The sequence below is a fragment of the Brienomyrus brachyistius genome, chromosome 18 (genome assembly GCF_023856365.1).
Source record: "Brienomyrus brachyistius isolate T26 chromosome 18, BBRACH_0.4, whole genome shotgun sequence".
NCBI classification, from domain to species: Eukaryota; Metazoa; Chordata; class Actinopteri; order Osteoglossiformes; family Mormyridae; genus Brienomyrus; species Brienomyrus brachyistius.
In genome coordinates, this window is record NC_064550.1 from 3,674,742 (window position 1) to 3,776,252 (window position 101,511).

At 39.9% G+C, this 101,511-nt stretch overlaps 1 protein-coding gene across 4 annotated transcripts; it reads left to right on the plus strand.

The window, feature by feature from the left end:
- The first annotated feature begins 13,149 nt into the window (after positions 1-13,149).
- Positions 13,150-90,038, plus strand: LOC125712546 (sodium channel protein type 8 subunit alpha-like). 4 transcript variants are annotated; one of them, XM_048982713.1, is made up of 27 exons: positions 13,150-13,289; positions 20,768-21,099; positions 32,199-32,316; positions 33,094-33,184; positions 33,810-33,938; positions 35,233-35,324; positions 42,822-43,043; positions 43,843-43,906; positions 44,300-44,441; positions 47,713-47,919; positions 48,843-49,133; positions 50,535-50,837; positions 53,052-53,187; positions 53,446-53,684; positions 57,345-57,518; positions 57,681-58,037; positions 58,210-58,668; positions 61,353-61,470; positions 61,636-61,790; positions 62,899-63,072; positions 71,913-72,035; positions 77,717-78,001; positions 80,043-80,096; positions 80,471-80,608; positions 81,070-81,174; positions 81,622-81,892; positions 84,059-90,038. In XM_048982713.1, the coding sequence occupies exons 2-27, from the start codon at positions 20,824-20,826 to the stop codon at positions 85,210-85,212; spliced, it is 5,877 nt and encodes a 1,958-aa protein (XP_048838670.1). In that variant the 5' UTR covers positions 13,150-13,289; positions 20,768-20,823; the 3' UTR covers positions 85,213-90,038. The 4 variants fall into 4 exon arrangements, with proteins under 4 accessions (XP_048838670.1, XP_048838672.1, XP_048838668.1 ...); XM_048982715.1 differs by having other exon boundaries at positions 50,535-50,804; XM_048982711.1 differs by lacking the exon at positions 35,233-35,324 and adding an exon at positions 35,517-35,608.
- The last annotated feature ends 11,473 nt before the right edge of the window (positions 90,039-101,511 follow it).

The following is a 101,511-nucleotide window of genomic DNA, read 5'->3' on the forward strand; positions in this document are numbered from 1 at the left end:
AGTTTGGGGTTTACCCTAAATCTAAAGAAAGCATGAAAAGTAAGTTTGGAGATCAAGGACAGGATATGGTTCCCATCTACAATGTGGCAAATTATACAAATGTATTCGGTCTTGTCATGCACTAGGATGAATTTTTACCCAGCTTTCACTCGGACTGGAAAGATCATCCCAAGTCCATCTGAGTTTAGCAAATGTCTGCAACCTGTATGTAACCCCCCCCCTCCACATTTTCCTTTTAGCCTCAGTGTTTTTCATACAATGTGCACACACCCACATAAACTCACATCCTCATCATGTCTGCCATCATCTGGATATATAGCATAGTGCAAGTTATCCAGTAAAAAGAGGCACACTGCGGAATGCAAATTTTGCAAAACATGGATAACTCAAGTGGCCGACACGACATTGCCATTTGCAAAAGTGACATAGGGGTGCCGATGTTAGCAAATTCCACTAGCAAGTTTGTCAAGAGGCAATGACCAGTCAAAATTTGTTTAATGTCGTAATCTAGAGGTAGAAAGCAGCAATCGTCTCTCATGTTCTCCCCTTCTTGAATGGTGCAGTGACATCTAGTGTGGCACAACTTTCAATACAATCTCTTAAGTGCTGTAGTTCATTATGTTAGATGGCATGCTATGTGAGGAGTCGGGGGGGGGGGGGGGGGGTCACTAAAGCTTGCTATGGTTTCAGGTGTGATTGCATGTTTAGTGCTGTAGCAACGAGCCCATGAAATGTCATGGCTCAGATGGATGGATAAGATGGATAAATAAGAGTGTGATCGGAAATAATGTTACTCGGAGGGAGCCAAACTTTGTTACTAGCACTGATACTAAAATTTAATTTTAGGTCCCTCATATGATAGTGACAGTCAGCTAGGCCTATCAAACTCTGAATCACTCCTATTCAGTCTAGAATTGACACAAAGGCTTCTCTTAATGAGTCATTTTTCTTTTCCTTGTGAATTATGTACTGAAATCATTAGACTAGGCATAAAGTCTGCAAATTCCTGCAAAAAAATGGCCCCGTGGCCCTTGTGGCTGATAAATAATAATTAATAAGAAAGGCTATAATGTTTTTATTCATCAGCAGGTCTGCCACATTAAGGATGAGTACTTCAAATGACTTCAAATGTATTGGTTTCTGTGTAGTGGCTAATGCATTGCTATATGCATTGCAATCTCCCAACCTCTGCCAATTTTGTTTGAGATTATGCATATTCTTATACCCTTTGGGCCATTTAAAGGAAAATATTTTCAGTCATACAGAGAACATGCAGGCTATGATCTAAATTAATCTAATTAACAATAGCATAAGGAGAGAGATCTAATATCTTTGCAGGTGTATTTATCCAGATCAATTCTAGTTAAATTGTGTAATGAAAATTTTGAGTATTTATGTATTTTTTTCTAGTATTTGGAACAGACACAGTCAGGATATGATGACCCCTACATGACATCTCAAGACAGCTGAAGGTCGAGTTAGCCTATGTGTCTGTTACAGTCTTGTCTTGGCTCTAGATTGTTAATGAGAACCAGTGGAGAGACTATATGCTAAATCTGTAGAAATAAGAGCAGCACCCTCCCATCTCCAAAACTAGCTAAAAGATTTACGAAGTCAAATTGTTTTGAGCATCACTTAGACAGCCGATAATTTAGCAATGATAATCTGCTGTACATTTCATCACCGCACCAAATCAGCATGGAACCAGAGCATATTACTGCTTCAGGCATCGCTTTGGCATACACACCTCTATAATATTAGCTTTCAATGATCTCTGACTGCCTTAGCTGAACATCATTAGTGCTGATATGAATAACAATCTTAGAGTATTTATGTTTAGCCAACCACTTCGAATTGGCTATGATATCGGAAACTCTGGCGCCCGATATACACTCCGTGGCAAAAAAAGTTAAGCACCCAGACGGACTGCTGGAAATGAAATGAATCTGTACGTGGGGAAAGGGTCACTGTATCGCAATGATTACAATATCCAGGCTGCCCCCTGGGCCTGGAAACATGCGGCGTTATGGTATGGAAGGGAGACATACAGCAGTTGCATCCTTTCCTGCAGCAAGTCAGCCCATAGCTGCTGTAACTGGCCCTCGAGATCCTGTGGATTGGCACTGGGTCTGAGTCTGAACTGATCCCACACATGTTCGATTGGTGAAAGATCGGGGGACCTGGTTGGCCACGGGAGGATCTCAACATAACACAGGCAGTTCACGTGTCACGTGTGGACGGGTGTTGTCTTGTTGAAAGACTGCACCAGGGTGCTCTCTAAGGAAGGGTAAGACATGCGGACGCAGGATGTAACTGATGTAGCGTTGTGCCTTCAGGGTCCCCCAAATCACTAACGGAAATGACCTGAAGTCATACCCTATGGCTCCCCACACCATGATGTCATACCAGGAAGCCAGGAAGGCAGGCTCAGGGCTGGAGGTCGGTGGAGGGTCAGGCTAGGGGCTAGACACCAATGGGTGAGCAGGCTGGAGCAGGCGAGGCAGAGGTGGCTGGAGGCTTCGAGCAGGCAGGCGAGCAGGCTGGATTCAGACACTGAGTGGAGCTCTGACAGGACCTCAGGAGATGGGCATAGGAGGAGCTTGGAACCTCTGTGAGTCTGAGAAGCTCAGCTAGGATATTACTGGGAAAAGGCAAAGGAGTAGTAGCAGCAGGGGGAACAAACTCTGGGTCCAGAAGGATGGACTCTGGAGTGGCAGCAAGCATTCTCCGCTGTCTTGCCGCCGACAAAGGGGATGGGGGAAAGCTTTGAAGAGTTCTCTGGCACTGGAACTGAAACCAGGCTAGGGACAGGCTCCTATTCCTTGACAGGTACTGCCTGTGTTTCCCGCATCCGCTTCTTACAGTGGGAACAGATGGTCCACCACGGGGAGCTAGCAGACAGGTCCACAGCTACCTCATTCCTGCGGGAGCTTGGCGTGACTGGGGGAAGCGACACTAGTAGATACTCTTTGTTGCTGTAGGAAGACCACCACGGCATCCACAACGGTAGGGCAATCCACAAACCTATATCCTTCTCGGTGCCCTCCTCTTCCACTTGCTGTCACTGAGGGGGTGAATGAGACGTTCTCCATGAACCACCAAAAATTAATAAAAAAAATTAATCTTTGGAATTAAAAAAATTGTTAACAAATAAATCTTTGGAATAAAAAAACCAAAAAATAAATCTTTAGAATAATTAAAAAAAAAACAGTCAAAAAATAAATCTTTGGAATAGAAAAAAACAATAAAAAAATAAATCTTTGGAATAAAAAAATATTTTTTCAATAAATCTTTGGAATAAAAGATAAATACATTTTTCTATTGATTTATTTATTTAGGGGCGGCATGGTGGTACAGTGGTTAGCACTGTTGCCTCACACCTCTGGGACCCAGGTTCAAGTCTCCACCTGGGTCACATGTGTGTGGAGTTTGCATGTTCTCCCCATGTCGTCGTGGGGTTTCCTCCGGGTACTCCGGTTTCCCCCCACAGTCCAAAACCATGCTGAGGCTAATTGGAGTTGCTAAATTGCCCATAGGCGTGAGAGTGAATGGTGTGTGAGTGTGCCCTGCGATGGGCTGGCCCCCCATCCTGGGTTGTTCCCTGCCTGGTGCCCATTGCTTCCGGGATAGACTCCGGACCCCCCACGACCCAGTAGGATAAGCGGTTTGGAAAATGGATGGATGGATTAATTTATTTATGTCACGTTTTGTCCTCCATACACATGTACAATGCCTGTAGTTTGTGTTATTGGTTCACATACCAAAGTGTTTGTGGTGGTAGCAGAGATGCAGGTAGTGGCTGAGGTGATGGACTGGTACTAAAGCTACATGTAATCCTTGAAGTGCTGCGTTAAAAACCAAGGGACCTTAAAATTTCATTAAAACAATCAGTTTAGTTATGTGACACTAGTGTTCTGAGCTGTCTGCATTTGACTGTCTTGTACTTTAGGTGACCTCATCTGATACAAAGCCCATAATAATAAGATAACCAGTAGATGGGGCAATACCCATTTTTGTTGTGTTTTTGGTAGAAATATCATTGCGGTGCAAGCTGCTACTATCACCTATATTTTAAACTCTTTTCAACCCAGAATGTAAGTAAATGATTTCTGGGGCATGCTGTGTGATCTTTTCCTGTCTTCCTAAATTTGCACCCCTGCATTTACAGAATGTGTTTCTCTTTTATCTTGTCTCCTTTCTGTGACTAGGATAATTCTGGAGAAAATGGGCCTGCTGGGGAAGGTGAGTCCCCAGCAGGCAAAAAGAGATGGGAGAATAAAAAAAATTCTAAGTATGTACATGTGATTTTAAATTGAAATTATAGCAGTTTTAATTGTGACAGTTAATAAATACTTTTGCCGAAAATTGTTTTACTGTTGTTGTTGTTAAAAGCCATGATTGATTTTCCTTTGGATTGCAAATGTCCAGGGTCAGGAGAGGGAATGAGTGGGAAACCCACTGCGGCATCGTGGATGAGGTGTTGGGACACAGACATCATCAAGGTCCTAATTGCTTCTCTCCCTGAGGATACGCCAGGGTCAAGTTCAGCAGTGCGTGACTAGGAGGAGGAGAACAGTCAGCCGGCACCAGCTAAGAGGAAGAGAGACTGGATGAGTTGATGGAGTTCATAAGAGAAGAGCTGAGGTTGCACAGAAGGGCAGAGGAGATCAAGGTCAAGGTCAAGGTCAAATTTAATTATATAACACATATAAAATTAAAGGGCGGCATGGTGGTGCAGTGGTTAGCACTGTTGCCTCACACCTCTGGGACCTGGGTTCAAGTCTCCGCCTGGGTTACATGTGTGTGGAGTTTGCATGTTCTCCCCATGTCGTCGTGGGGTTTTCTCCGGGTACTCCGGTTTCCCCCCACAGTCCAAAAACATGCTGAGGCTAATTGGAGTTGCTAAATTGGCCGTAGGTGTGCATGTGTGCATGTGTGTGTGAATGGTGTGTGAGTGTGCCCTGCGATGGGCTGGCCCCCCATCCTGGGTTGTTCCCTGCCTTGTGCCCATTGCTTCCGGGATAGGCTCCGGACCCCCCGTGACCCAGTAGGATAAGCGGTTTGGAAAATGGATGGATATAAAATTAAATCACTTATTAAATCACCAAATCACTGTACAGAGTAAAAAAGTAAAATAAATAGCCAGTGGGCGGCGCCGCAGCCTTGTTGGGGTTGAGCGCCTTGCTGGTGACAGGCTTCTCCTCCTCGGCAGGGAGATGCACAGTAGAGTAGAGACCCACTGAGCACACCCCACGGGGACACTGGGGTACTGTGCCCTTACAGTTTTCCCCCAGTGTGCCCAGTGTGTCCACAGTGCCAGCTTCACAGTATGCCCTACTGTGCCCACAGTTTCAGCTTTAGGGCCCGTGCAGGACCCTGGGGCAGCTCATTGGGGGAGGGGTGGAGAGCAAACCCCAAAATGCATGCGTGGGCCCCACAATATGGACCCAGGTGGGGCAGCCCACACCCAGCCCAAAGTTTGGGCATACTGTGCTGTGGCATGGCTGGCAGTGGGCTTTGTGGGGACTGCTCTTAACTTTTGGTGCCCTCCTTTGTTTTCTCCTCTATTCTTTGTATATCAAATCTCTAGGGCTAATCACCTAGTCACATTGCTGTGACTTTGCCAGTGACACTGAGCTGTCCCTGACCTTCCCTTCTGATGACACCGGGTCTTGGCATGTCTTGCTGGGGTTGCAAGTATGTAGGTACAGTAAATGCAGCGTGTGGCTCGTTGGGCAAAGCCTCTGTGCCTGTGATCAGAAGATTGCCACTTGAAGTCCAGCCTTGGCACATCTGCAGGTCTTTGAGCAAAGCCCAGAGCCTCCAGCTCCCTGGGCACCACTATGGGTGGCTGCCCTTCGCAGCCAGCTTGCTCTCTCCCAGAACAAGCTGGAGGAAGCATAAAGACAATTTCCCCATGGGAATCAATCAAGTACCTATTATTATTACTAAATTTCAAGGTTAAATACTTTAATACTTTAAGGAATGCTAACATTTCAGGGAGTTGCTGTAAAAATTTACAGCATGATGCAGTATTTTCAGCTTTCTCAGGCAGAACATGTCTGAATAGTAGAACTGAAAAGTGAAGTCAGAATTCATCCAGCATTCTGGTATAAAGATAAGAAAAATTATATAATATAAATAAAATCACATTAGACGATCTGCTTACCTGATTTTTGAGATTTTCTTTTTGTTTGGCCTATATATTTACTTATGTTATACACCTATCAGCATGTGAAAGTTTCTGTGTAGTGATTTTCTCTTATGCAAATTAATGTTAGGCTTTTCGGAATAGCTAGTCAACTCTGCATTTTAGTGACGTTACTTTCTCAAAGTGGCTCTTTCATAGGTTAAAACAAGTGTCACGGCTAACAGTAAAATTCTGTGCTTTGCCTCAAGCTTTTGGCAGTGAAGCAGCAAACAGTAAATTTTGATGTACTGTTGTTTTTTACAGTTGATGTACTGTTTTTTGATGTACTGTTGATGTACTTGACTTAGCAAGAGCCTATTAAATATGAAAGTTGTTTGTGCACCTTAAATCATATTGATGTAGTAATGATTTCCTCCTACATCTAAGGCCAATGCTATGATTTCTGCTAAGTTGAGCAAAAGCTAACATGACTAAGGGATCCTCCATCTATCCATTACCAAACTGCTTATTCCATTTGGGGTCACAGTCCTGCGACCTAATAATAATGAGTCTGTGCTATATTTCACCATTCTATCACTTGGGATAAGCAACAAGAGATATTTTGGATATTATGTATGGCTAGCGGGGTGGCATGGTGGTGCAGTGGTTAGCACTGCTGCCTCACACCTCTGGGACCCAGGTTCGAGTCTCCACCTGGATCACAGGTGTGTGGAGTTTGCATGTTCTCCCCATGTTGTCGTGGGGTTTCCTCCGGGTACTCCGATTTCCCCCCACAGTCCAATAACATGCTGAGGCTAATTGGACTTGCTAAATTGCCCATAGGTGTGCATGTGTGAGTGAATGGTGTGTGAGTGTGCCCTGCGATGGGCTGGCCCCCCATCCTGGGTTGTTCCCTGCCTCGTGCCCATTGCTTCCGGGATAGGCTCCGGACCGGACCCCCCGCGACCCAGTAGGATAAGCGGTTTGGAAAATGGATGGATGGATGTATGGCTAGCTGGCTTTTTCCATTTTTAGTGGCATTTAAAATTCTAATACCCCTGCACAAAACTAAGGCATAGTGGGGTTTTTTTGGGGAATTTTGCATTGTTCTGGCTAAATGCAATGAGAATGTTAGTGGCAACTGGTGTTCTTTGTAACAGGTGGGGCAAAGATATACTATTTTCAGTTACTTTAAACTTTTAACACCACGTAGCATCAACGTAACTGTCGGCGTCAGGTGGCAATGACCAAGTCAATTATACAAGTTGGATGCTGGGCCTTGAAGGCATCCAACCAACCATCATCACAGTCCTTACTATAGTGTTTGCCACATTTTCAGCTTACAGAATCAAGGTGAAACTGCTCGAATGCTGGAATGTCTTCTGCTGATTCAAAACAGAGGCATAGAAAAACACCCGGACACTTTTTTTGAGTGGATATACACTTAGGGCAATGTAACCGATACAACTTTTATTAATCTCACTCACTTTAGCAGGAATTTTCTTTCATATTTCTTATCGCAATTCCATTCAATGTGAAATAACATTTCCCTTCATAAGGCTAATTCCATTTCAACACTAGATTTATATACACCATCCAATCAAAACATTATAACCAACCCCAGTGGAACCGGTATAATAATTAGTGTTATGACCCGCTCGTCCGATCCTCCTGTGTGCCACGCCCCCCTCGTTAACCCCGTGTGGATTCCCCATGTTGACCAGCTGTTTTGAATTGTCCTCTTTAGTTCGGTCTATTTAAGTCCACGTCAGAGTTTGTCTCCCCAGTTCTGTCATTGTAGTGATATGACGTTTGCATCATGCTGGCCGTATTGTCCATGCTTTCTTATTAAAACTCTGTATATTTGGAATACCGGCTGCCTGATCCGGCTTCTCCGCTACATGCTTGTTCGCCCGAACACCAGTTCATGACAATTAGTGCCTCCTGACAAGTGAATCACACACATGTAAAGGCACAAATGATAACAGGGGATATAAAAGGAGAGGTGCATGCTGATCAGAAGCAATTGTAGGTGGGGAAAGGATGGGACCTAACAGAATTTGGAAAAGTATGATTGCTTGCTACCAACTGATGGATGGGAGGGTAACAGAAACTGCAGATACTGTGGGCTGTTCATGTAGTGCCACACTTAAGGTGTTTCAAGAATGGAAGGACGTGGCAAAGACCAGGAATCATTGTTGTAGACCTACATTGAACCCTTTCCATGACAGCAATGTCCTTCTTAAGGTATGGTGACCAAACGTGCACATAATATTCTACATGGAGTCTTACCAATAAGATTGTATAAGCTAAACACACCTAAAGATGTAACTCAACATCCTATTGGCCTTTTTAATTGCTTCCCCACACTGGTGAGAGTGGGACATGGAAACATGGAAGCACATACACACCGCGGTATCTCATACACAGCTACTGTTATTTCAGTGGAACAGATAAAATATCTTTAATTTATATTCCTGCTTCCTGTATGGTTTGGGGGGGATGGTAACAGGATTGTGGTACTGGAGGCATGTGATGTGGGAAAAACCAAACACGGTGTACATGACAAATTGACTCACCCAGTGTGTACCAGCAAATGACAGTAGTTGGTGTGTATGAATACATTTCGGGAGAGACCCCAGCCAACGCAACAAGCGAAATGAACTGACGCCTATGAACAAGCCGTCTAACTTAACGATAAAAAAGGGAAACAAGACAAATGGCTACATAACTCGTAAAAGTTACAATACAGTGAGAACAGAAATGGCAGTCACTCCGTACATTCACACACAACGCATAACGCATAGACAAGGGCAAGGATTAATGACAGTCAATTGCAGAAGGGAAGCTCAGTACAGTACATGGGTACATCAAATACAGAGACCAGCAACCAAAACCCAGGGATCCATAAGCCAGGAACAGATCAAAGTCATGCAACGGTAAGGCGAGTCAAAAGCAAAGCACAAACTACCAGCAAAAGCGTAACCACCGAGCGCTGGTGTTCATAGCGTCCGGGGGTTCTTTTCAGGCTCTGGGCTAACAGCTTCTGCTGGGGTGGAGCCTTAGACAAAGCATTGTCCCGGAGCTGACAAAGTGACAATCCGAATACAAAGCCCAAACTCACATGTGCTTATGACCTATGACAACTGAAAGACGAGTGAGGCCAGGCCCAGCAGCGGCTAGTCCTGGGCAGGGAGCGTGGAGCGTAGGGTAAACAGCCCTCTCTGGTCCAAGCCCAGCATTGGTCTTTTCCGGACCAGACTTTAGGGGCTTGGGCGGAGTGGCGAAGACCTCACCTGGGCTGGGCACTAGCTGCACTGGGCCCAGTGACACAGGCTCAAGGCGCGGGTTCAATCCTCTTCCTCTGCTTTCGTTTCCCTCGGCTGGAAACGATGAGCAGACCAGCAGCTACCTACTGGGAGCCAGCGGGCGGATTGTCGGATAGCTGCAGGGAGCCAGTGGGCGGGTCAGTGTGCTCGGTAGTTCCCCTCTTCTCTGCCAGACCTTCTCTACCTCTTGGGGATCCAGGGCAAGCCTCACCCATATCTCTCCCGTGGACCGAAGGAGACTTACAACCTCAGGGATCCTCCAGATAAAGGAATTGGTCCTACACTCCAGATGGACCTGCAGGAGAGAGTAGTAGTCCTCTGCCTGGGCTGGTCTCTGAGGTGCAGGCAATCCCTTTGGTCCCAGGATCTGAAGCACTTGGGGTATCCAGTCTGCAGGGTACAGCAGAGTGCAGCAGAGTACAGAGCCAAAGTGTACATTGCCAGAGTCCTGTCATTCTGTTGTATCTTGAGCGATGAAAAATTAGGAGGCAGGGGTCGAAGCAACAAAGGGGTTTATTTAAACTCAAAAGAACCTGGCAGGGAATAGGACAGGACCATGAGGGATCTAGTATAAGTAAATTGGGGATTAAGTAGGGCACAACATCAATGATAGGACACAGGTTTGGGAAGCACTTTTGTAGAAGACTAACGAGGATGCAAATGAGAGGCAGCTGGAGTGAATAACACAAAGGCAGGAACTAGAGGTAAGAAAAATGGCTTAACAGGAGAGGCTCGTTGTTTCAGGGATAACGGGAGGGACAGATAAGAAGGGATTTTATTTCTTTTAAGCACTACTTCGTGATTTTTTTTCCTTTAAAATAAAAAATCACATTGTTCATTTTGTAAATTGGATATTTATTTCCAATGCTTTCATCAGTAATACAGTTAAGATGTGTTGCAGTGCATGTTGATTTAATGGTGCGCCTAAATTTTGTGCTGGTGCTCCTAGTGGAAAAAGTTAGTCTGCCTGATGACTGTAGACTGCAGAATGTATGGCACAGGTTTGTTCCAGCAGGATGATGCCACTTGCCATGTTGCTAGGCATGTGTGCTAATGGTTTGAGGAGCATGACAATGACTTTAGCGTACTATCATGCTCGCCAGATGTCAGTCATGTTGAGCATCTGTGGCAGTACATTGACTGACAAGTTTGCCTTATGAATCCCCCACCGAGGACGCTTGATGCTCCATGAGAAGCTCCGGTGTCGACCTGGCACAAAATCCCTGTTGAAACCTTCAGACGCCAATTTGAATCAATGCCTCGCCGCATAGCTGTAGTATTGGCAGCATGAAGGGATACCACTAAGGGGGTGGTTTTATTGTTTTGACTGGAAAATGTATTTTATTTTACACTTTGCTACAATGCAGCTTCTGAATAAGATATTAGCACCCCATGTTGGAACTCTTTTGAAGAATTTTGTGGCCTTTGAGTTGCCCATCATTAAGGGGAATTACATACTTTCTACAATGTTCTGCCTACTCTGCATTCTTCATTCATGGCCTCTCTGTGTCTCTGCCACTCTCTTGCCCAGTGGGTTGTAAGCCTGGGCACCTGGATGGCTTGAAAGCTTCAAAGACTTATTGTGTTTCTGAAATTGTTCTTTTAGTTTGAGAAGATTTTATATTATTGTTTGGTCAGTTCCACCTTCAAATAAATGCTCAAAAATACAGCTGTCACTTTTCCCTCTATTGTGCTTGCAGTTATCAGGGCTTAGAATATCTAGACTGGTAATTATTAGATTTAGGATGCAGATCTGAATTTAAAATATGTGGATGTAATTAATATTAATATGAAGTGAGCTATTAAAGTAGTTTACTGTAACGTACAGATAGGTACCATTAAAATACAGAATATTACTGGCAAATCTAGCTGCAGTACTATACTGGAAAGAACACATTTACAGTATGCTACTATACTCCAGTTTTATTGTAATACAGTGTTAATGTAAAACACTGTATTAAGACAATAAAAATACGGTAGGATGCTGGTTTCAACAACTTCCTATATATTATTGTTAAATCCAAGGATTTTTTTACAGTGCAGCTAAGTCTCTCGAACACTGAGCTTTTCTTCCCTGCCAGCCTTAACATCCACCATGACATCACTGTAAATAACATACTTGTAAATGATGTATTTCCATTGATTATTTAAAAAAAAAACAGTTTACAGAGTATAAAATAAGAAGCTGGAAAAAAATCACATTGCGTGGCCACTGAAAAATCATTTTACAATCCAGTAAATCTTTCAGAATTTACATTTAATAATTACATCAATTGTTATTGTTTGAATATCAAGATAAAAAAAAAATCTGAATTAGTTATTTTGTCCCGCGACCCAATGGGATAAGCGGTTTGGAAAATGGATAGATGGATAGTTATTTTGTCAGATTTGGTCCTACTTTTTGCCATACACTTGTGTGTGAGCTAATTTATGATTGTCTACATTTTCATAGGAGAAAAGCTTCATGAAGCAGATCATCATTACATACACATATAGCGTATGTAATGCAAAAATGATATGTGCAGAGATGAGCCAAAACATTATGACCCCCCATGTGAAGCGAATAGCGTTAAGTAACATGAGCACCCCACTAGCCTTCCCAATTCACTTTACATGGGGGTGGCCGTAATGTTTCGGCTCATCTCTGCATGTCATCAGTGCATTACCTACATGAAACTTATATCATTGTAATTTTCCAAGCTGCTTTTCCTGTATCCTGCATAGTGTAATTTATGAGCAATGGAGAGCTTGACTATGCAATTTGGTAGTTTTTCTTTAACACTAAGGGTGATGTTTAATTTTTAGTATTGTTATTGTCAGTTTAAAACATCTATGCCCTTCTGAATATGTAAAGATTTGAAATTGCGATTGATCTAAATGACAAAACATTATGTGGGGGCAGTGCGTGACTGTGGGTTAGGCCTCTGTGCCTGTGATCAGAAAGCAAAATCCTATGGTCAGCAGAGTAGTCACACCACTATTAGGTTCTCAGCCCCCAAAATGCTCTAGGGGTGCCAGAGAAATAGTTGACCCTGTATTCTGACCCCAAACTCAATTGTGTACATTTCAAAGAAGGGCACAATGTCATATGAGAAAACTAATGAATTCCTATGTATCTGTACAAATGGCAAATAGTGATAGATGATAAATTCATTTTGCTCGTCTGTCAGACTTTGAACATCATCAAACTTGTTAAATTTATAGTAGTTTCCCGTTTGTGTCTCACCTGTGGTTTATTTCAGTACCTTTCACAGTGTGTATTCTCCAAAGCTTCCAAAGTAGTTGCTAATCTCCATAAAATACAATCTGCGTGTTGAAGCAGCTGTCCATAAAAAAGACAGCAAACAGTAAATAATCCTGTGACCCTGTGCTAGATAGATCGTTGGAAAGTGGATGGATGAAAAGAGTAAATAACTAAAAATAAATAGGCCTATATGTACTCATCAGCCCTTGTATTTCACTCTACTTTCTTTTTCAGTTTATATGTGGAAACATTTCTGAGATTTTGATTGACTGGCCATTTTTGCAACAGATAAAATTACCGATATTAAAGAATTGGTATAGTGCTTTTTTAATGGTGATATGATTAGTTTACATGTATAGTGTTTAAAACCGTTATGATGCACATTTCCATAAAATTTCCTTTTCTGTTCAGTGCATTTTCAGACGCTCCCTAATATTTTGCTGAGAGTCTTCAGTTATGCAGGGTAGCCGCACGCACTGAGAAGGAGGAAAGCAGCAACAATATGGCGACAACTGCAGTTTCTCTTCAATTTTTTCGATATCTGCACTCCATTTGTGGTTTCCTGGAAATCTGATAATGCTGAAAGGTAAGTAGCTGTTGTCTTTAATAAAGAGGTTATACTTCTATGGCGAAGTGATACATTTATTATGCCTGCAACAGCGTAAATAAAAATGTCGCAGAGCACTTCGTTTTTTCTTCTGACAGCTTTAATGTGAATGCATGTCGAATTCATAGAAAATTACGTGTCGCCTCGAAATTCGTACGAAAAGGTGTATGTATTTGTATGTATGTATGTTATGTATGTGTGTATGTATGTGTGGGTGTGTGTGCAGTGTGTGTGTGTGTGTGTGTGTGTGTGTGTGTGTGTGTGTGTGTGTGAATATATATATATATATATATATATATATATATATATATATATATATATATATATATATATATATATATATATATATATATATATATATATATATGAAGCAGACAGTGACAGGGTGTTGGCCCTTTTGCGTAGGGCGTCGTTGAAATTCGATGTGGTTGCTTGTGATTTGTGGGTATAAACACCAGACAAATGAGCCAAGATTTTGACTAGTGTTACGTTTTAAAAATAGTGTATACATATTTTTATTCGAGGCGAAGTCTTAATTAGTATCAGGCTTATGCGCAATATACTTTATGCATAGTGTTTTTGTTATATGTTTATTTGTTCCTAACTGCGTTTTCTGGATTTTACCCCAAAGACAAATCTTAACACTGAGAGAAACCACCCACTGCAGTATCTGCTGTAATTCTTAGTCTGTGGCCCGTATGTGAGTGAGTGTGCCAGTCGCGCACACACACGTAAGACATATATAATTACACACGCATATATATGTATGTGTGTCGTATATATACATATATATAGATGTAAATATACATATGTGCACGCACACATAGTGATGTGTTTACGTTTTGTACGAACATGTTTTATCTTATATAGATTCAAACTGATCGCTTAAAATATTGTAATACGGGTTGCCAAACATGGTTAAAAGATTATGTGAAAATGTAGCCTACATCGAATTCCAAGGGAAAATCCTCCCAGCTACGACTCGAATTGTTTGATTTTGTGCTACAAGTAAAATAATGCAGTGAATTTTAAATAAGAATAGGAAAAATAATAGGCATGTACATGTTACATGAAACGCCGCGGGGACTAAGCTGTAATTGAAATATCAACTGACTGTAGAACGGCCGAGTGATGCGATTGTGTCATTGCGTGCAGATAAACGGGCGCTGTCTGCGTGCTCTTGGAAGTGGTTGTTATATAAGATATTCTTAATGTGCTGAAGGAAAGAGTAAAACAATATGCCCAACGCATGACTGGTTTTTAAAGGGAATATGGTAGGTTGGTCGACCAGGCGAATTATTCAGGCGTTGGGGCGTACAACCAAAATAATGTGCATCGTTTTTCTGTGTGGCCGAAATAAAAGGAAATTTAATTAAACACCATGTAAGCGTTTATTGGTCATGCTTCTGTAATAACGTGAGTCCGATTGTATGGCATACACTAATACACATTTATTTAGATGTTGGATGTGGAAAATATATCACTATGACCTATTCTGAGGTTTTGTGTGTATGTGTATGTGTCTGGTGGGGGTGGGGGGGCGATCACTCGTTTCTGCTTATGAACTGATAAATGCTCTTTCGAATCGCGGAAATGCCTGTACGGTGTCTGTTGCTTAAAACATATTTTGTCATTTAAAATGCATATTTCGTTATTTAAGAACGACTCAGTAATTGATAAAAACCAAAATATTGTTTAAATATTAATCGTGTGGTATTGTAGTGCATGTATTTTCTTTTGGCGAATTTCAGTCATTGGCTCTGCGCCTGGTGCTGAAAAGGACAGCGCCACTCAGTCGAAGGTTTCTACAGCGCACTAGTTTTATTCTATAGGTTGATCCCGACCAGTGCTACTGAGAATAAGTCTGTATGAAATTTGTCTGTCGTTTCATGACAAAATACGTACCTTTCAGATAATGACAGGCCTAATTCTCCTCATGGATTGTTGCAGTAATAGCTACTGTATATATTTGTTTTAATTGGAAAATATACATGAAAGAAATTAGTTTAACTGACAGCCTTTGAGTTTGGTACTTGAAAATGTTTTTAATATGGACCTTCCATTCGTCATCTTGAAGGTTTTATGGATGCAGTTACATTTGTCAGGCCAGGTTCAACACATTTTAATGTAAGCTATAATTTTTCCTTGCATTTTGGCTGCTAGCACTAGTGTGTCTACAGTTCGGGTTCCTGACATAAAAATCAAGAAGTTGTTTATAAACGCTATTTCCTGTTTGACTTTCTGTCATTTACAACACTTTGGGTAATGTTGGGTTTTATTGTAATTGATTTGTCTAGAACCAGTGGCCTGCACTACGAAGCGGGGTTACTGGCTTATCATGGTAACTTGTCGGATTTAAGGTACCAAAGTTTAAATGAACTTCATATTTGTTTACTTACATTTTGCCCAGACTACCTTAAATCCGACAAGTTACCCCGATGAGCCAGTAACCCTGCACGGGCCACTGCTCTTGAAATTTGCTGGCACTCACCAGTACACAGTACCAGCACCTCTTTGTTTTCCTCTTCAGAGTACTGGCACCTCTTGATGTCTGCTGGTACTGGCAGAGTACTGGCACCAGGTACTAAATATCAAGGGGAGTACCAGCATATATTTTTAAATAACAAGGGAAGTACCAGCACCTAGAACTGAATAACAAGGGGAGTGCCGGCACCTGGCACTGAATAATAAGGGAAGTACTGGCATCTGGTACTGAATAACAAGGGGAGTACGGCGCCTGGTACTGGATAACAAGGGGAGTACTGGTATTTGGTATTGAATAATAGCAGGAGTACTGACACTTGGTACTGAATAACAAGGGGAGTACGGCACCTGGTACTGGATATGAAGCCTGAATCACCTTGAATGGCAGTGCATCTGGATGACTTTGTTTGCGTGCACTGACAGAGTACCTGATTAACTGTATTAACTTTATTTTGAAAAACAATTAGATTAAATCTAAATTATATGTATGAACATGTTACCTGTAGATTTGCACTAAGATATTTCAGGGGAGGAAGATAAGTGCTTCTAATTCAGTAAGCCATCAAATGGAAAACTATGGTAGTATATAAATCAATATTCATAATAAGGGTCAAATATGCAGCAATTTACTTTATTTTCCCATTATGGGTGTTTTGTGCCACGGAGGACAGAAATTGTGGTAGTTTCTGAAGCAGATCTGAGAGATTTGACAGTTCAGGTTTGGCATAGATTTATCTGATCAAGTCTGGTTGTGTGACTATTGGTTAGTATGTCCTTAGTACAGTTGTACACAATTGTTGATGTTTTTATTTTGATTGATCAGCATCTGTTCATTTTAGGACAATAAATTAATCTCACAATTAATTACCAAAAAGTAAACACTTTTTGTATTACAAGTGTAATAAGGTCTGCAAGCTAAACAATTTCCAAAAACATAATCAGTTCAAATTCAGAAAAAAAGGCTAATAGCCAAATGTAGTGCAATTTAACAAAAGTAGTGCAGTGTGCAGTAATGCAGCTCAAACAGCATTGTAAGTTGTGCAGCTTCAAGTTCAGGTAATACTGGAGATGTAACAAAGTACTGTAGTTTGAATCTGATTTAAAAAAACACACATAAGATCGCTATAGCAGTCCAGCATTAGTGTTTGGGTCAGTTTAAGTAACACTTGAACACAGCTTACAATATATTGGTATTGGTCGTTTTTTTGTTATAAATCAAGATACTGGCATCAGTCCGATGTGAGAGTCTTCACTGATATTACCAGCCGATATTTAAACTTTATCAATATTCAAAGTTAGCAGCACCGGAACTAAAAATACAACTACTATATTGTGGAGATGATTGCATTGGGCTGTCAGCCATTTTCCAAAGTGGAGGGCAATGGATTTCGTTGGGTCATTCACCACGTAGAGATGAGGTCTCAAAGTACCGGCCTACAACATGTTACATGTATATAGTTATAGCCATATTTAATTGGTGTGTCATTCCCCCCTCCAAGTGTCTCAGAGGTTAGCCAGGTATTGGTATCAGTGATAACAGACCAAAATATATTGATTATCATTATCAGTCTGTGCACCGCTCCTGTATAGTTTCTTTTTCCTTTAAAATATTCCCAGACTTTTGATGTCCATGGTCATTTAGACGTAGGGTCTCCATTACTATGCGCTGCCATTTTGTCCTCTTCAAAGTTTTCATTAATGCGATGCATTGACCAGAGATGTGGTACTTGAGTCAGGTCTCAAGACCACATATGAATGGACTTGTCACACACTTGAAGTCCATCTTAGTCCATGCCATGTGTCTGCAGCCTGTATGTAGCTTTAGTGCCCCCCTCCATCCTATTTCTCATTTGGCTTCAACATTTTTCAAATCATGCCCCTCATGGTACTTGCCAAGTTAGCAATAATCCAGTTTGAGTACATATATCATAATGAATTTCTGTGTAATGCATCTAGTAAAAAGGAAGCGCACTGTGGAATGCAGAAATTGCAAAACATTGATAACTGAGGTGAATGACCACACGACTTACAATTTCTATCGGCATTTTGGAAAGGAAATACAAAATGTCAAGCCAAAATGTTTTACGTAGGGCACTTTTCCACTGCACCAGGTACTGTGCTTTTGGTACTTAAAAAAGTAGTAAAAGTAGGGTACATCTTTGGGTGGTTTTCTACTGGTGTAAAAACTGGTATGCACTGCTGCTGAATGACATCACAGCATGAGGTGGGGTATTATATACTGAATTGGAAAAATGGCTAAAGTATATTTTATGGCTTGATGGTGTGAGATATTAATACCGACATCGCATCTTATGCATATGCAGTTCTTACAGTGCAAGGACCGCAATAGTCAGCTAGGTTGCGATCAAGCTTTTTCATACCTTCTGTCCATACATTATAGCATGGAGGATTTACGTTTTGCTAAATCATTTTTACTCTGTCACAGGGAAAAAACTTAGCATGCTTTACAACTTTAAGGATTATTCCTTTTCAAGATTATCTAGTATACGTTTAAAAATCTGTTTAAAGTTTACCTCCGCTGCTTTTGCTTGTGTGCTGCATGTGGTCTCTATTCCTGTATTTTGATGGCTTGGCGATAAAATTTGCCGTCCGTAGGTCCCCCGTAGTAAATTGCACTGATAAATTCCAAAAAAAATAAATCCATTCCCAAAAATCTATTACTATAATACCACCTAAGCGTAGGTCAGTTGTTGAAGGGACTTTTAAGATAATAGTACCTTTAAACGTGACAGACAGTTATTGCGCATGTGCAAAATTCATGTTTTTCATATGATTTTTTTAACATGTGTTAAAGGTCTGTTCAACAATTGACCTTGATCAATAATTGTCCCCAGTCTCCCCATCAAGGACATAATGGTGATGTGTTAGTTCTACTGGGAACAGAATCAAACGAGAATTTTTTTTCTCATCCGGGAGCCTTAACCTGCTGAATCACATGCCACCTTCTGACTTTATACATAAAAAGTTAGGTGGTAGCAGTTTGCTATCTTTTGGCATCTTTTAAAATCAATGATGGTGGGTTTCCTGATGATAGCTACAAGCTAGGCAGTTGTAAAAATGTTGTGAACCCATCATAATGTTAAGGAATAAAATGCACTTGTATTGTTGAAAAGCAATATGTTGTTGTTGAAGTGTGGTGAATCCCAATCATAATACAATTTTCAAACATAGTGTTACATAGTTATGCATGCACTTTGTCTTTAGCTACATTGTGCGTACGTTTAATAAAAAGTTGGATGAATAAAAAAGCCTTCTAAAGGAAGTTGGTAATGCTTTATGCATATTCCTTGACTCCAGAACCAATTGTAAATGTGTTCAGCAGGATACAGTCATGTTATAGTGAAGTTACTACAGGATGTGTTTCTGTTACCTTTGTGTTTAACAAATCATATATTTTTAATAGATATTCATAAAATATTTTAAATGAAATCTGAAGTATTTTAATGTTCAGTCTATGGTTTTTGAATTCAGATTCGTAGCCCCCTCTGACTTGGAAAGTCAGAATTCAAGATGGCTGCACCCTTTATCAACAGAAGTGAAAGCTGTAGTTAAATACTATTTATTTGCACTTATGTCTTGTTTGTGTATCATTAAATTAGTCCATTATCATGCAATAGAAACAGAAGAAACAAACATTTAACAAAGTATCAAATTATTGAGTCCTGGTTATATTTGTGCTGCTCCTAAGTTCTCATAGACAAATTTGGAAAAATGTTGAACTTGTTGTCTATTTTCCCTTCTAAGTCTAGTTTCAATACTCCTTTTTACTTTTTTTCTACTCATATAAGGTACAAATAAACTTAATGGAGGTATGTAAAATTGGTGATGTCATCATGAGTGTTTGTGGACCTGTGGCTACGATGCTATTGTTATTTCATGCGAGATATAAAAAGCACTTCAATTTCAATCAGTGACATAAGTACCCCTGCGGTGTACACTTTCTTTGCTCCCATAAAAAATGAATGCTACAAAGCAGACCAATCATACTTCTTGTGGTCTGCATCGCCACGAGGCGTAGTTACATTTCTGGAAAGGTGCAGCATAGGGAATGCGGCTACTCCGTAATTATGGCATCAATTCGATGCAGAAGTCCCGTGTTCGACTTGGTCTTGATTTGGATTTGATTTGGTACATACATGGTCTTGACTCAGGCTTCACTAAGGTGGACTCCAACACAAAACTGCTGTTGACGTACACCACACTGACTGACGTATTTGTGTAACTGACAAATGTCAAATACATCAATGGATTGTCCCAGCACTACAGATAGGTACTGTATGATAACTCATATGGCTGACTCACTAAAATGACTATATCTAAGTACACATAAGACGTATAGTGAATATTATATCTACACCAGCATAAAAATAGCAGGTAGAGATTATTTTATTCAAATTCAAATTGGTTACCTAGCTTGATGAAGTCTAGCCATAGTGTCTTGTATTAGCCACATTCATAAATGGCAAACTTAATTTTCTTAATGACCTGAAAGGTTTATGTTTTCTCTGTGTATATTTGTATATACAGACGCTCCTCTACTTGCTGGCGAGATACGTTACAAATGGCCGTTCCCAACTTGAAATGTTCGTAAGTCGTTAATCAATATCATTTTAAGGGTATACGCACGTACAAAGAGCTAGGATGCTGTGAGTACGCATGCTACGCTGCTGCACGGCGGGAGTAGCGGTCAGAAGTCATACTAGGCGGAATTGGCGTGCAGAAAAAAAAACTTGATGTTGCGGACTGGAAACAAGAGCCCTATGAACACATTTTGGACCTACGGTCCTCTTCGTTCGTGTGTCTGAAAGTTCGTAAGTTGAAAGTTTGTAAGTAGAGGAGCGTCTGTATTTATGCCCTTTAAATCATGTAATGATTGAATATTGGGAAATGTGATATTGCTTGTCTAGCTGTTTCTTTTTCTCAATTGAATTCTTTTTGCCTCCCTCTCTCAGAACTAGCTACCCTGGATGCTGCATAACTGAAGAAGAAGTTGCTGCAGGATGAAAACATGGCTGCACCCCTTATTGCACCACCAGGACCTGATAGCTTCAGGAAGTTCACCCCAGAATCTCTGGCCAACATTGAGAAATGCATCGCTGAGGAGAAAAATAAGAAGCCTCCTAAACCTGACAGTAGTTACCGTGATGATGATGACGAAAATAAGCCTAAGCCCAACAGCGACCTTGAGGCAGGCCGAAGCCTGCCTTTTATTTATGGGGACATTCCCTCCAGTATGGTGGCCGTGCCACTGGAGGACTTGGACCCATTCTACATAAATCAGAAAGTGAGTGTGCTTTCTCAATTCTGGTTGGTTGTTTTATTCTGCATCTATCCACAACACTCCCAAACGCCAAATGTTCCATGAATCAACTGTAAAAGATACCTACCCACAATGGGGATGGACAAGAAGGGTGGGCGTGGTCAATGTTAACTGGGAAATTATTCTTATTTATTTGTTTGTATATTTCTGAAGCACCTGCCATAGTTTTCTGAAATGTGCTTTATGTTTCAAAATGTCCCATGTCACAAATCTGATTTCTGCATTAAGGCGTCATGGGTACTTAAAGACCTCTTGTTCTAAAGACTCAAGCTCCAATTCTGCGGACACTCAGCTGATTTTTATAGGTCTAACAGAATATGTATGTTATCTTTAGAAATATCAGTTGTAGATAAGAACTAGGTCAGCTGCATCACACAGTAATTGGTTAGTACAGAGAAAGTAGGAATGAATCTAGTAGATTTTAAACCTGAACTTAATTTTCACAGGAAGCTTAGCAAATAAATAAATATTTTTGCATATTTCAATCTCTGGGTACAATTATGTTCTACTTTTTAAGAATACATCAATTCAATTAACAGCACCTCCAAGTGTGTCATGACGCAAGGGAGGAAGGACTTGGGAGCAGGCGCAGTAACCAAACAAAAGGGGCTTTATTAAACAAAAGGAACAAAGATTTGAAATAAACAGCATCTCAGGGGATCAGAACAGAGGAACTAGAACCAGGAAGGACACAGGCAACATGCAGTCGCAACATCAATGCCAAGACTGGGGAGCACATAACTGGGAAATACTTAAATACAAGACTAACAAAGGGGTAAACAAGAGGCAGCTGGGAGTGATTAACAGGCTGGAACAAGAGGTAGCACAGACGATGAACAGGCATGGCTCGTTCAGCCAATAGGAGGTAACAGAAGGGGTAGGGGTCAGGGTGTGACAATGTGAAAGAGTTCTCCGCTGCTGTAATTTATAAAGATAAACTTAAAAACTAGAACGATGACATTTTTAATACGTTATCAGATGAAAACATATCATGGACATGACCTTTGTGTCCTCAGTGGTAGATATGGACATGATTATGAGCCATCTTGAATTTTTCCATTCTTAACCAATATTTGTTGCATGTGTGACAGTATCCTGTATTATACCAGTGCCAGCATTTCAGGGTGTGTTCGTTAACAGTTGGTAATCAACTGAGCCGTGAGATTACTGCATAGTAGGTAGCCCATGTCTCTTGGTTGCACAAAGCAGTTGACAGCTGAGATCTGTATTTTCAGAAGTCTTTCTAATAATATGCCTTGATATTTCAAGGAATTCCAAGCAAGAGTGTTTAACAGGGCCAGTCTTATTGGATCCCTTTGAAGTATTTAGATAGTTGCATTTTAAAATGGATTATGGGCATGCAATAAGCCTAGAGATATAGGTACTGGGGGGTGGCATGGTAGTGCAGTGGTTAGCATTGTTGCCTCACACCTCTGGGACCTGGGTTTGAGTCTCCGCCTGGGTTACATGTGTGGAGTTTGCATGTTCTCCCCATGTCGTCGTGGGGTTTTCTCCGGGTTTTCCGGTTTCCCCCCCACTATCAAAAAGCATGCTTAGCCTAATTGGAGTTGCTAAATTGCCCATATGTGTGCGTGAATGGTGTGTGAGTGTGCCCTGTGATGGGCTGGCCCCCCCATCCTGGGTTGTTCCCTGCCTCGTGCTCATTTCTTCCAGGATAGGCTCCGGACCCCCCATGACCCAGTAGGATAAGCAGTTTGGAAAATGGATGTAGGTCCTGGTCTATTTATTTAATATTAATTTATTACTGAATTTCATTAATTATTTTAGAAGAACTACTTTGTTACAGGTAAAAGTAATACGCTGCTCTTTGTCTACTATATTAATGATGTTTTTGAGTTTTTTATTACAAAGTTATATGAGTTTGGTTAAAGCAGGTAGGTCAGCTTATGGAATGTATGGGTGCTTGCTGTGGGACATCAGGTCATAAATCAGACAGATGGCTAGCAGCGTCAAGATAAGACAAACATAATGATTTGGAGGGACAAGGTTGCAGTGGGGCTGACAGTATGGTTAGCCTGTGTCGCAACGCATGCAGTAACTGGTAAGGGTCCTTGGACGTTTAGTAGATGCCAAAGTCAACAGTTCAATCCAACAGTGTTGGACAAAGCAAATTAGGTAATTGTATTATTTTGGGTGTGAAGCATCAAGAGATACTTAAACAGGTAAAGACTGGCATTAATATCTGACAACACAAGGACTAGATGTAGGAAAACGTGAATGTTGTAGTATGGGGTAAACTGAATTTGAGAGACCTCTCCCTCGGTGGGCCTGTTTTTTGTCTTAATATGAAGTTTGATTTCCTTTTCTCTTTCCCAGTAAATACACACGAACACCTGTGCCTGTCACATTCCTTAGTTACTAGCCTTTTTTTACCTGACATTTTTTATAACCTGACAGTAGCCTTTTTGTTATCTCACATTGCATTTAACCTGACCTGTCCCCCTCCATGATTTATGTCAAATGACTCTCTTTTGTTTAAAGTCTACGCAAACAGTCTAGCTGAACCCACCTTATCTCCCACTCCCAAATAAGGTCCCTAATTCCTAAACCTTAATATCTGCGTCCCAGAGGCACATTAATGTGGTCAAAGGCCACTAGACTGTTTGAATTGTCTGAGGGCCCCCCTGTTGTTTTCTATGTTGGTGTAATTATCGCACAGATGGGGAGGGGTTAGAGTGGGGGGGAGGGGTTAGAGTGGGGGTGGGGGAGTGGGGGGCAATAAAAGTTGCCGTAATTTGTTGTAATGTGATTCAACTTGCCAACAGATAACATTATTATTCTTTGGACATCTTTACGGACATTTCTGGAGTCTTGTTAATGAGTCACTTTTCCAGTGTTTCAGATTTTTGAGTGTTAATCTGAAGTGCGATGTTAGAATTTATGATCTACAGAATTTATATTATTATCTCAGTTGATTACATTCCTTTCTTTGGCACAGGAAAGTGTTGGTAGAAGTCTTTTGAGCCTGTTGAAGTCTGTCGTTGGCTGTTTATCATGCCAGGACTTAAAAAAAATCACTGAGGTTCTGAAGCATCCTGGTCCTTTATATTTTCTAAACCAGTGTTTCCCAACTCAGTCCACAGGGAACCCTGGACAGTCCAGTTTTTGCTCCCTCCCAACTCCTAGCCAATCAGACACACTGAATACCTGGTACAGGTGCACTGGGAGCTGAGAGGAAGCAACATCATCCAGATTGCTGAGGTTTTGGGATAGATTTTGCCCTGATCCAGCTGGATTCTGGTTCCTGGACATGTGATATTTTCTTATCTGCTTTATAATTTTATCTCTATGTAGTACTGTTTAAAGTGACCAAAATTCTATGGGGGTGGGGGTAGCAAATATCCAATATCATTGGGGTAAAGCTGTGTGCTCCATTTTAAATCAGTCAATAAATAGTCTCTGTTTTTTAATAAAATTACCCTAAAATAATTGTCAGGTTATACCTAGATACAAAACATTTTCAACGCTATAAATCCTCTTCTGTCACTGTTTCTTGTGCCAATAGGGGATATTGTATTTCCTGGAAAGGGAATATATATGCTTTTGGGACCAGGTGAAGAACAAGAGCTGACAGACCTTTGATACAGACTGCCCAGCGTAGTGATAGAAGACAAGGGTCATTTCAGACATTTCATACTGTCCATAACTTGAGTCGATAACTCAAAAAGTATATAACATCTTTTTCAAACTTTGCTGAGTATGTCTGTGGGTGAAGAACTGGAATTGATTCGATTGTGACACAGATCATACCAAAGTTGAAGAAGCGCTGCATAGTGATAGCAAAGAAAAGGGCAGTTTTGACACTTGATGCTGTTGAGCCGATAACTCGAAAAATATTTGAAGGATCTCTGTCAAACTTTGTAGACGTTCGATAAGTAATCACCTGGATCTGGTCAAATATTGAGGCAGATTCCCCCAAAACTGAAGCCACACCGCTTAGTGGCAGCAAAGGGGAGGGTGAAAGCAGAGGACATTTGACCTTGTGAATGTGATAAGTGAAAAACTTAAATTTGATGGACCTTATTATTGGTTCATAAAAACTTGATTTATATGAAGATCTAGACCTGATTTCATTTTGAGACAAATTGCTGAAAAAATGAAGCAGCAAAGGGGCAGCTGCAGAGGACACTTGATCTTGTGAACTCAAAGTATTTAATGGATATTTTTCAAACTTTGCAGGCACATTGTAGGGATGACCAACAATGATCAAATTTTGAGCCCGATTGCCCGCAAATTGAAGTAGCACTGCATAAGGATAGCAAAAAACGGCTGGTCTTTAACAGACCTTTTTCAACCTTTGCAGACATGTTATAAGGGTGAAGATCCGTACTTCGTTAAAATTTTGAGACAAATTTCAATAACAGGCTTAACCTTCTGAACAGGAGAAGTGTGTTTGTTATTCTCACCGTATTTGATCTTTGTGGATATTATTACCATTTCACAAAAACATTATATGGGTTATTATATGGAAATATTCCCCATCATAGACCCCAAATCGACCCCAAATTGGAACTGCTGGGCAGAGGGCTGGAGGCTGCAGCTGCTATCATGTGAACTCAGACATCTGGCATCTAAACTTATTCATGGATCTCTTTCCAAACTTCCCTGGAACACTGCACAGCTCAGTGATTGTACTAGGGGATGTGCAATGATTTTCGGCATATTCTATAATAAAGTTAATATTGATTTTTGTCGCTAGCTTCCCTGTTTGGCAGATTTTATCCCTAGCGGTCCGATAGCTGGTCGGTAAAATGTATCATGGGTAACTGAAATTTATTGTGGGAGCCTTTAATCATGTTATGTGTATTTTTGGAGAGGTACAGAGAGCGTGCAAGGTAGGCTTGTTATAATATTGTCTTTAGACAGCGGTATTTTCATTTGGCTAAAGCTGATCACACAAAGTGCTCCAGGGTTGCTGAATAAATGGCTCTACTGTGTACTGGGACACCAAGCTAAACTCTTGTATCTCTGAAAAAGGAGTGCAGTTAAGGATGTTTAACCATTCAAAACATGAGTTCAACCATCAGGCAAGATAAAGTTACTTGTTTGGCAATATTCTTCGTTATTTTTAGGGCAAGGAATTAGTATGCTCTAAGTGAAAGACCTAAGAGTTAAAAATACTTGTAAATACTGTTCTTATTCATTGTGGCTAATCCCATGCATATACTGTAAGTAAGAATGTTTTTGTTCGGTTTTTTATTGTGAAAACGAACATGTCAGTGAAGTCATGCATTTAAGTCTCCTGATAACCTCGAGGATAAGTGTTTGCACCTGTCCCGCATACTGTGCGATTGCCCCGTATTGAAAATAAAGTACTGTCTGTCCTATTTTGAATCAATGTGGGACATGATTGGCCTCCTGTTTTCCGACCATGCCATAAGGAGCTCGTATTTTGTGAGTGTGTTAAACTAAAGCATGATTTAGTAATGCATCAGTAGGTCTTCTTTAGCTTGACAGAGTTTGGGAATTTGACAGTCCCAATCCCAGGAAGCATACATAAGTTGGATCTTCTCCCTCTACTATAAACCTTTTTCATAAAAGCATGAGTTAAATATAAATGAGTCACATGAGTACATGTTTAATTGCTGGTTGGCCCATAGATTCATTGGCGGCTTTTAATATGGCCCTTTCAGTGACTCACTTTGGCTTCCCTGTTCTAAGAGATGAAATCTCAGTATTCAAATCACATATTCATATCTGTTTTTTGCTGCTTTATTACAAGAATTTGATGAATGTGTGAGATTAATTTTGAAACAGTTGCTGCTGTGTTTAACTGACTCATAATTTGTGAAAAGCCATTTTGTTCCCTTTTTAAGCCTTTGTCATATTCACTTCTACAGTAATTTCTCATTAAAGTAAACCAGTACATTTCCCTCCTCTCAGTGATCTAATGTGATTGACCTTTTACAATGTGTCTGATTCTGCTTGTGTTGCCAGTCCGCTGCTACATCGGTGTTTATGGGCTGTTCTTTTCCTGCACGTGTAGCTGGATGGAATCATCCTGACTTAATCACCTTAATTCAGTGATCCCAAAACTTATTGTCTGAAGCCCTTCCACAAACATTGAAAAATTAAATTTATTAAGCAGGGGTGAGGTGGGCAATGAAACGATTTAGTAATCGTTTGCCAAATATAACCTTTGTGGAACAGGAGTGGGATAAAAACAAAAATAGATAACAAACTATGTTTAGCAGATTCAGAAAATCATCTTGAAACCCCCCGATTGTTTGGTGACCTCTGGGGGGGTCGCGACCCGTAGTTTGAGAACCTCTGCCTTAAATGGACAGTGAGTACAGCCTAAATGCAAGTTAATGCAACCATTAATGAATATGAGAAGTAAATGTGAAACACAATTAAATCTGCGGATAAAGTTAGTTAAGTGGAACAGACCGTACTTAATTAGCTGGTGATAAGAATGTGCTGTACTTCAAGTAATAAAGGCGTCATTAATGCTTAGTCTAACTGGGTAAGTAGTATCTTTTTGGCAAATAAATCTTGCCATTTTATATATCAGTATATATATATATATATATATATATGCAGTGATAGGTGATGACTGAATTGAAGGTAAATTTTAGGTGGTTTAGACACAAGAGGACTATTCCAGGATTATTTCCGCACTACGTTATGTAAACTGCTGTTAACATTGTAATGTAAACCATTTAAAGGCTGGGCCGCTGCAAAGGGTAGGAACGGTAGGATAATTCCTCAGACGCTCTAAAAATTTTGAACATAATTGAATTGGTCTGGGTTGGGAGGTTTCTTGGGGCCCAGAATCTCGAGTGGCACCCCTGCTTAAAAGCACAGAAATTACGAGCTATTGCGGAATATCTTTATGTAGGCATGTGCGTGTCTTTGTTTTTTTTTATATGGTGTGGCACTACAGCCAGGGGCCACCTAGGGTTGAGATTTCATATGTTTGTTCTAATGTGGGGAGCACCGCAAGCAAGCTGATGCACTTAAAGCGGGAGGTGGGAACACAGACGAGTGGCCCATCCTCCATTTCAGCCCTCCTGGCCATGCGGGGGGAATAAATCAAGGCCTTGCCAGATTAATGTGCTCTTTCTGGGGATTGTGCTCACACAGCGATCGAGGTGAGTCTCTGGGCCAGAATAACCTTTGGTTTAATAAGCTATCAGGCCTAATGGTGAATTCCAAACACTGGCATGCAGAGCGGCCTTTTCCCAGAGGAAGTGTGTGGCTTATTGCGGGAATGAGGAGGCCGTGTCTGACATGGAGGTGCTGGTGCAGCTCTCGCGCCGCCAGCCCCCCCCCCCCCTCCCCCGCGCACCTGCCTCTTCTCTCTCTCATCTAATGTTGCTGCAGTGCCTCCGCCTGCTTGTTCACCTCCCTTTTTACTGCTGCGCTGTGAATTGTGAAATCTTCAATAGCTTAGCAGAAATGAAGTGCCGTTTAAGCCATGAATTACTAGTATTTTGCAGCACGCGTGTGCATGCATTTGTGCATTTCCTTCGTGTTTTATGCTAGTGAGGGAGTGTGCTCTGCTCGTAAATGGAAGCTGTTTCAAAATGGTAACACATTCTCTACCTTGTCCACGCCGAGTGCTGCTTCCTGTCTTACTGCTGGCAGCGTACCCTTTTTGTGCAAGCTACTGAGTGCTTTACATTGCCATTGTGACAACTGTTAATGGGCGGAGTAGATCCAGACAGTTCAATTGTATCCATTCATGTTTTTAATCATTTTTAAGCCATACTGGGGCAAGGGAAGTGATTGAATATTACCACAAAATTATAAATTCTGTAGATAAAACAATGAACTATGGGACTAGGGTTTGAGTCTCCACTGTGGCTCCATGTGTGTGGAGTTTGCATGTTCTCCCTATGTCATCGTGGGGTTTCCTCCGGGTACCTCAGTCCCCCCCACAGTATAAAAACATGCTGAGGTGTGCATGTGTGAGTATTACCTGTGATGGGTTGGCGCCCCATCCTGCGTTGTTCCCTGCTTTGTGCCCGTAGCCTCCAGGATAGGCTCCAGACCCCCCGTGACCCTGAATAGGACAAGCAGTTACAGGAAATGGATGGATGGGTTATTGTGCTAGCAGTCTGACAGGTTAGTGGCAGTTTTAATGTACTGCTCCAAATCTCCCTCCAGTGCTTCTCATCTGGGCATCCTGTACTTAATATTTTTAAGCCTTAATGCATGGGACATTTTATAAATGCACAAGGAAACTAAGGTGTTGCATGCAGCCTCTTATTAAACCTTTATGGTAATTTCCCTGTATTATTTAACGTCAACAGATGTGTATACACTATGGATTTCAAGGACCTGAAGTAGGGCTAAACGATATTGTGAAAAATCACATTGCCATATTTAAAATTTTAGCAATAAATAATGTGATATTTATACAAGAAAAAGCAACTGAAAATTGAAAAAGCTATAGCCAAATAGAACTTGTTATGATCTATGAATAGAATCTGTCAAATAAGTTGATGTCATGAGTTGTGCTAACAGATACAAAGCAGTGTCGATAAATCACTTGCTTTTGCTCAATATCGTCTTTGGAATCCAACATATTTCCATACATCAGAAGATGAATGTCACTTGGTGACCAGTTCTTGTTCGCTTTTCTGCTCCTCACTCATTTTTGTTTAGTCACGCACAAATGCACCACATGGTCTATGAGCGAGTCCAACAGCAAGGAGGAGAATGTTTATGACTGTCTTGGAGAGCACATACAGAACTCCAGCAAAGCAATAGGAGTAAACTTTTTGAACCTGTAATCAGAATCCTTTTGTTTGCTATGTACAAACTAAAAGAACTTTGTTTCGGTGGTGGTACAAGCATACAATTTAAACATACTGTTTATGACAAAAAAAGACAGATACACAAAACAATAAATTCAACAAAAATACGCAGAGAGATAGAGAATAAGAAGATGTTCTACAGCAGTCATTAAAATTGCAAAACTTGCTAAGTTTTGTTTCTTATGACAAAGTAAAAATGTTTTAGCATAACTTATTAACGGTGTCAATCCAGTTGACTATCTCAGTCTTTAAGATTTGACAATTGTGTGTGCGTAATATGTAAAGATGCACCGATTTTATCGGTCAACTATCCGTATTGGCTGATACAGCAGCAGTCAGCCATTGGCCAATGGTTAAAAATGAGCCAATATTTACTGCCGAAAATTCCATTTAACATGGTGACCCATATCGCTTTGCACACTCGCGTATTAAAGTGTGAAAAATGTCTGCTGTATGGAATTTAACATTGGTAAAAACTACGTTAGAAATGCATTTTGCAAACCTTGCTCTGTAAAAATTTAACGGGGAGGATCTACTAAAAAACATTTCAACCCAACAAATTTGACTGCTTACCTAAAGGTGAGTTAGTGAAGAGTATGAAAAGTTCTTGAAAAAAAATCTGTTCCAGTGAAGAAGGCCACAGTGCTGCTAAGTAACGCTAGTCTGTCAGTAAACAAGCGTTTGAAAGCAAAATAAAATTCAGCACAAACAGGTCAAAATCAAAATATGTGACTTGGAAAATTATGGAGTTTACCACAAGTTATGAGCCCTTCTGTTTTAGATAAGTCATAAATATGTAAGATGTATGCAGTTATAAAATACAGTTATAAAATATAGTGCTCTGGGACTGTTGTCGTATGGCAGCGTTGGTGTTTTCTTAACAAAAATAAATGCTTTTTCATATTTTTGGAATGTACTTTATTTATTTTAAAATTTATTTTGGTGGAGTGTCCCTTCAAACCTATTTAAGCAGAACCTCCGAAACAAATGGTGTCAGTTTTTGAAATAATAACTAGCTATTAGTTAATTTAGTTTTATTCCTTAATTAGCTAATTTCCTTATTGGTGCAAAACTAATAATATGTAATCCTTATATTAACTTCGCACATTGTTGAGATATGTAAATACATTAAGGTGCTATGGTACTGTTGAAGGACACAAATATGCTTACTTTTAATAAGAAAATGCCAATGCATATTTTGAATGTCGTGATAGCAAAGAAAAAGGCAGTTTTGACACTTGTTTCTGTGGGGGCCGAGTTGACTTTCTGAATATGCAAAAATAGTCGTAAAGTAGTTTTAATTTTGTGTTTGTTGCTACCCCTCACTTTTGGGAATTCTTTTCAGTGGCAGTCTGGCTAATTAGTGTGGTTTATTGTGGATGGAACCCCCCCAAGCCACCAAACACACACACGCACAAACACACACACACACACACACACACACACACACACACACACACCTACCTAACTAAATAGCAATCCATAACCCAGTTGATTAAAAAATATTTTTAATATTTTAAAATTTTATCCTCCTCAAGAATGCAGATCTGGTGAACCTGATAACATTGAGACAAGTCGCACACAGTTGGGCTTTTAATGAAGATTTTTTTAGAGAGGTTTAGAGATGTGTAGGGGGGCTAGAAATTTTAGAAGTTGGGGGGTAGGAATTACAGTAGATGGGGGTAGAGGTGACAGGGGAATACATTGTTTAAAAGGACTGTTATTTCAGTTTTTTTTGTTTTTTTTTTCCAAGAAAAAAAGATTCAAGAAAAACATTGAAACAATATTGAACAGGCTTTTGACATTATGATCTGATCATTTCTCATATAGCAGAGGATTAGTGGTGTCAATAAACATGAAGACATGCCATGAAAAGAAGAAACACTTTGGCTGCGTTCTTCTGTAAGATTTGCTGAGAAACGCTTGAGCGATTCCCCTTTTCTTTAAAATTTCATTCATGATTGTTAATAAGATTTAATGGCAAAATTACTGATGTCATATGCATCTTCTCGGATCTTGTTTAAGACGTTTTGCACATGTAGTCTCTATTCTTTATTTTTGCATTCCTTTTATTTATTCCTGAAATCTTTGAGATCTGCATACTATTTTATTTATTCATTTTTAATATATGATTTAGGACATCTGAAATAATACAGCCGAGGAAACTAATGTATGTTTTGCATAAGACAGCATGTGGTTTTAAAATGGATATTTTGACATGTTTAATGTTTATTTCACTCTCTCTCTCTCTCCCTCTCTCTCTCTTTCTCTCCACAGACATTTATAGTGATCAATAAAGGGAAAACAATCTTCCGCTTTAGTGCCACACCTGCCTTGTACTTCATAAGTCCTTTTAATCTTGTTAGGCGAATAGCTATTAAAATTTTGATACATTCATATCCTTTCAAATGGTTAATGTTTCTAAAATGTTAAATGTTGTGTTAGTTACACCAAGCCCAAATTAATGAAAGGGGGAATTTGGATATGAAGAGGAAAGCTTAAGTCTGAGGTCATATTAAGGAATTATATGTTGTATTAGGAAGATCCCTCACTTCTACGTTTAATGAGTGATTTGAATTACAGTACATCATATGCTGTGTCGTGATTTTAATTATGTTAAAGGGGCAGTTCACCCCAAAACTGAAAAATGAGACTGTAGTGCTATCTATCCTTCTAGGTGTTAGAGCTAGGGTTATGTGACTCTAATGTTCTTAGTGTCTGATCTATGTAAGACTGACCAGAGATTCTACAGCTCAGATATCAACGTTAAATTTTTAGTAAGGAATCCTTTAGAATTTTCAGAGATATTTTTGGTAGTTTTACAGAAGAATTTTTTTTTCATTGTGTCCTGCCTTTTTCCTTTTGCTTATGACATGACCAAGCCAGAAAGATTTTATTTGGTGGGGTAATGTGTGAAGTGCATTTTCCTTCGAATTCAGTCAGTTTTACAGTAAATGATTTATAATTCTATACCAACAAAACATTTGCTTCTGAAAGCATTGTATCCAGTATTTAAGTGGAAAACGTATTCATGCAAAATTACAATTGATCATCATATTTAGGTAACAGGGTATGTTATAGGTTCAGTGGCTGAAATGAAGTTAAACTCTTAATCAGGTGTGTTTTGTTTTTCTTACCAATTCAGATGATGTGGTTTCCTTAACCTGTCTCACATTATTCAGCATGATCATTATGTGTACAATTTTGACCAACTGTGTGTTCATGACTTTTAGCAATCCTCCAGAATGGTCCAAACAAGTGGAGTAAGTACCTATTAATGCATGGTTTCCTGGATTTGACTTTTGAAAGAATTGTACAGCAGTCGTGACATTAGTCTGCATCACCTGAAATCTTGAACATGGATTAACTCAATGAAGTAACATAGGTTTGCATATATTCAGTGTATTTATGTGCATTTCGTTTGTTTGACGATTAACAAATTGGAGTATTCACAATACTTTGCTCAATTTTAACTATGTGAAAATTATGTAGCAAAATTATGGAGGGAGGGGGTTGTTGGACACCCCATGAAATATACTTCTGGCAAACATGTTTGACACTGACTATTTGTATTTAACATTTCAGACAAGGCAGTGGTGGTTTAATGGTTAGGGAAGTGCACTTGTACCAGCAAGGCACCACTGAGGTACCCTGAGCAAGGCACTGCTCCACAGTCATTGAATTAGTTGCCCCCTGCTATGTCACATGTGGGTTAATTGCAGAGGACACATTTCATTGTTGTGTGCTGTGGTGTGTCCACAATGACCACTGATGACCACATTTTTATTAAATTGTCAAGCTGCAAATGTAGGAAGTACTTCAGTGTGTCACACAACATAAAGATAGGAAATTCACTATGTAAAGCTCGGTTATGCTCTTTTCTTCCAGGTACACCTTCACTGGAATTTATACGTTTGAATCAGCTGTGAAAATCATTGCACGTGGATTCTGTGTAGATGGTTTTACCTTCCTTAGGGACCCATGGAACTGGCTGGACTTCATGGTGATCTCCATGGCGTGAGTACCAGCTCACATGCTCATTCATTTACAGTCTTTTCATTACTGGAGAAAGAAGTACACTCGTCTCTTACTTCTGTGACCAGTAATAAAAAAAAAAAAAAAAAAATCAATTTAAAGGCATATCTCTGAATTAGAATTTTGGGCATGGTCATTTTTCTCAGCCAGTTGCATGCAGCAAAGTACTACCACTAGCCTGTGGTAGACAATTCTTCTGCAAGCTGCCCGGAGGAATAACTTGCAAGATATCTAGATGATATCCGATGCAGGGCTTTACATAAACAAATGTTCTTCTGAAAAAAGAGGAATTAAAATTAATTCTTCCTTTTAGTTTGTTTTTGAAGTAATATGAGCTTGGTTTTTGTCTACGCAATGCAGGGCAGTCTGCATATTATAGTCCTTCCTCTACTGCTTCTTAATTTGTCCTTATGGGTCTTTTTAGTACTTAAAGGCTTTGTTCCCTAACATCGTTTCCTGTTCCTGCCGACCTTTTCCTGTTTTCTCATTTATTTTCCCCAGTTGTATTTCTCTCTTGTTCTGGATAATGTGATGAAGATAAGCCATTGCCTTCTGCTTTACAAAAAAAAAAAAAAACAACAATCTGCAAAATAGCACTGTACTCGTTAATTGACCGCACTCTGCAGGACTTAAATGCATTATGGTAACATTAGCGGTTCAGATTTTTCCTCAGCTTTGTATTGAAGACATATGAGCTATCAAGATTAAGATGAAGTTCTGCATCTTATATTTGATTGTATTGTTCTGAGTTACTTACACAAATTGTTTTTATTGAGAGAGAAAGAGAGAGAGAGAGAGAGAGAGAGAGAAACGAATCAGGTTTATGAGCCTGCTTTATATCAGAAGACTATCAACGACACACAGAAATCATAATGCAGAGTAAATTGAGTAGCGACTGGTTTCTGATTTTTTTTTCTTTATTAAGTGCAAAATTTGTGACTGTATACAGTAAGTACAGTTAACTAATGATATTCCTGAATGCTCTCTTGTGCTATTGTCATTGGATCTATCAGCCTCCGTTCAGAGACAAGTCCCAGAATGCGCTTGCGTAGAAGTCTTTAGAATTCAGCGTTCCATTTGTATCCATAACGTGGGTTGCAGTCTAAGAGAATTAAGGCTGATGATCACCTTCAGATGGAGTTGAAACAAATTACACAAAAATGACTGTCAGTAGTGGCTAATGTGGTCATTGATATACCGGATTCACTTATTGGTCTATCTTCCATAAATGTTACCTTTTGCAACCGATACATGTAACTTTGGTTTGATTCTGCAGGTATATAACAGAGTTTGTAAACCTAGGCAATGTCTCAGCTCTGCGCACATTCAGGGTGCTGAGGGCTTTGAAAACTATTTCTGTAATCCCAGGTAAGAGAGCTAGGGGTTGGCATGGGATACGGGGTCGGTGTTAGATGTGTTTCTTGTTTTCTTTTTTTTTTTCTTTCCTCGATGGACAAGGCTCTGTGAGTGATGTTCCTCCTGGTGGCTGTCGTACAGTGCTCTTGCGTGAGTGTGTGTATTTGTCATTTGTCGTTTGTGTGTGATCCTCCCTTGTTCCAGATATGTGACAGAGTTTGTGGACCTGGGGAATGTGTCTGCGCTGAGAACGTTCAGAGTTCTCCGAGCTTTGAAAACTATCTCTGTCATTCCAGGTGAGATCCAATTTAAACACTAAGGCTGACTGAGGCTGTCCTTTCTTTTTGGTTTTTACGAAAAATATTATTTTGAAAAGGAGCATTTAAAATCAAAAACATTCAAAAATGGTACAACACATTTTTGATAGGCTTTGCAGTCTGCTGTCAATCTAATATGCACTCTCTTCATTTAAACAAAAAATGAATTTCCAGTTCAGAATTACTGTGCTATTTCCTCAAATCATCGATTTCCGGCATACCTACATATATAATTTAGTGGAAAGTACTTTTCTCAAAAGTACAGCTTCAGGGCACATTTTGGGACCAGAGTAGTTAAGATTGCAAGTCTTAAAAGTGCAGAAATGGATCTTTTGTAAGGCAGACAGATTTTGCACCCTGATGTCACTAGCCAAAAATGGTATTTGCACCCGATTATATATAGCAGGCAAATGCTGTTTGCACCCTGATGTCAATAGCCAACAATGATGTTTCGCTAAAAAATCTATGACTAATGCTATTGAATCTGCACTGTTTGTTTTTGCACCCTCCGAAAATGTAAAATTCCTCCCCATGTGCTACATATCACAAGGCAATTCTCCCCTATTGCGGGAAATGAATTGTTATGCCCTGTAGTTCTTGCTAATGCTAGTTAGCAAGATTACTGCATGCCTTTGGCTAGCTACCTACAGGTATTGCTAGAACGAGGGTACATTTAGTGTTTAATGTACCCTACCTTTTACATTCGTATCCCACTTTGGCACCTTTAGCCATTGACGTGATGTGAAACTATGCATGCAACATGAGTGTTTGCATGTTTTTGGGAGGGGGAGGGCCTGGTGCAAATAGCCGAATAGATGCCTTGTGACTATTTTCACCCGGGTGCAAATAGATACTTCGTAGTTTTTAATGATGTAATACATTTTAACTCGCATTTATACAGCCTCATTTATGACTGGTCATTTTCTTTGGAGAGCAGGTTCACACAATCAGAAATATCCATCCGTCCATGCATCCATCCATCATCTATGTGCTTATCTTGGTTAGGATCATGAGGTGATCAGAAGTATAAGACTTTTGAAGACTCAAGCTCTTTTAATGGAATTATACCTGCTGAAACCTTTCCTGCCAAGTCAACATTTTCTGTGCATATAAGATTCAATAATGCAGGGAAAAAAATTACACTGATTCTGCCCAGAACTATAGCACTAGTTCTCAGCCAAACTAGTAGTTTGTGACTTACAGAAAAGGCTTAAGTGTATTTGAAAACGCATGATTTAGTACGGCTTGTGTGTTAAAAATACATGCAGTGGTGGCACATCTGCAGTTTTTTCAGATAATATACCAGTTCCTTTTCCCAGCTACTTTTTTCAGATCTTTTTACAAGTATTCTATGGAATTTAGATCAGGATTCATTGTTGGGCACTTCAAAATAGCCCGGCTCTTCTTTTGAAATAATTTCTGGGTGCTACATGAAGTGTGCTTTGGGCCATTATCCTGCTGAAAGACCCATTCCCAGGGGTCTAAAACTGCAGTCCTGGGGGGCCAGAACCCTTTGTAACTTAGTTCTTTCCCTGGCCCACCAAAAATGATTCAGCTAAAGAGCTGTGCGGTAACTAGCACAAGGAGTTGAATCAGGTGTGTTAAATGAGGGTCAACCAAAAACTGTGCAGGGGTCCGGCCCCCCAGGACCGGACTTTGAGACCCCTGCCCATGACTCACAATTGAGACCAAGCTTTCTGACACTTGCTCCTACATTGCATTCAATAATGCCATGGTAATTTTTGGATTTCATGATGACATGCACTGTTCCTAGGCATCCAGGGCCAGGCAGCTAGGTACCCCCAAAAAATCTGTGAACCTTGTCCATATCCCACTATAAGGATGCTGTTCTTTTCTTTGAATGGCTCCTTTTGTTTTCTTTAAACATAAAGATGATATGCCTTGGAAAAGAGCCCTAACTTATGTCAGCTGTCCCGCGAACAATCTCTCAGAAGGATTTTGACTTCTGCAGGTGTGTTTTTGTGAAGTCAGTCTAGCTTTTATGTCTCTGTGTCAGCAGTGGAGTTCTCACAGATCTCCTATCGTAGCGGCCATTTTCATTGAGATTACAACGGATAGTGCGATTTAAAAGTGTTGCATCCTGTGTCTGAAGGTCAGCTTGAGTCTGTTTGATCAAGGTTCCTTTTCCACTATTTAGGCAATCTTTCTCTGCAATCAGATTTTCGCTTCTGTTCACATTCAAGCCAGTTAGATACAGTGCCATGGACCTTAAATTTCTTCATAACATAGCATACAGGTGGACCCTGGACTGTGAAGGTCTTTGTTGACAGACTTGTAGCTGTTCAATAGTCCATGCTTTTCTACAATTCCATTTCTTACCTCCTTAGACACTCTTCCACTCTCCAACAGTAAAATAAGATTAGATTTGGATTTTTTTTGCCAATTTGTTCTGTTGTTTCAATGCAAATAACTGTACAAAATACACTGTGTTGACACAAGATCTAAATTTTGTGAAAAAAATTTGTGAAAAAAATTGGTCCATTATTTTACAAAACTGCAGATGTGCTGATATTTTTGGTCACAACTGTACTTTTTGATGTGCGTAATGATGAATACTGTACAATTTAGTGAGATCTCAAAGACCAAAGACTGCCAAGCCTAGTATGTGGTTTATTCTATACTGCATGATGCTTCTCGATTTACTCGCTTTCTTATAATATTAGCTATTTATGAGTTTGGCCCAACAAATTGCTTTTTAATGTTTTCTGTATTGATTTCTGTTCATTTTCATTTATTTTAATTTTCTTTATAACTGGCAGTGATTTATGGAATGATCTCACACTGCACGCTGAATAGAATGAGTAGGTTTAAGGTTAGGTCGAAAGATTCCCTGATTAAAAGTACTATGCTATTGCAGACCTGTGTCTGTCTAAGAAGAGAAAGGATTGGCTTCCTGCTGTTGTAATAAATATTTCTGCACTCCTGCAAAGCTGAAATCTCAGTAGAAATTTCAGGTTCTAGACCAACATTTCTCAGCCCACTCCTTGGGGACTCCCAGATAGTCCATGTTTTAGCTCCAGGAAGCTGGGAGGGAGCAAAAATGTGGCCTGTCTGGCAGGAAGCTGGGAGGGAGCAAAAATGTGGCCTGTCTGGCAGGGAGCTGGGAGGGAGCAAAAACAAGGACCGTCTGGGGGTCTCAGGATCAGGTTGAGGAATACTGTTGCAGCCTGTATTTACATAACTGTGTTTTATGCGGCTAATATATGTTTTTATATTTATATAAGAAAGTAAACAGTATTGATGCAAATTATACCCATTAATCTCTTATTTATAATTGAATAATATGACATGTGGCAACGTAATTAATCCTTAGAACTGTGTCCTCACACCTCCAGGGCTGTAGGTTACATCTGTGCTCCATGCTGTGTGTGAAGAGTATGTTTTTCATGTGCTAGCATGAGCTTCCTCTGGGAGCTATAGTGTCCTCTGACACTCCCAATACAGGATTAGGTGAAGTGCTGCCTCTAAGTTGCCCTTATAGTGTGATTGTGTGGTGTGGGTGCCCTGTGACCAGAGTTGTCAACTGTTTATAAATTCACAGACAGTCCATATTAAATTCACCCTTGTCGGTAAATCCCTAAATCACATTGACTGTCCATAAAACTTAAAAAAGGGAAAAATTGGGTGTCAGTAAAAAATATGGTAAGTCAGTAAAGACGGACATTTGTCAATAAACTCATAAATTTAAGGTCGGCAACCCTGCCTATGACAAGGGCCTAACTTTGAGTTGAATACTGGGGGCTTTAAGGTCTCTACTAATTTGATTGATGATTCATTATTGGGGGATTGTAACCCCCCTGTCCCCCCCCTCCCCCCCCCCCCCCGTGTCCTACAATGACGTAGTATCTCAGCTAGGGTGTCCTATTGTACGCTGGGCTTCCTGGGATGGGCGCCAGGGTTAATCTTGGCACCACTGGAAAAGTGTATTTGAAAGATGGGTGGACGTAGTCTTAACCAACATTATTACACAGTAATCATGCAGATAAGAAATCGGCACTTTTGTTCCAGAAAGGTTTTATAATATGAACCTAGAAATTAATGAAATATTCAAGTCACATGGAAGTAAGAGGTTTGTTGCATCACATCGGAAGACTTTCTGGCTTTGTGCCTGGTTCTTTCAGAATAATAATATAAAGGGCAGAGAGTTTGACTGAAGTCTCGAACTCTGAATGGCCCACATGACCAAAATGGACAGGATTTCTACAAGCAACCTGAAACACTCGCATAATAATTGTGGTAATAGTCATCATTGTAGCTTAAATTGTGAGACGTGTTGGTCATGTGTTTTTGCTGACAACTGACTCAGTTCTAAGCACAATTTTTTATACAGTATGGGCGGTATTCTACCGTCGGGTGCATAAATCAATAAAGCACATAAAAAGTAATGCGCTTTTGAGTTGCACATGTTCTCCCAAGTGCAACATGGTCACACCTACAGGGCCCTTTTCTACCATGTGTGTAAGTCAAAAAGCCACTGACTTAAGCACTTGCATTTTTCACTTTGTGCTCTGGAGGGCTGTATTATTTCATAAACCTCTGCATGGCCAAATGCAATATTGCAGTGTTCAGAATATATAACAAAACTGAACTTTTTACATTTATTATACATTTAGAAGTAAATGCTGCACTCCAAAACGCATGTGAATAATTCATGTAATGATATTAGAATTATAGAACACAAGAGTGTGTAGAAATATATTAGTATATACATATATATTACCATTTAACCAGAAGTTACATCTGCCTTGTCAACACAACTAGTAGGCAAATCAATTACTGTAGGTCAGTCAGGCCATCCTAAGCCATGGCGCATGTACTTGCAAGAGTGGGACAGACGGAGACGGGTGCAGAGACAAAGGGCAGCCAAGAATATTGCTCTTCTTGATGTACTTCAAATGATGGAAGTTGCATCACGTGTTTCCGGATGGATCATGAAATGCTAATCTTTCCATGCCAGCTGCATTTTGAAACAGTACGGGACACCATTTGTCCCGTATTTTGAATATATTGTTTCATACATACACTACATCAGGGGTTTCTAACAAAAGCACTTGACCGGGACACTTGGTAACCATTCTCTGCTTAATGTTGTAGATGTATCAGTTTCTAGGGGCAGTGTCTAGCAATTGGTTTGGAATAATATATGGCAGGCTTCTCTATATGCTTATCTGGACTGTGCAGTTGGACCATGTGAATATTTTTGTTAAGCTCATTATCGACATATGCATTTGATAGGAGAATAGACCCTAAAGGGTGTATCTGGCCTGAGGATGTGTAAACTCCAGACTTAACTCCAGTGGATGGTACAATATGCTTAAGTGTAAAGTGTGTGCAGCCATGCACTTTTTCAACTTACGCACATGGAAGAATGTGGCCCAAAGTGTGTTTCTTGCCTGAGTGCATGTAAAGCCCATATAAGCCGATGGTGAATGCATGTAAGAGACAAAGGAGAGCAGCTGTGTACTTTGTTTGCCATTTATCTTCTGACCACTTTTTCTGCTCAGGGTCACAAGGGGAGCCTGCAACATATTAGAATCTTGATATTTGATACTCGTTTTATGCTTCCCACCTTCACAAGCTAGTTTGCCACAAAGTGTTTTATAGCCAGTTTTATAGAAGCAGTCAAAAATAGAATAATCCAGTTTATCAGCTTTGAAAAATACTGAGAATGATTGATACAGATTTCAAGATGCTGACTTTTTCTATTAAATAATCATGATCTTAGGTGCAACACTGCTTGTACCATTTAGACTATTTAGAGAAAAACTATAATAAAAGTTTTAAAGACAACATTTTCAAGAAATCCATAATGTTGTAGGTGTTAGAAGGCATTTAAAATAGGGTGATACTTGGGGATTTTCCAAGTGCTTAATTATCACAACTTTAAACAAGCCTTGATGGCACAGAATTTAAATAATCGTTCTTCAGCCTTGGCGTTTAAATGCACTGCATGGGATTTTTATTTTTTTCTGCCTGTCCTCCTAATCTGTTTTGTTTTGTTCTTTTTTGTGCCGCAGTTTTTGTCCGATCAGTGACATATGTAGTCCATTTCTTTATTTTTAGGAGTCCTCTCACTCCTCAGAGGCTTTAACCACCAAGTTCCCGAGACATCAAGGCATATGCCGTACATGACAGTGTTATCATTGCAGGCATATTTTCACTCTTATAGTAAAGTACTATATACATTCCTTTAAGCCGCATTATTAAAAAGTGAGATGACTCCTAAGTTTTTCCTGTTCTTTGTGTTTTTGGAATGCTAGATTTAACACTGCCCAAATGCTCAGGGATTATCAGTTGATTATTTCTTGATCTGTTACCGTAGGTAAATCTGAAATAATAACTAACACTCTACAATCTAAAATCCTGCTCAATATGCATTCTCTAAATGTGTACCTTAGCGGTTAATATAAAAAACTTCCCTATTCTTTGTGTTTTAACAACACGGGAGTATATACAATGACTGATGTATGCTTGTCACTTAATTATATGTTGGTGTTTGTTACATAAGACAGGAAGCCAACAAAAAAGCTACAATCTGGAACTGTTTCATTCGCAAATTTATGTACTTCTTCAAAAATTCTCATTTAATCTGGAAATGGTGTGGTAAGAATACCATATTATAATTTAAAAATGAAACGTTTTGATCTGTGTAAGAGACGTTTTAGCTTAGTGACGTAAAGGACGTAATTTTTGCATCTTGAATAGGAAATGTATGACAGAACAGTAGCAATAATATGACACCTAGTCTAGTAGTCATATACAGGCAGTTCCCAGGTTACAGACAAGTTCTATTCCTTAACATTGTTTTTAAGGTGAATTTGTAGGTAAGCAGGAAAAAAAATAATACAGTACATAATAAAAGTAAGTACATACGGTGCCGTACCTTACCTTGAGATGAGGAACCGCTGGAGCCACACAATATTTTCACTAGTGTCACAAAGTAGTGAATGCGCTTATTATTGCGAACTAATGTATTTAACCAAAATTTTAACGAAATAGGCTTTCTTTTATATGTTATTATTTAATATAATAGGCTTTATGGCAATCTGTTTGTAAGTACGAATTTCCGTAAGTTAGATGTTCTTAACCCAGGGGCTGCCTGTAGAATGTATGAAGAAAGCTGAAATCCAGCCCTATATGGTGTCCCCACCTGCTCATTATCATCCTGCAGGTTTGAAGACCATCGTCGGTGCCCTGATCCAGTCAGTAAAGAAACTGTCAGATGTTATGATCCTCACAGTTTTTTGCCTGAGTGTCTTCGCCCTGATTGGACTGCAGCTTTTCATGGGCAACCTACGGCAAAAGTGTGTCATCTGGCCCATCAACAGCACGGAGAGCTACCTTAACAATGGGAGTCGTGGCTTCGACTGGGACGAGTACATCAGGAACGATAGTGAGGCCATATGCAATATTCCCAGTTCAAAGCTACTTGTTATATTTTTTTGAAGAATGACTATATTCGATTTTTAATATATATATATATATATATATATAGGGCGGCATGGTGGTGCAGTGGTTAGCACTCTTGCCTCACACCTCTGGGACCCGGGTTCGAGTCTCCGCCTGGGTCACATGTGTGTGGAGTTTGCATGTTCTCCCCATGTTGTTGTGGGGTTTCCTCCGGGTACTCCGGTTTCCCCCCACAGTCCAAAAACATGCTGAGGCTAATTGGAGTTGCTAAATTGCCCGTAGGTGTGCATGTGTAAGTGAAAGGTGTATGAGTGTGCCCTGCGATGGGCTGGCCCCCCATCCTGGGTTGTTCCCTGCCTCGTGCCCATTGCTTCCGGGATAGGCTCCGGACCCCCCGCGACCCAATAGGATAAGCGGTTTGGAAAATGGATGGATGGATATATATATATATATATATATATATATATATATATATATATATATTAAATACGATTTTAGAGTGTAATATATGGTATCTGAAAAATAAGATCTACAAGAGCTAAGCAAGCTCATCTTATATCAGACAGTTTTTAACAGATTTATTTCCAAGCATACTTAGATGTCTCCAGGATACCCAGTTTAGCTTTTTAGATCCAGCTGAGCTTCCAATGAAATTTTCTCATAAGAGTCATAATAGTTTCTCATGAATCTTGGAATTTTTTGCAGATAGCATAGTATACACAAACATTACTATGCGGTCAGTCTAATTCAACAGGGTTTTTGCCTGTTTTCTCAATTTTCAGCCAATTTTTATTTTCTCCCTGGACAACTGGATGCTCTTTTATGTGGAAACAGCTCAGATTCTGGGTAAGTTGGTTATGAAAGAAAGTGAAATAGAAGTGAAATATAGGTACTATCCTGACATTTTTAATACCAACATTTGTGTTTATACATATGCCACTCTTAAAAATGATTTACTTGCATTTAGTGATTTTGAACTGGGTAGTAATGCACATATCAAATGTATCATTTAATTATAATCGGTTCATAAGACAAGTATTATATAAATACATACAACTTGATCTGTGTGATGTATCCTGGGAATGATTTAAGTGTAAAGATGTTATTTCATGCTCATACATACACTTAGCACACTCCAGTGTGACAAAGCAATCTGAACACACAAGCATCTATATAAACCTCACAATAACTGAAAATAACATGTCAATAAAATGGAGCATGTGTCTCTCGGTCTCCTAGTCGATGCCCTGAGGGATACATGTGCATGAAGGCGGGCAGGAATCCGAACTATGGCTACACCAGTTTCGATAGCTTCGGCTGGGCCTTTCTGGCTCTCTTCCGTCTCATGACACAGGACTACTGGGAGAACTTGTACCAACTGGTAAACACTCTTTTGTTTTTGTACTTACTGTAGTAGGTGCTTTCACACCACAGGAACTTTTGTCAGGAACCAGAACCTCATTCCAGAACCAGAATTTTTTGTTGCATTCACACCACAGGAACTCAATTTCACTCAATTTAGTTTACTTGTAGCTGCTCGAAGGCAGTTCCAGAACACTTTTTTTAGTACCTATTGCAGACTAGGTACTTTTCATTTGAGTATGAACTACTGGGGAGGAAATTGCAGCGATAGCTTGCTGATTGCTTGACCACAAGCACCGGTGTTAACTTGGAAGTTACGTGGTAGTGTGGAGCAAAGAGATATAATTAGCAGAGCCAAAATCGAGCAAATGGAATTATTAGTTATATTATATCAGTTACATTTAATGAATGCTTTTTTTTGCTTTCATCTCCTTCATTTCTGCATCAGAAAATTCAATCAATAACCGATATACTTTTGCCTAATACCACCAGTACCAGAGGTGAAACATGCCAGCACTTGCATCTTGAATACACTTGAATGCATTGATTTTTATTCTGTGAAACCGAAAGATCAATTTGCCGACAACATTAAATAATAAAATATAAACTTGTAGTAGGTCATATGAATAACATATTAATAAAAGGTCGTGTGTCTCCCCCCCCCCCGGTAACTAACAAATAACTAACAAATAGCTTAACGAAACAGGAAGCTTGTTCATTCTCCATGGTTTTTAGATGCTGGTGTAATTTCAGTAATCTGTTGCGTAGTTTAGCCTACAAGCTTTCTGTGTCTCCCATGTTTATTTAGCATAAAGTTCCCAGTATTGTTGTGCAGTGTGAAAGTGACACAAGAAAGTGGCCAGGAGCTTCAAAAGTCCCAGGTTGAGACAGCCCAGGGACTTGTAACCCGGGACCAGGTTTGGTGTAAACTCACCTATTGTCACAGGGCCAAGCTAAATAAAAGCACTGGAAACAGTGGATCAATGAGCATCAGCCCTGGATAGCCTGTATTTATCCAGGAACCACCCAAGAGGAAGGATGACACTCCAACAATTGGCATTTTTTCAAAGGAAACAACAAAGGAGGAGTAAAACGCCACAATAGAAAAATGAAAACACAAATAAACAGAACACAGATTGTTCCAATTAGAACCACTATGTTCCAGCAGCTTTACAGACCTAGGGCCTATATCATGAAGCGAGATTTGTCGGTTAAGGTACCCCAGTTTAAATGACCTCAATCTTTGTCCATTAACATTTAGCCCAGACTACCTTAAATCCGACAAGTTATCCTGCTAAGCTAGAAATCCTGCTGGGTGATACAGGCCCCTGCTCAGTGAAGCCCCTTTAAAGTGGGCTGTGGTGCTGGGGAAATGGCTGCGGCCGGTTTGATCATTCGCCGCGGGTGGTTGTGGCGAGGCTCTGCGGCAGCTTGCTAGCTGGCTGTCCTGAAACGTGACAGGTGGTTGCTGTCTGAGGTGCTGTCCGTAGGCCGGAGCGGCATGCGTGTGTGCGTCCCAGAGGTGCCTTTGTGGCAATGCACATATGCAACGTACCAGATGGCCTGACTGCCTGCTGCTCAGTGAAATCATTTTGTTTCTGAATGCTGAGCTGCCTGCTCAGCTTCGGTGCCCAGCAGAAGGGGAGTGTATACTACCAGAAATAGTGACACGGTCTTGGATGGGCATTGTCACAATTAATGATTTTTTTAAATCAGAATTTAGACTCGGATGCATATGTAGAAGAGATGTTTTTCCAGGGGAATTTTATTCCACATATTTTGTACCCCAATCAGCCGTGACATTAAAACCACTGACAGGTGAAGTGAATAACATTAATTATCTCATTACAGTGGCAGTCCAAACCTCGACAGGTCAGAGCTGTTATGACAGTAAAAGGGGGAACTGCACAATATCAGACAGGTGGTTTTAATGTTATGGCCGATCGGTGTACTATAAGTGTCATTACTGTCATTGCATGGAATGAGTACTGTAAATCTTTTGCCATTGATGTAACTGAGGTCACATGAATCTGAATCTACTCAGCAAGTTAAAAGGTGCCCTGTCGATGTCATAGAACAGCCCATGCCACACAGGTTACATCACTTTTTGGAGTGTCATGTGCAGAAGCTCTTATCTCTGCCTCCTAGTAAGACTTCTGGGTAACACTCTACTTAGGGCCGTGTGTTTAGTAAAGTGTTATCGACTTTTGTAGTCTGCTGTGGTCTTACCTTTCACACAGTACCTTTTGGCTTTAGTGTAACAGGGGAAACACTTAGACTTCCTAATGTACAAGCAGCTCAAATTTTTGTGTCTTCTGTTGCAGTACATTCAGATATTTCACCAGAAGGAGTGAATTAATTAAGCAATTATTCATCAAAAATTGTATTACATTATGCCCTGTGATGGGCTGGCCTCCTGTCCTGGGTTGTTCCCTGTCTCGTGCCCATAGCTTCTGGGATAGGCTCCAGACCCCCCGCAACCCAGAAGGATAAGCGGTTTGGAAAATGGATGGATGGATGTATTACATTAAGATAAAAAATTTAATTTATAATATAAGTATTATCCACCTCATATAATACATTATAATTTTTTTTTCTCTTACATTATACATAAAAATACATTATAAAGTTAAACGGGAGCAGTGCTCAGTGAGTGTAACAGGTCATACCATAGCTGTGATCCATCTTCACAAAATTAAGAAAGTGTGGTAATGCACCAACCTGAAACCATCTGACAATGGAGGATTGCTTGAAGTCGCCTATAATCACAATAAGAGTGATCTAACGCCTGTTATTTCAATTAAGAGAATATTATCCAAAAGACCAATGTAAGGTTCTTACCTCACAACCCCCCGCAAATATTCTCGCTGCTGTTTTACTTATTTCTGGCTGCTGGCTACATGTCTTGGTAAAGTTTTATAGGTAGTTATATAAATTTCTGACTAAATACCAATAGTAGATAAATTTCAAGCTGATGAACTAGATAAGTTCCCATTTAGCAGAATTTCACAATATGTAGCATGTTGGACTTCTTCAGTTATATTGGATATACTGATATATTTGATTATTGCATTTTAGTATTATTTCGGTATCACTGAGCAACTGAAACTTTAAGGTTTTGATTTGTCTTACTGTCTAGTTCATATTAATCCTTTATTATCCTCTATTTTTCCAGCATTTATTGGGTATGTAATGTAATTTGAGGAACTGGAGCTGCATTCAGAACAGCATTCAGCATAGTGGGGACGGCACTATAAGTTCTGGACTGTTGTTTCACCACTTTGTTGCAGACATTGAGAGCCGCAGGGAAGACGTACATGATCTTCTTTGTACTGGTGATCTTCGTGGGCTCCTTCTACTTGGTGAACCTCATCCTGGCTGTGGTAGCCATGGCCTACGAGGAGCAGAACCAGGCCACGATGGAGGAGGCTGAGCGGAAGGAGGCCGAGTTCAAAGCCATGCTCGAGCAGCTGAAGAAGCAGCAGGAAGATGCTCAGGTTGCTGCTACTGTCGTGTGTCCCTGTGCATGTCTGTGTTTGCTTGTGTGCTTCAGGATCTGCACCAGATTTTACTCCCTTCACTTCTTTACCATATTCATGACTTGCTTCTATTCCTATACGAAATTTATAATATATAATTGTTTCAGCTTTTCTCTTATTATGGTAACAATTTACTTAAAGCTGTCATGTATAATACACCATAGATACCTTCATATAGCATTATAATGGTCGGTATAAGAATTAATACAGCATTACGGCAACTTCTTTTGACAGTCATAAGGAATTAATAGTGCTAATCATAATACTTCATAAGCTCCAGTGAAGCTCTCATCTATAATACACTATTGTTACTTTCATGATGCGTTATACTAGTCAGTATAAGTATTAAGGATGTTTTTTATTGCGTTATGAAGGTATCTATACTGCATACAGCTTCATAAAGCATTCATAATGCATAATCAACATAGCTATAACATGTTATGTCTTTATAAATATATATATAGCCATGTTTATAATGCTTTATGAATATATTATAATGTATTTTGAATGTGTTCATGGATTCTTATATAACCCCATTTCCAAAAAAGTTGAGACACTGTATAAAATGTAAATAAAAACAGAATGTCATGATCACTGCTGAACAGAGCGGTGATCGTGCGGGTCGGCAGGCAGGAACAGGCAGACAAGCCGAAATCAGAGAATCAATAGAACAGAGACAACATGTTATTTTATGTCAAATATATGCTTGATGTGAATTTGATGCCAGCAGCATGTTTTACAAAAGTTGGGAAAGTGGCAATAAAAGACTGGAAAAGTTGTGTGATGCTAAAACAAAAACACCTGACTGAATATCTCACAATTACTTAGGTTAATTACCAACATGTCCTTGTTTGATTCCCCACTATCGTTCCACATCATAGGCAGCAGCTATGGCAACCTCTGCTGGGACGGTGTCCGAGGATGTGGTGGAAGATGACGGAGGTGGACGCTTGTCCTGCAGTTCATCCGAAATGTCCAAGCTGAGCTCCAAGAGCGCCAAGGAGCGACGCAATCGCAAGAAGAAGTGGCGGCAGAAAGAGCAATCTCAAAGTGAGGAGAAGGGTGACAGTGAGAAGAAGTTCGTCAAGTCCGAGTCTGATGATGGCAGCAGGAGGAGCAGATTCCGTTTCCCGGACAACCGGCTGGGCAGGAAGTCTTCCATCATGAACCAGGTATGGGAAAAGAGGAACTCCTTGGTGAGCCTCATTTGGTCTGGACTGCAACCTTAGTGGAGGAGCGAAAATAGGGAATATCTCAGGAAAAAAAAATAGGTTGCAACAGCGCTACAATCAGAATAGTTAATTTTTTAAGGAAAGTGCCTGTAAGGGCTTGTTCCCAATATGCGTGTTACATGTCACCAATGCACACAGATCACAATAAGGTAGAACATCATACATAGCATAGAAAACAATGTATGATGCTCCCACTAGTGTGCTGTGTTGCAGTGTATTTGGAAAACTGCTGCACGCATTTCTCTGTGCTGCGCACTTCTGTTGATGACAATGAAAAATGGATACAAACGCATTGTATGCATTTTTACTCCATCTTTTTCCCACAGACAAGTTTGGATGCCTCTTCAAATCCTCATACAGGGTCCAGAGCTGCCCTTTGTCTTCTCTCTCAGTTAGGGTATGGACCCAGAACCTGCGATTAGACCTTCTGCGTCTTATAATTCCCACTATGACCACTAAAACGAAAGGAAGCTCTGAATACATTTTTAAGCAATTCAGAATCTGACGCCAAAAACAAACTGTGATCTCCACACCAAAACCTCCATCCTATCTCCTCAAAATCTCACAAACCCACCCTAAAATTCCAGTGTCTTCTCGATATATCTGGTTCTCTGACCTGGATATTTCAGTAATATTTATATATGTACAATAATAAAAACGCATAATAAAACCCAATGTTAAAAACGTATAAGGCCGCAGAAAACCGCGCACAAACATTACATGAAAATGTGGGAAAAAAACGCATGTGAATAAATAAAAAACACGGTACGACATGTTAGGGTTTTCATTGCGTTTTTTGACTTCTTACAGAAAAACAAAAAGACTGAAAAGGATTTAATCTGAAGCAGTGTGGTTACCAAAATAAGTCTGATGGCTGTGCCCAAGACTTTATACTCTAGGCAGCGCTGTTACTGTAAAAGTTGTTCCTTGGGGGGTGGAGGGTCATGGTAAGCTATTATAGCTATTAAAAAAATGAAATTAAAATAAAAGATGTCCTTAGTGGGTGGCGTCTGAAGGGGCACAGTGGCTCATTTGGGGGGGCATGGCCTGCAAATGCCCCCCATGATGCCAACCCTGATCTGAAGTCAGTCATTGATAATACCAATTGAAAACTAAGAGCACTAAGGTAACAAGCTGTCAATCTGTAGCTAATTCCTGTGCAATAATTAGTAAGAAGTAAAGTCCACATTAACGGGTGGGAAGTAATTACTGTTATGTCTGCTCAGTACCATGGCCTCCGGAAAAGACAGGTACTGTATATTGATGTGATTTCGTATTATTCTAATAATTTGTACTTCCTCTTTATCCTTTTCTCCCTGTCTCCTGTCCTCGTCTTTCCAGTCTCTCCTTAGCATCCCGGGGTCGCCCTTTCCCTCTCGGCGCAACAGCAAGAGCAGCATCTTTAGCTTTAAAGGCCGCAAAGACGTGGGCTCTGAAAACGAGTTTGCAGACGACGAGCACAGCACAGTGGAGGAGAGCGACGAGCGGCGCGGCTCCTTGTTCAGCCCTTACCGTCGCAGCAGCTACAGTGGATACCATGGCAAGAGGAACAGCACGGTGGACTGCAACGGAGTGGTGTCGCTCATCGGCCCTGGACGCCTACTGCCTGAGGTGAAAATAGATAAGGCAGCTTCTGACGACAGTGTAAGGAAGTCAATGACTAGTTCAGTCTAGGCATGGGACTGTATCTTCCTCTCTTTTTGGGATGTCCCTTTGTTTTTTTTCTCTGTCTCTTCTCTCTTTTCGTCCTATCTGAATGTTCTGTATGCTGCCCCGCAATGCCAGATTAAAAAAAAAACAAAAACAGTATGCTGTACAAAGGCATAGCAAGCAGACATTTGATACGTTGTTTCCTGTTTGTTCCCTTCCATTTCTCTGAATTTGCTAATGTATGTAATAGGGGTTTGCAACCAGAGGAAATTGACCAGGATGTGTGCCACAAACAAAGCTGAAGCCTGTTGGTTTGTTTAAGTGGCTGTGCAAGGATTTGCTAACCAGTCTTTCACTTGACTGTGTCAGCTGGAGGAATGCATAGCTTTAGTTCAAAACTGATTGCATGGGAATATGGGAATGTGTGAAGAAAATACAGGAAAGGCCTGCTAACCCATAGTAGCATGAGAAGATGTTTTTTTTTTGTATCTTTTTGCATCATTCTGTCATGAATCGTTTTAACAGAACATGGCTGCAGTGAGCCACCAAAATCCACACAGAGGGGTAGGGGTGTAGCTGTGTAAGTTTGGGATCTGTACCCATCTTCAGAAGGTCATAGCCAGCCAGTTATATCACCTTTGGGCCCTTGAGCAAGGCCCCAAACCTTAACTGATCCAGGGGCTCTAGATTGCTGGCCGACCCTGATCTCTGACATCAAACTCTCCTCTCTTGCATGCAGACACCCCACCTTAGACAAATCGATTTCAGGGAGGTAGATGAAGGAGAATGGGGTTCTGGCGGTAAAGTTTCTCAACCGAGGGGGAAAGGGGAGGGGGATGAGAACTTCTCCTCTGCTCCTCTGCTGAATAGCGAAATCACATTATATCGCCTTTAATTCTCTGCGGAGTTACATCATTCGCGGCTGTCAGGGGGCTGCTGTCAATATGTGGGAGACTCCCGGAACTTCCGCAAGAGGTGGGATGTGTATGTTGCTTTGGACAAAGGTGTCTGCTAAATAAGTAAATGTAGCCCACGAGCCTAGGGGTGTGAGGCTGCATTATTAGCTAATGCACTGCCTATATTTTATGGCTTATAATGTGAAATTGGTATTTGATTGGATGTATGTTAGATCTTTTCACCAACTAGGCAAATCAGGTTCACAATAATTTTTTCATCCTAGTTAACCTGGTAGTTTGGTATCCTCGTGTACCTCACCAACCAAGTTTCTGTATAATTCTCATTTGGCATGAGTAAAAAGCTATGCTTTGCGCACATTTTTAAATTTATTTCTGTAATACTTTCTCTAACCTGATGCATGACCATGCATGTAAACCTCTGCAAATACTTCAAACCCTTCCTATACATGGTTTCTAACAATTAATATGGGTTAGTGGAACACAGCTTTTTGGTAAGGAAAAATCTACCGTGCACTTTGATGAGATGGGTTGAATTTGATTGTGGATTCTAATCTAAACCTTTAAAACTAACTTCACAAGTAGAGTAAGGGATATGATGAATGCCTTGCTGAAAAAAACAGCTGAAAACCAGCTTATGCTGGTAGCTGGTTTTAGCTGGTTTTAGTTGGTCTAGGATGGTGTAAGATGGTCTTAGATGGTCATGTCCCAGCTCCTGCTGTTCTTTGACGGTTTAGCTGGGTGGGAGACCACTTGGTCAGGCTGGTGTGGCCAGATTATCCTGCTAATCACGCTAGTACGACCAGTTAAACGATCAAACCCTCATGCGAAAACATACCTTTCGCCCGTAAACTATCATAAATTGGTCAACCATCTTAACCAGCTTAAGCTGATCAAACTGGTTTTTTCAGCAGGGTACAGAGGCATGTTCTACCAGTTACCTTTTCTGTTGAAAGCCACATACGCGTACTTACAGCAGTGTTTCAGAACATTACAGAGACAAATTGCATCATAGGCTAAGCTTGTCTCAGCTCAAGTAATCATCATGGCTGCTCCTTCTGTGTCTGAACCCGCAGTTTTATTTTTTAAAGGTAGACACTTCAATTGGGAGTAAAAATGAGTACTTACATTTTATATACTCAAGTGATGCTTGATAGCTACAAAAAGGAAAAAAGTACTGACCAATCGAGGCACAAAATGAAGCATTGCTTTGGGGCTACCCCTGGTGTCGCATGACAGTAAACAGAGAACTTCCCAGATGTTTTTCTCACAGTGCTATTTTCCTTTTTGACAGCCCACTACAGAGGTGGAGGTGAAGAAGAAGCTCTCAGGTTCCTTGATGGTATCTATGGACCAACTCAACACATCCTTTGGCCGCAAAGAACGAGCGAACAGTGTCATGAGTGTCATCACCAACACTTTGGTTGAGGGTAATAGTATTTTGTGTTGCTCTTTCCCTTCTGTTTTTTCCTCAAATTGCCATTAGTTGTTTTTTTTTCCTTTGGTGGGAAAAAGACAAGAGGAGCCTCTTTGAAAGCTAATTTGAATTGCATGTAAGCCTTCGGTGGTAGAAACTGGTATGGGTGGATTTCTTTTCAGAAACTGTGATATTGAATCCAAGTTGTTGGAAATAAGCTCGTGACATTCCAGCATGACATCTTTACTATTTCCATTTATTGACCTCACAGAGCTGGAGGAGTCCCAGCGCAAGTGTCCTCCATGCTGGTACAAGTTCGCAAACACATTCCTAATTTGGGAGTGCTGTCCAGTGTGGCTGAAGATCAAGGAGATCGTCAACCTGATCGTTATGGACCCCTTTGTGGATTTGGCTATTACCATCTGTATTGTTCTGAACACCCTCTTCATGGCCATGGAGCACTATCCTATGACGCCCCATTTTGAGCAGGTTCTCTCTGTGGGAAACCTAGTGAGTAGCTTTCTGTAATACTTGTTTGGTTCCAAATGGTACTTGTTAGGTTTTTTTTATGTTATCTGAATAATCACTATCAGAGATTGGTAAGATGGTCTCACATCTGGTCACACCAGTTCTCCAGGTTTCAAAAGAGGGCATCCTATAATATCCTAATGTTCCAGAAATATCCACCTTCCATAAAGAATATAGTCAAGGTGAACCTGGAGCGCAGGGCACAAGGTGGGGGGATACCCTGAGAAAGATGCCAGTGTGACACAAACTTTTATAATTACAAAGTAACCACACAAACATGGGGGAGAATATGCAAACTACATGCACAGGAAAACACAGGAATCAAACGCATAGGCCAGGTTTTCAGAATTGCTACTAGTAATACTAACAGTCATTTGTAATATACTTTCATTTAGTTATACTCTACACATTGATGGGGGGGGGGGCACTTCTCTCTGGCACTTCTGTGTTGTGGATCTACACACACCTTGTTGCGTAAAAAGTTCTTTGTTGACAAAAGTACAGCAATATTTAAAAATTACAGCCTCATAATCTAATTTGTATTAATATCACATTAATCCATCCATCCATCCATTTTCCAAACCGCTTATCCTATTGGGTCGCGGGGGGTCCGGAGCCTATCCCGGAATCAATGGGCACGAGGCAGGGAACAACCCAGGATGGGGGGCCAGCCCATCGCAGGGCACACTCACACACCAGTCACTCACACATGCACACCTATGGGCAATTTAGCAAGTCCAATTAGCCTCAGCATGTTTTTGGACTGTGGGGGGAAGCCGGAGTACCTGGAGGAAACCCCACGACGACATGGGGAGAACATGCAAACTCCGCACACATGTGACCCAGGCGGAGACTCAAACCCGGGTCTCAGGGGTGTGAGGCAACAGCGCTAACCACTGCACCACCATGCCGCCCCATCCATCCATCCATCCATTTTCCAAACCGCTTATCCTATTGGGTCGCGGGGGGTCCGGAGCCTATCCCGGAATCAATGGGCACGAGGCAGGGAACAACCCAGGATGGGGGGCCAGCCCATCGCAGGGCACACTCACACACCAGTCACTCACACATGCACACCTATGGGCAATTTAGCAAGTCCAATTAGCCTCAGCATGTTTTTGGACTGTGGGGGGAAGCCGGAGTACCTGGAGGAAACCCCACGACGACATGGGGAGAACATGCAAACTCCGCACACATGTGACCCAGGCGGAGACTCAAACCCGGGTCTCAGGGGTGTGAGGCAACAGCGCTAACCACTGCACCACCATGCCGCCCCTTATCACATTAATATTAAATTAATATTTTGATGCAGAATATTTGGCATACTTCTAGTGATGAATCCCAAATTTGCTAGTTAACTGAAGTGAATTAATTATATTTTTGCTATTTTTCATTTTATCAGAAGCATCATTAAAATTGGAAGTTATGTAATATTGGCCAGGCTTATATGCATTTTTGTTTAGTCTAGAGGACGTTGTAGTGGGTTGGCATGGAATTGGGATTCCGAATCCTGCCTCCGTTCTCTGTGTGGTGTTCACTCATGTTCTCCCTGTACTGTGCAGCTTTCCTCCTGCACCCCATTAACATGCAGTTAGGCTGAATGGTCTCTAAATTGCTGTCAGTATATAATTGTACATGTACAGACATAGTCAAAAGTACTGGTACCCCTGTGTTATAATCAAGTCACAAACCTTCCTAAAAAATATGATATTTTGTCCTGTAAACATGCAGTGGCAAATGGAAACAAAAACCCATAAAGCTTTGAAAAGCACGTCTTTGCTGTGATACTTCAGTGACAGGGAGACTATTTTCTAGAATCACAGGTGTCTTAAATCGCATAATCACTCATTCAGCCAGTTTAACTCTGCTGTCTTATTTCACTTGTGTCAGCATATGGTTTAGTACATACCTCAGATTTAGGTTTGTGGTTTGATGCAATTTCAGCACAAATATTGCTTTAAAGCTGTTTATTATTGAAACTGCAAACACAATAAGGAACCTGTAAGCCAAAGGTAATGTGTCAAGGTGTCTGAGTAACAAAGCCTCAAAACACTCATTTGCACAAAAGAAAAATAAATATGTATAATAAATAGGAACTCAAAAATAAGACTATATCATAATAATCATGAATGAACTAAATCCTTTCTAAATTCAGAGTATGGAGGTGTATCTGTAGTAGGGAGGTGTCGATCCATATTGAGTAGTTTTATTCTGAAAGTCAATTCTAATGTTAAGATAATGATTTTTTTTTACCTGTTAAATTAAATGTTGACAGTATTATAGGGAGTAGGACATGAACTGCTGCCAGGCAGACCCATCTATAAGGAGGGAGAGAATCAAAGAGGGGGAAGACTGAGTAAATAATCAGCATCCTTATCACCCCTACCTCCCCCCTACCCTCACTCGGTACATTTTATCATCCGGGTTGGGTCAGAACCATATATCTGTGTCGGCACCAGTATTGGTGATACCAACCTTTATATTACTTGGTATTGAATCAAAAAGAAAATCAGTGGTATCACCAATTGGAATCTGTAGCAATAAACACCCAGGTCTGAATTTCCTGACAAAAGCACTTTAAATGCCACTGGGAGACTTACTTCCAGTGGCTGTTTGTACCTGGCTCTCACCCTGCATGCACATAATGTCCCAAATGAGATTGGACATTGGATAAGCTTCTAGCAGCTCCTGCTTCACCAGTAGGACTGTGAGCAGCACTAACTGTCAGCTGCAATTACCATAATATTTTCTGTGTTTAACATCCATCCATCCATTTTCCAAACCGCTTATCCTTCTGGGTCGCCGGGGGTCCGGAGTCTATCCCGGAAGCTATGGGCACGAGGCAGGGAACAACCCAGGACGGGGGGCTAGCCCATTGCAGGGCACACTCACACACCATCCGTGTTTAACATCTATTTGTGAATTTAGGTTTTGCCCATATCAAGTGGGTGGAGATTTCAAGTCCAGAGAGTACAAATCCAGACCAAGATTTGAGTACTCTGTGACTGTGACTTCTTATACTCAACTGGCTGGTTGAAACAAAATCTTGGTCTGGATTTGTACTTCCTGGACCTGAAATCTCCACCTCTGGTCAAGACATTTAGGAGCCAAACGTACAGTCCAGTGTCAGAATGCTATGTTTTAGTCATGAGTATGAATACTCCAACGGGATAATGACCTGAAACATACCTCAGAGCACCTAGGAATGGATGAGAAGAAAACATTGGACCATTACCTTGTGGTCCTGATCTGAAACCCACTGGACTTCAAGGCACATATCAAACCTCGCAAAATAAGTTAAAAAGGAAAAATATGTGTTTTGAATGTGAAATAAAGAATGAATTTACTAATACTTTTATCGGTTTCAATTTAATTCTGAGTAAAAAAGGTACCACTACTTGATCATGTCTGTATGTGCCCTTCGATGAATTAACAACCCATGTTCCTTGGTCTCATGCCCATTGCATCCTGGGATAGTCTCCAGGGGACTCTGATGACAACAAGTGGTTGGAAGATGGATGGAAATAAAAGACCACTTCACTGATGAGGGTGTAAACAAAGCTAAGACCACATACACTGCAGTCATTAATTTGGATTGAACAATTAAGTATTTTAAGAATGAATCTCCTTTTTCTCCATCAGGTGTTTACTGGGATTTTCACGGCTGAGATGTGCGCCAAACTTGTTGCCATGGACCCTTACTACTATTTTCAGGAGGGCTGGAACATTTTTGATGGCTTCATTGTGAGCCTCAGTTTGATGGAGTTGGGCCTTGCTAATGTGGAGGGCCTGTCGGTGCTGAGATCATTCAGATTGGTAATGTTGCCAGGCTTTTAGTATTTATTTTGTTCAAAATAAGTCAGTGATTAAGCAGATATAGCTGTTTTTTTTGTTTTTTTATATTCCTTAATTGACTTGTGTGAGTCTCTCATTTTCTCCTTTCTTCATGGTCATCACCATCTCCCTTTGCCCCCACAGTTGAGGGTATTCAAGCTCGCCAAGTCCTGGCCTACCCTGAACATGCTCATCAAGATCATTGGGAACTCCGTGGGCGCCCTGGGTAACCTGACCTTGGTACTGGCTATTATCGTCTTCATCTTCGCCGTGGTGGGCATGCAGCTCTTCGGCAAGAGCTATAAGGACTGTGTCTGCAAGATAGCTCTGGACTGCGAGCTGCCCCGCTGGCACATGAACGACTTCTTCCACTCCTTCCTCATCGTGTTCCGGGTGCTGTGTGGAGAATGGATAGAGACCATGTGGGACTGCATGGAGGTGGCCGGCCAGACTATGTGTCTCATCGTGTTCATGATGGTCATGGTCATTGGGAACTTGGTGGTGAGGAAAATCCCCTTTGTTTATGTACACACAGCAGTCGGCCATTAACAAGTAACTGCTATGCCCTGTAATGCGTGCATTTGCTTAGTGATAAGACCTGTTTGAGAACAAAAAAATGTTTGATGAACCTGTGTGTAGAGCTTAAATGTGATGCCTGTCTGGTTTTCCGCAGGTGTTGAACTTGTTTCTTGCTTTACTGCTGAGCTCTTTCAGCGCAGACAACTTGGCAGCAACAGATGACGATAGTGAGATGAATAACCTGCAAATTTCTATCAATCGTATCAAGAATGCTATTGCCTGGGTAAAATCCAAGGTCCGTTTGCTGATCGCCACCATCCTGAAGAAGAAGGTGACTGACGAGATTAAGCCACTGGATGACATGTATGATAAAAAGCTCATCATCAACCACACGGACATCAATAGGGAGCTTGATTACCAGAAGAACGGCAATGGCACGACTAGTGGGATTGGTAGCAGTGTGGGAAAATACATGATCGATGAGGACCGCATGTCTTTCATCCACAATCCCAATCTCACCGTGCGGGTGCCAATTGCTGTGGGGGAGTCAGATTTTGAGAACCTCAACACGGAGGACTTCAGCAGCGAGTCGGATGCAGAGGGCAGCAAAGATGTGAGTAAGGCTGTTTGTCTACACTAACAGTTAATGAGAACTTGCACTTCTAGCATTTGAGGAAAAAGTCAGATACTGAAAGCAGCAAAATTATCATGCAAACACTGATGCTGAAAGTTATAAATTAACGGGATTTCAACATGAAGTAATACAGAAAAGTGAACAAAGGTCAAAAAAGCGTGTGAGTGAATGCCATGTCATTCTTATATGCTCATACAGCCATGCGCAGCTGAGGAGACAGTTCAGCTACAAATAGCATAGATTAACCATTACTGAACTTCATTCAGGAGATGTATTTTACAGTCCCTATTATTTTTTCTAGACGTTTGCATTGCTGAAATATCTTGCATTCTCTGGGTTTATGCTCACCTGATATTAATAAATGAATACAAACTGGTGTGAGTTAAGAAAGCATTGCGATAGCAGGATAATTCCCATGCTCAAGAGATGAGCATTGGCAATAATATTAAATAAATATACAGGTGAACTATTTTGAACACTGTTATGTACAGTACTGTGCAAAAAAGCTAAAGTTTTACACCACCATGAAGATCATTGAAACTACATTTCCTTTTACTGAACAGCACTGTAACTACTATGCATCTTAATCTGGATACCTGGGAGGTTTCAAGCAGTTTAATTTGTCATAAATATAATTACTAATTTAATAGCAGTAGTAGTCTGTTGTCCTACAGTACATAGAAGTCCATAATAATTTAAAAATAGTAAATTATACATATTTCCTTCGAAGCAGAAATAATCATATGGCATTAAATAGGAAATTAGATAAATAAGTCTGTGGGTTAAGCCTCTGTTGCAGTGATCGGAAGGTTGCTGGTTCAGGGAATAGTCTAGGCAGAATAGTCACATGTCTGTGGGTCCATGAGCAAGATCCTTAATCCCCAGCTGCAGGGGTGCTACACACTGGCTGACCCTGCACTGTGACCCCCCCAAGCTTACTCTCACTTGTACATGTATCTTTGTGTCTCATGGAGAGCAAGTGGGGTGAAGTGAAAGGAGAATTTCCCCAAGGGGATCAATAAAAGTATCACTATTATGTTCTAGCACATTCAGAGTTTATTGTGTTCATGTTAATCATGTTCAGAATGTCTTCAGTTCTGTTTTAGAATGTCAGGTACAATTTAGGTTCTAGAGCAGAGGCTGCCAATCTTATCCACAAAGGGTCAGTGTGTGTGCAGGTTTTTGGGATAACCTTTAGGCCAGCTGTTCAAACCCAGGTGTCAGGACTCTTCAGCCAATCAGCCCTCTGATTAGTTATATAATTAGGCAGTCGGAGTGAAAACCCGGATACACAGCGGCCACCCCTGCTTAGTTGCAATCAGTAGCTAGAAAAGCACATTGCATCTTTTTGTCTTAAACAGACAAATGTTTATTTCAGTTAAGGCTGATACTTGCCTGAAGCTTAACATTACTAGTTGGCCAGCCGTTCATGCTCATGAGAGTTTTACTTACACAAAAGTGTTCTGAGAACAGAAGGAAAAACGAGTGGTTCAGAGAGATAACCAATCCAACTGTAAAAGAGGATGGTCCAAACCACTAGAGGAGGTGGGACCAAGGCATCTGATTGGTTGGTCCCACCTCCTCTAGTGGCTTGGATTCTCCTTCACTACAATCTGGTTATCTCTCTGAACCATTTTTCATTAAGTCCTCAGAATATTTTTGTATAAATAAAACTCCCACAAGTGCCTGGAAATGTAACAGAATATGGCCTCTGTACCCTGTTTATGCTCTTTTTCATATATATACTGTATATGTGTGTGTGTGTGTGTGTGTGTGTGTGTCTTGGGATGCACTGTTAACATTTTAACATTCACGACAAAACTTAAATTTGCATGCATACAGTATAGAAAGTCTCTGGGTTTGAGAGTCGCCATGGTTTCATTTTGGCCAGTTTCTGTATTTTACCTATAGCTAGTAAGGTGGTGCTCACCCTGCAGACATACATTTGTCTGTTTTTTGTGTTCCTGACAGTATGATTCGCACAGTCTGCGTATGTGACTTCATGCATGTTTTAAAATAGTATGACTCACTTGCTTCCGGTCTTTCTGTTTGCATACAGCACAGTCGGTATTTACGGAGCCCCAGAAGGGACCTCTGATTTTTTTTGTAATGGCTGGCCGGAAGAAATTCAGAACAGAATATTTTCAGAAGCAAGACAAAAATGATTTCAAACAGTGTTGTGTGCCTCTGTGTACAGCATCCTCAAAATTTAATGGCAGTTTAAGTTTGTTCTGCTTCCAAACTCTATCCGAGCCAAGAAAGCAGTGGATCGTAAAGATCCACCGTGACAATTTTACACTCTCGGTGGTGGAACAAATAGACTGCTTAACAGCAGCAAAGAACAAACTTGCGTTTCTCACCCTGTTATTCCTAATTTTTTAGGATTTACTAAATGTAGGTTTCCCAGGAACCTCGCCGCTATTAATTTGTGTAGTGGCTCACTCGTCTTCATCAATCTGTAGCTTGTCATTTTTAATTTAGCAAAACTCTTTAGAATGTGTCACAGCATTTGGAAAAGTTACTCTAGTACCATTAATGCAAGTCTTGATGTTGATGTGACTATTTTGGCAAAGAACAATGCCAGAGAGTTGCAAAACAGATGCCAACAGCAAACGTGGAAGACAGATGGTGTTTGAATTACCACAACTTCTCCCTTTGCCCAGTTGGATGATACCAGCTCCTCAGAGGGAAGCACTATCGACATTAAGCCAGAGATGGAGGACGTAGTGGTGGTGGAGGTGGTAGAGGAGTATTTGGACCCAGATCCATGCTGGACAGAAGGTGAGGTTCAAACCACTGCCTTAAATCCCTTACTGGATAAGTATATAATTGATCCTTATGATGGCTGAAAATAAATCTGCTGTGATGTTTCTCTGTCATAAAGAGCATGTGTGACGCTGATGAGACAGGTGCAGCTCTGTGACATAGGTTTGTCCTTTCACACAGCTTGTGTGGCACGGTACAAGTGCTGTGATGTTCCCATTACGGAGGGCTGGGGGAAGTACTGGTGGTACCTGAGGAAGACCTGCTACCTGATTGTGGAGCACAACTGGTTTGAGACCCTGATTATCTTTATGATCCTGCTCAGCAGCGGTGCACTGGTACGTGTAGCATGTAGACATTCACGGATGGAGAGACAATAGCACATGTGAAGCATCACTGTGAAGCTCATCTTGTGCAAACGTACAGTACATACAGTGTGAAAGTCTTAGGCGGTTAAAGTAAATGTTCAAAGCTATTTTTATGGGCAGTAAGTGTATATTTGTTCAGAACAGGAACATATGTAACATTAGAACATATGTAAAATAAGAGTATCACAGTCAAACCTTACAGGAATTTATTCTTTTCTCCATAAAGTTTGATATCGTGTTGGATAGCTAAATGAACACTGTTTCAGTTCCCAGACCTCTCCTCAGGGGTACCCACATTTTATTTTTAAAAATGTTATCAACAGCTCAACTAATTAATCAAATTATTTTTAATATTTTAGGCTGTAAGAGGTGTACTAGTGATCAAGTAAAAAAATACGATTTGAAGAGGAAAGGTTTTGAAGTGGCTGAGCTGACAATTTTAACAGACACAATTTCAGTTTTATACCAACATGAAGATCATTTAAACAAAATTTTCTTTGATTGTCTAATTTTCGCATGAGATATGTGAGCTTTGAATTTCTAGCTCAGTTTTTGAGGTAGTAGGTTTGAATAATTACCTGTAATTGTGTAGTTAGATATTGGCAATTGGAGTTATAGTGGCAAAGAAGACTACAGATAAATTAAAACATACAGACCTTTTAATTATAAGCTTGAAAATCCCTGGTAGTATTTAATTAATCAAATACTCATTTCCGCAATATTGCACCAGCTTTTAGAATTAATTATTTTTTTTTTGATTAAGTGAAAGGAATTTGGCTGAAATGACAGGAGTGAATTGTCAGTCTGTGATTTTAAGTCAGTATAATGTCCTGTGACTGTACACCCAGGTCAAACTGCGAGAAACAATGACTTGTATCAGATATAGGAGAACGGTGCTTTGTTACATTGATTACTGTAGCGTGTAACTTTGTCAGGCTTTTTTATCTAGGCCACCTTCCAATGCAAAAGACAACATTCCATGTCATATAAAATTTCTAGAGGACGAACTGAGGCATGGTTAATATAGAGCAGTGCTTTCGATACATTATGTCCTTAACATGCCTCTTGGTTCCCCCAGGCTTTTGAAGATGTGTATATTGAGCAGAGGAAAACCATTCGCATCATTCTGGAGTACGCTGACAGAGTATTCACCTACATATTTATCCTGGAAATGTTGCTTAAGTGGGTAGCCTACGGCTTCGTCAAGTATTTCACCAATGCCTGGTGCTGGCTGGATTTCTTCATTGTGGATGTAAGTATTAGTTTTTTCATGTTCAGTCATGACGCCACTTCATGAAAAAGTACCGCCCTTTCATTAGAAAGAATTGTTTCTTTAAGTTGGTTATAAAAATTATTTCTTTCCTCATATGGACATGTTTTAAATACTCTAGGAATGTTTTAGAATCTTGGAATCTGATTTTCTTTTTAGGATTAAGTATAGTTGATTTTACTTAAATCACTGAAACTATAGATTTTAGTCTGTCTAAGAAAAATGGGAAGCTGAAAATTTTTGCTACATCCTTTGATATATATGCTGCGACCCTATGCTGTATAAATGGCATTGGAGATGGATTGATATCGATTACTGACTGTATCACATTTTATTACATGGGAGAATAATTATCCTGAAAAATTATATGGAAATAGTTTTTAATTCTGCCTTCCCATTAATTTGAGGCAATGAATTGTGTACCAGATCAAAAATTGCAAAACAGATACAAACACCTTGACACCCTCTCTACTGTATATAAGGACGTACACTATCTCTGTGTTTTCCTTGGGTTGCCATGATAAGCTTTTGCTCAGGCAGTCCTGTTAATTGACAGGCTTAGGCAGAAAACAAGAGGTCATGAATTAAAGAGGCGAGGACTGAAAAATGAAATATGGCATCCTGACATGCAATAGGGACACATTTTTCACTGCAGAATTTTCCCCTGGGGTCAGTAAAGCTTATCTCAGCTCATCACATCTTTTCTTATCTTATCTTGACCTATCTATGTGAAATTAATTAGTCATGTCAGTTAGGAAAAGTACTATATACATTCCCCACATTAAGCATAAAACATCTACTGTGACACTTTCAATGCAGTGATAAAGCCTGGAAATATAGGCTAATCAAATTTCTACGGGACATTTATTCTTTCAGGTCCAGAATCACTGTAATACTATATATATATATTTTCTGGCCCAATATGTCTTGATGCTGGTTGTATCTTCTTGGTTGGCTCATCTCCATGGCAGTTACATAAAGTCTTGTCTTTTTCTGCATTTTCCAAAGTCACATGTAGAGCTGAGATGCTTTAATATTAAAAGGTAATCATCTACTTACAGATTCTAATGTACTTGACAATTATACATACATCTTCCATATCCACTTTTCCAGTACTGGGTCACAATGTCATTGACGGTTATCTTTCAGGAAATATTTTTTCTTGTTATGTGATTTATTTTCAGTTCTGAAAATCAGAACTCTATTCTTATTATAGATACACCTGTTCTAGAAGCGTCAAGTACTGGTATTTCTCTGTAATTAGCCTCTGCAAAAACACTGACGCCCAAAACAGTGCATTGGAATTACTGACTAATATTCAAGCATCACTCAGCCCAGCAGGAGGTTTGTTTGTCAATGTTAAACTATGTCTCCAATGTGTTTGCGTATTGTGGTTGTGTCCTCGATGTTTCTCACTCCATGTCCCTCTTGCAAGCCAACTTCTGAACTCTTTTGAACTTGAGATATGGGGTTTGGAATGACTGGTCTGCTTGGTGCCCTGTGCGTGCCAGAGACTCAAACATTTTGACCCAGTTACAAAAGCTACCACATATTCTTGGAGACTGTCTGTAGAAGATGGATGATGCTTAATGGGAAAGGTGATTAAAATGTAAGCACACTTTCTGTCTACCGTAAAATAAAACAAATGCAGCAGATATCTTGAGGGGTTTGATATAAAAAGGAAAGGTCACACAGAATGGTTAACTCTTGTGTGACTGTTACACTGCTATGTGGACGACATATGGAGATAACTTCGGTCATATTTTAAAAAACGGCAAAGCCCTCACTGTTATAATAATTGATGTTAATCTTTAACTAACCCCTCTTATGAGAACAAAGTTGATCTCTAAAAGAAGAGCTTTGGATGCTGGGGCATGTGCTGTTTTGTAATCCACCCAAATTGTTTTGCAACTTGACAGACATAGAGTTACTATTCCTAGTATTGAAATTGTTGCCTGCTGTACTACATAGTATTTCTGGGTTATTATGTAGAACCACGAGAGTTGGAAAAGTACGTAAGGTACCCTGAGGTCAGTATAAGGATCCAATTTTTATCTAGCTGTCAGATTTTAATCAGTTTTATGTTGTCATTGGTACCCTACCTACCCAGATTTCTGAAATTTGAGAGATGCCTGAGCTAAGCTTGCTATGGCTAGCGGCTGATGTCACATCACTCTCCTCCTGCACATCCCCAAGCCCACATATTGCTTCAAACCTTGCTGACTCATTAAGAGGAGTGAGCTGTACATGCCGCCCGCTCTCCTCACCATTCCCTTTGCTTCACTTTCTGTAAACTCTCTATAGGGAAATTATAGCTATGTGACATTTTGACTGTTAATGAAAAATTAGTCATCCAAGCTATAATTGTGTCTTGGTGTTTCGGTCATTTAAGAGCCCAGTGAAAGTGGGTTGTCCTTCAACACCTGTCTCTCCTGCCTGTGTTGTTTGATATGGGAAATTGTTCTAATGAACTAACGACAAGATTTGCCACAGCTGGTCGTTCTTGACAGATGTAATAACAAATTACTGATAGTCTTTGTTGTTTGCTGTTTATGTGGTGAAGTACATACTGGGCCTAATGTGAGACGGAGAGAGTGGGTTACATTTAGGAGAGTCTGTCCATGTTTTCTGTGTGTGTTGTATTTCAGTCCTTTTATGTTTCACTATCTTGTGTATTTCTTGTAGGTATGTGATTATAGTTCTGTTGCTATGGAGATGCCACATGGGTGTTATAATTGAGGAATTTATGTAACTTTTTTATGGCCCATTGCTTTTAACATCACTATTAATCATTGATAAGAATAGCTGGCTTGTCATATTTGAGCTCTTGATTTTCCTTACTACAATGGAAATAGTAATATTATATTATTTCCTACATCCCTCGCAAAGAAAATATTAAATAATTGTATGAACTGAAAACTTACCTTAAAAGGGATAATCTGATACTGTCATCTACACATTTTAACTGCACAATAACTGCTAAGTAAAATATACATTTAGCCAAAAATTTATGGGGCCCTATGATTTCTGTGATGCGAAAAACAGGCAGGATCATGGAATCAAGGCATTAAAACAGTATATACTTATCAAAAAGTATGGATTGTACAGAATTTATGGATATTATTCATTTTCCCACTACAGGAACTTTTTTTCCAGAACCAGGACTTTTTTTTTAGGTATCACATACTCTGTTGCATTTCCACCACGGGAACTTGGTCCGATTGTAGTTCCTCATAGGTTGTTCTGGAACCAATTTTTTACTTCCTACTTAGGACTAGGTACTTATTTCACCACATATTACTGGGAAGGCGTTTACAGAGATAGCTTGTTGATTGGTTGACCACAAGCACCGTGACTAACTTGAAAGTTACATGCAAGTGTGGGGAAAAGAGATAGAAGTAGTGAAGGAGAAACTGTGCAGATGCAATTATTTTTGTATCTCAATTCTCAAATGCATTACTGAATACCTTTTTGGTTGCATCTCGATATTTCTGCATCAGAAAATTCGATGAATAACCAAGATTATTTTGTTCAATATCACTGGTGTCGGTAATTGTCAGGGCAGGCGTCTTCTTGCAGAGCCCGGTCATTCTGTCACGTCGGGTCCGCTCGAGCATGGAGCAAGGAAGCAGGACAGAAGCAGTAGTAGGATAACGTGGGGATTTATTAGGGACACAAGATGGCATACTGGCAAAATACAATGTTAGACTTCAGTGACTGGACTAGGGAAACAAATGTAATGCTGACTTAAATACACTGAATTAATGACAGCAACGAGAAACAGCTGGTAAACATGGGGGTTCCACATGAGGTTAACGAGGGGGCGTGGCACACGGAGGGAGCGGACGATCGGGGCAGGACAGAAACTTGCCAGCGCTTATTAGTGGAATAACGTTTTTTATTCGATGGAAAACAAAAGATTGATCTGCTGGCCAGATTTAATAATGAATTATAAATATGTCACAGGTCATTAAATAATATGCTGTGGCGATCAAGTGGCAAAGGCATTGTGAGGTGGACAGGAGGCCTGTTATTGTTCAATCCTTAAAAGGACAGCAGAAAAACACGAGACAAAAGTGGATACAAGCAATAGAGACAGAGCACAACACGTCAGAATTAACAGAATTGGAGAAAAAAGTTTTTTTTTTAATTTTTTTAAATTTTAATCAGATTTCATAGGGCCCTATATTTATTATAACAAATAGGGGTAATTGCTATACTTTATATACACCAATATAAGCCATTACGTTAAACCACGGACAGGTAGAGTGAATAATCTGATTATCTTTTTAAAATGGCAGCTGTCAAGGGTGTCATTATATATTAGACAAGTAAACAGTCAGGTCTTGAAGTTGATGTACTGGAAGCAGGAAAAATGGGCAAGTGACCTGAGTGACTTTGACAAGGGCCAAATTGTGATGGCTAGACGACTGGGTCAGAGCATCTCCAACACAGCATGTTCCAGGTACGCAGTGGTCAGTAGAATAAGTAGCTACCAAATGTGGTCCAAGGAAGGCCAACTGCTGAAGTGGCGACAGGGTCCTGGGCTATCCGGAATCCCGGATATGAGAGTGGGCAGGCTGTAGGCTTGTGGGCCCTCCATTTGCCTTGTTTCTTTTTGTTTTGCTGTGGTTACAGAGCCACAGATCTCATTAACCTTGCCTTGCAGAGTACTGTCAGAGGAAGGAGGCACCTCAGACACCCATACTGCTGGCCTCGGGGGCCCCAGGGGTCCTTGCCCCCAAACATGGGCTTCTCCATGGGGGCAGGCTGAAGGTGAAAATTACCCCAAAGACTGTTCTGTAGATAAAGGCGGAATCTTTATTTTTCTCATTCAATGCTGGGGGGAAAAAAACATTGGGTGGAACTCTTCGGACAGCTGTTGCGGAAGCTGTCCTGTGATCGGTACCATAAAACACAAAAGCATTCCAGAATTTGGCAGGAAGTGTCCGACAGACCAGTGTGCTTCACACAGAATTCCAGCATTCCAGTGTTGCTCCTAATACACATTTTTTCAGTATGTTGCATATCATGAAAATCATTGATGGAACAGTTAAAAATTTTTTGGAAGTATGCAAATTATAATGTCGTGTAATATAATTTTTTCGAGAGGCATGTAGCCGCAGGAGGGGCCTGAGAGAGCGTGTCCTCTGTCGGTACCCAGAGCACTCTCAAGCCCCAGAACATCATTCCGCTGGATGGCATTTTACGGAATGCCAAAAGCGTCAAAACGTACTGCTTTTTTTGCATTAACATGCTGAAAATTACTAAATGTGCACGTTAACATGTCAGTTTTGAGCTTGTGAATGTGAAAAAGCCAAACATGTTTTGCCCCTTTTGATAGAGGAATTCCTGTGTTTCTGTATAAAAGACATACTGGAATCCCGGATGCCGCAGCAGACCCAATGTCATACTTATTTACTAATCTATTAGCTTAGACTTTAGACCTTTTTTTAGTCGGTTAATTTACAAAAGTGTGATCATATCGACTGGAAATAATATGAAATAATAAATAACAGTATTCTGTAGATGGACAGAATTGTTTAATATGAGATCTTTTTGTGACATAGAATTCAGACGTACTTGAAGGAAAACATGCGTAGTCTGTAGTTAGGAGTGCAGTTCGACACATGTACATTACGATATAATAATTAATTTATAAATTATTAAGCCAGAGCACACACGCATTTAAAGAACGACTGGCACAGTAGTAAATCGTAAACAACGGATCCTGTCGTAACATCGTTACGTCCTTCGGGAATGACGTATTGGGGCTTGAGAGCGGAGCATGTGTTGTCAGGCCCCTACCGCGGACTAGTGTTTGGGAATTTTTCGTCAAACAAAAATGTCCTTGCAGAGCTGTGTTAAAACCAAGTTAAGGCCAAGTTCTGTACAATTAGCGATCACAATACTGTGGCTAACCACAATAAAGCTTTCGCCTTTGAATCCCTTATCTGTGACCTTGGTCAGCTTTGGGTGTTGTGTCCTTTTGTAATGTTTTTGCCAAGTAGTGGCTCGGTGGAGCTGTTCTCAGGTCTGTTTATATCCTTTTATGACTGTTTATAACTGAGTTATCTGCTGGCTTCTCTGCCCATCCACCAAGTAACAGCTACTGCCACAAGCTGCATTGTAGGTTCCTGAGGTACAGTGGACATGTCTGCTGTTAAAACGTCAAAATGTGTCTGTGCAACTCTGAAGCCAAACATAGTCAAGCCAGAAATCAGCATGATTCCTGGCTCATTTTAATGCCAGCATATTGGCCAAAGTTGTATACCAGTTTTATTTAGTAAGCATCTATTGACTTGGTTTACTTGCTGAAGTATTTCTGTAAAAAAAAAAAATGCATGCTCTGCTTTAGTATGATCGGCAAAAGTTGTTTTCATGGCCCAGAAAGAGGAAAAATGTAAGAACAAATAGTGAATGTGGCAGGGGCTGTGGTGACAGTATGATGCCACGTATCCATGGGGTGATAGCAAGCACTCTTTTCAACTTTGTTATTGTAAGAGTTGATGTTAACTAATTCTTATTTTAGGTGCTGTCAGAAATTTAACCAAAATTAAAAATACCCCATAAAGGCCACATTCTCTCACACATAGTGTGTAACTGTCCGGTGCCGCTTCATTAAAGTAAGTTGCAGTGATGAGAGAACACTGGCAGTACTCTCTATGCTATGGCGTTATATATTAGGACATTACCTGCCCCAGATAAATCTAACCTCAGGTTACAAACAGCACAGCAGATTCCATCATGTCATTATTTATTTAACTAATCCGGAATGCAGAAGCCATATGTGAAAAATGAACATCACTCTTAATCATTAATCGTGATTTCGTAGCATGTAGAACCACTTTTAGCAGCAGTAATTTAAATTGATAATTTTCTGCATTTTCTTCCTTACAATATTATTGAAGTTCATTGATGCTTGAGGACATTTCATTTATGCAGAGCTCAGGTTCCACCACAATGCCTCAGAATCTCTCGACTTATCTACTTTTTTTTATTTTACTGTTTTCTTTTTCACCTATTCAGTTGTAGATTTGTAGACTCGGTGCACTTAGAATCACTGTGTGACCCAATTAAAACGTTTTGGCTTTCAGAACGATGGCCTCACATTTATCTCTAGAGGACTGGTCCTTCTTGGCTGTAAAACAAGCCCAAATCATCACCACTCTGACGTTGTCATTAATGTATGTGGTCATATGCTTTTTGATTTTCACTAAACATGGCAATGTGCGATAAATCATCTCCATTGTCGTGTCTGTTCAATGGCCATTGTTACAGAAATCTCTATTCAGATCCAACTTTGCAATCTTAAGTCGTCCTGCCACGTTTTTCTTAGAGAAAAAGGACTTTCTTCTAGCTACCCTTCCATGGAAACCACATTTATTAATTCTGCTTCCAATCACAAAGTCATTCAGTTTAATGTTTAACATAATAAACATGTTTTGTAGATCCCTAGATGTGGCTGTTGCTCTTACTTCACAATGAATTTAATGGGAAGCACATTCCTTAGAATACTGGCAACTGTCCTTAATGTTCTCTATTTGTAAATACGCTTTCTTGAACTGTCCTTCCCAAATTTCAGATTGTTTTTAAATCGGTCGGATTGGTGATCAGTCACAGTAACTTCTCAGGGATCGTTGTTGATGTCATTTTCTACTCGGCATGACATTAACACAGACCGAAAACGCTTCAAACTCCCAAAGGATATGCTCCAAAACAAATGGTACGACTTCTTCACGATCAGATAATCAGGTGGATTCAACCAGCAGCACCTGGCTGGTAATCAACGTCTTGCTTCCCACGGAAGCACCAGGAGTTTGCACACATGGCTTCTGCATTACTGCTTACCTTTTGTCGAATAAATAATGAGTGGGATACTGGAATTAGTGTAGTAAACATTCGGAATTCCTTAAAATTGTAATGGCACTCCGTGTTTTTACATGGTGATCTCCAGAATGGAATGCGGCCTTAGTTCGCAGCTGCAGTGGGTGGAGGCTGGTGCAGAGAGGCCTGGGTGGGCTTTAGCTTCTTTGAGGTATTCGGTTGTTTGAGTTCAGTACCAATCTTGGCATCTCTTTCTCCCCCCTCTCCTTTCTTGTGTGATTATGTGACTGTGGTTCTCCCCCCATTTGAATTATCAGTGCTGTGATAAATGTATGTGGCTGAAATACATGAAATACATGTACATTTTACCTGTATTCTTTCTCATAGGTACCTTTAATTTGTCTGTCTTTAATTATGTGGGATTTTATGCTTCTGCCCAGAGGGACATGGAGGGACAGTGTGAGGGGCCAGGGTAAGGTTCTTGGGTTTTTTTTTTCTGTTGGGATTTTTTTTGTTTTCTTTCCACAGGGAAACCCCTTCCCTCTTAAACACCCCCCCCCCCCCCCCCCTAAAGTCTCATCCCCATCCCTCGTGAAACCCCATCTTCTTGCTTCCCTGTATGAAACTAGCCTTGTGTGCTCGCTCCACTGCCTATTATCTTCCCTTCTGTTGGATTCTCATGCCTCTCTCTTTCTCTCAACCGAACCTTTCTTTCCAGGTACGTGGGAAGTTCAAGTGCTGTCGCCTGCGCGAAAAACAAACAAACGAAACGAAACAAAAAAAAAACATTTTGGGCCTCTGTCTAATACTGCACAACTATGACCTATGAAAGAACTTTATATAAGTATATACATATATAAATGGAATATTATATATGTATATATTGTTTGTGTGTAACAGAACTTTCCAGCAATGCTAGGCCCATTTCCTTGTAAGGGAAAATTTTCTCACCTCTAACAGTTTGGAACCTCTTTTGCTTCTCTGTTTCTGCATAGGTGTCTATAGTCAGCCTTATAGCTAATGCCCTGGGCTACTCCGATCTAGGGCCTATTAAATCTCTCAGGACACTAAGGGCCTTGAGACCCCTCAGAGCCTTGTCACGTTTTGAAGGGATGAGGGTAAGATCCAAAGCTAAGCAGCTGATCCTTCTGCATGCCTATTGAACAGTTTAAGCATGCTAGAACTGATCGAACAGAAAGAAGAAAAAAAAAAGATATATTGGGGGATTAAAAAGGACTTTCATAAACATATTTTCTGCCATATGCTGAAGATACAAGTCATGATGCAGCTGTGAATGAAAATGTATTTGCTTTCAAAACGATATTTTCAAGAAGTGTTTCCCAATATGAATTGAACCACCAAGTATTAGCCTGCAATTGTTCTTGCAAACACCACTATTAATAAAGTATGAAAAATGGGGATAAGTTATAAAATTGAGGTATTTGTTGCCAAGCTGCCTCATCACAATAAAATTTATATTTTTTAAATTGCATTAATAATTAAATTGGCCCAGGAAATATAAGTAAAGCCCCAAAAGCCCCTTGATATAAATCAAATTTCATGCCATTTCATAGAACATTAAATCAGCAATTGGCTGTCCATTTGGCCTGAATAATCAACCTCTACTGCTTTTAACTGGGACCCCCCCCACTCTGTACTGTCCCCCCCTTAGTTAACACCCACTTCACCCCATACCCTGATGCATCTTGTTCAGAGAACCACCAGCAGCAAAGGTGCACCATCACCAATTCCAAATCCCCCCTCTTCTAAAAGATGGTAGAATCCACAGACTGGGACACTCTGTTCCTTTCTGTAAAAACTAGGCAAAAATAAAGACGAAGAACGAGCACAAAAATTGTGCATCAGTTGTGTAGCATCTGTGATATCAGTAGATGAGAATAACTTGTTTACTTTTTTTTCCTGATGGTTGTGGCCAATTGCACCTGGTTGTTGTCATTCCAGTCTCTTCTTGTCTGAGGACTGGTGGCCTTGTCTCATAATGCAAGCTTCTTTTCATCCCCACAGCCCACCTCCAAGTCTGCCTCCATCCCACCTCCCCACCTCGTCATCCCCTCAACCCTCTCCATCTTGTCACTGTCCACTTTAGCACATTGGACCCTGCATTGCCTCCTCCAGGGCTGGAGGTTCACATGCCGATGGCTACGCCCAAGTCTCCCTCTGGTCTGGGACCTATATGTGGGATCTTTGCAGCACTTAGCTATAGATGTAGGAAAGTATGCATTTACTAAGCTTCTGCCAAAGCACAATCACCAACCAATTTTTAAACAACTTTTTATCCAACTTATTTTCCAACTTACTTTGTCAGCGGCTATTTTGAACGGCCACTGGAATTAATGTTTTGCAAAACAGCAGAAATTCACAAGTTTCACTCAGCTTGTCACAGAAGCTTAGGAAATGGCCAAGTCTTCTGGCACACGAATAACACATTAGTGTGCTTCACAGCACATCACAGGGAAAGTCATGGGAACTTGATTTTTCCTTCCATTTGCAATGGGAACTCCGATTGCGTGATAAGGTCTCACAGCTGAGGCATGAGACTGATCTTCCACACAGACAAAAATAATGCTGTCCCAATAACATGGGCTACATGCCAGCATAATTCCATGTTGATGTTGTTTAATGAACATCCCATGGTGCCACTTATGATGTGGTTAGAAACATAGTGTTGTGTCATACCTGTGGTGAAGCTTTGAAATCTTTACCTACTTTTTTCGTAGTTTAATATAAAGATAGGATTTTCAAGAAGACCATGTGTTAGTCTCTAGTAGACTTACAGTCAAAAAAAATCTGTCTTCTCATAACCATTTAAAATACATTTTTAAACCTTGATAAACTGATGACATATTCTTAATACCAATATGATAATGTGAAAGTTTAATGTGAAAATGTGTTCTCTGAATATTATGAAGTACAAATATATGTACAAGTTTGGGCCCCCGTGGACAAATTACATATTTAGTCAATCATGTAAGTGAAAAGTAGTGAACAACTGCTGCAGGAAAAAAAATGTAACAAAAAAAAACTATTTGCAAATGTTAATGCACACATTTTATTGCACGAACGTCAAAAAATAGGGTAAATAGTCATTGTGGCATGAGCAAAAGTTTGGACACCCTTCTACTTGGCCAGTGATTAAGAATTTTTTTTGCTGCGTCACCTGATTAAGCCTTAGTAGTCATTAGGAGTTGTCAACTCTGAGTGAGTATAAGCAACTGAGTGAGGATCTGAAAATAAAGCTAAATGATGCCTAAAAAGCAGGGGAGGGCTATAAAAAGATTGCAAAATGCTCACTGCTTGCAATTTATACTGTCCGTAATGTAATCCAGAAATGGCAATTAAGGGGAACTGTGGAAGTCAAGGCAAGATTTGGAAGACCACGAAAACTTTCATAGAGATCTGAATGTATGCTGGCCAGAGAGGCAAAGGAAGAATGTCATATGATTGAAGGACCTGCTAGAAGGTTTGGTTGACACAGGAGTGGTGGTGCACTGTTCCACGGCAGAGGTGGAAAGTTCAGGTTCAGAAAGTATAAATCCAGACCAGGATTTTGTTTCAACCAGCCTGTTGAATATAAAGACTCACATTCACAGACTACTTAATTGGATGGTTGAAACAAAATTGGTTTGGATTTGTATTTTCTGGAAGTATCATTGTTAGGAAGCCTTACCTGCAACTATATCGCAAAATTCAGCGTCTGAGGTACGCAAAAGAGCATCTAGATAAACTGGCTTTTTGGAAACCGGTGCTGTGGACTGATCCAGTAAAGATTGAACTACTTGGCTACAATCACCAAAGGTATGTTTGAAAAAAGAAGGACCAGTATTTGATGAAAAAAACACCTTTCTAATTGTTAAACATGGGAATGGATCCATTCTGCTTTGGGTTTTGTGAGGCAGCCAGTAGCACAGGAAACTGCAGAGGGAGGAGTGGATTCCACTAATTATAAGAAAATTCTGAATGGCAGGTGATAAACAGTCAGCCAAGAAGCTGGAGCTGAAAAGGGGAAGGCTTCTACAAGAAAGCAAAGGTCCTAAACATACCTCAGAATCCACCAAAATATTGTTGAGGTGTCCAAACCTTTGCACATGGCACAATTATTATATTATTTGTTTCTTTCATTTCTTGTTATTTGAATAAAAGATAACTGTCCATTATTTTTTGCAAATATGATGTTTTTAACACACATTTTTCTGTGGCAGTTGTAATTTTACCATGGGTGCCCAAATTTTTACATGAAGCTATAGTTCCAAGCTACCTACTATGTTTTGACATAGGTGATATAATTCTGCGATCATTAGTTCAAAGAACACATAGAGGGAATAGCATAAACGTTTTTAGGTTAAAACAATGGTACCTGTCATTTTGAAAAACTGTAATTGCTGCACCGAAATACAGAAAATGAAGGTGGGGATTCTCCTTCACAGCAGAATTAATATTCTCAGTATTCTTATTCCCTCCACATTGAAACATATGATGAAAAGAATGTATTATAAGCAAGTCACTAGGGAGTTGGAATTGTATTTCAAAATGACTGGGTAAATAAAACTTGACAGTTTTGCTTGATAATGGACTATGGAGTAGGGATGGTGCACTGGCAAAATTTGCAGAGCTCTGCCTTGGCATGTTCCATGCATTGTTTGTGGAGCACTAGAAACGATGGAGATCTACAGATGTGTCAGAAATTATGCTAGCATACAAAATAGTTTTTAAGACATTTTAATCTATAGTATATTAATATTCATTAAATATATATTTATTTTATATGCTCTTTCATTTCCAATAGGCACATTCTGAAGTACCTAAAGCTGTGGATGCCAGGTGTAGCTATAGTGACTAATCACATGGTCTTTATCCTACTACATTGGTCAATGAGCTGTTTTGTTTAGCATTTCATCATATGGGACTACACACCATGGCATACAGAAAATGTTCAATTTACACAATGCATAAAACTAAATAATGAATACCTCAGTGCCCTATAACACCTTTCTTAGCAGGTGTTGTAAATTCTGAATCTTTGCAATGGCTTCAGCAGCATGCTGCTCCTAATTGTTCTAAGGAGACTTGGACGATTCAGAATTAGTGATGAGGGACTGTTTTATCAGATCTCCAGGCATTCTCAGTGTGCTGCAGGTGAGTCCAAGAAGGGCATGGCTGTGAGGCACAGAAACCCAGGTCCTTGTGCAAGGTACCAGTGTCTGACATTCCATGCACAATACCACTCAATATGCAACTGAATTGACTTGGGGTGTTTGCTATTACCATGTGCCTCTCTGTTAAAGATTCAGGATTGCACAACAATGCCATGTAACACGCATGTACCTTTCAGTCGTCAATGCACATTATGTACTTCTGAGAGCCATTTTCCCTCTTTTCCTAGTAATATGTTAATGTGTGTTTAGTGTCATAACTGAGTTCCCAATATTAAATTTATCGCTAGTCAGAGCAAGCTGTGATTCTCCTGGCAACTTCAGGCATGTCCCCGACAGAATATATGTGGTACTGTTTGTTACTTTTTTAGTCATATATTTTTGAGGAGTACTTGCATTATGTGTTTTTTGGAGATGTTGATAGAACAGTGTTCAGTAATCAATGCAGTCGTTTACCGCATGGTATGTCCATGGATGGCTGTGTTGTTCCCAAAACATTGTGAGATTTCACTACTGTAGAAAGTTGGGGCCAAGGTGAATGATAGCCGTGCAAAAAATGTAATTTGTTAATCCTGGACAGCTTACTATCTCTTTCTATTGTGAACATTTGTTTCCACTTTAAAAGGAGCACATTTTTGGACATATGAATGGCCTTATTTCAGTAAGGTGCTGTCCTTTTTACACACACTCTTAACTCTTCACCATGGGGCACATGTACTGTAATCTGCCCTATAAAGAGAAAAGTGTGTGTTAGAGGATTATGAATACGAAGATCAAAATAACACCATGGTGCAGTGGAAATGGCTTAAAACTAAATATTGTATAATGTATATTACTATATATTGGCAGGAGACTTACTATAAAAGCAGATGGCAGAGACCATCATGACAAACAGTACACAGGTCATGCCTCAGCTGCTGAGAAAATCCAGTGAAGTAGCTCACAGATCTGTTCAATGGGGGAATATGGCTTTATAACTAGGTTTTGGAAAGTCATGCATGCTCAGCTGTCTGCCTGAGAGTTACCGGCCAGCCTGCGTAATACTCTAATACTGTGATCTGTTACTGTGTTGCTGGGTTCACTGCTGATGTGTCTATGAGTGAGGGGGCGGGGGGAGGGGGAGTTGGGAGTGTGTGCTGAAATTATTATACTGCTTAAGTTATTTATTGAAAATGTTTTGGATGGGTAGGATGAGACAGAACTGATGCTCCATATAGGTGTGCCAAAACCTAACAATTTTAGCATTTTACGCATTAGGTACAATGATACCACATACGAGGAATATTCCAAATAAACGCTTCATTGGCAGAGTGCATGGAGAAACAGTGCACAGCGTAATAAGCAAGCATGGGTTCATTTGCAGCTGTAATGACTAGAAACCGACAACAATTAACTTTTCCCAAATTTAATTAAAGGCAGCTTCCATAGTAGCCTAATATTAAATTTGTAGTTGTTTCCATTTAAGCTATATTTCAGTTTATATGGAAGCCTGTGTTTTAAATATAATGCTGCAAATGGCATACAGGTATGGAGCAGCATTGAGAAGTTTGCAAGTGTGTATGAGTGCGTGTGTCCATGAGAGCAGCTGGCTGTTCTCACAATGTGATGCCCTGTCTTTCCCGGTCTAGGTGGTAGTCAACGCCTTGGTGGGCGCCATCCCTTCCATTATGAATGTGTTGCTGGTTTGCCTCATCTTTTGGCTGATTTTCAGTATCATGGGGGTCAACTTGTTTGCGGGGAAGTACTACTACTGCTTTAATGAGACTTCAGAAGAACGCTTCGAAGTTGAGGATGTCAATAACAAAACTGAATGCTTCAACTTAATTAATGCCAACAAAACTGAGGTCAGGTGGAAGAATGTCAAGATCAACTTTGACAATGTCGGTGCAGGATACCTGGCTCTTTTGCAAGTGGTGAGTTCACCTTAACTTTGCCTTCACATGTAGCCAGTTCTCACCTCTTTGCCTTGGATCTCCATGTCTTCACCACCTCTGCTATATTTAGGTACCTCTTTTGCTTCATTCAGCTTTCTAATGCCCTGTGTCTGTTCTCCTTGCACATCTGCTTTTCCCATCCATTCTTTGACCCTCTTCCTCCAACAGTTTTGTCTTTTTCTGTATCTTCTCCCTCATTCATTCCCAAATAAAAGTTGGAAGTCCATGGTCCGTGTTGTTTTTTTAGAAGGTCCACAGAAAACAGGTTTGTATCCGTTGTGAACTCCTTACTTGTATCAGTGTAGCTGAAAATGTGCCGCAAAACCACATGACATGTTGGTTCCTTATTTTTTATTAGTTTTTTAATTTTGCTTCCTTTTTAGGTTCATTTTCAGATTTCAGTTTGTGTTTTTACTGAATTTCTGCAGCTCTTAAATTGACTGAAATTAAACAAATCAATTTCATCCATTAATTGGAGTTTATGCCCTAGAACTATGTGTAAAAATCACAATTTACTGTAAACATGTACAGTGGTACCTCAGAACTCGAACTTAATCCTCGGGTTTGAATCCTAGAAAGTTTGGCTTGTAATCGAATTTTCCCCTTAAGAAATAATGAAAAACCAATTAATTGGTTCCCAGCCCCCAAAAATTACACTTAAATATGTGTAAATGTGTAAAGTTAAAAAATAAAAAATAACACCTTAGACACAGTGCCAACCCTAGACTATGCCATGCGGTACATTGTTTATTTTTATTAATACTCTGTATTCGTTAATTTGTTAGTATATCGCAAACCTTTAGTTTGTAACATTTGTACAACTTTTGCGTAACTGTTTGGTGAGCAATGGCTACCAAAATGATATAAAGTACAGTGCATTACCTGATTAGTATTTTCAATAAAAAAGCACTATCACCAACAAACGATGCTATCACAGCCAAAGCGAGGCTGAGACTGAAGCGTTACCCTTTGTTTCCGCTGAGAGACGTGCCGCATGACTCATTTCTCCGTACGTACAAGTTATCTTAGGTCGGCGTTCACAGTTCGACTTCTGAGATTCATACTGAGGTCTAGGTCATTTTTGTTTCGAACTGGTTGTTTCGACTTTTAAGAAATTTGAGTTCTAATGAGTTTGAGTACTGAGGTACCACTGTATTTACAGCATGACAAATGCGATCTGTGTTATACTCATTCGTTAGCAAATCACGTCACTTTAACCTTGTTGGGAGTGGAGTCCGACATGGTTTGGTCTGGCTCCAGAGCAGGGCCAGTCTGACATGTTTTCAGCACAGCAGTTTGTGTATACACATGCAGCCCAACTTAAGAATTTATGTCTAAATTTCTTGCAAGAGATGTTATTTTTCAGAAAGTATTAGTTCAAAAATCTACATTAGAAATTTGCTTAGTTCTTATTGTTTCCAAGGAAATAGCAAATACTTAGAAAATTTGTATAAGCCTAAAGAACTATAAGGAACACAGTTTTTGAACTCTTCAAGTGGTGATTCACATTTAGTCACATCAGTTTCTAATAGAAAAAAACAAATAGGCTGTAAAAATTTTAAAAATTGGAACCACAATGTAGACTTGAGACTTGCCTCAAACGCTAATTTTGTGACTCCTAAAATTTGCTGTTATTTAGAGGAGGGACGTCTGGTCAGTCAGTATAGGCTAATAGCTTATAGACAGGCTTTAAAACACATGAAATACATACCACAGATTTTAATTTATATAATTTTTTTTTTTTTATTTCAGTTAGTTTTGGAGTTTGTTGTTTTCATTTTTGTTTCATTTTCATGTCTCATGCTTTTAGTTTATTTTAAATTTTAATGAATGAAATACTTTTGTTACTGTTTTAGTTTCAGAATTTGCTAGCGATAATAACCATGCTTGAAACGTTCAGAAATAGTCTCAACTCGCTCTCAATGGGTAATTTTTAGTTGCGAATAAAAATTGTGTCATGTTCAGTTGAAATACAGTTCAGACCTTTCTGACCCTGTGCTATTCTTACTGACTTGTCAAGGCTACATTCAAAGGTTGGATGGACATCATGTATGCAGCAGTTGACTCCAGACAGGTGAGTTGGTTTTGTCTTGTTCTGTGTCTGAAAAAAGATTTTTCAATTTTTGAGCATTTGGAAATGGAAGCTAAGTAAACCATGAAAAAGCTTAAGCTAGTACAAAAATAAAAAGTTAAATAGATTACTTCATGAAACACTTTTTCCTTGGATAATTGGTCAAATGCTACCAGTAGACAGGAGAATGGGCATATTCCATTTATAGTAAAAAGTGACAGTCGTCACAAAGTGGACATACATGATTTTCATTGGGCAGTGACAGTATATTTAGACAACCTCTTTCATTTATACTTTGAGGATTTGAATGCAATCCAGTAATATTCTGGTCTGTTGTTGGTGGGAGAATCTGTTAAGCAACATGTGTTCTTCTACAGGTGGAAAGCCAGCCAATTTATGAAGACAATATTTACATGTACATCTACTTTGTCATCTTCATAATCTTTGGCTCCTTCTTCACTCTGAACCTCTTTATTGGTGTCATCATTGACAACTTCAATCAGCAAAAGAAAAAGATAAGACAATTATCCTTTCCTTCTCTGCCCTTTTTTATATATACTGTATATGGTTGTAATACATTATACATATTTGAGCAAGTCATGCTTCTAAAAGATTATGGTATTTAATTAAATAAAATAATTCATATTATTTTTAACACTTTATTTTAGGGGGCACAAGTAGCTTAGTAAATCAGTTACTACTCAAGTACAAATCATGACCAAATATAGTAACTGCATGAAATACATTAACTGGAATGATTAATTACTGATGAACAAAAAATGGGACCAGTAGGTAACTATCAGTTTCTGGTTAATTATTTATTAACCAGAAAATATTATAATACAGCTTATTATCTGTGCCCCCTTAAAGCAAAGTGTTATCAATTACAGTATTTTAAAATAATGTGATTTTTTTCCATGACTTGAGAATTATCGTATATGAGAAAGATTATAACCAGCTTCTATTATCTCTATACTTTGGGGGTCAGGATATTTTCATGACAGAAGAACAAAAGAAATACTACAATGCTATGAAGAAGCTGGGATCCAAGAAGCCTCAGAAACCTATTCCCAGGCCACTGGTACTGCAGCGTTTTCCTTAAGTTTGAATCATAATCAATTCGAACAATCTGGGTTACGTTTCCCAAAAGCTTACATAGTTGGTACCAGAGTCCCAATGTTGCATAGTACCAACTATGTAAGTTGCTAACGTCGTTAGCTGCTATGCTTTTGGGAAATGTACCCTTGAAGGTTTTACATGTTCTGTCATTGTATTGTTAGAGATTGCAGTATCGGTTACCTTGTTAATCCAGTATTCTCCAGTAAGCTTCAGTACTCGCTTTATAATCATTACCTACAATGATTTACAACCGTTTTACAGTTTCAATGACCACCATTGATACTGACATTATTTGTATTACTGTTGAAATGAAATTAATAAAGCACAGAGCATACAATGAAGTGCTCGATGGCCCAGTGAAAGAGGTCAACACTATACCAGATATTTTGATTTTTCTCTCCTTTTTCAGAACAAAATTCAGGGGATGGTGTTTGACTTTGTGACGCAGCAGGTGTTTGATATCTCCATCATGATCCTGATCTGCCTAAACATGGTTACCATGATGGTGGAGACTGATGATCAGACAGAAGACATGGAAACTATCCTCTACTGGATCAATTTCATCTTCATCGTTGCGTTCACTACTGAATTTCTGCTCAAACTTTTCGCCCTGCGCCATTACTATTTTACTATTGGCTGGAATATCTTTGATGTGGTTGTTGTTATCCTGTCCATTGTGGGTAAGTAAATCATGGGACATGGTATAATAATGGAATAGTCAATGCCACTCCCTGGGCTGGGGGTTCTAATCTCGCCTCTGTTGTGTGTGTGTTCTACCCATTACGCTTGGGTTTTCTCCCACTGTCCAAAGGCATGCAGTTAGACAGCTCCAGGCAGCTCTGACCATAATCGGCAGGTACTCTAGATGAGTGGGTTTCATAGGCCTTGTTCACACCTGGTATTAACATGCATCCTGGGTGATCCGATCACAAGCGGACAGCGCTAAAAACGTCCATTCACACCTGGCATTAACATGCGTCTCTGCATGTGTGTCGACTGACCACTTTTAATCGGGTCTCACAACCTCCCCACAACTTATTTAAATAGGCACGTAAATCACTTACGTATGTACAGTGTGCTGAAGATTAAAAGAAGGAGAAGAAGGAATCAAAAGCTATTGCTGCATTCCAAGTTAAACTGCCTATGATGTTTCTATGGAATGGCATAATACTCAAAATGAAATATCTATAAATGAATGAATAAAAATTTTTAAATAATAAATAATATATTTAAAAATAATATATGAATATGTTTAAAAATAGAAGGACACAATAATGTAGAAAAGGTATATTTCATGATGTTTGTCTTCTACATATCTTTAAATTGTATTTCGCAATGACATGATTTTCATTAGTCATTATAAACAGGGATGGACATAACTGGTATGCAACTATGCATTCACCTTTAGAAGCGATATGTGTGGCAATCGATTGTTGTAACAGCGTGAATGCGTACGTATTTTATGTGCATTTCTGCCGATATGACAAGAAATGATCATGCATTTTAATATGCTTTATATGCTAATTCATACTTTGTGGTATGGTGGTTAAGATGCACGGTAATTTCTTGTCATATCAGTGCAAATGCACAGAAAATCGATACGTATTTGTGCTGTTACATTAGTCGATTGCCGCACGTATCGCTTTTAAAGGTGAATGCTTACTTGCATACCAGTTATGTCAATCACTGATTATAAAATATTTCACATGATGCAAATATGATTGCTTAAAAAATGCATGAATCGGAAATGAACTACATTTCACAATAACATTCAATTTTTCATGTTGTAGATATGCATTTTAATACTGCGTCAACACAGTACAAATGTACTTTTCTATTCAAGGGCAAAAGGTTCCATATAGTTGTTATATGATATTTTAGCTTTTAATCATAACCAATGAAGCTCAAAATTTGTGAAAATTTCATCAGAAGTTCATTGTTTCATTGGAGTGGGACTGAATTTCTGACCAGGAATTCAAGCCCCCGAATAGTGCAATATAAAGCTATATAAACAAGTATACTATTATTATATGTTTCTATTGACATATTCATTTTCTAGGCTATTATTACCTGCACTCTTTAACTTTTCGTAAATGTAATTTTTACCGGCGCGGTCCACCAATATTAATAAAGTGTGCAGCAGCTTTGACATAAATAAGGAAGCTTCATCAAAGTGCACATTAAATATGATCTGTGCACATTCCAAAACATCTTTAATAAATCACTCCTTACACAATTTATTTTCCCCAAATTTGCATGGAACATTAATGATGCACACTTTTGACAAGGTTTCCATGTGAATGGGTCGTGACAGATTGATATTACACCACGTCTCCAGTAGATTCAAACTAACTTTTTGGTGTCATAAAAAAAGCATTGCTATTCACAATGCAGTCTAGTACACCATAGCCCACTCTGCACTGACAGACGTACTGACATGGGTCATATGTCAACTCTTCACGCATTTAATGAGTACGTACGTTCTTCCACTCACGTGTCAGCTGAGTAGGCGATCCGTCAATGCGACCAGGAACACATTCGTGTTCACACTGCTATAGGAATGTGACCATATGTGCCCCAGACCACCTGCAAATGTGGTCTGAGTGATCCGATCTTAATGCGTCCTCAATGTGTTTCGGATGCATTTACACCTGTACTTAGCCTGTCCACTTGTAATCGGATCACCCAGGATGGATGTTAATACCCGTTGTGAACACGGCCATTGATCCATTTAGGGTCATGGCAAATTGTGGTAGAAATAAAGTAGACAAGTGAAAAGTGAAAATCCCGTGACACCAATAAGACTTATTCTTGAGACTTTTTTTTTTCTCCACTCTAAACTGCAGGTATGTTCCTGGCAGACCTGATTGAGAAGTACTTTGTGTCACCAACTCTCTTCAGAGTCATCCGTCTGGCCCGAATTGGCCGAATCCTGCGTCTGATCAAAGGAGCCAAGGGAATTCGGACTTTACTTTTTGCACTGATGATGTCACTGCCAGCTCTTTTCAACATTGGCCTGCTCCTCTTCCTGGTAATGTTTATCTTCTCTATTTTTGGTATGTCCAACTTTGCCTATGTCAAGAGGGAAGCTGGAATCGATGATATGTACAACTTTGAGACATTTGGAAATAGCATGATCTGTCTGTTCATGATCACGACATCGGCCGGCTGGGATGGTTTGCTTTTGCCGATCCTCAATTACCCACCAGATTGCAGTCCAGATAAAGAAAATCCAGGCACCACAGTGAAGGGCGACTGTGGCAACCCATCCGTCGGTATCTTCTTCTTTGTAATGTACATCATCATCTCCTTCCTCATCGTGGTCAACATGTACATTGCCATCATTCTGGAAAACTTCAGTGTGGCCACAGAAGAGAGTGCAGACCCACTCAGTGAGGATGACTTTGAGACCTTCTATGAAATCTGGGAGAAGTTTGACCCAGATGCCTCACAGTTCATTACCTTTGCCAAACTATCGGACTTCGCGGATGCGCTGGAGCACCCACTACGCGTGCCCAAACCTAACACCATTGAGCTGATTGCCATGGATATGCCTATGGTGAGTGGTGATCGCATCCACTGCCTGGACATCTTATTTGCCTTCACCAAGCGTGTGCTGGGTGACAGTGGTGAGCTGGACATGCTGAGGCAGCAAATGGAGGAGCGTTTTGTGGCAGCCAACCCATCCAAAGTATCGTATGAACCCATCACCACCACACTACGCCGTAAGCAGGAGGAGGTGTCAGCCATCAGGATCCAGCGTGCTTTCCGCGCCCACCTGATCCGGCAGGGTTTCATCTGTAAGCGCAGGCCCGAGAGCAACAAATTAGAGAACGGGGGGGCCAACCAGGAGAAAAAAGAGGGCACGCCCTCCACTGCCTCCCTTCCTTCTTATGACAGTGTAACAAAACCTGACAAAGAGAAAGAGGAGGAAAATGAGGGACGGGGTCGAAAAGAGAAGGGAAAAACCCAAAAAGATATCAGGGAATCAAAGTGTTAGGAACCAATAGCAGTAGCTGGTGGAGTAAATGCAGATGTAACTCTCAATCAAACGCAACACATGTACAACTGCTTCATTTTTAAGTTAAAAAAAGGAATAACACAAAAATTGTTTACACTCATTTGGAAAAGTGTCTGTGTGGAAGAAAAAGCTCAGTTTCTTCGAAGACACTTGAATGAAACTTAATCAGCTGAGTATGTGACATTGTTGTGCGAGAGTTAAAAAAATGACAACCAGCTTGAACAGCAAAACACAATCTGTGCAGGTTCATGACAAATCTATTTATTTGTTTGTTTGTTTGTTTATTTATTTCATTATTTTTACTGGGGACCATCTGCTACAGAACACAGAGATATACAAAGAAATAAGACGCTTTGTGTCCTGCTGCAAAAGCAATGACTCTGTGGATTTTCTTCTAAAGGAAACTGCACCACTGGGGCTTTTTACAGTGACTTTACCGAGTAGTCTGGGTTTTTTTTTGTCTGTCCTTAATAGGCATGAACAACAGTAACCATGAAGAAGTTTGTGTAGAAGGCAAAACAGACAGAAGGACCCAGAACAATATAAGGTCTTTGTGCTGAATATACTTGCATCCACATTATTTGAAATGGAACGAACAGCCCATGTCACTAGTGTGTTCATCTCCTATTTGTTATACCTACATAATGGACATTTTCTATATGGGCTTTCATATTGATAGGAAAGGGGGAAATTATTCAGGGTTTTTACTTGGGTTGGAGGGGACTTAACCCAGACTGAGTTCCCAGTGAATAAATAATTGTGTTCGTTCAATGCATAGAGATGACTTGCATGATGGCATGTTTTGATCAGGAATCATGCATGAATATCATAGTCCACACCACACTAATACTCAAATCACAACAGTGGTTTGATCATAAATTGTAGGCTATCCACTGGAAAGAAATAATATATTAAAAACAGGTTGTTATTGTGATTCACAATAATCGGAAAATAAGTTATTATAAATCATATTCGTCACAGATGTTACTGTCCAGCCCACATTTTAAAGAGAAAATTCACGAGCATTTTAAGGCAAACGGCATTCTGCTGTTTGTACTAACAATGTGCCACATTATACAGCAAAAGAAGGTAAAGAAGAAAGATGTACTGGGAGAGAATGTCAGTTATACTCAGAGAAGAGTCCCGTCAAAACTAGGATGTGGCTAACAAACACTGGTTGGCTGTGTGGTCTGCAATACTCTGGCTGTCTTTAGTCACAGAGCTGTTGAGGGGTCTGATTGAGTAGATGTGTGTTGTTTTTATTTTTCCCCAAAAGGAGCACTGACAGGCAGCAACGATGATGATGAGGTTAAACTCCGGAAGCAGTGGCAGCTGACTTGGTTTATTTAGGTTTGGCCCTGCGTTTGCTCCAGCCCCCAATATTTCTCCGTGTTCTTTGTTCACTATTGCCATCATTGTGCATATTTTTAGCTGTCTTGAGCTTTGGAACTTTTCAATGCATCTTTCCAGTATGGTTAGTTTTCCTATTGATGAGTGAATCTGAGGTGCTTTATACTCAAGATGACGAATGAAAATGTTATGTTGCACAGAAAATAGCATAATCCAGTGTTGTTAGAGGATATGATAATCAGAACTGACCACGACGGGGGTACAGCAAGTATGAGGACGTATAAGTTTAGTGTGGAGGGAAAGGGGACTATGATTTTTATTTTTGGAGAATCAATGCTTCTGAAGCTGCCAACCTACTCATTAGAAGGGCTGTAAGAAAAAAAATCAAAGCAAGATCACTGCCTTGAGCAAAATATGTGGCACTGGTGAATGTCCCACCCTTCAGGATCTGAGGTCAAAGAGAACCTTCTAGAAGACAGCAAGCTGCCATAAGCCCAGGCTCATTCAGGATTTCATGGAATCAGTGTAGTACTAAAGTCTCCTAACTGCCATTGAACTTAGATGTTCAGACCCCCGCCTCTGGAGATTGAGGAGCTGGGGGTGGGAGGCAAAGAAAATTCTGGTCTTATCTCTGTGAAGCAGTTTCATTCTTGGTGTTACCAGTATGGCGGGAGGCCCAGAGGTTAGACTGGGCTTCGCACAACTGTGTGTCAACAAAGGAAAAGAATACACAACACCCAGACTGACGTTTTTCATTCAGGCCAAGGCATACCTCACCTTGGCTTTGAGGCATTTATCTTTACTGTCAAATGTCCTCCCTGACCTCCTATACACTAAACCCTTGCCTTTTTATGAACCATGGGTTTCTGAATTGTTGGTGGTACGGACTTAATCCAATTAAATGCCAAATACAAAATATAATAATAATAATAATAATAATAAACAATGCAGCAGATAATGTAATACAATTGTTTTGTGTGCCCATGTTGACATATAAACAAAATGTACATTCATACAGAAGTAATGATAAATATATTTTACAAACTGTGTGTACAAAACAGGCTGTGATGTGTCAGAAAAATGCTAAAAAGAAAACTTTTCTGAGAGAAACTATAAATAATGTAATATATCATTTTATTTTATTAGCATGCTGTTTTTTGTAAATACAGAATTTAAAAATAACTATTAATCTAATAATAAATAACAATGATATAGAATGGCTTCCAGCTGATGTTCTATGACACATTTGTTACACTTTTCAATATTTGAGAAAGTTTTCACATTATTGAGGGAAATTGAAAGAAATAATATATACAAGATCTATATACAATAAGTTTATAACTGGATACTATCCGACACTCTCTCTCCTCTCTAAATCCCAGGTTTAAAGAAGCTCTACAGACAGTAATCACTTACATTTATTGTGCAACACAGTGTAATGTCTGACCAAAACTCTAGGCTGGCCCTGGATCTCAGTGTTTTTGGGGCCCAGCTGGTGCACAGTGTTTTCTGAGCTGCTTACTGTGGTTTTATAGCCTGAGATGAGAGGATTGTGCTGCCAGCAGACCTTTTTCTATACCGTTTTTTTATCACACTCTTGTGCCCCACCTGAACAGGCTTACTCTAATAAACTTTAACTGCCCTAGAAAACGCCACTGCCAGCATGCGGAAACCACAAATGTGTCCATAGACTGTACCGTGGTAATGATTTGCTCCTGATCGAAGGGCTCCCAACACCCCTGAGTTTGTTTTCAGTATTCTCCCAGTTCTGCATTTCTGCTTTGTTATTTGCATTTTACCTGTTTATTTGGATCTTGATTTTTTTTTGTAGTCTTTTTTTTTTTTGTCATTACTATGTGTGCATTTTTCTTTTTTTTTTTTACTGCCAGGCAAAACCTCCATAACTATAGGAGCTTCTCAAAAAGCAGCACAATGTGAATCAGGGACGTGAACATACCGAAAAGTCGAAAACACTGCCTGTGAACTGACAAATAAAAAATATCACCCAAAATAGTAGCTTAGGAGAAAAAAAATACCTGCAGATTGTAAGCAAAGCATTCAGTGTAACATCCTCATAAACTGGAAAAGAAAATAGCTCTGTAGGTCATCTTTTGGTGTGATTTGTTCCAGACATGCATTCATCATTTCTTGACCTTCACTTCAGTAAATGTTTTACTCATTGGCATGACTGAGATGATTTGATTTCTGTTGAAAAATAGTAAGAGGTGCTTTTTATAATATATTGTAATTCTCTGCCAATATGATAAAATGATGATATAAGAGGGTGTGTTGCACAACTACATGGACTTCTGAAATATTGTCTTCATTTGAGCACGATACTTTTTATTAATAATAAAGCAGCCTTCCAGTTATTTGTTGTGTTTCATTTTATTTAGGGTTTGAGGGACAAACTGAGACTGCATGATTTAGGGGACCTGGGCTTCCCATCATTCCAGCTTCAGAGGTTTCTGGGGCAAGGGGGGGGGGGGTTGATTACTTCATACAGCTGTCGCACACTGCCCTATCTTGGCTGCCTGTGTAGATTTGCGTTTTGTCTAGACTATTTATATGGTCTCAAGTTGGAAGTTAGTTTTTGTCAAAAGTGTTTTTATTGTGTACATTGTGATATTTATACCCAATGTCTGCAACTATTCTGTGTGACTATAATGCAGCTAACAGACCATTTGAGATCTCCTCAATTCAGTATGGCTCTTCATAGGTAAGTAAAATTTAGCTGCTATATGTGTCCATTCCTATGTGTCATTGCACACTGTATGGTTTACATACTAGACTGAAGGTAGGTATCATGATACCCTTATAATAGATTACTGGGGACATAATATATACACCATACTTGTCCTTATGAAAACTTGATCATCATGTCTTAAGAGGAGAATCTTCACTTAGACAATAATGGACATTTATGTGGTTTTATGGCACTGAACTGTTCTGATAATCAGCCATATTGAATTCAGGGGATTCCAAACACACACGAAAGTGGCAACATTACAGTCAAAACGCTTCTCTGGGCTGTTTACAAATGGAGAAACCTCAGTAATAGCCATATTGGTATAAAAAAAATTAATTCAGTGAGGAGTCTTGCTCTCTTGGATGTATATAAATGCAAACTGGTACTGCTTTAAGCTGGCTTTAGCTATAGCAATCCAAATCAAGAGAATAAGTGAATTTCTATCTCTTATCAAAAATCTTCATTTCCACATTTTTCTGTAGACAGAGATCTTGAATCTGAAACTGTTCTTGGACTGGTTTTGTTTTCTGTAACTGTGTTCTTTAGTTTGTAGTGTTTACTTTATACACGTTTTTTTTTTTCAGTTGATGACAAATTTGAGCTGGTTTGCTGTTGGGGATCTCCTTTTAGACTCCAAGTGAAAGTTTTTTGACTGAAATGTTGCATTGGGTGTTTATATGTAAATAAACTAAACGTTTGAAAGGAATAAATGTGGTGACTTTTTCATCTATGAATGCAACTGAAAGGAGTTTGCAAATGTCGTTCACACAACATATAGGATATAAGACAGTGACCCACTCCAAAACCTGGACGAGTAAATCTAAGAAATAAGGGCCTTCCCTGGAATCAAAACACAAGTGCTTAGAAAAGTGGAGGCCAATTTTGCCATTCAAACAACATACTTATTCTGCACGTACAACTTCTCCAAATAAACAAATATATGAAATATAAATCGATACATGAAATGAACACATGCGTGAAATGGTTTTTTTAAACCCTCCATCATTCTCTGCTCACATCCAAAATATTGTAGCATGGATATGTATATCTATTTCTGTACCAGTGGGTGGTAAGTTGTAATATTCTTAAGCCGTAACTCTGCAAAGCTTTATGTGTAAGTATGAACTGTCAGTTCTTAAAGAAATTGAATGCACAGGTGCTTAGGCATTTCCACTTCTCCTATAAAGTCTTTCACAACCTCTCGATTTCCCCTGACCTCCTTCTGTCTCTCCTTCCACTCCCTTCATCTCTAAATTCGACAAAATCTCCCTTCCTGGCTCTCTGCCACTGACTTCATTGTAATTTTCTCCTTCCTTCCTTCTTTTATGAAAATGAGATTTTTTTTTTTATCCAGATAGCTGCACATGAGAGGATGGGGTATGTTTCGCTCTGTCACAGTCCTCCTCATTTATGGTGCAGCACAGTGGTGTCAGGGTGTGTGTGTGTGTGGAGGGGGGGGGGGGCTTGTGTAGCTCATGTGTGTTTGCAGGCAGGGTGTGGGGACTGCACTGCAGATAAACGGATGCAGCATTGCAGGCTGAGTCAGCAACCATCCCCCGCTCAGCTCCACCCACTGTCTGCAGAGAGCACTGCCCAGATGGGCCTGGACACAGTGACATTGTCTGCTGTGAAAGAAAGGAAAAAACAGTTTGACACCATTTCTATCAGGTATGGCACATGAATGACTTTTTTTTTTTATTACTATTATATCATATATTACTGGGCTTGGGAGACAAACTCGCACGTCTGCTACAATGTCTGTCCTCAACCCTGTGTGTATGAGGAGAAGCAGGCGCCAAAGACTGGACCATGAGACAAGACAGCTGTCATGTAAAGAGGAAAAGCACATTCTGTGATTCTAACTGGAGCACCTTGTGTAAATCTACCTGTGTTCCCAGTGGTGTCTATAAACTAAGAAATGAAGTTTATGCTGCATGCATTATATGTTGAAGCCAATACGAGAGAAGGAGAAAGTGGAGCCGCTTTACTTTAATGTTTATGGGAATTACTTTGAAGCTTCATTACTATTAGTAAGGATTTAAGTTCCTGTTACCCTTACAATAATTTGTATTTAGAATGCATTTTTCAAATTTCTATGACATATTTAACTAATTTAAACTTTTTGTAATTTAAACCATTGTGCACCTAATAAGGAAAATTTTATATCTATACTTATATTTTCAAGTTTCCCTGAACTTTAATGAGGGGTAAAAAGGAATGTAATTTTTGGGGTAAAATAGGTTCTATTCTCGCAACTAGCCTGTACAGGTAATCCCCCTTATTGAAGAAAAGGCCCAAAAAGCCTCAACTCTGAGGAGGGAGTTCAATGGGAACAATTCCTGTTGCCCTGACACCATGAGTGGCTTAACATGGGAACCGCCCTCAGCTCCCCTTTTCCCTACAGGAGACAGATTCCCTGGGTGTTTGCCATCCCTGGAGACTGTAAGAGAGAAAGTCATTGTTTTAATCATTAGTATTTATTCCTAAGCTTTTTCCCCAAAGCCACTCCCCCTCATTCTATAGCTATACACCCTGGACAGCATTTAGCTATGCCTTTTATTTAATTTTTCCATCTTCAGTGTGGTGTTTAAGTGCACTTAGGCTAGATTTGCACTTTGGGTGGAGAAATACCAAAATATGGGAGTGCCACATGTAAATGACGCTTATGCACATTCTGTCACTGACTTAAGGTACTATTATACTATTATAACAGTTAGTTCCAATCCAGAAATCTGATTGGACAAGAGGCTTTCATTGAGTGCGGTTATCGGAGTATAACTGCACTCGGACATTTCACATCAGTTGTGTTACTCCGCTTTACAGTTGTGTCGAAAAGCCACCACATATGCCTAATTTCCACCAACAAGGAGCCGCTGCTGGGCTAGTTCTCGCTTGGTGCCTTTTGAGAACTTGCCCGCATTTCCACCTGTTTCAAAAATGAATGTAAGCGGAAGTAAAGTAAAGTTTCATATGTATTCCGTTTTGTTGGATTTATTTTGATCTGTTTCAGATTGTAAGTTTTTATAAGCTGCCGAACCGACAAAAAGCTGACTCGTTGCTCCCTTTCTCTACTGCCTGTATCCACTTTTGTCTCCTTAAAGGCTCCCCGTCTGTGTGTAAGTGAGTTTATTCTTTAATTGCTTGCTGTTTTACCACTGTCCTTTTAAGGATCACACAATAAAAATCTGCTAATAACTAAACTTTGCAGTTCGCCTCATGATCTCTTCGCCACTTGAGTGATACAGTATTTTATTTATTAGACCGGTGGCATGTTTTAATTTACAATGCAAAATCAATCCGCTAATAAGCCGGCTAGTTGTTTCACTGCTGACACCGGCGATATTAGACTAAACTATATCGGTTATGGATTGAATTTTCCAGGTATGCGAAAGTTGGAGCGGTTACCCGTCCCATTTTTGCTGACATTATGGGAACTATTTTTCTTTGCGGAGGCCCATAAGTGTTGCCCAAAAATATGTTGCATCTTATTACTGTTACCTTATAAATGCTAGTTGAAGTATTTAAGTCCTTCTCTGACCATTTTTTTAATCACCTTTGTGATTGAGCCACTTTCTTTAACTATGGCAGAGAAGATTATTCAGACACGTCACCTAAATGATAGAAATTCCTTATGATTTATTAATGAAGTAAGTAATGTGTACTTCTATGTCTAGTACAGATGTCAGTGTACTTTAGTACAGTGGTTTGGCAGATCTTAGATGAATCAGCTTCTTTGAAAAATAAAGTGGTAAAAACCACCAGACACTCCCCATGGTTTAATGATCATACACGCTCTTGTGAGCAGGAGTGCCGCAGATTGGAGCACAAATGGAAATCCACAGGCCAAGAAGTGTTGAAGCTAGCGTATTCTAACGGCCTGCAACAATACAAACTAGCCCTTCACGGGGCATGATCAGCCTATTATTCTAACTTCATTGATTGCAATAAAAATAACCCTCGCTACCTTTTTTAAACAATAGCTCATCTAACAGACAAGGCTGAACCTTTGCTAGTGAGTAATTTCAGTAGGCAACATTTTATGAACTACTTTAGTGAACATTACAAACATTAGACTTAAAACATGTTCCAATGGCTCACAATTAACTTCAATTCAAATGGATCGTGGACACACCCTTTTGATTTTGAATTAATTCATGAATAAGAGCTACTATTATAATTAAGATCAGACCAACTACTTATCCAATCCCCACTAAACTTCTTAAAGAATCCCTGGGAGTTCTGGAAAGACCTATAACTGCCATAATGAATGCGTCCCTGTTATCAGGCGACGTCCCTGACCAACTTAAAGTAGCAGTAATCAGGCCACTACTGAAGAAGCCAAATTTAGATCCACACGAGCTTAGCAATTACAGACCTATCTCAAACGTACCATTTCTGTCAAAAGTTCTGGAGAAGATAATTGCTGCTGAACTTCACTCATGCTCGGAGAGACACAACATATTGGATTGTTTAGCTAATTTACCTAATTGATAAACCCTTAGCTAATTGCTTTAATGAAGTTAAAACCTGGATGGTGGAAAACTTTATTTATCACTAAATGCTGAGAAAACCGAGGTTCTGTTGTTTGGAGGCAGGGCTGCAGATCGGAATTTTATAATCTCCGCACTCCACTCCAAAAGGCTGAACTTTTCCCTTAGCAGCTCAGCCCGTAACCTAGGTGTCATCTTAGATACAAGCCTCTTATTTAAATCACATGTAAATGCAGTATCAAAAGCGTGCTTCATATAGCTACGCCAAATCACCAGACTGCAACGATTTCTTACTATTCAAGACACTGAGAAATCAATACATGCCTTTGTATACAGTGGGTTAGACTACAGTAATGCTCTGTTATCTGGCAGAACACACTGCACACTAAATACCTTGCAGCGTATTCAAGGTGCAGCAGCTCGAATTGTCACCAGGAGCAGGAAGTTTGAACACATAACCCCTGTTCTTAATTCCCTGCATTGGCTTCCCGTTAGGTTTAGACTCTAGGGTCCTCCTACTTACATACAGCTCTGGAAAATATTAAGAGATCACAGCACAGTTTTTTGTTTCACTCACTTCTCAGCTTATGTGTGTGCATCTGTCTTTTTTTTTGCCAAACTACAGTCTGGTTCTTCTCTGTTTCTCCTTAATGAAGGGCTTCCTCCATGCTTTATCTGCTTCTAGGAGCCTGATATGAACAGTGCACTTCACACCTGCACATTCCTTTTGAAGGTCACTTGAGGTCATTCTCCGATTCATGAGAAACTGTTGGATAAGTTGACAGTCATCTCTGGTGTTATAAAGTCGCTTCCTCCCTTTACCTGGCTGGTTCCTGGTCGTTCCCAGTATCTCCTGCTTCACCTAATTCTTGTGTCCTGCTGTCTTAGAAATTTTGAAGCCAGAAACATTCTGCTGCTCAGCGTAGCCTCCTGCCAGCAGAACCACAATTAAACCAGGATTTAAAAATGCAGATTTGTTCAAAAATATGGACTGGTCTCTTAATTTTTTCTGAGGTTGTATAAGGCACTTAAATGTCTACCTGACAGAATTATTTCAAGTTTACAAACCGCATCATCCACTCAGATCACAGAACTGGGCACCATCTGAACTGGAGTCCTGGTTCAGCGGCATGGAGGGGTGACATCGCATATTGGACCTACAAACTGTATCATCGTGGGTGCAGCCTTCATGGCCACCTGACACAGGCCAGCATGGAGAACAGAGTTACTGATGGACTATGACCACCCTACACAGGCCAATGTGGATAATGGAGTCATTGACGGACTTTGATCCTTAATCACAGTTTATACCTAGCTTTTGGAAAACAAATCCACTCTTTTCTGTTTTCAGTAATGGGAGTGGGCAGCCAGTTCACCTTGAACGCCCAGAGGTTGTTTTTCTCCTTACTTGAGAGTTTTTGGTTCCTCTCCTCCATTCTCATCTGGATTTCTTTTTCTTAGATTTCTTTCCTTCCTTTTTCCCGTTCTGTATCTCTCTCTAATGATGTATCACAACACATCCATGTAAAGCTCTTTGGGACGTCTCTGTTGTGATTTATTAATGCTCTGGTGGAGGATGGATGTGAGGTGGATAGGTGGACTTAGACTTTCCCCTGCACAATGTGACTGACCTACCAGATGAGCAGGCAGCTACTTCGCAGCATCCTATTTTGGATAATTAGGCCATAAGACTTAGGCCTGCTACAACGAATGGCATACAATCCTCTGAATTCTGTACTAAAACTAACTAATAACTAATTTCAATTGTGAGGACACAAAATAAAATATGGTTACATAACTGACAGTAAGTTCAAATGTATATATAAGAAAGTAGGGCACGCATACATGTGATTACAAAATTTGTAATTACAGTGCTCAGCATAAATGAGTACACCCCCTTTGAAAAGTACGAATGTAATCAGTAGCTCAATGAACAAAAGAATAACTTCCAAAATTTTCACAAGGCTGAGTTTTATTGAACACTTGTTTAACTCCATAACATGAAATTAAGGTTAATAATACAACTTGGATCACAAAATCTTCAGTTTTACTCAAATTGGTTGAAGCAAAAATGAATACACCCCGCAACAAAAAGTACTACATCTAGTATTTTGTATGACCGCCGTGATTTTTAAGGACAGCACCAAGTCTTCTAGGCATGGAATGAACAAGTTGGCGACATATTGCAACATCTATCTTTTTCCATCCTTCAAGAATAACCTGTTTTAGAGCCTGGATGCTGGATGGAGAGTGATGCTCAACTTGTCGCTTCAGAATTCCCCACAGGTGTTCGATTGGGTTCAGATCAGGAGACATACTTGGCCATTCGATCACCTTCACCCTGTTCTTCAGAAATGCAACAGTAGCTTTAGATGTGTGTTTTGGATCATTGTCGTGTTGGAAAAGTGCACGACGACCAAGTGCATGGAGAGATGGCAGCATCTTCTCCTTCAGTATAGAGCAGTACATTGTTGAGTTCATGATACCATCAATGAAATGCAGCTCCCCAACACCAGCAGCACTCATGCAGCCCCACATAAGGACACTGCCACCACCATGCTTCACTGTAGGCACCATGCATTTTTCTTTGAAATCCTCACCTTTACGACGCCATACAGTTTTGAAACAAGTAGTTCCAAAAACAGGGATTTTTGTCTCATCACTCCAGAGTATAGAGTCCCAGTAGTCTTCATCTTTTTCCGCATGGGCCCTAGCAAATTCTAGGCGTGCTTTTTTGTGCATGGGCTTTAGGAGAGGCTTCCTTCGTGGACGATACCCATGCATGCCATTCCTCTGCAGTGTGCGCCGTATGGTGTCACGGGAAACGGTCACTCCAGTTTGGCTTTCTACTACTTTAGCTAACTGCAGTGAACTTGCATGGCGATTTTCTTCAACCCTTCTCATCAGCAGACGCTCCTCTCGAGATGTTAACTTCCGTGGACGGCCTGGACGTCGCTGTAAGATCGTTGCACTTCCATCTTTCTTAAATTTTTGGATCACTTTTGCTACAGTATTTTGACTGATAGGTAAAGCTTTGCTGATCTTCTTGTAGCCCTCACCTTTTTTGTGTAAAGAAATGATTGCCTTTCTCAGATTTTGTGACATTTCTCTTCCATGTGGAGCCATTGCTGACAGCATGAAATGGGAAGGGCTTTTCTTTGTTAAGTAATGCCCTTTTATAGTCACCTGTCTGCTGGACACCTCTTAAATGAATCATTAGACTCACCTGTGGTTGAATGCCTGTTAATTAGAATTTTGTAGTCTTAAGTGTGGCTTTTCTCCTAAGACTATAATTGGGGTGTACTCATTTTTGCAACATGGGCTTGAGTGAATTTGTTAGGAAAATCACTTTTTTGTGTGTGCAAATCAACAAATCTTGTTTGCAATCAATGGCCCACATTTGTGAGAGTATTTTGTAATATAGTATCTCATAGAAAATGTTGATTCTGAAAGGAAACTAAAGGTTTTCTGACAAATGTAGTGGGGTGTACTCATTTATGCTGAGCACTGTATATCTTTGTGGGGACTCTCCATTCATTTCTACAGGAAAAACTCTAATCGCAAACTTATAACCGAACTAATCTTACCCATAAGTAACGATATTAAACCCGGCAGTGTGCATGCAGGAAACCGCTTCCCTAGAGACATTCATGTTTCTCGTGACTCTTCCTATGAAGTCAGCAGACAGATTGGAAGAGCATGAGGTGTCGCTGGAAAGGGGTGTGTGGCACTCCCAATATCTTTGCAAGAGGACAAAGGTCCGAGTCCTTTAGAGTCCTGGTGCTCCCTGTCTTGCTGTATGGCCATGAGACATACTATCAAGTAAGTTGAGATGAACACTGGACTCCTTCGGTACTGTGTCTCTTCGGAGAATCCTTGGGTACCACTGGTTTGACTTTGTGTCGAATGAGTGGTTGGTAGCAGAGCCCTGAATGAGGCACATTACCTGCATTGTGAGTCAGTTACGGGACTATGGCCAAGTGGTGCGTTTCCCTGAGGGTGATCTGGCTTGCAGGATCCTCATTGCTGAGGACCCAAGTGACTGGACCAGGACGCCCATGTAACACCTGGCTGCGGCAGATAGATGGCCACTACTGGGCCATGTATTTGCCTGGGGGGACCGCTAGCCAGGATCCCGAGGTGTTTCACTGTGTGGTAGGTGCGGCAATGCGCTGCATCAGCACATACTCCCCAACCTGACCTGACCTGCCAAGTATAGAAAAATAACACCAGGTTTGATTGGGAGACATATTATGCATTATTGCAATTTCTAGAATGACTCACCTGGAAATATGAAAGTTAATAAACGTGTTTTTACTTGAATGCTGTGAGTACTTGCTGTAATATGTAGGTCTGAAAATATACTTATCCATTTATTGCTCATTCCATTTATATGTCAATTTGTAGAATCATTTCTCACTAATTAGGTGGTTACTTGTATTATTTTGTGTGTTTTATTGTCTATGCTTGAAAATTTGAATCTTTTCTAGATTCAAGACCTGTATATTGATGCTTCCATGTCCCACTCTCGCCAGTGTGGGGAAGCAATAGAAAAGGCCAATAGGTGTTTGGAGTTTAAGTCAAGGGAGGTGATGCTACAATCATATAATTCCTTGGTAAGACCCCACCTAGAATATTGTGTGTAGGTTTGGTCACCATACCTTAAGAAGGACATTGCTGCCTTGGAAAGGGTGCAACGTAGGGCCACGAGAATGATTCCTGGTCTTAGAGGAATGTCTTATGAGGAGAGATTAGCTGAGCTGAAGGAGACTTAAGGGGGACATGATCCAGGTGTATAAGATTCTAACAGGTTTGGATGCTGTTCAGCTAAGTGGCTATTTCAATATTAGTTTAAATACTAGCGGAATTAGCGGAAGAACATTTTAAAATGAATTTGACAAAAGTACATCTTTACACAGTGTGTAGTTAGAGTATGGAATAGTCTTCCTGCTAGTGTAGCGCAAGCTAAAACCCTGGGTTCCTTTAAATCAGAGCTAGATAAGATTTTAACAACTCTGAGCTATTAGTTAAGTTCTCCCCAAACAAGCTTGATGGGCCGAATGGCCTCCTCTCATTTGTAAATTTCTTATGTTCATTCCCCCCAAGGATTATCTATTTAAACCTATCCACTTAGCTAACTAATGATAAAAAGCGTTTATATCCAATATAAAACTTATACACACATGAAAGGCACACATACAAAAGCAATAAACATGAAATAAATGATCATTTATGAGCACTTTACCTTAATTTAAGTGAGCTGATTGATAATTCATAGCTGTGGCAGGTGGTGAGGAGGAGGGACGGAGGGGTTATTGTTTGGAAGGGGAGATGCGTCTCAATCCATACAAGATTTAGCAGGATTGTTTTGTTGTGTTCCGAGTGGCTAGATTTGTCTCGACCTACCTTGTCGAGGTCCTAATTCGTAGAATTGAATGAGTCTCGACCCATACAAGTTTTAGCAGGAACTGTTGAGTTCCAAGATTTCAGTCGAGGTACAAGTCAAAAATATTTTGACAGACCAGTTCGATGTCTGAGTTGGTCGAATTAAGAGGAGTTTGAGTTACAAAGCTCTACTGCACATGGAAATTGACAACATGGCGCAGAAACACAGTGTAAACATTGAGCAAAATTAGAGCCAGAAGTGTTGCTGAGTCTTTACAAGTGAATAACTCTGGATGCCCCCTCCCCCTGGGAGACTTACCTTTGGGTAACTCCAAGTCCAACTCAATCAGTTTGTCCCAGATCTCTCTGGGGAGATCAGGCAAATCCACGTCAATGTCCACCATCAGCATAGTTATAATAAGTTTTAACTACAAAATGTATAACAAAAACGTATAAAAAAGAGGAAAAAACCTAAGGTATGCTACATAGCCCATTCATGTATGTTTTGGTACCTCTGACATAATGAAACTACCATATTTACAAGTGATATCATTTATAGCCATAAAGTGTCCCTTTCATAACTGCATTGCGTATTACGGCGCAACCTCTGTGTTGTTCAATGTATTTTGTGCGCTTTCACCTTTTCAGGGCATGTTTTTTCCAGACAAATCACTCAACTGCGCACCATGGGAAGAACATGCTCTTAAGAGACTCATCAATTATTGCTGGGATCATTCCTTCATCCAGCTGGAACCTCATATACAGAACACAAAAAGAGAACAGGGGGATACAGTACAGCCCACTAAGTCAGTATGCAGCCTCAGAACCTCTAGATGTACAATACTTCCTGTACTATACTGTTCTGTGATGTACTAATACTACAGTACTCCCCGAATATTCAGTGATGCAATCTTTATCCCATTTGTTATTCCTCATTGCCATATGCTGTAGAGCCCCCTGTGACACATAACAGCACAAGCAGGTGCAGAAAATGGATCTATGGACGGTTTCCTTGTTTCCAGTAAAGAAAAACGTACAATGCCCTATGCACAGTTTACCACTTGTCAAAACTTTGGTTTGTTTATAGATAAAACCTGAATGAACAACTAAATGTCAACATGCATCATTTACGAGAAACAAGTTACTTTGTAACCAGACAGTTTTTTTTCTCCATTTTCTTTAATTAAAACTGCAGCACAGTAAATGTTTATAATTCACTTTAACATGCATGAAAAAGTATATATAGTACACATATGTACAATACATTGAAAATGTCTAAAATTGCCAGAATAACATTTTGAGGTGCAACTTTACAGAAAATAGATTTTTACACTAACAGCAACTCCTTTTAAAATGGCCTTTTTTTCTTAATGAATTCTTTTCACAGAATTAGTTCGAGTTTAAATGGTATATATATTATATATATATTATATATATACACGTAAGGTTATACTATTTATTTGTTACTGCTAATACATTACAGAAAGAAAACTCCCACTCTCATTCTCCCCTGAATCATACTCCATAATAAATTAAGCGGTTTGAATGATGTTTTGAAGGGAGACCGACCAGTTTCTGCTGCTAGAGCATCATAGAGGGTCAAACTAATTTATCCAGGTATAATTATTTTCCTATAAAAAATACAAAAAGAGCTGTTATGTCAGAATACATCAAATCAACAAAAAATTAAAATAGTGGAAAAAATAATCTTAAAAGAAGCATTTCTATATTTCATTAGAACTAATAAAAAAAAAAAAAAGCTTTAATCATAGCAGATATCAGGATAATCCTGACAAGAGCACGCAATGAATGTAATAAAAAAAAAAGTGCCAATGACAATTAATAAAATGAAAGCTAAATGAAGTTTCATTTTGAAATTGTATATAATTTGTCTAACAGGGATTACCCACCCAGGTTTGACACTAGTTCAAAACTCACACAGGACGCTGTATGCACCACAGAGGCTGTGGGATCAGTCACTTGGAAGATGCTTGGAAATCATTAAAGTAGTCAACAATCTTTATGCATACATTTACATACTCAAGGTGTGTTATGATGCATTTAAGATCCTCTTATGGAAGCATTTATCATTTTTATTTCTCATGATTTCTTTCAAAAATGAGATAAATGTCAAGCCAGAATGATGTTATTGAAATTTGCATATTGTTTTCTGGATATTCTAGATTATTCTGAATATTTTATGCTTGCAACATTAAGCACTGCATACAAAATGTTAAAGGTGACATGTTAAGTTATATATGTATATACTGCAATATGTTACACGTACGGTAATAAACAGTAAAA

Coding starts and splice junctions, on each gene's coding strand:
- LOC125712546 (XM_048982713.1), top strand. CDS start 20,824: ATGGCTGCACCCCTTATTGCACCACCAGGACCTGATAGCTTCAGGAAG. Junction 57,519..57,680: donor TGCTGAGATCATTCAGATTG/GTAATGTTGCCA, acceptor TTGCCCCCACAG/TTGAGGGTATTCAAGCTCGC. Junction 58,669..61,352: donor ATGCAGAGGGCAGCAAAGAT/GTGAGTAAGGCT, acceptor CCCTTTGCCCAG/TTGGATGATACCAGCTCCTC.